Source organism: Phoenix dactylifera, chromosome 6 (genome assembly GCF_051530095.1).
Source record: "Phoenix dactylifera cultivar Ajwa chromosome 6, Ajwa_hap1_PhDact_Kaust_v1.1, whole genome shotgun sequence".
Taxonomy (NCBI): Eukaryota; Viridiplantae; Streptophyta; class Magnoliopsida; order Arecales; family Arecaceae; genus Phoenix; species Phoenix dactylifera.
The window spans coordinates 29,735,319-29,846,970 of record NC_143195.1 but is presented as its reverse complement, the minus strand read 5'-3'; the positions used below and the strand labels follow the sequence as shown (position 1 = coordinate 29,846,970).

Below are 111,652 nucleotides of genomic sequence, written 5' to 3'. Positions count from 1 at the left end.
TCAATTTTAACAATGTGGGAAAATGATAGAATGAAGGAAATTAACTCAAAATCTAGACTGTTTCTCTAGTCCACAAATCTTGGAATTTCTCCATGTCATCAAATGAAAATAATTATGGTCGAAGATGCCCTATGCTAGTAAGCAATCATCTGTTGACTTTTAAAGAATGTTTGCCTTATCCAACATCAAGATCGATATTAGCTGCTTTCTATGATTGCTCTGTGTCTGTTGGTGAAATCTATAGTATGAACTATGAACTGAAATTATCTGAAGCTGGTTGGCCTATAGTCTAAGCTGCTACTACAAGCTGTACACAATCTGGAGCATAAAACTCTCTTTGACAAACACTATGTAATCAAGAATTAAAATGCAGACTAGAGAAATCTATTTTCCTTCTGACCATTACCAATTGGAAGTTTTAAAGCTTCTCTGCTGAGGTGGCTGGTGACCATGCCACCTGTCATGCTAGGTAAATCTCCTGCTGTTACCATCTCATATTTGATCATATATGAGCTTTATACAGTGGCTTTACTGACATAGGGTTTGTTTACTATCCTAAACTGAGTATGTGTCTTAATGTTCTTGGAATTTATTTTTTTCATAGTTGTATTCAATTTAAAGATGATAATAGCACGGGGATGAAAACGATGGATATGTATTAAGTTTTTTGTATTAGGAGCTTCTGCGACCAACCATATGCCTTGTTAGCGACACCAAGTATAGGTTTCCCTTTTTTCTTTTTTAAATCCATGGCATATCATCAAATCTTTGTTTATATGGATTGTAAGTATGGGGAATGATTAGGTATTGAGTTTTCTTACAATCCTTAGACTACACAAACTGAACTTTATTTACATGCAAGGAGGCTCAAAAGCAGATTTACACGTAGTATAAGTCACTTGAAACTTACTTGAAGGTAAGTAGCCTTGCTAATTTCTTCAATTCTCCCCACCTGTTTAGTCAAAGTCGTCATGCTTGTTTGATATTGCTAGGGTGATATGGGTTCTTGCTGCCATAGGCTTCAAGAGCTTGAGACCATGACAGGTGGATCTTTTCATGCTTAGATTGAGCAAACAGACCTGGACAAGGGGAAAAAAACGAAATGAAGGATCCTCAAAATAATAAACAATTGCTGTACCAAGTGGAGTGATATGAGTCTACTTCTAGTCTTCCATGACCACCACCATTTCAAACTTGACCCAGAATCTTCTGTGGTGCATAGTTTCCGCACTCGATGGCTGTCATAAAATAATGGACAGCTATCAACAACGATGCTATAGCTACAGGCCCACGAATATATAAGCACCATTAGAACCTTTAAACTATCTACCATGAGATTATTTTTCAACATCCTCTTTTATTAATAGAGAGGGAATCCTGGATGGATGAAATTCGAAGTAAAAGGCAATATATGAATTAGTAAGTAGGAGCTTAGAGATATTAGTAGGCAAGAAGGATCCTAGGCTCTCATATCATGTTAAGATCCAACCCAAAAAGCTTAAGCTGGTATGTGATTGAGCTCATGAGTATATAAGCATCACTAGAATTCTTAACCTATCTAATATGGGACTATTCCTCAACAATGCTTGCATGGGAGATGCATTTGCCAATGCAGCATCAGAATAGCATAGCAGATGGAATGCTCATAAGAAATTTAAATAACCAAAGCATGAAACCAAGTCCTGCCTTTGAAAGACAACTCTCTGCATGCTTGATGGTCCCACTCAGAGAAGCATGTGATGTTTCTTAGATTTAGCCGTCGGTTTACGCAAGAGGACACCTGATCGTGCATTGGACCAGGATAGTGTTCCAAAGCGGTTCCAACTCCTAATCATAATCATACCACCAATTCCACTGGGACGCCCCCACTTTATTAGAGTAGGTCTGGAGTTCGAATTCCGCGCTCCCGTGGACAGCACTTCAAATGGTCACTCCTTGTGGGCTCTCCTTCGCCCTCGGATGCTTCTTGTCAAGTCCTGGTCCATCTAAGATGGCGAATTAGGCCTAAGTAACGCCATTATTGTTGTAGGTCCTGTATGTTATGAGGTCAGAATAATGGTGAAAGGCAGAGACAGAGATAGAAATAGTGATGTGGGGTCATATTACCAAAAGATTGGACAGTGAATTGGCAAGCTGTGTGGTTTCCTATGTCGACTGGTCCTATCAAAGATGAGGTGCAAATGTTTTCGAACTCACTCTACAACGACGAATGAGGTGCAGGTCATTTGACCCTCAATGAGAGGAGGGAACCATTTGATATGCTTGTCTCCTCCGGGGACCATGATGTCCCTGCCGCCCACCTCCACTCCTCCCTCCTCTCTCGGGTCAAATGATCTCCTACAGATCACTCCGAAACCCGCCCCTCGCCGGTCGGGGCTTCATCACCGGGGCCAAGGCCGAGGCCCGCAACATTAATGATGAGGGTTTTTGCAATGCTTGGTACGAGACTGTCATCTTCGACGACGATTCCTCCACAAGATCGCCCGTCATTCCCAAAAGGCCAAATCGGACTAGACCAGCTGGTTTGACCGGTTCATCCAGTCTTTCGAGTTTGACTGATCTTTGATCAATTTTAAATGAGTTTTTTTTTTTTTTGGGCATGAATAGCCGTCTCAAAATTCAAATTTATGTAAATATCCTCTTAAAATTTATATTTATTTCTATATCCTCATAAAACACTATTTTTTTTTTGCACAAATGCTCCTAATGTAACAGTTTTTCTAACACTGTTAATAAAAACCATATTTATTTTAATTTAAAAATAAAAAAAAATTGAAATTACTTTTTTTTTGTTCTCCATCGCAATTGCTTTATAAATATTTCTTTTTACACATCTACCTATTAAGAATATTTTAGTCATTTTAATTTGAAACCATTAATTTATTAACCGCATTAGATGACGTGGGTATATATGCAAAAATAAGGATAAAAAAAAGGATAGAATGACAAAACAAGAATTTTAAGAGGGTAAACATATAAATATCAATTTTGAAAAGGTATTCATATAAAATTCGATATTTAGAAGGATATTCCTACAATTTTTTTTAAAAAAAAATTCTTTAAATCGTAGTGGACGGCACCACCCGGATCTCAGTTCAACCGGTCTGATCCGGTCCAATTTTATAAATATTTCTGCATAGAATAGCACAGTCCGAATAAAACCGTGGGAATCTCCTTGCCGTGCCCATACTGGAGCTGGTCGGTGCGGGTGCAAGCGGTCCCCCTTGGTTTTTATTCGTATTCGTCCACTTGTCCCCCGTGGCCGCTGTTGTATACGTCTTCGACTGCATACCTACGCCATTGATGTAGTAGAAGTCATGAAAGCTGCAATTTATGCGCGAGAAACAGTCTCATAATGAACAGTGCAGGTTTTGTTTGGGACGCTTTGCTGGAAGAGAGTCATGGTTTAATGGCACCTGTCTTGTTGTAATGCTGTAGCAGGCGTATGGGAACAATGGTCATCATCTAGTTGTTCATGGTTTTCTCACAAGGAAGGTAGAAAGATTAATATTTGATATTGTTATAAGTTCGGATCAATGGATTTATACTTTCAGATTCAAATCTCAAATTCACATCGAAAATAGTTTCCTATGGAATGAATTGAGATAAGCTGAATAATAACGTTGTTGTTTTACTTATTTAGTCTTGTTATAACAGTCAACTATGTCATTTTAAAAAAAATAGTCTAACATCCAAAAGTTTCGCATTTTTGAAAAAAAATATTGCGAGAGACACCAACAAGTGCAAGCTTCTCCTAGCTGAAAAAAAATAAAATAGATAAAGAAGAGGTGTATAGATTTAGCCATTTATAAAAACCCCTTAAATATCTAAGGATAAAGTCATTCATTTGCTGGTTGGGGAAATAAAAAGATGGTAGATGAGAACAAAATGACAAATAGGGGTTGAGGGACAAGCGGCATGGTTTTCTTAGGTCCACTCTTTGATCACTATGTTGTTGGTGTTTGGCTGGTTAAACTGATAACTTTCTTTTATTTATTATTTAACCAGCAACCAAACACAGCTGACACCAGTTTATATATAGAATTGGAGCTTTTCATCATAACTCTGCAGTGTATCACAGTGATTCCATGATCTACACAAGCTAAATTCGCTCATGCTACATGACATATATAGGACTGATTTTGGTACATTATTGATTGGTCCTAACATTGTTACTTGCATTAAAATTGTTCTCTAAAATGGACCAAATCATGCTACGTTAGCACAGAAATTCCACACGAGAAGGCTAATAATTGTTACGTAACATATATATCAGCTGTGTAACTATTGTGTTACATGATTGTATCATCCCACCAAGCCTATTTCTCAGAAACGACCGCAAACCCATGCTCGTTTCAAGTCTCCTATGCGTCACAAGATCCCGTAGGAGAATAGAAGAGCAAAAGCTGAGCAGACCAAAGCTCACATAGTGCATGAAATCAAACTGGAGACCAAACAAACTCTTCATGGAAAAAGGATAAAAGAAGCATGCGGCCGGCAGCCGGCGAGGCTTCTGGGTCTTCATCACAGCCTTTTTGAGCGGAAAGAGATGAGCTGAGCGAGTTGGAAGCGGGGCCCTCTCTCCTTATCACCTGTCCTCCTCATCACGTGAAGACAGGAAGACCCTCTCGTCCCCTTGCCATCTTCCAAGCCCCTCTATTCACGGTTGGCATTATGGGCCAATTCCCAAACCCCTACAGACGCTCCTCTCTCCCTCTCTCCGCGGTGAAAAACTTACATCTTCAGACAAAATATTATCCATACGTCTCAGAGCAAATCAAAAGCACTGCCAGATCTGAGTTCATATGAATTCTACAACCAGTGGCCTGATATGAACTCGAGTGGAAGCCTTTGCTCTCTCATGTAAGCCCAACATTTCTCTCCTCTCTCTCTCTCTCTCTCTCGTCGTCACCCTGGGGCCGGTGTCAGGCTAACTAACTGTCCAAATTCCTGCCACCGTCCAACATGTCACGAGCGTTACGGTGACATGGGCAACCGTACAAATCTCATTAACTTTTCGAGTGAAAGGAAGTGCCTTGTGTGTGTTTGTGTCTGTGTGTTTGAGAGAGAGAGAGAGAGAGAGAGCCATATCTTTGAAATTTAAAACAGTATTAGACTTGAGAGTAGACCCACCCCTGCTCTCCCGTGCCTACCCCAGGCGCATGACCCCTTGTGCGTCGCACGTTTTGTCTGAGACGGAGATAATAAACAAGCCAGCCAACGACAACATAAATTAATGTTAAAATTTATTATGGTACAAGTGCAGCCACAAGGAATCCTCCTGCAAAAAATTACCCACCTGGCAGCATTTTAAATTACGACCACCGTTGGATCAATGATCTCCGCTACGGCACCAATGGAGCTCGACACGTCGACGCCTTGTAACCTTCAAAAGCCACACGATGGATAAGCTAGTTTAAATGGTTTTAGAGGGGAATGGAGAAGAATAGGAGAAAAGAAGAGGGAGAGAGAGAGAGAGCGCATGGGGAGAGGAGCACGGGGACTCGTGGTCATATCGTCACCTTCTGCCCCTGGGCTCATTTCTCCAGGCGGAACCTCTGGGTAGGGGGCGTAAAAAGATGAGGGATGATAACAACTTTCTGCCGTCCTGAAAAAATTCCTTTTCAAATGACAATAAAATATTTGTTTCAAACAAATCCGTTCCCAAACGGCTTTCGCCATCCGATCCGTTTTTCTCGCTCAGCTCTTAATTAGCCTGCAGCCGGTCCACCTTCTCCTCCTCCTCCTGTTATTTTAGAACGCAGGCAAGTGGCTGGAGTGTGGAGAGGAGTGTCCCAACGCGTTCTTTTTCTTTTGGTTTGGTTTTTTTTTAAGGTTTGCCGCACGTTTTGAGGGGTGGGTTGGGAGAGGAGGCAGAAGAAGAGAGATGGGACGGGAATGGCATTGGAGCCGGTCTTTGGCAAGAGAGGAGAAGGTGAGCCCCGGATGCATGAGTGGCATGTTCCACTACTTCGATTTCCACCACCTTCTCTTCACTGCAAGCAGCCCAACCGTGCCACCGGAGTTGTCATCTAAAGTTCACCACCCCACTTCTCAGCTCAAAGGTAAATAGAGAAATAAAAGAAACCACATCCTCTCTCTCTCTCTCTCTCTCTCTCTCTATCTATCTATCTATCTCTGTCTCTAACTCAGGTATTATGTTTTCTGATCATGTAATTTAGGAATCGAGGCGCCGAGGAATAGCCTGGAGCTGGACGAGGGGAAAGCGTCATCAACTTTGGCCATTCCTGAGGAGTATTATGATGTCCCTGTAAGTAATTCAAGGATATCTTTTCGCAAGTTTTGTTTTTTTTTTTTTTTTTTTGATGAATTCACAAGTTTGCTTTTTATTCATGCTTTGTTAAACTTGTCCTTTTTATTGTTTACAACTTATTCAGGTTGGAAGACAAGTAGTTCCAAAACCAGCTGCATTGCCCAGGAGGAGCAAGATGGTAACGTTACTGGAGGAGGAGAGGAGAAGCTCGCTAGCCGAGACGCCGAGGACTCCCGGCGTCGTGGCCCGTCTTATGGGCTTGGATGTGCTGCCCGAAGAGGCCTCTTCTCCAACTACCCCGCGCCAAAAATCTCCTCCACCGGTGGAATCTCAGGAGCAAACTCAAAAGAAGAAGAAGAAGAAACAAGGGGAATGTAAAAGAAAATCGGTATCCCCTCGACAACCCCTTCAAAGTATAGACTGCAACGTTGCGGGCAGATATGAAGTGGGGTCCCGTTCGTTGCCAGGCTCCCCGAGAGTGTCATCAGCCAGGTTATGGGATTCAGATCCAAGGCTATCTTTGCAGCTTAACAAGGAGAACACGAATAGGGCCATGCAGGAGTTCAGCCACTTGTACGAGGTGTCTGGCGACTGCTTGCTCCCACCTTCGCCATTACCGTCTGTGACAAAGTCTAGGAAGAAAGATCTTGGAAGGCACCAGAATGAGAGCAAGAGCCCGAGAAGTAACTGTTACGCTCGCGAGATTGTGAAGCAAGTAAAGGAAAGCGTCAGCAACAGGAGAGGAGGCAGCAGTAATGCAATTGCAGCCAGATCAGAGCAGAAAGCATCATGCAATGCTGATACATGGAGCCAGAGCAAGCCGCCAACGACGGATCCACCACCATCATGTTCACCTCCTCGGATGAGGTTCTTAGAGCCCCCCGCAAAGAACAAACCAGTGAAGAATCTCATTCCAAGATCCCAGCTGCAACCGCAGAGATTTACTCGCCCGCGATCACCACCACCTCCTTTGCCATCATCTAATTCCTTCATAGGTCAAGGTAATGCAGAAGCAAAGCCAGTTAGGATAGGTCCAAGCAAGTGTAAGAAAGCCAGCTACGAGCGCTTCACTGGGAGGATCAAGAAGCAGCATCCAGGTTCTGAAACAGCAGCACGACCGGATGCCTTATCATCTCCTTCTCAGCCCGCTTCCGTGCCACAAAAGCACCTCTCAGAAAAGAAGTGCATCTCTATCCCTTCTTTTGCTACAGTCAAAAGGAGGGAAGCATCTCCTCCACCGTCAAGACCAGTACCAGAACCAAACCATCAATGTCCCTTCAGTTCGGTCCAAGAACAAAAAGTGGTATCTCCTTCCTGGCACTAATAGTTAGAAGGACTTGCATCTACTATTAACGTTGCATGTATAGTCAAATTTTCAGTCAGATGCCATTCTTCCTGGTCAATGCGAGCATATCGTTTGCATTAAATGCTGCTTTGTCTCTTGGCCACAGATGACCATTGGAGTTGGAGGTGCTTTAATGCCGTTGAAGACTCCCCGACGCCGTGTACCAAAGGAGAGGGATCCCGAGTACAGATACGTGTGGTCCATTCTAGACCTAGCAGGGATCATGGGAGTAGCCATCCCTTCCTTCAGATGGTACTCTTCTTCTCTCCCAATAGACCCCATAATCTTCCACCAGCTCGAGCTCGAGCTCCCCTCCTTCCCAACAGAAGAAGGTCAGCCGCAGAGCAAAAGCGCGGAGGAAGGGGCCCTCCTCGGCTCTCTGCGGCACAGATGGAACAGGAAGCTCCTGTTCCATCTGGTGGAGGAGATCTTGGGAGATCTCCTCGGGCGGTCATGCCTCATGACCAACCCCACCACCCATCATCAGAGTCATCTAACCAAGCAACGAGACATGGACCGCCGCGACAAAGCCGACGGCGAATTGCTGCTGCGGGAGCTCTGGAGTCAGATCCGGAGCTTCCCGGCGGCCGACTGCCAGGTTGTCGGCGACATCGACGCACTCGTGGCGGGGGACATGCCGGAGGCCAAGATACGGCGGCTGCTGCTGCACCCCTCGGTGGTGGAGGAGGCGGAGGACATCGCGTTGGAGGTCGCGCAGGAGATCTTTGACGGCCTCCTCGGGGAGGCCGCGGCATCTCTCTCCCTCGCCTCCCGAGGGAGGGACCTGACGTCACCTCATTCCTAACGGAAACGGCGGGCGCTCAAATCATTGAGTTCAAGGATGAGTCCGGTCACCGTCATCAACCTTAACTCCTCTCTCTCTCTCTCTCTCTCCCCTTCCCGTCATCGCGATGCATGAAAAAGGAGTACTTGCCACGTGTTGCTTGAATGGCTATTCAAATGGGCATGATGACTTGCCTTGTATGCATATATTTGCTCGTTATCCTTCCACTTATTCCTGCCGTATAAAAAGTATACATGACGCTTTATTCTCTCCCCCTTTGGGTTTTAGGAGTTTTATCCTTCCAGCCATGTATGCTGCTTTTGCTGGGGAACTGGGCATTGTGACTTGTGAGCATGTTACCTTTTTGTCGGGAAGTTTCCTGTTCTCAGGGAATGGGGTAGGTAGTGTACATTGCTTACTGTTCTCTGTACCATCTGCAACATTTTAATTGAAAATTTGATGGTTTTCCTTTTGAAATGCTCTTTTTGAAATTTTAAAGAGTTTCAGGTAATGGCCGGCAAGTTGGATGATTCACTGAAAAATAGGACACCTGGAAAGAAATCTTGGTGCATGTGGCATCATCATTTATTTTATTTTTTTTGATTGTTTTGGTAATTCTAAATTAAATACATTGATCTTCTATATAGATTTTTTTTTCCCATGGCGGATGGTCCATACATCTCTAATATGAATTATTTAAAAAAAATTAAAAAACAACACATCACAGAATGCGCTAGGCAATTCTCTTTTTCCAACCTACAGAGCATCCTAGAGTGATCAATCATATACAAGAGTACTCACGGCCCCATTAGCCTCTTTGTAAACATATCTAGTTTGGAACTCGACATCACTTCTCACCATAACTCGAATGTCCTGGAGTAGGAGTAGGGAATGACACCCATCTGCACCACCAGATTCCCCCAGATTTAAAGAGCCAGGCCCCTCCTACCTACCAAAAAGAGGCAGCTAAGCCCGGGGTCTATAAAAGGAATTGTGGGGACATAAGCCAAATACGATTTTGTGAGCTAGAGGCTGTCATGACTCAGCCGTGCTGATGAGCCAATCCTTATAAGATTATTTCAGCTCACTCTTTTATAGTGGAACCCACCGGTCAGCTCTTTACCAAGCAAAGGCTTCAAAGTTAAACTATTCGACCACATCTTGGCTCATCTGCGGCTCTACTTTTACGGGCTGCTAAAAAGGTACTATATGATGCCCGTAAAATAATTTAAAATGAGAAAAATTAGAAGGGAATTCATAAACAAGCTAGTAAAATTAATGTTTTCTAGCACGATTTTCGATGCGATTTATGCAAGCGTTGCCGCCCCTCCCTGCCCCCAATAATAAGCATTATTCAATATATCAATATAGTCCGAAATATTGGAATATTTTCTACCACATGAGGTAGTGTTATTTTTAGGTGGCATGCTATGTTATATATGGCACAACCACTAAAAATTTAGATTAATTTCCTTTGTCACATTAACTGCCCCCCAAAAAAACTTCAAGGGAAGAACAAAAAAACACCTAAAACAAATTTCAGTTGTTATATGCTCTTCTACTCTTCTTTGTATGATTTTATTAAATTATATATAATATATAGTAAAGCCCAAATCCCGAGTGACATCTGAGAGATGAAACTCTAAAACTTGTGTCCATCTCCACTATGCTCATGGCAGCACAACTGGTTGGCTATTTCAGATGTTGTTCCTCTTTGAAGTAGAGATACTCTGTCGTTTTTGTACTTGCTGAGTTCCTTGTAGTTCATCCTAATTGATTGATAAATTAGGAACAAGTTATATATCATATTAGCAACCAATTTTTTGAATTCTTGGTTGTATCAATTATTAGAAACAAGAGAACAATTATTTTACCAACAACTATTAGGCCATATATTTTTTATGTTATTACTCAAAAAAGAGAATAATCTTTTTAATTTAAATCATAATGATCCGAATTAAACCATTTTATATTTAGTGGTCAAATGCCTCTTTGCTAAGAGCTTCTGGTTTTCATTGAAACTTTTTCTTAACATTAGCGGTTGGCTGAAGGACATCAAAGATCCATGAATAACTTGGATATCAAAAAAAATTAAAAGGGAATTGAGAAAGGGATGGGGATCAATTTGTAATGGCGCTATGTCGGTATATTTGGTTGAAGCACAACTCTCTTATTTTTTTGCGAAAGAAAGCTTCCATCAACTCCATTTTGCACAAAGCCCTCAACTCATTTTACCAATGGGAGGTCATTTGTAGTGAGAAGACAAAACGGAGACACTAGAATGTCTCAAAGCACCTTCCCGCACTTATGCCTGAACAGTGAATCTAACTGCCCCTATTTTCTAGTTCTAGAGTTTTATATAATCTTTTTCAGACTATTATTTCTAAGTCTTTCCTAATGCTTGTAAATTGCTTCTCCACATCTGTGTAAATTTCAATTCCAAGCAATAAATCTAGGGGAAGCTTTTCACTTCCTCTCTATTTCCATATAATAAAAATCATAATGATACCATGTAACATGTTGATCATGCATTAATGAGTCATGCTTGGAAGACCATGTCAAGGATTAGTCTAGCAGGGATAGTTGATGTAGCATGTATTTTTTGCCAGCTCAAGGTATCAATCCAATTTGTGACAATAATTGGGGTTCTCTTCATGATAACAAAATATTGTCATAAAATGATAATTTTAAGTATCGACCAAAGGTTGTCATTATAGTTTTTGGCACTTAATAAATTTGTAAAGACAAGATAAAATTTAGTTATAGTGAAGAGAATTTAACCATTGTTACCAAAGTTTTTTATGATAAAAATTATTGTAATAAGATTCTACAATGTTTTTGTTATAATAATTTTATTGTCACATATCAGAAAATCTGGGTGCAAGCTTGAGCAATTCCATGCCGAATGGGGCTTCTTTAAATTATTTTCATGATAATTTATTTTAATGATATTTTTTTGTTATTATAAAAATATCTAGAAATTTCGTGATGATTTTACCTATAATAGTTCATCTATTGATTTTTACCTTCTTGTGATTTCTTGGACTTTTCATGATGTATTTAGTGTGGTGATAAAACTAATATGCTTTCTTCCTTTTTCTTTTTTGTTTGGAATGACAGATTATACAGCCCTTGAATACATACAAGCAGAAGCATGAGACCAAAATATTGCGAAAATGAGTAGGGAATAAGTCCCAATACTCCTAGATCACGAAGCCAGCATGACGAGCAATGAAAGTTGCCATCCAATCAGCTGCACTATTGGCTTCTTCAAATATCCATTAGGAACAGATGAGCTCCCTTTGATTCATACTGCTCAATCCAACTATTAACTGTTTTGGAGTCCCCTTATAGCAAGTATTGGAGAGTTTTTCATGAGTACCTTTTTTTATAAAGCATACTGGAATAAACTCTGAAGTTAAACTAATAAAAAAAGGTGCTTGGAAATGATGTGGTTGCCAGTGTCCTATTCAACAATGATCAGAAGGACAGGGAAAAGGAGGTGTAGATCTAAGAATATCTACATGGAAAAAATTTCAAAGTTGACTGCCTGTATGCAGATCGCAGTGATAACAAAGCTCGTTAATGGTGGAATGGGGAGAAATGAAGAGATTTGGTTTATGCTTGCTTTGTACATTGCTTTACTTAGTTAGATCTGTTTCACTTTTCTTATGATGGTCATTTCTTCACATGAACTCCCAGCGATCAGCGTAATCTCGAGTAACTGAATGCTCATGGTAACGAAATTGCAGTTGTTTGTTTATTAGAATTAAAACATTTTCCTTTATCACCTATAATTGAACTTCGATTTTATGCTTTAGAATGAAGATCAAGCACCTAGTCTTTACTTTTCTTAGTAATTCGGCATACTTTCATGAATAGTTGGAGTGAAACAGAGTTTTGGGCCTCTCTGTGGCTGCCTTTGTTTGCTCACTGCTGGTTTGCCCTCTCATCTGTGTATGATTTGGTGGCTGTGAGAATGTGCATTCAGGCATCTAATTTTCACTAGCGCATAGTACAACAACTTTGCGTAAGTGAGTTGTTCTCATTTCGCTTCTCATTATTCACTCTCACAGTCTAAAGAATCTTGCTGTCATCTGTCCGCATGCAAAATTTTCCTATTGACAAGCTATTTTCTGTATCACAATAATAGATTAAGATGAAACACCAAAATCCATCAGGTGCAGCAATTGGTAAATTTGTATGCAGCATGCTCTCAAACTGAAGGTTACCGAGCAGTACTTGGGTTTTATTTTGTTCTTCAGATTGAAGTTCACATGCTTGCTCTGCTTAAAGAATGATCAAGCTGTTGCTTGAATGCTTGAAGAAACTAGAGCCCTTACAATTTTTCAAATTTATTCTCTGCACAGTCCTATCTCAGCACTAGCAAAATGGAACAGTAAATGATTCCTCCAACATTTTTTTTTCGTCGTATCTCTCCTATGCGTTTATTATACTAATGAAGTTCCTTTCTTTCTTTATTATTTTTTAACTTACAGAATAAATTATCAGGCAACTAATTACTATTTTTTTTTTCCCCTTTTTGCAGACTTTTGGCATTTATTGATTACATATACTCCTTTTAATTTACATATGTGTTGTAATTTTAAGAATTCTGGGCTCTTTGTCATTTGCAGTCTACACAACATTCTGAGTATTGTGTTCATTTATTCACCCAAAAAGAGAATATTTTGTTCCTGCGCAAATTTTTGTTCTGCGGGTTGCCTTATATATCAGTAATAACTATTATTTATATGATCTTATAAAGATCACTCTTTGCCCATGGTGTTCTTTGTCAATAGCAGTTTAGATTTTTTATCATTTCTTAAATATATTATATGGAACAATTAACTCGAGAGTATTCCTGATGCTACTATATTCTTATCTTTCAATTTAAAATATAAATAAAAATTAAAACTCATTTAGAACTAGGGTTTCATCCATGGTGTTATTCTGTTATAACAAGCTTCTCTATAAAGTTTAGAGCTTGTGGCCATTTTAGATTCTGGTGCTTTTTTTAAAGTTTCATTTTGATGTGGAAAGGGGTACAACAACTTGGTTTTTTAAGATCAACAAATTAAGGCTCTTTATGTTCAAAAGAGGCTGGTATAGCAGAAAAGTGTTGGTCTAGAAATTTTTGTGAAATTGTTTGGAACTTTCGGGCAATGAATACTCCTGCTTGTTGGTCTAGATGAGGTTCTTGTTGTTCGAGCATTTTTTATTCTGATTATCAGACTTTGATTTGGAGTCATTTAGCTTTTTTTCTCACACATATTCCTCTCCTCTCTTGATAATGTAACTCATCTGTGCCTTCCATCTTTGTTGTAAATACGATTAATCTTTAATAAAGTTGGGTGGCTCTTTTGCCTCTCTTTACATTAAAAAAAAAAAAAAAACAAGCTTCCACTTACATTGTTATTGGCCATTATATCATTTTAATTTTTTATGCTAAAATAGTGATAGCTATATATTGGGCATCATAATACTATAATAGGAAATAGCAACCAATAATGAAAAAGATAAGGAATGCTATTTTCCAAACCACAGTTTATTTGATAAGATTATTATTTTTTTACACTCAACAATCTTTTTAGGAGAGAGAATCAATACAAAAATTTCAATTTAAAAATAAATTTTATTACAAAGTAGTAGAAATGAAAATATAAAGGCCATCATACTTCATGGCGGACAGTTATAATGGTAGAAAACCCATTTTAACAGTTACTTTTATGATGGCTTTTGTAATGCTATAAGGGCTATTAAACCTTGTTTAGAGCGTAAAGCTCCTGCAATCATGCAACTGGGCTTTTTTTTTTTTTTTTGTCGTGTGCTGCTGGCCAGGAAGCTGACGTCAAAAATAGCTGGTCCAAGAAATTTACTTGTTTATTTCTTACCCAAAATTTACTTCCAAACGAACTAGGTTTCTTCGTACATGAACCCCACGTGACGATCGATCACATCGGCCACCTGGCAACCGCAGCAGAAGGGATAGACACCACCGCTGCGAGATTTCAAGACTCTTCTGGACGACACGTGGCGAGCAGCCCACTTCCTCCTCCTTCGAGTTTCGCGCGCCACACGGGACGAAGCTCTTCCGCTCCCCGCATCCGATCCCGTTCCCCAACTCCCCGTCTTTGATCTCGGCCCGTATCCAGCGCTCCAGCGCTCCAGAACGATCCATGGCGGCTTCCACCCTCGGACTGGAGAGCCTCCTCTCGCCCTTGAACCTCTCCTCTTTCACCACTTCCCCACCGATCGCGGCGGCACCAAAGACATCGCTAGCTCTCCGGCCTTCTCCGCTTCCTCGGAAGCCGCTCTCTTCCCCGATTTCATGGCGGAGGGCGTCGCCGCAGTTCTCCGTGAGGAGTTCTTCCACCCCCTCCACCGCCGAAGGACTCGAGGTTTTGGTCGCATCTCGTTGTTCCCTCCACAAAGTTCTCTTCTTTGTTTCTTCTGTTCTCTGATTTCTATTCTTTTTTTCTTTTCCCCTTTGCAGATCAAATCGGTCCCCACCAAGCCAGTCGAAGGGCAGAAGACCGGGACCAGCGGCCTGAGAAAGAAGGTTTTTATTTAGAGTGTTTTTTTTACCTGTTTCCTTTTAAATTTTCTGGCGATCTTTTAGTGTATCTGAATGGAATCTGGCTTTTGCTTTTTAGGTTAAGGTTTTTCAGCAGGAGAACTATCTGGCAAACTGGATTCAGGTAATGGTGACTGCTTATGTTCTATGGGCAATTGCGTCAAATGGTGATGGGAAATTGATGATTTTTGTAAGTGGCACAGGCGCTATTTAATTCTCTTCCGCCGGAGGACTACAAAGGAGGCTTGCTGGTGTTGGGAGGTGATGGTCGCTACTTTAATCGAGAGGCTGCTCAGGTATTTTGCTGTTTTTTTGAAATGCTGGGTAACTGGGGAAAGCTGTCGATGTTTATTCTTTCATCTGTACCTAGACGCCTTTTTTTTTTTTTGATTCCTCTTGTTTGTTCCTGATTGGACTTTTCTTGTAATTCAATATAAATGCAGATCATCATCAAGATCGCTGCAGGGAATGGTGTTGGAAAAATTCTAGTTGGCAAGTGAGTGATTAAGATCTGAATTCAGATTCTGAATTGGTTTGTCCTGACAATATATAATTAAATGGAGAAACTGGTGAAAAGCAAGTGTCGGTGGAGCTCAATCTCACTTTGGGTTTGGAAAGTTTAATTCATTTTCCTTTTTAGGTCACAACCACCATTTGAGTGGACGGCCTCATGGCAATCATATTCCGCATCATCTTTTTGATTTCTTTTTTTATTTATTTATTTTCATGTAGACAACTGGGAGATAAAGAATATAACTCTTGTCACATAATGATCGTTCAAATGCTGTCAATCTTCCATATAGATATCATTTATGAAGGGCTACTTTACATCACAAGCTCTTGGTTATGGGGTGGTGATCTCCTTAGCATTATTTTGATCAATATTTACTACTGCTTGGGTAGAATTTCAGAAGTGTTTTCACCTAATACAGTCCGTTAGTTTAGACCACTACATGGTTGCCAGGTCAAGTTGTGGCTTGTAACGGACCTGGAAATCCCGTCTTCCTCATTTGTTGATTTTAGTGCCTTGTATCTGGAGAGAGAGAAATTGAACTGCTGACTTTCTTGTTAAGATTTCCCTCGGAGTTTCAAGGATGTGCTGCTTCTTCAAATTAATCGTACTAGTTCCCTACCCTCTGAACTTAGTGCCATTATCAAGGAAGATGGAAGGCACAAAGTTACATAGTGATCAAACAATTGTACTGCTATTTCTATAGTAAATGAAAACTTGCCTTTTACCTCCTAATGGGTACAAGTTGTAAAGAAAATTCTACAATGTGACTTGCTTCTAGGAGTCATCATGGTATGGAAAATGAGTTGTCTAGAAATGAAATTATCTTTACATGAAGTGCTTCAAGAATTCCATAATATCAACAATTCCAATGACTCCAATATTGGAATATTTTGGTTCCATTAAGACTTCCATGAGAAATTCTCGCCCTGTTAATCTCGATTGAGGTGATGTATGGAGATCATATTTCAATCATTTTACATGTACATAGTCATCACTCTTGGTACATTACAATTGTTAATATTGGTCTTAATAGAATTTCTTCTAAGGGAAAATGCTGCATTATTAAGCTTGATGTTTCTCATGTTTGTAGGGAAAGGACATGTTATATTCAGTCATATATCAGAAAGACTAACTGATATTTTCTCAAAACTATGGTTGATATCTTCAAGTTGCATTTGGGTGTATTATGTTTATAACGACATGTATCTACTATTATATAATTTTTTCTTCTACTTATAAAAATAAAGGAAAACTGTGTCTTGGATTATGTTTTATTCCTGTCATGTTTTATGTTGTTCTTCATTCAAGGAATTAATGCTCTAAAATAGTGTAAAATCAATGTGGAGATGTATATGCAACAATGCCATGTTAGCCTTAAGAATCACGGCAGACCAACAAATGGGCCCATGTCCTGGCCCAATTTCATCTAAATACATGGAGGACCTACACGTCTATCATTACTCCCTCTTTTTGGGCAGATGTAAGAACTACCACTCTAAAAGCTAAAAATAGCAGCAGTCAGTTTAAAATACCCTGGTATTTTTCATTCCCCCCTTTTATTTTCTGTTGCCAACTACAGTATTACTATAATTGTAAATGCCATTTCAAGTTTGTAATTTTTGAATTTCTCCATGAATGGTTGTTTTTTCCAACAGAGTTACGCAATTCCAAACCTGAGTTTACATTTTCAAAACTGGAATCTGATTTCAGGGTGTTGTACTGGCAGGGATGGCCTTATGTCGACTCCAGCTGTTTCTGCTGTGATTCGTAAACAAAAGGTATGTATGCATCTGTATTTTATATATTCTGCATTACGGATTGTGTCGTAGACACTCTGTTTTGTTGCCTCTGTTAAACTGTATTTATTGACAGGCCAATGGTGGTTTCGTGATGAGTGCAAGCCATAATCCTGGTGGACCAGAATATGATTGGGGCATTAAGGTGAAGTTTGTTACCACTGTGCACTATTGTTTTCTTTTTATTTTGTTACGAGAGAGGATCTGGTGGTCTCTGATTTAAATTTACAAAAAGGGTGCCGCTATAAACTGGATTGCCACTCTGTTCCCATATCTGTTTGTTTTTGATTGACAACAATCTTGATTGAATTAGCATACTGTTGAACTCTTCCCAGAACAACTTGCTCCATCAACATGGAAATTAAAATTCTCTGAATAATCAACCAAGTAAAACAGCTATTCTTTAAAGCAAAAATTCTCTCTCTATCTCTTGCACTTACTCACTCCTTCCCTCCCTCCCCCACCTCTCCCAAGTCACTCTCTCACTCACTCACTCATTCTCTCCCAAGAATTATTTTTTAAATCTTAATAGTCATTTGCAATGCCTCTAGCTTAAAGTTGACTGATATGTGTGTCTTCTGCTTTCTCTTTCAATATATGCCATTCAGTCACTCTTTCTAATGCCATTTATCCTCAGTTTAATTACAGCAGCGGTCAACCTGCACCCGAATCAATTAGTGACAAAATATATGGGAACACTCTTTCTGTACGCATCTAAATCCTCTTTTCATTTTTTATATTAAGATTGATATATCTTGTATGATGCTATGCTCCTTGTTGCATTGTTACTGTAATTGAATCCCAATAACTGAACTGCAATTCATGATGTATGACAATTTTTTTATTGCTGATTCAAACATTGCATGGTTTGTGTTATCTAGTATCGACTTGAATGGAGATAGGAACCAGTCTTAATAGAGTAAGAAAGAGTTCAACATACATAAAATATAGTGCTGCTACAACATTACAAGAGTACTATGGCCCATCATGGACATCTAACGTAAGAATAATTTGTATATTCACTAGCCCTAGCACCTTTCACCAGTTCATAGCAGATCATGTGACAGATTTCTCAAGGAAATAGGAATAATGTGCAGTATTGATTCCTGAAAGGACCAGCAAGGCCAAAGGTTGGAGGAAACGTATGGTGAGAAGGCACATTTGATTAGCCAATGGTGTCTGATGGTGTAGAAATTAATATCTGCATGGTTGATATGCTTATAGAACATTGGGTTTTGGCTTTTTGTATAAAACAATCATTATTGAGATACAGGAAGTCGGTACAAAGGCTTTTTAAGAATAAGGGTCACAAAATTGGTACCAAGAGCCATAACAGTATGTTGCTAGGTCAATGGAGTATTGTGATATGGTACGGTTACTACGATATGCATCCTGTACTAAGACAGGCTTCCAACACTTTTTTTTACTCCTAGCCATGGTACTGTCTGAATTGGGCTGATACTAGACGGTATGGAGCACTTTTGATTGGTTTGGACCGGTATGGACCTGTTCGGTTTATATACTAAACTGAACCTCGGTACAATAGCTGTATGGTACGGTCGGTGTGATGCATTCTGATACGGTTTGTATGGTAGACCTTGCTTGAGACAATATCGAGAGTATTGGCTATGTCGTGATTTCTTCAACATTTTAGTAGAATATCAAATCTTGATTCTCAGATTTCAGAAAAAAAAGAATCTCCAAAGAAGATGCAGTAATCAGAAATAGATTAATAATCAGTCACAACTCCAGTCTAGTCCACATCTAAGCTTGAAGTTGCAGTGAAAATAAAGACAGCATGAAGAGAGCTCAAGTGATGGTTAAAGTTTCACTAGATACTAAGAATTTGTCATCGAATAAGACAGATCATGATCTATTAAAGTTTTGCTAAATAAGATGCTAATTTACTTAATATGGTTAATGATCTATCACATTACCACTTATAATGTTGACAATAAAAATTTCATTAGACATTACATGAATAAATATAGAATTATTGTCAAAGCTCTTTCACTTACTTCATTTTTAAGAGTCTTCCCTTCTTTCATTCCATTCCCCCTTGCGCTCTGTTCCTTGCTAAATGGAATACAGATTGTACACTGCTTTGGCTATGTACTTTATTGATTGTGACACTAAATGATCTTGTATGCCGAGTTGGGCCAGCCTGTGATGTTCTTAACCTGATCTGCATTTTGGATATGGTGAAGTTAAGGTTTCGGTGGGCTAGGTTGGGCTCAAGTCTGACCCAAGTTGAAGTTTGGCCAGGTTCAGGCAACCTTTTCTCAGCCCAATGGTTAGATCTGGTGTTAGATACTTATATGTTACAAATTCAAATATTACCAAGTACGGATTGGACTTTCGCATTTGCAATTTAAGCTATTTCCAGGCTGAAACCAAGGATGAGTTGCTTATATTAGACCTTAAGTCCAAGTTCAGTTGGAGCTATGGATTTTGGTACTAACAGCCCAAGCTTGGGTATGTGAGGCCTAGTCTGAGCTGTTGCTTGAGGCATTACTATGTGGAACGAGCCCAAGCCAGTTGTAAAATGACATTGGCACTTCAACATGTGTCCTTAAGCATGTAGTTCAGAAGTTGCAACAGACCTTTTGTACTTGCTTTTTAAACTTTGCCAAACGAAGGAGAAGTCTAAAATATTGGCTCAAAATATCAACTCATCATCATTGATGATGGTTGTTGTTGCTGGTGGTCCAAACCGAGAACGATTGACACAGCGGTGTGAACGGGGTTCCGTCTGAGTTGTCTTGGTTGGTGTTGGTTACGCTCCACCTTCCACTGGGAAACCTGCGAGCAAGCCTCGCACCACCACTGGGGTAGCGGGGGCCCTCCGACGATCAAGTCAGAGGAGATTGGAGGAGGAGGAGAGATGATAATAGCAAGCAAGAGAGTGCTCTGGAAGATATTGCTTACCCCTCCTTCTCCCCCCAGCCACATATATACCTGGCTGGGGGGTCTCTCAGGGGGGTTTGTCATCGTGGGGCGCGATGGAGTGGCCACTGACATGGCCGTTACAGGGCGTCGTGGAGCAGCGCTGGGTACGGCCATGACAGGGCGTAGTGGAGTTCCGCTTTGTACGGCTGATACAGGAGATCGTGGAACAGCATCGGATACAGCCGTTGCAGGGAGTAGTGGAGCAGGAGGCCTCGGCGTGCCTCTGGGAAGCAGCCTGTCGTTATCAAGAGATCTCCGACTCGGGGTCGGAGTGCTGGATCAGGGGGCAGCCGACTCGGGGTCGGGCTGCGGTGCTGAGGATATCCGACTTGGGGTCGGATTGCTAGATTAAGGGGCAGCCGACTCGGGGTCGGGCTGCGAAGCCGAAGATGTCCGACTCGGGGCCGGACTGCTGGATCGAAGGGCAGCCGACTCGAGGTCGGGCTGTGGAGCCGAAGATGTCCGACTCGGGGTCGGATTGCTGGATCAAAGGACAGCCGTAGTCTTCATGGGCGCGCGTGCCGGTCACGTGGAGCATGGCGGCTTAGTTCCCCCGTAACAGTAGCCCCCCACTTCCGAGCCTGGAACCAGAAGGGGAACGGGTGAAGGGAGTGATGCTTCGAGATTGCCGCCATCCCTCGGAGAGGCGCGTGCGCTTCGAGCTCCCCGCCTTCTTTATGGCGTATGGCGGTTGTTGCTGACCTGGCAGTCTGAGGATTTCGGCGGACATCCTTCCTTAATGGTGTCGATTCGCCTTTGGGGCGCGAGCGACCCTTCGGCGGCCAGGCGTCCTCTGGCGTCATCGAGGCATCACCCGCCTTTCCGCCTATTTAACCGGGGGCCCTCCCCCGTCCGTCTTCCTCTTTACAGACATTTTCGAGTTTCTCCTTTGCGCTGCCGTTGTTGCCGTCGGACTGTTCGCTTGCTTCTCCTTTGACGCTCTCGGAGCCGTTCTTCCTTCTCTTCCGGTGAGTTACCCCATTCTTCTACTTAGGGCTCTCCATACTTTCTCCTTTTGTACTAGTGTACCCCAGTCGTCCCGGTCTTTCCCCCCTTCTTGTCCCCGTCCTGACCGTAGGTTTATTGGCCATTAGGAATGGGCGAAGTGAGAGCAGACCACATTAAGTCGGAGCTGGTCGCCGAAGACTTAGACAAACTCGTGGCTCGGTACCACCTTCCCGAGGCCTGCAACGTTACGCTCCCGGGGCCTGAGGAGAGGATGTCCCATCCTCCTCCAGGGAAGATCGCCATCAATGAGGGCATTCTCCAGGCCGGGTTCCGCTTTCCCCCTTCGGACTTAGTCGTGCAGGTACTCCGGGGTTTAAGAGTTGCGCCGACGCAACTGGTGCCGAACTCGTGGCGTGCCCTGACGGTCTTCCAGGTTCTCTGCCGCATGCACGAGATTCCCGCCACTCTGAATGTTTTTTGGGAATTCTACAGCCTGAGTGGCCACCCCCAGGACAAAGGGTGGTGGTGCTTTGCGGCGCGGCGAGGGTGCGGCCTCGTCAAAGAGGCTCCTTCCTCCATTCACGGCTGGAAGGAGCGTTTCTTCTTCATCGATGTAGATCCCTCTTGGAAAATCAGGGCGACCTGGGAGACGCCGATGAAGTCCCCGATCGGCCTATCGAGACTGTCGAGGGAGGAATCCGATGGCTTGGCCGCCTTGAAGGGGTTGGTTGCCGAGGGCCAGCTCCCCCCGGTGGCCCGCCTTATTTCCGAGGATACCTTGGTGAATGTCGGTCTGAGCTCGGTCCCCACCGACCGTGAGCCCGCTACCATTTCTTTTTTGACTCTTTTCTCCTCTTTCGTCTCGTTCTTTCCTTCGGTTTCTCAGCCCTCGACCATCTCGTTCTTGTTGCAGAGATTGACGACGTCATGCGGTCGGACAAGGGACCGGCTGTTGGTAGGTCGTCCCTACTGGAAGCGGTCCGGAGGAGGAAACGAGCTCCTCCGAGCGGGGCCCCGCCGGCGAAGAAGTCCCGCAAGGAGGTGCCTCCGACGCCGACCGACGAGTCCGGGCCCACCGATCAGGGAGACGCCGTGGGCACGGACCGGCAGCTGACGCTGTATCAGCCCTCCGGTGGTGAGACTGCCGCTATTCCGGAGGTATCATCCGAGCCCGCTCAAGACGGACGGGTCGGACGTGATCGGTCCCCGGCCCGGCCTTCGACTCAGCCGGCTCCTGATGATTCAAGGAGGGACGCGCCGAGGCCCCGGCCGAGCGGGGCCCTATCAATTCCTGGAGTGACCCCCGCCCCGAGCACAATCAGCAGGACTCTTCCCCAGGCGATGGATAAGGGTAAGGCTGCAGAACCACCATCCGGCTCCGGGAAGAAATCGGGGTTGGCCTTCACTACCGATGGCGCCCGAAACCTCATCGAAACAGTGCTGCTGGAGAAGGACCGTCGGCGGGTCCGGGAGTTGGGGGTCTCTGACGTCGGGGCTGCCAGCTGCGTCTGTCTCATGTCGGTGAGTGTTCTTCTGGCCGCTTTTCACCATTTATTAGCTCTGTTGTTCTCCGCCTGACGCCCTCACTTTTCCTATCTCTTAGCTCGCCCAGTACATGATCCGTCTAGAGGAGTGCTACAAGGAACAGGCGGGGCTTCTGGTGAAGGCCGAGGACCGACTGAAAGCAGTGGAAGAGGGAGGCCAGGCTGTGGCGGGCAGGACGACCGGGGACCTCGAGGCGAGGCTCCGGGAGGCCGAAGAGCGGGCACTCGGCTTCGCCGCCCTCGAGAAGCAACTGTTGGAAGCTCGGGAGCAACTCAAAGTCGCCTCGGGCCTCGAAAGCAGGGTTAAGAAGGCGGAGGAACGAGCTGAAAAGCAGTCCCGGAAGGTCGCGGACTATCGAGAGAGGTGGGAGAAGGCTCAGCGGTCTGCTGACAGCGCCCGCAACCGAACCCGGTCTCTTGAAGCCAAACTGGGCGAATTGGAGTCAGCCTTGGAGAGGTCCCGCGCGAACGACCAAGAGCTCCGTTCGCGCCTGGAGGAAGCTGAAGCCGCTCGCACTGCTGCCGAGGCGAAGCATAAGGAGGCTCAGGCTAATCTGCTGAGGGTCTCCTCCGAGGCTGAAGACCGGATTGTGGCGAAGGTCTTGGAGGCTAAGGCTCAGATTACGGAGCGAGCAGAGGCGGCGCTGGCCGAGAAGAGTGCGGAGATCGGGCGCCAGGCGGTACAGGCTTATCGTCAGTCCGCCGAGTTCACCCGTGATATGTCGGAGGCGGTACGGGCCTATCGTCAGTCTGACGAGTTCATCCGTGACGCGTCGGACGCGGGGTCCGAATCCTTCATCTTAGGCTTCGAGGAGGGCCTGGCAAGGGTGTCGGCTAAGTACCCCGAAGTTGACCTGAGCGGGATTTCCCTTCTCGACTCCTCTCCGGCGCCATCGCCTGCTGATTCTCCTACCGCCTCCCTACCCCCTGCGGATGAGCCCGACGCTCCCGACCCGGGGGTTCCTCCAAGCTGACCTCTTGTACCTTTCGTTGTCCTCTTTTTTTGTATGTCGGCGTTTTGCCAAATTGTATGGGCCTTGGCCCTGAAACAATGAAAATTAATACAAGTCGAATGTTTCTTCATCTCGCTTTCGTCCTCCTCTTTTTTTTCTTTTTAACTCTTGGCAGCGTCTTGCCGACTCCTGACTCTCGAAGTTCTTCCGGCCCTAAGCCAGGCATCCGAGGGTTAGGCCTCAGGAAATTCTTCCGGCACTAAGCCAGGCGTCCGAGGGTTAGGCCTTAGGAAATTCTTCCGGCGCTAAGCCAGGCATCCGAGGGTTAGGCCTCAGGAAATTCTTCCGGCACTAAGCCAGGCATCCGAGGGTTAGGCCTCAGGAAATTCTTCCGGCGCTAAGCCAGGCATCCGAGGGTTAGGCCTCAGGAAATTCTTCCGGCGCTAAGCCAGGCATCCGAGGGTTAGGCCTCAGGAAATTCTTCCGGCGCTAAGCCAGGCATCCGAGGGTTAGGCCTCAGGAAATTCCGCTCGTCGGTCGGCCAAGGCTGGCGCAAGCCGAGGCGACCGGTCGGGGCTTCAGGCTAGTCTGGTCCCGGGATGGTCATCGGGTTAGCCTGGCATCCGAGGGCCGAGCCTCGGGAGATTCCGCTCGTTGGTCGGCCAAGGCTGGCGCAAGCCAAGGCGACCGGTCGGGGTTTCAGGCTAGTCTGCTCCCGCGATGATCATCGGGTTAGCCTGGCATCCGAGGGCCGAGCCTCGGGAGATTCCGCTCGTTGGTCGGCCAAGGCTGGCGCAAGCCAAGGCGACCGGTCGGGGCTTCAGGCTAGTCTGGTCCCGGGATGGTCATCGGGTTAGCCTGGCATCCGAGGGCCGTGCCTCGGGAGATTCCGCTCGTTGGTCGGCCAAGGCTGGCGCAAGCCAAGGCGACCGGTCGGGGCTTCAGGCTAGTCTGCTCCCGGGATGATCATCGGGTTAGCCTGGCATCCGAGGGCCGAGCCTCGGGAGATTCCGCTCGTTGGTCGGCCAAGGCTGGCGCAAGCCAAGGCGACCGGTCGGGGCTTCAGGCTAGTCTGCTCCCGGGATGATCATCGGGTTAGCCTGGCATCCGAGGGCCGAGCCTCGTGAGATTCCGCTCGTTGGTCGGCCAAGGCTGGCGCAAGCCGAGGCGACCGGTCGGGGCTTCAGGCTAGTCTGCTCCCGGGATGATCATCGGGTTAGCCTGGCATCCGAGGGCCGTGCCTCGGAAAATTCCGCTCGTTGGCCATGCGCCTGTCGCTTGCAGCCCGACGGGGTTTCTCCGTGGCCAGCTGCGATCGTGTTTCTCCTCTTCTCCAAGCGTTGCCTGGGGAACACCAGAAGGGCATTAAACGCTAATTGATGCGTTACCTGGGAAATCAGATCGCCAGTTGCTGCTTGCGAGGAGTGTCAGTTAAGCGGCCGCGATGCGCGCGTTCTTCGAGGCGGATGCGGCCTGGGCGCGAGCGGAGATATGTGGACCTAGGGGTACGTGCCACCCGGAGTGTCCTGCACAAAGAATGCGATTAAGGAGAATGACGCTTAAGAAATCACGGGAAGATACGCCTCGAGAGCCAGAACGGCTCCGGATTCAATGCGTCCGCATTTATGGGAGCCACCCGCATCGGAACGACCGGGGGGCTGCAGTTTGGCTATAAATACAGGTGCAGGTGCGATGGAGTTTGCCAAGCCGGAGCTGTTCAAGTTGCCATGGATCGTGGACCTTCTCTCTGGCGCATGGCTGAGAGACTCCTGCCGAAGGAACGGGAGGCGCGCCCCTCGCGACTTCAGCCAACTAGCCGTTTCATCTGGGATCAGCAAGGAGGGTCTCTCCGGCGGAACTCCGCTCTAGGCGTTTCATCCGGGATCACATCTCCCCTTCTTGAAGTTCAGCCTCCCGATTGAGCTCTGCACCAGACGCTCGATCCGGGACCGCGCCTCCATATGCTCTTCTCCCTCGTATTCCTTCTCTCCTCTGACACTGGGGAGGATCGGAATATCCTTTGGAGGCGGCGTTCCCCTGGGGGCAGCGGGAGCTTCGTCTGCGGCGGTTCCTCATCCTCTTCGTGGGGCGTGGATGGCGCCTCCGGTTGGAGGCAGTGTGGACTTCTCCTTCGTCCACTTCTTCTTCATCCGCGCCGGCTCTTCGTCTCTTTCGTGAGACGCCGATGGCGCCTCCGGTTGGAAGCACCCACTTCCGACGGGATTGCAACCGCTTCAGACGGAGGTTTCGGGATCCCAGATCTTCAGCTCCTCGGAGTCTCCACCTCTTCTTTACTTTCTTTACACCCTAATTCCCCTCTGGGAATTCCTTGTAATCACACGAGCACGCCGTTGTAACCAGAAATTATTGAAATGCAAAGTGTTATACATTTTTGAACTGTCTTTCTGGCATCGTCGTTCTACTGGTAATACATCCGCAGGTTAGCGGAATTCCAGCTCCTTAGAATTTCTCGACCATCTAGGGCCTCCAACTGGTAGGAGCCAGGTCGGTTTACCCAGCGAACCTTATATGGGCCTTCCCAATTTGGCGCTAGCTTCCCACCTTCCGCAGGTCGAGATGCTTTAGCTCGCCTTAGCACCAGATCTCCGATTCTGAAAAGCTTCGGTCGGACCTTGGAGTTGTAATATCGGGCCACCCTCCGCTGATACATCGCCATCCGAACCTGCGCCATTTCCCTCGCTTCTTCCAAGAGATCCAGGTTCCCTCGGAGTTGTTCCGAATTGGCCTCGGGTCGGTGCGCGGCCACCCGAGGTGAGGGGAGTCCGAGCTCCACGGGGACAACGGCTTCCGTGCCATAGGTTAGGCTGAAAGGCGTCTCCCCGGTAGGGGTCCGATGCGTGGTCCGATACGCCTAAAGGACATTCTCGAGTTCTTCGACCCAAGCTTGCCCCGTCTGACCGATTCGCGCTTTGATTCCTTGGAGGATTGTCCGATTTGTGACCTCGGCCTCGCCGTTGGTTTGGGGATGCGACACAGATGTGAACCGATGCTCGATCCCGAACTCCTCGCAGAAGTCACGGAAATGCTTGTTGTCGAACTGTCGCCTATTATCCGAGATGAGGACCCGAGGTACCCCAAATCGGACAATGATGTTCTTCTTCACGAACTTCCGGACTTGCACCTCCGTGATAGTGGCCAGCGGCTCTGCCTCCACCCACTTGGTGAAGTAGTCGATTGCAACAATCAAAAATTTCCGCTGAGCTGAAGCAACGGGGAATGGTCCAAGGATATCCATTCCCCACTGGGCGAAGGGCCAGGGTGCCGTGATTGGTGCCAAGGGGACAGAAGGGACTCTCTGGACGTTGGCGTGGCGCTGGCAGGCGTCGCATTTCCGCACATGATCCTTTGAGTCCTCCAACAAGGTAGGCCAATAATAGCCTTGCCTCATGATCTTATGCGCCAAGGACCTAGCCCCCAGGTGCGATCCGCAGATGCCTTCGTGGACTTCGCTGAGGGCGTAGGCCGCTTTCGAGGGGCGGAGGCACCTTAAGAGGGGGGCGGTGAACGAGGTCCGATACAGCCTCCCTTCATAGAGTACGTAGTGGGCGGACTTCATGACGAGTCGCCGAGCTTGATTTTCGTCCTCTGGGAGGATCCCTTCGGCGAGGTAGGCAACGAGCGGGTCCATCCAAGATGGCTCCGGATCAATCGCCATCACCGCTCCGGCCTCGCCGATGCTCGGGGCATCCAGGGTCTCCAGGTAGATCGCCCTTGACAAGTTGTGCGCGTCTGCGCCCACCAAGCGGGACAGCCTGTCGGCCCTGGCATTTTCGCTTCTTGGGACCTGCTGAATGTCAACACTGCCGAGGTCGGGAATGAGTGCTTGCACCTTCCAGACATAGCTCTGCATGGTCGGGCTCCGAGCCTCGAACTCCCCTCGGACCTGCCCGACCACCAGCTGGGAGTCGGTGAAGACCTTCAGACGCCGGATGCCGAGCTCCTTGGTGAGTTTGAGTCCTGTGACTAGGGCCTCGTATTCCGCCTCGTTGTTGGTCACTGGAAATCCGAACCTCAAGGCATACTCGGCTATCACTCCATCGGGACTGGTAAGGACCAGCCCGGCCCCTCCACCTTCGGGGTTCGACGACCCATCAATGTGAAGCGTCCAGATTGGGAGGTCGAGGCTGGGTGTTTCCGGCGGCCTAGGTTCCGCCTCCTGCACAGTGCACTCAGCGAGGAAGTCCGCGAGCACCTGGGCCTTGATGGCGGGTCGGGGCTGGTAGCGGATGTCGAACTCACCAAGTTCTACTGCCCACTTCACCAGCCGTCCCGCATTCTCAGGATTGCTGAGGATCTGCCGCAGTGGTTGATCGGTCAAGAGGGTGACAGGATGAGCCTGGAAATAGGGGCGAAGCCTCCTGGCCGCGGTGAGCAGCGCGAAGGCGATCTTTTCCGCCTTCGTATACCGCGTCTCGGCACCCCGTAGGACCCGGCTGATGTAGTACACAGGCTTCTGGAGCTTTGCCTCTTCCCGAACCAGTACTGCGCTGACTGCGGTTGGGGAGACCGCCAGATAGAGGTAGAGCATCTCCCCCTCTTGCGGCTTGGACAGCAGGGGAGGAGACGCCAAGTACTCCTTGAGTTGGTCGAATGCCACTTGACATTCGGCCGTCCAAAGGAAGTCTTTCGGGCGCTTCAACACCTTGAAGAACGGTTGGCAGCGTTCGGCCGATTTTGCCACAAATCGTCCGAGCGCGGCGACCCTTCCAGCGAGCTCCTGAACCTCCTTCGCTTTGGTCGGAGGGGACATATCTTGGATGGCCTTGATTTTGTCCGGGTTGGCCTCGATCCCCCGCTGGTTGACAATAAAACCGAGGAACCTCCCGGCCGAAGCACCAAAGGCGCACTTCGCTGGGTTCAGCTTCACGCGAAACTTCCGCAAGGTGGCGAAAGTCTCCTCCAGATCCGCAATGTGCTGGTCTGCATGGCGACTCTTCACCAGCATATCGTCCACGTACACCTTCATGTTCCGGCCAATCTGCTCCTTGAAGATTTTATTGACGAGGCGCTGGTAAGTGGCGCCAGCATTCTTCAGACCAAAGGGCATTACCTTGTAACAGTACAGCCCCCGGTCTGTTATAAAGGCAGTTTTCTCCTCGTCCTGTGGAGCCATCATTATTTGGTTGTAGCCGGAGAAGGCGTCCATGAAAGACAGCAGCTGATATCCGGAAGTCGCGTCGACCAGTTGGTCTATCCGTGGAAGCGGAAAGCTATCCTTGGGGCACGCCTTGTTCAGGTCGGTGTAGTCGACGCACATCCTCCACTTCCCGCTCGCCTTCCGGACAAGTACGACGTTTGCCAGCCACTCGGGGTAGCTCACCTCCCTTATGAAGCCTGCATCCAAGAGTTTGTCTACCTCCTGGTCGACCACCCGGATCCGATCCGGGGCACAGTGTCTCTTCTTCTGCTTTACTGGTCGGTGGGTCGGGTCGACGTTGAGGGCGTGAGAAATGACCTCCGGGTCGATCCCGGGTACATCGGCCGCCGACCAGGCAAATACATCAGCATTGGCTCGGAGGAATTCCACTAACCTGAGCCGAGCTTCCGAGTCGAGGTTGGCACCGATCCGGACCGTACGGTCCGGGCGACCCTCTTCAAGGGGAACTTCGATCACACCCTCGGCCGGCTCCCCGTGCCGCAAAGCCACCTCGTCTCTGGCGTCAAGGGACTCGACGCTTAGGGCCTCCACGGGCTTCTTCCCTTTGAGAGTTGCTAGGAAACATTGCCGTGCGGTCGGTTGGTCACCTCGGACCTCTCCAATCCCGGCCGCCGTGGGGAACCGCATTAGCAAATGGTATGTAGAGACTACCGCGCGAAGGGCGTTCAGTCCGGGTCGTCCGAGGATAGCGTTGTAGGCCGAGGGAACACGGACGACCAAGAACCCGAGCCGCACCATGGCTTCTGCGGGTGCAACGCCCGCAGTCACAGGCAGCTCAATGACACCTTCGGCCGAGATAGCGTCTCCAGTGAATCCTATGAGGGGGGTGGATGTTTTGTGCAACACTTGTCGGGACAAGCTCATCTTTTGGAAGGCCTCGTAAAACAAAATATCAGCTGAGCTTCCACTATCCACAAGAACACGCCTTACATCATAGTTCGCCATAGTGAGGGAGATCACCATGGCATCATCATGGGGGGTCTGAACCCCCTTTACATCCTCATCACAAAAGGTGATTACATTTCCGACCCGCTGCCTCTTCGCGACGGCCACCCCTGATGCTTCCACCGAGCCCCCTGCGTTTCTCACGGGCCGAGAGCAGCCCCCAGTGATGGTGTGGATTACGCCCGCGACGGGTCGATTCTGCTCCCGAGGCTCCTGAGGGGCCGGGTCGGCCGGACGCCGGTCTGCGGGGGGACGTCGGTCGTTTACATATCGACCGAGACGCCCTCGGCGGATGAGAGCCTCGATCTCGTCCCGAAGCTGGAAGCAGTCTTCGGTGTCGTGGCCGTGGTCTCGGTGGTACTCACAGTACGCCCGAGAGGGCCTCCTCCCAGGGATTTTCTTCATCTGCCTCGGGACCGGGAGGTTCTCCCGCCCCTTGACCTCCATAAGGATCTGGGCCCGGGGGGCCAGGAGTGGGGTGTACCGGTTGAAGCGTCGGTGCGGAGAACGAGGGCGTGGGGCGCCGTGGTTCCTCGCCGGTGACGGGCTTCTGCGCCGATGTTGAGGCGTCGGGCTCCTCCTCTGGGGTGCCTCTTTTCGCCTTTTCTTCCCGAGCTTTAGAGGGGCCTCGGCGGCCTCCTTGTTCCGGTGGGCGGCTGCCTCCTCGGCGTCTGCATACTGGTTCGCCCGAGACAACAGCTCCTGGAAGCTCCGCGGCAGGCGTTTGTCCAGGGAGAAGGTGAGTCTGCCCTTCCGGAAGCCACGCTTCAGGGCTGAGAGAGCCACCTCCTGGCTCAGGTTCCGGACCTCCAATGTAGCCTTGTTGAAGCGGGTAAGGTAATCCCGCAGGCTTTCTCCCTCGTTTTGCCGGACATCAAAGAGGGAGTCGGAAATCAATCGCCGCCGGCTACTGACGGCGAAATGGCTGATGAAGAGGCGAGTGAACTGGTCAAAGGACTGGATAGAGTCAGCCTCCAGGCCGGCGAACCACGCCCTGGCTGGGCCACGGAGGGTCGCCGGGAAGGCCTTGCAGAGGAGGGGATCTGATGCTCCATGGAGGAGCATAAGAGTCCTGAAACTCTCCACGTGATCCCGCGGGTCCGCCGCCCCGTCATAGGGCTCGATCGCCGGCATTTTGAATCCCGGCGGATTTGGGGTCCGCAGGATCCTCGAGGCAAGCGCCGGTTGGGAGGAGATCTCCAAGTCGGCGAAGAGATCTTTGGAGTGGCCCTTCAGGACCTGGAGTTGTCTGTGGAGATCGTCCACCCGCCGGTCCAGGGAGCGCGACCGGTGGGTGGGAGACAAGGAGCGGCGCGAGGGGGACCGACTGGAGTGCGGGCCCCTCGAGGACTGGGGGGTCGGAGAACGCGCCCGGGTCCGCCTCTCGTACCCCGCACAGCTTCGATGAGAAGGTCCTGGCAGAATGGACCGTGCTCGAGAACCTTCCTCGCGCCGGCGCTCCTCCCCATGGGAGAGGAAGGAGCGCGGGTTGAGGAAGACAGGTGAGCGCTCGGGGGGCAGCGGCTCCTGGGCCCGCTGTGGCGCTCGAGACATCACACCCTGCAGGTTCTGCACTACCTCCGCGAGGGTGCGAACCTGCTGGGCTAACTGGTCGAACTGAGCAGCTTCGACCATCTGAATGGGGGGTGGAATGGTGGAGTGTTGCTGAGAATGTGTTGGAGACGCAGCGGCCTCCCGGCCGGAGGCGCGAGAGGCCCCGCGACCGGAGGCATTGGAAGCTCCACGACCACCTCGCCGTGCCATTACGATCGCTCTGAGATCAGGCCCTCCTTCTAGCGCCAACTGTTGCTGGTGGTCCAAACCGAGAACGATTGACACAGCGGTGTGAACGGAGTTCCGTCTGAGTTGTCTTGGTTGGTGTTGGTTACGCTCCACCTTCCACTGGGAAACCTGCGAGCAAGCCTCGCACCACCACTGGGGTAGCGGGGGCCCTCCGACGATCAAGTCAGAGGAGATTGGAGGAGGAGGAGAGATGATAATAGCAAGCAAGAGAGTGCTCTGGAAGATATTGCTTACCCCCCCTTCTCCCCCCAGCCGCATATATACCTGGCTGGGGGGTCTCTCAGGGGGGTTTGTCATCGTGGGGCGCGATGGAGTGGCCACTGACATGGCCGTTACAGGGCGTCGTGGAGCAGCGCTGGGTACGGCCATGACAGGGCGTAGTGGAGTTCCGCTTTGTACGGCTGATACAGGAGATCGTGGAACAGCATCGGATACAGCCGTTGCAGGGAGTAGTGGAGCAGGAGGCCTCGGCGTGCCTCTGGGAAGCAGCCTGTCGTTATCAAGAGATCTCCGACTCGGGGTCGGAGTGCTGGATCAGGGGGCAGCCGACTCGGGGTCGGGCTGCGGTGCTGAGGATATCCGACTTGGGGTCGGATTGCTAGATTAAGGGGCAGCCGACTCGGGGTCGGGCTGCGAAGCCGAAGATGTCCGACTCGGGGCCGGACTGCTGGATCGAAGGGCAGCCGACTCGAGGTCGGGCTGTGGAGCCGAAGATGTCCGACTCGGGGTCGGATTGCTGGATCAAAGGACAGCCGTAGTCTTCATGGGCGCGCGTGCCGGTCACGTGGAGCATGGCGGCTTAGTTCCCCCGTAACAGTTGTGATAGTGTCTTATCTCACAATATATTAGCAGGTATATTTAATTATGCATTGGTAGGATTTCTGTCATTGAGTGAATATTATCTCTGACTGTGGGAATGGAACAAGTCCAACATGAACTTCTATATGATTTTTTAAGTAAGTCAAGACTATCAGGTTAATGGGCTTGTGTACAGATTTAAGACCGCTGATAATTCAGTATAAAAAAACTACCCACAGTGTCAATCAATATGAAAATCATTTCCAGCCAACAGAATAATGATTTTGTTGGCTGCACATGTTTCAACCCTTTTTGGCTATAGACAAAAAGAGAATGTGGAAAAGTCTTTTTCTCTAATATTTTGATGGATGTAATTTATAATTGTGCAAGTACAGGCTCACGTATGGATGCACAAGAAAAGGATGAAGCTCCAGCATGAATCTCCAGTTCATCATATTTGGCTGGCCAATGCCAGGTTCATTGTATTGTAGTATCACATTAAAGGGTTGCACACGGACATTGCCCTTTTGGAGAAAAATTCCTGCTACACGTATTGTAACACAAATGTTTGGCACCTCCCTCCTCCCCCCTCCCTCTTTCGAGGCATGTATCTTGAGCGAACAGATGACCTGCTGGCGCAGATGCTGCTGCAGCTGTTACACTCTCTTAGTTCATACAGGCCTAGTTTATCCTTTTTAATTTATCTCTTCAAATGCTTTAAACTTAGCATTTTTCAGTACTTATTGTAAGATTGGTTGCTAATGCACATGCCTTTAATTTGTAATTTTTGTTTTAAATTATAGTACGCAGTCACATAGTACACAATCTGTTTGATAACTGACCCCCAAAAGTTGGAAAAAAGGATGGATGGTTATGTTTTTGACCTTAAGCATCATATTAACTAATTTGTAAAAAAAAATTGTCAATCTTTTTGTATTTGAAATCTGTTAACTTTGTAACTGCAGATTTCTGAAATAAAAATAGCAGATATTCAAGATATTGACCTCTCCTGTCTAGGAGTTACAAACTCTGGTGGCTTCAGTGTAGAGGTGATAGATCCTGTTTCTGATTACTTGGAGTTAATGGAGGTAAAAATTCAAGAAGCAAATTACTCTGTAATATTCAACATGTTTCCTTTCAACCTATGTAATTTTTTAAATTCTTTTTTTATTTATTTTGCAGTATGTGTTTGATTTTCAACTTCTCAAAGGTCTTCTTTCGCGACCTGATTTCAGGTATATGCTGTCTATATTAAACTTTATAGAGCCAAAGTTTCAATAATATGATGAAGAATATTTTGTCTTGTGTTATAGTTCACCTCGATTATCTTAGTGGTATGCTTGCTACAAGCAAACACAGCACTAAATGTTACTTTTATGACTCAAGACTATGATTGATAGACTTGTACTAGTCTACCATGTCTGTAGTGAAGCATGCATGGCAAAGAAAGTTACGTGCATGACTCAAGGAGATGACTGATGGACTGTACATGGTATCCCATTTTTATCACATCCTCTGCTACTGCTCTTTCTTTGAACTTTGGAACTTCTCTTGCCACCACTTTCTGATGTCCATCATGGTTATGCCATAGTTAGTTGTAGCCATGTTAATTTAATATTTATTGCTTAATTTAATTGTTAATATGATCTAAAGGAGAGAAGTTTGTGTTTTAACATGGTGTTGCTTCCTTGTTTTTGTTACATGCTATGAAGGTGTTTGACATATTTGGGAAGAAGTGCAGTATTCTATCTCATATCAATTAATATTCATTCGTCATGTCAATTGTAATGATCTTGATATCGTATGATTGCTATATAAAGTGTCCTTTATTTCTTTGACTGTAAGCTTGCTTGACTTTGATGAGATATCCCTTGAGTGCTTGGTGGAAAGGACATATTTGTGCCCATTTCTTGGAATGCTCATGAAGAAAGACATTTTTATGCCAATCAAGTTCCTCATGCATCTGGCCTCAGAAATGTTTCTTGTTTCTTTTTTTTTTTGGTATCAAGGCTCTTTCCTCGAGCTTTTCACATGTTGGCTATTGTAAAAGCTTGGTTCATCTTAAGGAAGACTTCCATAAATGGTCTTGAAGTAGGTTAAATTGATATGCCTTCATCTGCTCTTGCTTGTAGGTGTCACTAAGAAGACTCCATGTCTCTATCTACTTTGAGCTTTGCTCAACCTGCCTAATATCCATAGCAGATGCTCTGCTTCAACAACTCCATAATCATTATGTTCATCAAAACTTTTTAGGAGTTTCTGTTCCAATCCATTTGCCTTGTGTACTCTCTTGATCTCCTTTGTGCATCAGTATCACTACTTATCATATGGCATTTAATGGCTCTCTTTTTACCGGCTGTCTGTTTCATTATACCTTTTGGATTCACATGGTAGCTAGATCTTATTCATCTGTTTCTCAACATGGATTTGTTACTCCCATATTCAATATTAAGTGCCTCCATGTCTAGCATATCCCTTCTTTCTTTAGAAATTAGATTTCTCATACTCGTATATATGAAAGTAGAATTGGTTGAAAGATGCTGCAATCTTTTTCATTTGAAAGATGTTTTTGAAATTTGAACTTTGATCTTTGGCACTATCATCTAAGTTATATTGCTGGCCCTCATCATAGAATACTTGTTCTAGGTAGTTGTTTGTGTGATGCCTATCAAATACTGACCTGCCCCATCTCATTTAGTGTATTTAGGTCTTTACCCATTATTGAACTCCTCCATTCTTGCCTTGTATGAGTTACTTCTTTTTATTTGCTTAACATTGATTTTCTTGATCCACTCGGATCTACTTGATGTATTGTCTAGCTAATATTTGTTGCATCTATGATGATTTAATATGGATTAAGCCATTAAGGTCATTCACATTGATAGTGTCACTGATTTTTCAAGATCATTCTCTTATGGCATCCTTCCTAACCATATCATGTGGATGAGCAGAACTTTGGTTGATGAGACAAACAACATTATTCCTAAGATTGACCAGATGCATGATGTAAGACAATCTCAAATTTGAGTCCCAAATAAAAAGAAGGAAAATCAGATTTCAGATTTTGTGTTTTTCCAACCTTAAAAAAACTATTAGCAAGTTGACTCCAAATTTCAGGATGAATATTGTTAGTTTTCCACGGAAAACGTAGTTGATTGTTTAAGTAATTTTAATGCAATATTCCAGGTTTATATTTGATGCCATGCATGCGGTGACTGGTGCATATGCAAAACCTATTTTTGTGGATCGACTTGGAGCTAGTCCGGTTTGATATGCATTTCCTTTGGAAATATCAGCTATATTAGTTACTGCTGGTTACATTCTTTTCTCTAAATTTTAGCCATGTCCTGCAGGATTGCATTTCAAATGGAGTGCCTTTAGAAGATTTTGGGCATGGACATCCAGACCCTAATCTTACGTAGGGGAAAAAAAGGAAAAATCCTGTCTTGAAGTTTGTTTATTCCTATTGTATTCTGATATGCTGCTCTCACCTGGCGCAGGTATGCTAAAGATCTGGTTAACATTATGTATGCTGTGAATGCACCTGATCTAGGAGCTGCAAGTGATGGTATGTGTAAGATGAGTAAAACAGAAATAATTGCAAATATGTCTGATGTACATATTTATGTAGGTTCTTTCTCTTTTTCTTCATTCTCTTGTGGTATCATATTCCATTGGTAAATATGTGATAGTAGGAGGGATAGTTTGATACATTGCTAATGTTTGTGTTATTTTCTTGATACTCACCATGTTTTAAAATAATGGCTGTTATAACATTGTAACTATAGTGGATTCAGAGGATACTTATACTGACACTCACGCACCATACACAAATATATGTTATCTGCCTGTTATTCCATTACAACAGCTGTTGTATGATAGAAATAACAATAATTATTTACTTGTTGGAGTTATAATGGTCCCAGCAGAGCAACTTTGTAAGTTGCTTCTACTGACCAATCACAAATTTGGCCCCATGTATTGCACCAGATAGTTTTACAAGCACGGGGTATTTTGACATTTGGCCCATACCATCAGTACGCTAAAAAGTCGAGCAGTTTTGGAGAGAAAAGGTGCATTTGATGGCATGGGAGAACGAGAGTAAGAAGAGGAGAGTGAGGACAGTTTCATTTTGTATGGTTCTGGGTGATACGATGCGGATTGAAGTTGTACCAAATCTAGAAGCAGCTCCAGGGAAGGTAAGCCCCTCACCTCTTCCTTTCTTTTTACATCTTTGCCATCTAGATGTTTGAAAGTCACCGAATTCGAGAAAGACTGCAAAACTTTCTCCATTCGGTATGACTTTGGATATATTTGGGCTAGACATCAACTTACAATGCCCTATAATTTTTGTCCTATATAACTATTCTACTTTTTGGATAAGACAATTATGAAAAATAAAAAAATTGAAAAGAAGTAGCATGCTTGTAGCATAGATTTGTGCATGCTATGATGATACGACTTAGTTGCATTTAGGGTTGAAAATGGATCGGATATTGATATATCCAAATCTGTATCCATATTCTTCAGTGAATATTGATATGGATACGGATGTTAAAATTAATATCTATATTTGTTTTAAACAGATATGTATACAAATCCGATATTAAGCATATCCATATTTGTTATAAACAGATACGGATATGAATCGAATATTAAACATATTCACTTTTTTTTATCCGAATACGGATATAAATCAGATACCTTTTCAGATATTAATCAAATTTGAGCAAAATTCAATGATGAAACTAGCAATAAAGACATGATCATAAAGAAAAGATTCAATCAAAAAAATGTAATTTGAACAAGCATTTATCAATAATAAAAAGTATCAATTTCATAAAGGATATATCATGCCTTCAAGGCGTCTCATGGCTGTCTCCAGTTGCAATCGTCGGGTGGAAATTAGGAAATGGATGGAATCTTCGAAACCCTAGTTGCTTGAAGACGATGAAGAGGAAAAAGAGACAAAATAGACAAACGAGAGGTTTGAACCTTTCAGGCGTGCGGGGTGATCGAAGGATTTTAATTTGGGTTCCTTTTAGTTTAGGTTTGATTAATTAGTTAATTGGTTTTCTGATTTAACTTAACTTCTTTTTTTCACTTACTTTTGTTATACAGATATCCAGATTCGGATCCGAATTCGGAAAAGCCAGGTGTATCGGCATCCGTATCTGTATCCGAAAGATTTTTGAACCAACTATCCGGATTTGATTGGATCAAAAAAATAGTATCCGAATCCGACCCAAGTTGGATACGAAAATGGATAGTGTCGGATATAATCCGACCCGCTTTCAGCCCTAGTTGCATAATTGTTCAATGTATTGCGCTTTTCGGCATCGGGCTAATCCTAACCCTAATAGCAAGTATAGAGCAACACACACAATAACATGGTTCTAACACATGGGTCAACACCATAAACCGAGTGCTGATACGGTAGTCTATTGGCACTGTACCAGACCAGTCTCTAACCAGTGGAGGTATTGTGGTACCGGTAATTTAATACTCAAATTCAACCAACTGAAGTTTGTGAAGGTGTATTTATTGATAGCCAAGGTTTGCCGAAATGTGTTGAATCGGCCAATTCCAGTCGAGGACTGGCACGGTTCCAATAACCCCTCCCCCTCCCCCGCCATCTGGTAAGTTCCTCCCACCCTGTTTCTCCCTCCCTCTCTGGGTCGGGCTAAGGTTAGGGTTTCCCTTGCCCTCCCTCTTGCTCCCTCCCTTCCTCTCTATTCCTCTCTCTTTTTCTTCCTCTCTCTCTCTCTCCCTCTCCAGCTCTCTCTTTGTCGATATGCCTGGAATGGCATAGTACAGATCTGTACTGTTGCAAACCGGTCATCGAGCAGTACCCTCCTGGTATCGGTTCAGCGAACCTTGTTTGATACTATTGGATAATGTATGCTGAAGATAAATAATGGCTAATGCAAGTAGCAGGGATTTTGAATTATTTATTTAGCACAACTAGACCATTTATAGGAATTCGCTGGATGGTTGAACAGAATTCTTTCGAAGAAGAGAGCACAGAGGTCTGAGAACTAGATATATGTAGTTGTTTTAGTTGAATGTTGCACCTAGACATATTGGTCATGGTTGATATAAAATCAATTTCAGGATGAAAAAGATGAGAACAAGGAAAAATAAAATGAAACTAAAAAATGATTATAACATAAAAATAATGAATCGTCAAAGCAAAAAATAGATGGGGCAAACAAAAAACAGTGCAACGAGTTTTTGAAGCTGGGGTTGTTGATACATGTATGGACGCGCATGCTTGTATATTCACATATCTGGGTATCTCATGGCCTTCAGAGTTCTGACACACCAACCATGAAAAGAGTTACGTACCTGCCTTTGAGAACCCCTTCATATGGGAGGACTTCTAGGTAGGGAAAGGACACGTCAAAACTCCCCCAAGGTGACTGGCTATGTTTTGATGATATATTTGATTTTTATTATTCCAATCTGAATAACTCAGCTGTAACAAGTCAGTGTCTTGTGCAGTGCAATCCTTCATCTTTATTACATTGCTGCCTTATGTATCCATCCCTCAAAAGGGTTTTAAATGACTTCACCGCAACAATCCTTTTCAGGAGGCACTTCTAATGAGACCTATAGTTGTGTTGCTAAAGTATATGGCTGTAACAAGTTATTTATCTTTTTCTTTTTTTCCTTCATTAACACTGTCATCTACTAGACTTGCTGCTTTTTGGTTTTAATGTTATGCTCATTCTAGAACCACTTTTAACTTTTTGGTCATAATTAGTAGCTTTCCATTATATTATGAGTAAGGTTCGATCATATTAAACTAGGTGCAATATTAATAATAAATAATTTATAATGTCATATTCAGGTGATGGTGATAGAAACATGATTCTTGGAAGAGGCTTTTTCATTACGCCATCAGATTCTGTTGCAATTATCGCAGCTAATGCACAGGCAGCCATTCCCTACTTTAAAAATGGCCCGAAGGTAAAAGGCATGCATTTATTATTGTTCTTTTTGTTGTTATTTGGGAAAGTAGTGAAATACCTCTATCAAGTATTTCTACTTCCAGTTACTAATTACAAAGTGTCTTTCAGGGTCTTGCCAGGTCTATGCCAACTAGTGGTGCTCTTGATCGTGTTGCGGCAAAACTGAATCTTCCATTCTTTGAGGTTTTAAAGTTTCCGGACTCGTTGTTTTTGTCAGTTCCATTTGATTTTTAGAATTAGGTTGCTTTTTGGCCCGTCAAAATTTCTTCTGAGTTGAAATTTTCTGCATGCAGGTTCCTACTGGATGGAAATTCTTTGGGAACTTAATGGATGCAGGGAAGATTTCTATCTGTGGGGAAGAAAGTTTTGGAACAGGATCCGATCACATTCGTGAGAAGGATGGCATATGGTAAGTGTTGCGTCAGAAGAATTTCGGTGGTGTTTGAATATTTCTCAATTTTTTAAACACAACAAAAGTCACTGTGGACAGTATAACTAATGTGAAGATCAAGATTCTGGATTTAAGCGGGAAAAAAATTGATGGAGGACCTTGCTGAATTTTGTAAAATTTCCTAAGTTTTAAGTTTGTCATGCTTACATCAATGCCTTCTGCCTTAGATTGCTTGCCTCGTTATATTGACGCGTTTGTGTGCTTCATTTACTTTACCTATGTTTGCTGAGTCATTTGCAAAAGTTTACTCTCTAATATTGATTATGGAAGGTAATTTTGACTCTGATGCTTACATCTCAGTTGATGCAACTCTACTTTGCAGGGCTGTCTTGGCTTGGCTTTCGATCATTGCTTACCAAAACAAGGACAAGAAGGTCGGGGAGAAGTTGATCTCAGTTGCAGATGTTGCTAAGGAGCACTGGGCAACCTACGGCAGGAACTTCTTTTCCAGATATGATTACGAGGTATTGTTAGTTGTGGCATTCAAAACACATAACAAAGTCAGTGTTTCAACTGTCTTTTTCCTTAGCTGCAAACCACTGCTTGTGCCTGTTGCTATATCAATTGCAGTCCAATTTTCGTACAATGATCTGATATTAATGCTGCTGTTATTCAGGAATGTGAATCTAATGGCGCCAATCAAATGATGGAGTACCTGAGGGACCTGATTTCTAAAGCTCAATTTGGAGAAAAATATGGTAAGTCTTCGTATAAAATTAAATTGACTTCATTTAGCTTATTTGCATTTTAACGGAAGGTACTCATGCTTCTGGTGCAGGAAACTATACCCTTCAATTTGCTGATGACTTTAGCTATACTGATCCAGTGAGTTACTCCGCACAAGGCTTCATCTTTGCTGACTGCATATTAAGTTTCATCACTTTTAGGCTCATTAATTGAAAAAACAAAAATTAAAATTAAAAAATATTTACATGTTTCTGTAGATTCAAATTGTTTAACCTTCAATTAACAATACATCAGGTAGATGGCAGCGTAGCATTGAAGCAAGGCCTCCGCTTTGTATTTACAGATGGATCAAGGATTATATATCGTTTATCGGTAGACATTGTTTCAAAACATTCTAACTTCACGTTTCTCATTTGTTTCTGAATCAAAATGAATTAGTTGTTCAGGTTATGTAATGCAATTTATCCCGTGTTGCCAGGGCACTGGATCAGCAGGTGCAACTATACGCATTTATATTGAACAATTTGAGCCTGATGTCTCCAAGCATGAGATGGATGCACAGATAGCATTGAACCCCTTGATAGGTTTGTAGTTTAATTCTGCTATTTTAGTTAATTGCATTTTTTTAGTTATTTCACTATATTATGCAACAAAGGACTTACCGACTGTTGATGGTGTCTTAGATTTGGCATTATCAATTTCAAAGCTAAAGGAGTTCACTGGCAGGGAGAAGCCCACAGTTATTACATAAGTCACCAGAAAAATTCGGGATTATGCCAAGTTTTTATGTATATGATGGAGAGTCCATTTTCCCCCAAAAAATATCATTTTATAGGATCAATGCACGATGCAGGACTCATTGGCTTGCACATCACTTCGTTATTTATATGTTACCATCAATCAGGTGCCTTTTTGGGGGGTAGGCTTGTTGCAGAGGAAGCAGTGCCCATGTAAATATAAGAGAAGGTGCATATTTTTCATATTCTATTTGAAAATCACTTATATCCAATCATTCTCGTCCTGTGTGTCCTAATACAATCAGAGAAAATTGAAAGGAATGCGAAATGCCTATCTTTTTGTACCCAGGCTGCCTGCAATCAGGGCTTTCTTGGTGTTTGGTTTGCTCTAAAGTGCAAATTCATATGCAACTCCAGCTTTGCAAGCAACAAATGCTGCAATTCAATGTTTATATCAGTTGAGGGCATTAATTGGATACACTACAGAATTACCTGAATTGCTGTGACTGGGTTTAGGGCAAGTCCAGCTAGGTGACTTCTCTGAGTGTACTAAGTGTTGAAGTGCTTTCCCCTGCAGTTTCACCATAGTTATTGCGTTGGTTGTCATGAAATAATGGTTGATGTTTCATGTTTCTGATGTGCTAAATTACCAGAATATCAGTGATGTATAAGATTTGTATTCACATATGTTTTGCGTGGCTCTCAAGGGTATGTCCTCATAACAATGTGATCTTTAGTTACATTCTTAACTGACCGTTGTGAAAATTTGCTTCAGCTAATGCATCAAGTAATCATACACCACTTTAAGTATGCATTAACAATTTCTATTATTCTTGATACCTGAGCATTAAGAATGTGAATATATTCAGCCCAAGGATTACTGAGAAAAGTCCTACTGTGCCTCCCCTAATGGCAAAGCGTCTTCCTAATCTTTCCTCAAGGATGAGAATGTGACATGACTGCAACCTTGTGATTTACCACAAACTTTGGCCTTTCTTTTGGGAGAATACCCTTGTCACAATCTCTTAGTCTATAGCGAGAACCTAAAAATATCATCCACTGCTGAGGAATATTCGGACAAGCATGTATTTAGAGAGGTCAATGGGACTGCAGATTGGGTAGTTTTTTTTGTTGCCAACCATTCGAAAGACCACCTCTGAATGGGGGAGGCGGAGTTGCCCAGTCTTCTTCGTGATGTTTTGCTTTTTGATTTTCTTGGTTGTATCCGTACACGTTATATATTTTTCTGTTTTTAGCGCAAAAAAAAAAAAAAAAAAACCTACAAGTAAGTTTTCAAGGTGCACGACAGATGTCTTGTATGGGTCAAAATGGATTATAATGTGAATGAATGATAGCCGATCTTGGTGGCCGCATTCCATCATGACCTTTCTTCAAAAGGTAGCGGGCAACATGGCGTCGTGCAAACCTTCTAATTTGCTGCCAACCAACCCCATACACCTTTTGCTTGCCGACTCGTCCAACATAATTTTGGGTAAATCATCTCACAGTAATGGGTAATACAGAAAAAGTTACTAATGTTTCGAGGGAAAATAACAATAAGAGGTCAATTCCATGGTCACACCTCATCCCCTTAAATCCCAAAGGATATCGTCTCAAGACTATAGTCTTCTACTAGCAAGCATCTCATGGTGGTTGTAAACCTCATGCTCAACAAGGTTGGGAGTGATTTTAAGAGCATTGAGAAGGGCTACACTGCGTCAGGATTCTTAATTTCTAGTTCCGATATCAAACTGGATGGTTCCGGTTTAATTACCTACCAATGGGGACCATTCATCATGAGTCAACTCATAGACTGTGACTGGATCTTCCTGCTTAAAACATGAATTAGGGCTTGTTCCAGAGATCACACCCCTCGGCCTAGCAGTCAGAGACTCTGAGCTCACGTCTTGGATAGAGTTTACAAGGGAGGTGGAAAAAACGCCACCCGCTTGTTTACTAAGAAGAAAAAAGTTTACGAGGGAGTTTCAGATAGAAGAAAACCTTCCAACTGTCAGCATAGTGACAGAACAGATGGGCGACAAACAGTAACATAAATCTAAAGATGAGGGGAAGTGAGCTACAGTGGTAAATCAAAAGATGAACGACAAAACCAGCCCAAAGACTGTAGGAGATACAGCAGCCAAAGAAGAAAAGGTCCTTCGCTATGTAAGGAGATCAAGAACAGTGATGCAATGGCAAAGAACAGTTGTTAGATAGTGAAGGCAAGGATTGATTTCGATGGGGTTGGATGAGAAGCAAGTATCGGATGTTGGATAGCCTTCTCTGAATGCCTCCTGACTTTTTGTCAATATCTGTCCATAGTCATCAGCGAGTGCTGATCGTTTACACAGCAACGACCAGTCATTGAAAGTATTCAACACCTCGGTGGCAACTGATACCAAGGGAGAGGATTTTCAGAGAAATAATCTTGCATTGCGTTCCCTCCAATAAGACCATGCGACGGCTGCCAGGAGCATCAGAATTATAGGTATGTTGAACTCTTTTAGAGAGATTCCGTTTAATCCAATCCAAACATATACATACTTGAATGATGACTGAGGATGAAGCACCCCGAATGCAGCACAGATGGCCTTCTCGAATGCTTGAGAAGAAATGGGCAGTTGGAGAAAAGACGATGAGTAGATTCCGAAGCGTGGTTACAAATAGCACATCCACCCAAGGCTTTTCCGAGTTTCTTGCCGAGGATCTCTCTGGTGTTGAGCTTATTTTTCCAGCACAGCCGTAAGAAGCATTTGATTTTTTTTCAGAGGAGTGAAGAGACTCCGTGCAGTTGGTGCAAAGCTGTTTTTTTTTTTTTTTAAAGCTCACACCCCACAAAAGTCAAAAAGAAGAAGTTCGACTAAAGGAATAAGGAGTTGAATCGAACTTCTCCTAGTGAAACTCTCCTAAATAGTGCATAGCAAAGAAGACAACCTAGTCAGTAGTACCGTTCACCTTCTGCACCCCATTCAAGATGGATACAATCCGCTCTCAGAACCAATCTAGCATATAGATAATGTCCTCCCATGCAGCTCTCAACTCTGCACCACTGACAGACTCATAGACTCATCGAAGATATACCGTCCCCAGTCGTAATAAATCTGGAATTATAAGAAAATATAAAAAATATCAATAAATCTACCTCATCTTATCAATTTAAGTTTTTGAGACAAGTGGTGATTTTAACATGGAATCAGAGTAGAGGTCCTTAGTTCGAACCTTGTCTCCGCACTCTTTAATTTTATTATTAAAAATTTCACATGTTGGGGTCATCCATTAAAAGAAAGTTCAGCCCACATTTGAAGGAGAGTGTAAGAAAATATATAATATATAAATAAATCTGCCTCTTTTGGGACAAGTGGTGATTTCAACAGGAATCATGATCACTAATCACATATGTTTAGAAAATGAAACGTAGAGGCAGTTGAGAACTTACCCCTACCTACAGGTTTATTAATTTGGTCTTCCTCATGGTCCAAGGTAACAATGCCTAAAAGAGTCGTCAGGTGCAAGTATTTTGCTCTAGTTTCGGAAGAGGCATTAGGAGGCAATCCGATTTTCCATCTTCTGGTTCTCCTATTGTAATAGCCCGCCACCATGCCATTCTTTCATTGACTAAGTGTGAAGAGAGTAGGGAAGATAGTTTCAAGAGGTGCCTCACATAACCAATTTTGTCTCCAAAAAAGGGTTGCCGACATAGTGATGAATTCGGCTTTACAACGCAGGTAATTGTCTAACCCTTCTATGATATGCATATGAAACTTATTTTTTCCATAAGCCAGTCTCTTTTGAAAGCATTCTCCAACCCCATTGAGCTAGAAGGGAGGTATTTAATTGCTGAATATCCTTCACTCTGAGTCTTTCCTTCTCTTTCTGCAAGCAAACCATCGTGTTAAAATATTTGTAGAAGAAGTGAAAAAGAAAAAAATAACTTTATTTCTATGTTTCATCATATTCGGTATATTTCAGAATTATATATATTTATGTTCCGACTTTATATAAAAATAATAGTAAAGGCTGGTACAAGCTCATGTTAATAAAAAAAAATAATATTCGCTAATATAAGTTGTTATATAATTTCTTAGAAATCATACTAACAAAGAAAAATAATACTCACCGATACATGATCATGCTAACCAAAAAAATAATATGAACTGATATAAGTTGTTATATGATTTCTAAAAATTATGCTAACATAAAAGATCTTCGATATACATCAATCTTATTGATGATCAATGCCGGAAGCTTGAACATTAAAAAATAAAAAAAGAGAGGTGAGGATTGCATTGACAAGGTGAGCCGCCCCGCAAAAGAAAGGAATTTGAAATCTTTTTTTCACCCAAATGTAGCCCGAGATATTTAATTGAAACAGGAAACTGAGCTCTTCTGCTAGTTAATTGTGAGTCCAGAGATTTGCTCAAAGCAGCAAAGAATGGAGTCGTTCTTTGCATGGTTTGATTGGTTTGAATTTTACTGTTACTTTTACATCTAATGGGTCCGTAAAAAAAATATAATAAAAAAGATATAATGCCTTTTCATTGTACTTTTTTTTTTTTTTGGTGCAAGTACCTTTGCCTTCTTTGTGTTTAGCGATGAAGCTAGAAATTTTCAGATTTAAAAATAAATATTAAGATTCGTACCAAAATGTTAAGAGCTTTTTTTATCGAAGTAGTAGTCTAAAAAATTTTTCTAACAAAAAATAATATTTAAAAAGTTAATTTCTTGTCATGGCAGCATTCATGGCATAAAAAGCGCCGAGCAGCTCCAACATGACATGACCAATTTTTTCGCTAGTCATTGCAAAGTCCGAGCTTGAAAACCGGTTTTTCGATTTTAACATGAAGTCCGGCTTGAAAAATTTAAATTTCCGATATATCCACTGATCCACCCTGAAGTATTCGATCCAGGAAAGTTCATTTTTTTTTACTAGCCTGTATAATCTAATTAATTAATGGAAATACCATGTTTATTGGAGCTGATTACAAAATCGGACTTTAAAGTTCTATAGAATATTCTATAGACTATATAGATATAATTTAATTAAAAATATACTAAAATCCAATTTTACAAACTGGATTTTGGAGTCCAAGTTTGTGGAGCCATATAACATTTTACAGCCCATTTCAGAAAAATCAGACTTTAAACCTTATTGAAATAATGCACTGCTTTTATACGTACACCTAAAATTCTATATAATGTAAAAAAACATTAAAATATATGTTATATTATATAGATTTTTAGGTGTAAAAAAGCAATGCATTATTTCAACGAGGATACGAAAGTCCGATTTTCTGTAACAGGCTTTGGAATCCCATTTAGCTCCACAAATTCTAAAATTTAATTTTTTTACTTTTACCACCCTACCCACTTACGACCCCCCCCCCCCCCCCCCCCCACTCCAAACCAACTAAAAACATGCACACGAACGCATTGCACTCATTCCCCAAAACACACATGGAAGGTGCAATACACGGGGATGTCGATCTCATTGGAAACTTTGCTGTTTTTCATTGAGTCAACAGTGGCAACCTAACCTTCGTTCTTCTAGATAACAAACGCACGTAGATGATCAAAAGTGGGAAACAAAAATGTTTAAAGAGAAGGAGGTTTGCCGGACGAATTGCATATCCTGCGAGATGAGAAATCTCTCAAACTGGTTTGATCCATCTTAGTTGAAGTAGTATAAACCTCTTTCATGAAAGTGGTAGAAACATTATTTGATGACACTGAGTTAATAAAATTCATTATTTAATGAAAAAAAAGGCTATCATTAAAAACAATATATATATATATATATATATATATATAATATTAAAAAAAGGACAAATCTAGAAGCCGGGACGTGGATTGAGCGTTGTAGCGAGCGTGGTTGGTGGTCATGCGCTCTCACTGTCTCGGCTGGTCTAATTTTTTTACTGAAAGTGACGTTGGATCTATGAATTGCAGTTTTGAGCGTAAAAGATTTTCGATGTGGAAAAGGTAAACTTAGTAGTAAACCACGTGCGGGCCCGATCCGCCAGTCAAATCCATCTCTTTCCATCCTTCTAGATTCCTCGCGTCGCCCGCCTCCGTACAGAACGGAGGTTGTATCTTTCACTCGAAAAAAGGATTCACCTTACTTCGCTCGAATCCACCGTTGGATTCCCAAATGATCGCTTCGAGATCTTTGCCGGGGAGTTTGAAATGCTTTGCGAGCTGTGTGGTGTTCAATCCAACGGTCCATATCGCGAATGAAGATCAACCATTCTTTCCCGCGAAAGATACAACCCGAGCCCGTCCTTGCCACCAGACAGTCGCGCCGGTCCCACCAATCCGTCTCCTTCTCGGCGCTCTGGCTCTCCTCAAACCGCTCCCCGCGCCCCTTGTTTTCCATGTTCCGAGCCCTCTATATATACGCCTCGGAACGCCCTCCTCTTGGAGCAGCAGCAGCATTCCAGCCTTCGAACACTTCAAACACTTACAAGCCCTCCCCTTTGTGCGTTACAGAGTGGGAGAGAGAGAGAGAGAGAGAGAGAGATGGCAGCCAAGGTGGCGTCGGCGGCGGCGAGAGTGGAGAGCCTGGCAAAGAGCGGGCTGGAGGCGATCCCGACCGAGTACGTGCGCCCGGAGTCAGAGCGTTTCGACCTCGGAGACGCATTCGAGGAGGAGAAGAAGGCCGAGGAGGGGCCCCAGATCCCTGTGGTGGACCTCAAGGGGTTCGACACGGAGGACGAGGCGGTGCGGCGGGCGTGCGCGGAGGAGGTGCGGAGGGTGGCGTCGGAGTGGGGGGTGATGCACATAGTCAACCATGGCATCCCGCTGGAGCTCATCGAGAAGGTGAGGAGGGTGGGGAAGGAGTTCTTTGATTTGCCCGTCGAGGAGAAGGAGAAGTATGCGAACGACCAGTCGTCGGGGAAGATCGCCGGTTACGGGAGCAAGCTAGCGAACAATGCGAGCGGGCAGCTGGAGTGGGAGGACTACTTCTTTCACCTCATCTTTCCCCATGACAAGGCCGACATGTCCGTCTGGCCCAAGCACCCTGCCGACTACGTGTAAGCCTCCCTTTAGAATTCTTTTCTTTGTTATAACTTCTCCTACGTTAAGATGTAGCTAGGGTGGTGCATGTTTGTCTCTCCCACACGCAGAAAGACGTAAAAAGGGTTGAAGTATTCCACCAACCAGTCTTGCTTGGCTCTTTTTCGAAGTGCCAACATGGGCAACCATTTCTGAATTGTTAGGAAATACGGTAGACTTGGTTGACCATCTCACAGGTGAGGGATTTCTTACAACTTGCCTATGCGAAGTATTTTGAGATAGCAGGATTATTTGAGTTAGATTGACTTCCTCTTTTTTTTTTTTGTCTTTAAAGTTACCACACTTGAGCTAATTAATCCGAGGATTCAAACTCTCAATCCGGTGGGAGGTACTATATGGGATTCCGTTCATTTCTTAAAGCACAACTAAATGTGTGTCTCTAGACTCTGTGATTGCCAAAAACAAACGCATCTGGAAATTTACTTACTTAGGGTTTTCCTAGTTACAGAAATATTCTATGCTGTGGTTTTTATTTTTCTGGGTACATAATAGGCTATACTGTGATGCAAACTTGGCATGAACCCTAGTTAGCCTTAACGCCATGGGTCATGGCTGGGAACGGTCATATTTTACGATGCTTCACCTTACCACCATAAATCCTAGTGGTAATAATACTCAACTCTAGCTTTCTGATCCAAACCAACAGGCTAAGCTGGCACCTTTAACTGCATGAATCTACTTAATGAAGAAACAGCAGAACTTTCTAATTTCTAATTTTCATGCATTAGTATTTAGCTTCCTTATTTTCTTTCTCGTGTAGTTTTCCTCACTTGTCGAACATGTGTATGTGGATCATTGGTGCAGTGAGGTGACAAAGGAGTTTGCCGAACGGCTAAGGGGGGTGGCGTCCAAGATGCTGGTAATTCTTTCCCTGGGTCTGGGACTGGAAGAGGGGAAGCTGGAGAAGGAACTTGGCGGCATAGAGGACCTCCTTCTCCAGATGAAGATCAACTACTACCCCAAGTGCCCGCAGCCCGACCTCGCCCTCGGTGTCGAGGCTCACACCGATGTGAGCTCGCTCTCCTTCATCCTCCACAACATGGTGCCCGGGCTGCAGGTCTACAAGGACAACAAGTGGGTCACCGCCAAGTGCGTCCCGGACTCCATGATCGTGCACATCGGCGACACCCTTGAGATCCTGAGCAATGGCAACTACAAGAGCATCCTCCACCGGGGCCTCGTCAACAAGGAGAAGGTCCGGATCTCGTGGGCGGTCTTCTGCGAGCCTCCCAAGGAGAAGATCGTGCTCAAGCCACTCCCGGAGCTTGTGACCGACCAGATCCCGGCCAAGTTCCCCCCTCGCACCTTTGCTCAGCACATCCAGTACAAGCTCTTCAAGAAGTCCCAGGAGGACGTCGCCTCTCCGAAGTGAGGTTGCACTGCAGTACTCTTTTCGAACTCCAAAGTCCAAGCCATTTCTCTTGCCTTGTGATATGCGGCCGAGTTGAGTCGTGAACCTTTTGTCACTTATGTTGTCGTCGTCTAGGGGGTCAAACTACTCTTTGTCGTGTTGTGGTCAGCTTTTGCCTTCTTGGTTGCTACGTGAATGTTCTACTATAATAACCCTCACGTCCTTATGAAGCTTGATGTCGTGCTCGAGTTTGAATCTTTCGAAATAAAAAATATAAAATAATAAACTAAAGCTATCAAATTGCATGCTTGTCGATGATTGGATGCTCCACATAGACTTGGGCCTTGTTAGCTGGGTAACTACCAGTCGTCGCTACTGACCTCGTCGTGGTAAGGCAGTCAAACACCAAATGAAATGAACAGTTAAACACATCTTCCAATCTGCGTGGACTCCTGTGTTTTGAACTCTGGAGAGGAATGGAATCATTTTTTGCCATCATAGTGCTGAAGGCATGCTTCCATCTCTGCTGATTTCTTCATGTCCATCCTCATCCTCTCACGGTCTCACCTTACGGATGGATAGATGCACTACCAATTTAAGGATCGTGCTTTGTTTCTTTTATGAGAGAGCTATCAAAAGGTGCATTGGATAATATTTTTCAGAAGTCATCATATATATTAAAAGATGCATCCTAGTTCCGATATCCAATCTCGAGGAAGCCCAAAAATTTCTTGTGGAATCAGATTATCTTCAACCAAATGAATCCTTAGTTAATTTAATTATGCATGCTTTGATAATAAGTTGGAAAGGTTTTCTTGATCCTTTTCCTATTTAGTTTCTCTTTTTTTCCTTTTTTTTAATCCGAATACTTATTCTCTTCATATTTTTTATAAATAAATTCTCTAGTTAGGAAGGTTTTTTTTGGCAGAATTTTATATGCCTCAAGACATGGAAGTAAAATAATAATAATAATGATATTGGTTCTTGCACATGTGAAATAATGCTAGTTCCTTTTACACTAATTCAATTAATTTTATTTTACGTTATATTTTACTTTTCGATGAATGTTGTTAAGGAATCAATAAAAAAAGCCAATTTTTTATTTTATAAAAATAATAACTAAACATTTTTATTTTATAAAAAAATATTTTATTTTATAAAAAATATATATAAGATTGGAAAATGCTTATACCATCGCTAGTCTGATGGCATCATCCGAGTCCACACTCCAGACCGTCAAATCATCTTGTTGTCACCTACTCAGATGATTTACCGGAGGTTGTATCTTTTGCACGAAAGAACGATTCACCTTCCTTCTCACAAATCCACCGTTAAACCATCCAAGGACCGCTTTGAGAGCCGTGCAGCGGATGACTAAAGGAAGTTTGGAGTGCTTTGAGAGCTGTGCGGGTCGCGATCCAACGGTCTATGTCGCGAAAGAAGATCAATCCTTTATTTCCACGAAAGATGCAACCCAATCCCTTTCTCTTTTTTTTTTTTTGGTAAATCCCTTTCTCTTTCGAGTGGCCCCCCGAAGCCTTTCACCGCTCTGATTTCCCGTTTCCGCTTTTCAGTTCCTTCCTTGATAGCTTCATTCATTCGCATCACAGCCATCTCGTTCCCCGCCGCTCCTCCTTCTCCAATCTCATCTCCCCTCCACTCCAGGTAGCGGAATTAAACTCTGACGGTGATTCTCCGGCACCATTAGTTCTTTCCCAACTTAAAAATCCCACTTTGTTCTTCCTCTAATCCCTTCCCTTTTCTCTTCCGACTTTCTTTAGGGCTCGGGTCGATTTCGCCAATGCGCCCCTCCAAGCTCCCTGCCGCGTCCGGCGGGATCCAGAGGAGCCGCGGCGGCGTCGTCGCCAAACTCGCCGTGCTCCACCTCCTCCTCCTCTCCTTTCTCTCGCCGCTGTTCTTCTTGGCGGCGCGTGGCATCCGCACATCCGTCGTGGCCGGTGAGTCGGTTCTATCTCCCGAATATCTTGCTCGGGGATGGGGTATGTAGCCGACGAAAGAAGATCATATAGCTAATTAAACCACAGAAATTTTTTGAGTTGAGAATCTCTATTACTATAAAAATGGGATCTACGTGCATAATCCAAGCTCTCTGACTTCCTTCTGGGAAGTTTACTATTCTTTTGAGAGGCTCTGTGACTCCACTTTGGGAACACATAAGGAAACATGGATGAAATTTATAAGAAGGATGCGAAAAAGCTTGAAATAAAACTAAGGTAGCCTAAATACAAGTTCTTGATGAATGAGTAGTCGAAAGCTGACCCTATATACATAAAAATATACATATACCTACATATTCAAGTGAGACATGCTGCCTGCAACAAATGTAATAAATGAATTGTTGAAGGAAATTTATGATTAAGGTGCACTTGGTTGAAAGAATATGCTGGGAAGTAGATTTGTGAGCAACAACCTTTTTTCATTGCTACCTGACTTTTGTGGGGTTTCAAGATTTTTTTTTTTTGGGTGCTAAGGGTTAAATTTCAAAACAATAGAAGATTAAGCAAATGGATATGAAAAGTGAACCAGCAATTTGACATGTAGAAGTTTAATGCTTTTAAGATTTCATGCTAGAGGATTTATTGTTGGCATCTTTAAGCTTGATTCTAGATTATCAGTCTCGTCACATATATTTTTTTTTTAATGCATGAAACTTCATTGAAGTAGGCTTTTCTTTTTTTTCTTTTTTTAAATTTATCTTTTCTCCTTCAATAATGACACTTGTTTCTTTGGGTTTCTAACTCTGTAGATAATTCTGATTAAGACCCTTAGACTTGATGAGACATTCCTTGACGATTAATTTGGCCATGCATGATGATGTCACCAATATTGTTAAGATTGTGATCGAGCTGTAAATTGTAGAGTGGGTTGGATTGAACCAAGTCATGAATCTAATTGCAGATCATAAGATTTTTCTAATTTCTTTCTATATTTTTAAAATTATTTAAGAAATATAGAAATTGAACTACAAGTCAAATATAGAGTGGATGAATGAAGAATAAAAAGGCATTCATGAACCTAGTGTCCACCAGGATAAGCCTATACTTAGCATGTCTAATGGAACAAACATTGTGTTTAGTTATTCAAGATATTTATATATTACTTATCAATTCAATTATCATTTTAATTACAATGTTTTAGAGAGAAACAAGGTAGAACTTTTAAGCTACATTTATAAAATATGAAAATTTGTCCATAAACTTCAATAACAAGCTTGCACTTATTAGTAATAAATAATTTAAAAATGGGTTATTAGATCGAATCGTGAATCATAAGATTTTAACAACAACGGGTGTCACCTTCCGAACATGCCGCTGAAAACTTTCTAGCAACTTATCATGCCCTTTGTTCTTTTCAGCAAGGCACTCATAAAGTGTCAATATAAGCATTTAAAATTATCCTCTGTTTATTTCACTACATGCCAATGCTTTTCATTTTTTATAATATGTATAACTTTTGAAACATATTAATTAAAAAAATGTAAATAATTTTCTATATTTTAATGTTAAAAAGCTGTTTTTATGTTTTGATTTAGTATTGTTCAACTTGGGCTGTTTTAGTACAAACTTGACATTATCTAATCCAAATTCTAGGATGAGCTAAACGTATTTACCCAACATTGGGAGGATTATGGGCTAGGGAATATCATACCCAGTTATAGTTTGGTGCTGGGTTAGGGTTAAGAGCTTGGACATGCTGGCCTTCCCCAAATCCAGTCCAAATTGATGTCATACTGCTCTGTACGTAACCTAACTAGATATCATCTGTAATCACTATACTACAACCCTCACGCATGCTAATCCATGCTTATATGAAACATTGAAATTCTCTATTTAAGCATAACATATAGACCATATGTTAGAAATCATGCAGACTACATTGAATTAAATCCAGTCATGAGAAAATTTATCATATATTTTAGTTTGTATTCCACTCAAAATCTCTCAAACAATTACATCTTTCCTGATACAATCTGACTTGATTCCCTTCAACCTGAATTGTGCTTTGGTGGAAGAATACAGAATGGGGTTCAAATAGGTTCCATATTGTGGTTGGTGATCAGTGTTTTAGTCAGTTTAAGCAAGTTTGGATGAGCAGAGGAAATCAAGCTGGGCCTAGGTTGGCGTATAATCAGATGAAACCTGCCTGAGTTGGATGCCTATTATATAGCTCCAAAATGTAGGATTTATATATGTGCAGTTGATGATAAACATAGATATTCAGAACAATTTGTATTGTTATCCAATACTTCATTTCCTTTATGAAGTGAATGTTCTTTAAGAGACGGTAATACCGGAACTTATAGTTTAGCATGCGTTGATTTTGCTTATTGTAATTCATATAGCAATGACCACTTAAGTTGAAACTAGTCATAAACTTTCCTCTTTTTCTTGGTAATTGTTTCATTAATCCTAGCAAATATGTTGAGGATGACATAAAACTACTTGTCAGTTCAACTTTTAATAACCATCATAGTGGACAATGGTGTGACCCCCCCCCCCCCTCTCTCTCTCTCTCTCTCTCTCTCTCTCTATCTCTATCTCTATCTTTTTTTTTTGGGGGGGGGGTGGATATTGTTGATGCCAGTTGGGGGAACAGAAGGTGAGCATAGAGATATTCTTTTATTAAGTCAAAGTACTTGACAACATTAGACAATCTTGAGCAGTATTTGCTATCATTTCTTCTCTTTATTTCTTTTTCTTGGATGCCAAAGTATGATAATTGGAATTTCATTACCTCTTTTTTCCTTCCTTTAAGTTCTCTTCTACCAAATGCCCTCTGCCAAATCCATCATCTCCATTACTTACTATTTGTTTTGTCATAGCTACTTTAGTTATTTTGCTCTAGGAACATTAGCCATTCCTTTCATACATATATACAACATACTTATGACTACTTATGCACTCACAAAAGCGTGCATGCTTCCTTACATGCATATATTGTACATTTAATATCTTGTTTACAAACACATGCAAATATTTCATCTAGTTTCAATTTTTGCACAGAAAGGTCCTAATGTTAGGTCTTGTTGAAACTTGCTCCACTGGATGTTGGATAAACTAAACCTTGTACCCATGCTTATTACTAGGTTTGTAGGGTGGTGTTGTTCTGCAGCATTCATAGATTGGTCTAATAATTTGTTAACAGAATGATGAGAAAATAAGATTATATCTCATTCGTATTTACTTTGAAAATTTTCTTGCAGTTTCTATTAGGGGGTTGAGTTATCAACTCATCAGTTACCATGTACCAAAAATCTTTTCCTAAATATTCTTGTATTTTCTTGCTATGTAGGCCTTTAAAGTCTCTAGTAGTTCACCAAGTCATTGAAATGAATTCACCTTCTTATCTTCCAACTTCCTATCATACAGTTATATATTTGTTCTGTATTTTGGAATGAAGATTTTTTTTATGTCCTATATTTTGTATGATTTTCAGAGTCTAAAAGGTTTATGTACTCAGGAGAGAAATATTTGCTCTTACTGTCAGCAGCTTATCTGATTATAAAGATAAAAAGGGTAAAGGAGTATATACTCTGATAATTGTTGATTTTTAAAAGTGGACTCCTGAAGGTGTCTGTCTTTGCAATACTTTTGTCAGAGAACAGACTTTTTAAGCATTAATATCTGCTACTTATTGGACCTCTTTGTGTCTCTACATGGCTCTTCTAATACGTTCACCTGAGTCCCACTAATCTAAAATTCCTTTGCTCGCAATGCAGATTGGAAGGGCATTCTACACATTTCAAGCAAGCCGGTAGCACACTATTTAGTGCTTACTTTCATAGTTTTACTAATTTTAGGGTCAACTCAATGTACTCATTTTTCTTACGTATATTAACTCTATAAATACTGTTGCAGATTGTTGATTGGAGGGAACAATTGGCCATGCAACACATGAAATCTATTTTTACAAAAGAGGTACATGTTGAATGGTTTGTCTTCTTCTAGTTTTCTCATGAATTTTGTTTAGTTTTCATGAGTTAACATTCAACTAGACACATGCCTCTGCTTTATGTTCACAGGTAATTGATATCATTTCTGCTACCAGACATGACTTAGGACCATGGAGTCTTGATTCGGCCAGAAAAAACTATGTGTCATCTTCATGGAGAATTGGTGGGCAGGATGAAGCTTCTCAGAATCTGACCATTTCAGATGTATTTCCATTTTACTCTATATAAGTTTTTGGGGTTTTCCAGCCTCAATGTGCCTATTGATCTGGCTGCATGTTTCAATTTCTTGAAGCCGATTCAGGCAGCTTCAGATGTTGCACAAAATGCTTCCCGTGTCGAACCAGAAAATGTTGCTGCGGCTGGTGATTTGCTAACAATCGATAAAGGGGTTAAAGATGATTCTGGTATTTTTTGATATAACATTTCAACTGTTTATGTCTCTACTTATAAATGAGCATTTTCATGTCTTTCTGATATGCAGATGGACATCAACTTCTTGATAATCCAGTAATAGTTGCTCGACGGGTATTTAATTTTTCTTCCCGGTGCTATGCTTTTAAGTTTTAACACCAACTCCATCAACTTCTTGGCTTTTGAAAAGTTATCTTGAAGTGGAACAGTCCTTGATATCTGATTTGAGTAGATTTGTTGAACCAGGTTCCCCTGAAGACAAGAATAAAGAATAGGATACACTTCTTGACAGCACTCACACATACACATATTTTGGAGTTTGATACTTTGGAAGATCTGCTTCGATTAATTGGATTTGTCTTTTTTAATCTTGAGGATTGTAGCGATTGAGAGAGAGAAGACGAGAAAGGAGAGCATTTGAGTTGGTTAAACAGGATGATGAAGAATTGGTGAAACTTGAAAATGCTGCCATTCAGCGCTCAAAGGGTGTAAACTCTGCAGTACTTGGAAAATATAGCATATGGAGGAAAGATAATGAGAATGAGAATTCTGATTCGACCGTAAGGTTGATGCGAGACCAAATGATCATGGCTAGGGTTTATTCAGTCATTGCTAAGTCGAAAAATAAGACAGATCTTTATCGGGAACTACAGAATCGGCTAAAGGAAAGTCAAAGTGCTCTTGGAGAAGCCAATGCTGATTCTGACCTCCATCACAGGTGAGGCTGTTTTTCTATTTCCTGTCTTTCTGCACCAGTGCATTATTAACTTGGAATGTATTATTTCCAGCGCATCCAAGAGAATAAAAGAAATGGGTCAAGTCTTGTCAAAAGCAAGAGAACAGTTGTATGACTGTAAGGTAGTGACTCAGAAGCTCAGAGCAATGCTTCAATTAGCAGATACACAGGTTAGGAGCTTAAAGAAACAGAGCACTTTCCTAAGCCAGTTGGCGGCAAAAACAATTCCCAATGGGATCCACTGCTTATCTATGCACTTAAGCATAGCTTACTATCTCCTCCCTCCAGAGAAAAGAAAGTTTCCAAGGAGTGAGAAATTGGATGATCCAAATCTTTACCATTATGCACTCTTTTCTGACAACATTTTAGCTGCATCAGTCGTTGTGAACTCAACCATCATGAATGCCAAGGTAATGGGTCTCTTTCCTTTTTCGTCCACACCCCCCCGCCCCCCCCCCCCCCCCCCCCCCCCCCGCGCTCCTCTGTGTGCCTGGGTGCATTAAGCAACTAACATTCTTATTGGTTTCAGGAGACAGAGAAACATGTCTTCCATCTGGTTACTGATAAACTGAACTTTGGAGCCATGAACATGTGGTTTCTATTGAATCCACCTGGAAAAGCAACCATTCATGTTGAAAATGTGGATGAATTCAAATGGCTGAACTCATCATATTGTCCAGTTTTGCGGCAGCTTGAGTCTGCTGCGATGAAAGAATACTATTTCAAAGCTGGTGGTCATACAACTCTCTCTACAGGTTCTTCAAATTTAAAGTACCGGAACCCAAAATATCTTTCAATGCTAAATCATCTGAGGTTCTATCTCCCACAGGTTTATCCTAAATTGAATAAAATCTTGTTTCTGGATGATGACATTGTTGTTCAGAAGGATTTGACAGCTTTGTGGTCTATAGATCTAAAGGGAAAAGTAAATGGTGCCGTAGAGACTTGTGGCCAGAGTTTTCATCGGTTTGACAAATACCTCAACTTCTCAAACCCTCACATTTCCAGGAACTTTGATCCAAATGCTTGTGGCTGGGCCTATGGAATGAATATGTTTAATCTTAATGCTTGGAAGAAGAAAGATATTACTGGGATTTATCACAAGTGGCAGTCATTGGTAAGTTAACTTAAAAGCCTTGCTTGAATGCTGTTCTTTGTGAGTTATTGGTATTTCATATAGAATACTGATGCTGTATTTGGTCTGGTAACTCTGGTTTGTAGGATAATATCTAAGACCTCTTAATCGATCAACTGAGCAGTAGCTGTCTTTATGCATTTTGTTATGTCTTTGTATTTTTCTCATAAGCAGTATCTATTAGTGGAACCTATCTAATTCCCTATCCATACATCTGTAGTTTCTAGATCAAAACATTAGTTATGCATGCTCCATATATCTGCATGTTTGTGCATGTGGATTCCTAAAGTAATCATAATCTTGACCAATCAACATTATCTCATATGTTTTAACCTGCTTGATGGATCTTTGCTCGTCATACGTTCCTGTCAAAGATCCAGACATTTCTACAGGTTTCTTTTACTCTTCCATGTTGCCTTCTTAATCTTTAGACTATTCAACCTCCTCTCATCATCTAGGCCACCTCTTATCTCCCGTGAAGACCATCCAAATCATGTAATTTCCATGTTTTTGTGACTCATTAGCTTTCTCCATTTTATATACACCAGCTTTCCTTTGTAGTTTTCTGGACCCTCAATCTCTATCTTCTCACCCTCATAAAATCTCGTTTCATGTATCTTCACCAGTTCACCCTCTATATTTCCTATATCTACAACAATCACAATGCTATATCCTTTAAAATTCCTAAAAGCTTTTAAACATGTGAATACTACTTCAGAGGCATATCTTTGTTTCATATTTTCTGATATATTTCCAATGAAATTTTTCTGATCTATTTTCTTTCCCGTGTAAGGAATCCTGAGATGTTGGCAGGAAACGATTACGTGTTATCCTTAGGTTGTTGATAGAGAGTAGAGACCAGTGCCTTGCTCCTAAACTTGTTATCACTGAATATATGTGAATTGCATAATCTGGCTTTTACTGATAATATCATGTCATCCTGGCAAAGCTGTCATAAATCGAACCAAACATTTCATTTTCTTATCTCATCTGTTCATAGATCATCTGTAGGCTTATTTGTGAATATTGTAGATTTGTAGGGTTAAAGTTAAAGGCAAAATGCATATTGGTGGTAGGCTCACTGTAACTGGAAAATCTTGTCTGCTTGTGTGAAAACCATCTCTCTCCCTGACCGGTTACTGCTCAACCCTGTCTTCAATGATTTTGTCAAAAAAGCTTCATTTATGTCTACTATAGTTGCTTGTGGCATTTTATTTTCATAGCATCTTTTTAACCTCAGAAATTCAGCAGATTCTTTTTTTAAAAATGGTACATCTCATTTGCATCCATTCACTAACATGCACAGTGCATGATATTCTCATGGTTTAGGCATTAATTAGATTTCTCTCCTAATGCTAGAATGAGAACAGGGCTCTATGGAAACTTGGTACACTTCCTCCTGGACTTCTGACGTTCTACAATTTGACACATCCACTGGACAAGTCATGGCATGTTCTTGGGCTGGGGTATAATCCAAGCATTGATCGCTCGGAGATTGAGAATGCTGCTGTCATCCATTATAATGGGAATATGAAGCCTTGGTTGGAGGCTGCAATGACCAAGTACAGGCGTTACTGGACCAAATACATCAAATACTACCATCCATATGCCAAGATATGCAACCTTAGTCAATAGTTAGACGTGGCATAATTGTGCTTGGAGGATGCGCTTCTGCCCTGAAACAGGGAGGGTGCTTGTGTTGTAAAGCTGGGGAATACTAGATTCTTTGCATGCCATTATTACACTCGTACTGTTTAATCTCATTTTCTTTTTGCTGCACATTTTGTTTCTCTATTCCACGATGTTCTTCAAGGCTATTGAATGCTGTCGATTGTTATTCGGTATTATGCATGCACATATTTGGAACATGATTAGAACTTAGAAGATCAATGTAAATATTACAGGGTGAATATCCCATAAGCTCACTTCTTGTCGTTCTTAGTTTATTTTTTTTTTTTGGGGGGGGGGGGGGGGGGGGGGCGCGTAGCAATCCCCACTGGACCCTCTCTCCATTGGAGAGTATTCGATACGGATAGAACATTTTTTATTCATATTCTTTTTATTCGTGGCAGAGCTTAGTTCTATTTTCGTGTAAGTACGTCACACCAGCACAAGCTAAATAACGACAAAGACCAGATAGCGAGTCACCGAGCAAATCAGGTAGGAAGTATCCGATCCCTGTATTTAATCGACGTTCGCACGTTTCGAATCTGAGCCATTTAGATAAAATCAAAGCTTCGTTTTTACCAGCAAGAGAGTCAGTTTGATGAAATCAAAGCTTCGTTTTTACCAGCAAGAGCTAAATAATGCTCCCTGCAGGCTGCAGCCATGCCATTCCGTACATACTGTTTGCTGGCAAAGGTCGGAACGCTGTCACCGGCCATGTGGTCCCACACAAGCAACGGTCGGGGAGATCTCGATCGCTCGCTTCTCCTATCTCTTTCCCTCCACTCGTTGCCCCACTCCCTTATCCCTCGGCCAACGCCCCGACGCCCGCATGTCCCAGTCCGCGGCTCCAAGAAGGACACTCCTTCCTTTTGGGCAGCACCCACCCCACCTTTGCCGTCTTCGACCAGAAGTTATGGCCTCAGAGGTCTGGCGATCTTCGCTCTCCCCTCGCCTCCTCCCCGGATCTCCTCTCCTCTTCAAGCCCTCTCCCCCTCCCTCCTCCTCTTGCTTCCGGAGATCTTCTCTCTCTGCTGCTTCCCTTGGGCTTCCCTCTCACCAGCGGCGCAGGGTGCTCGTGCTGCGTCCCAGGGCCGCCGATCAGCAAGGTCAGCAGGCCTTATCTTCCTCTCTTCTCTGTGTGCCTTTCGCTTCTTTTTGGTTTTCACTTAAATTCTAATCTTATATCGGTAGTTTTGCAACATAAACTTCGAAGGCGTTGTGGAAATGCAATAAGAGAGGCAGAGGAAATTGGCATTTCCCCTGGAAGTATTAATCGACTGTGATAACGAAATACTGTGTTGATGATGGCTTTTTTTGTGCGACGTTGATCGCATGTTCGGAACGCGTAGAGGGCTCTAAAGTAATGGGGTTGAGTGCGATTCAGTGAAGTATGAATTCGGTGGTAGTATGGTGTGTAAATATTTTCTCCTCTTAAATAATTTGCTTGATATCATCTCCATTATGTAAGTATCTTTCTCTGAGAATACGTGTTTAGCTTTGGAGAACCAGTTTCTGAACAAAATGAATTAAGAGTGAGAATACTATGCCATGAGCGGAATATAGTGAGATTAAGCAAATGATAGAGTGGATATAAATCATTAATGACCTTGACTTTGAAAATCATGACTCGTGACTCGCTAGAGAGGAGAGGAGAGAGGAGAAAGATTGAGATAAGAGTTTTATATAAGACTAACCCAGTTCAGTTCCGGAAAAGACTCGAACCACTTGAAACTGGACAGAACCAAACAATTCAACCTGGTTAAAGCCGATTTTAATGTGGAACATATTGGTTGGTTGAACTGTCCTAGTTATTAGCCGCTCCGGTTCAGCGATGCCCTGGACTTCCCAGTTCGGTATGATTTAGCAGTTCTTGCTTCTTATGAGTTGTTAGCGCACTACGTGCTGATAATACTTCAAAATAAAACCAAAAAATCTTAAAGAGTAAGCACGAATCTGGTGTAGAATGAATTCCAGCAAAATCTTAGCCCTTTGACTGAAATCACCTATTCCATTTCTGTTATGGGGCTGCTACAACAGCAACCTGGATAGATATTGTGAAAATTGCTGTAAACTCTAGTTTAGGAAATTAGCCTACATAGAGACAAACAGCACAATTAGATTACCAGGCTGACCTCAAATAAATTTTGTTCCTAGAAGGAATACAAAACTCACCACCAATGAGTTAAATTTATTTCTCTTCTCTGATAATTCCACCTTTAGAAAGAATGATGTTTCCATGCACGACTGATGGGGACATCAGCTAGGTCCCCATTTTATTTGCATATTTGCTTATTATTATTTCTGGGTTTATTTGTGTTTAGGGATTTATTTGTGGTTTATTTTATTCTGGGCTTATTTTCATTTTAGGGCTTGTTTGTGGGGAATTATTTTATGTAAGGGGTTTATTTTAATTGTTCTTATGGGGCCCTATTTAAAGGAAACTTGTAAGCTGATTAGGGTTTTAATGCAGAATTAAAGAATTTCTTCCCCCACGTTTCCTCTTCTTCTCTTCTCCTCCCTTTTCCTTCTTCTCTTCTTCTTCCCCTTCTTTTCCCCTCTTTCCCTGTTTCATTTTAAAGTTAGTCCGGCATCAACTTGGTATCAGAGCAAGGCTGGTTTTGCCCCTGCTGCCAAAGCCCCGATCCAACAACAGCCCTCCTTCCCCATTAGTTCTCACAGTGCTTCAAGGAGAACAGGGCCTTCCCTCTGTCAGCCTGTTCAAAAAAAAAAAAAAAAAAAAAAAAAAGATCGTTCTTTCGGTTTTCACAAAAAGGGGACAAAGGGATCAACCCTGATTCACCGAGCTTCTCTCGGTTCCTCTCCTTCCCTCTGTCAGCTTCACACACAAAAAGAAAAAAAAAAAAAAAAGGAAGCTCCCCTGTGGCCGAGCAGTTCCACTGTGCCCCTCCCTGCCGCAACCACCTCTTTCCATCAGATTCCCCGGAGGCCTCCCTGCAGCGCCACCTCTGGCCCTCCACCGGAGCCTGCAACCGACGCCACCACCACCTCTGCCGCGTCTTCACCGTCGTGCCACCACCGGTGTATGGCCGAGCGTCGCCGGATTCCGGGATTTCTGTGGCCGCACGAGTATTACGCCGTACGTCGACCACGGACACCGGAGCGCGTTGAAGGACCGCGTGTGACTCCCGCTGCCGGAAAGAGGAAGAGCGTCGTCGATCTGCTTGCCACCTTGTCCCTCGGCACTGTCGACGCACCCGCCGACCACCGCGCGCAAGATTCCGGCCGCCACCACGACCAGCCGCCGCCTGTTGCCGCCGACAACGGAGTCTCCGTCGCCGTTCAGTTCGGCCGCTCCGCAACCACCGCCGAAGCGGCCGGAACGCCCTCCCGAGTCGATCGGGAGGTTGAAGAAGGAGTTACGGTAACGGGTAAGTTCTAAACCCGTTACCCCAAACCCGATAGCCCGGTTCACATCCGGTAAGTCAAAAAAAAAAAAAAATCCCTTCGGATCATGTGACCTGCACGTGTTCCTAAAAAAAAAAAAAAAAAAAAAACCTAACCTCTGTTCTGCCGAAGAGGAAACCCTAGGGTTTCCACCGCCTCCTTCGCCGCCGTCGCCGAGCTCCGCCTGCAGCGCCACCATCGACCGTTCCGCCGTTTCCTCCTCGCCGCCTCTGCCGTGCCGTTTCTGCCGCCGACGCCATTTCCTCCGTCACCCGAGCCCGCGCCGCCCCTGTGCCCGTGCTGCTCGTGTCGCTGCGCCGTCGCCGCCTCCGCCCGTGCCGCTTCCTGCCGCCGCCAAGATCCGCCATCGCCTGAACCCCTCCGCTACGCCGCCCGAACCAGCTGCGACGCCGTTGGGCAGCTAACACACCACCCGAGTCCGCCCGCTTCCTCCGATTGTCATCGTCTCTCCCTCCACTGAGCCACGCCACCACGCCCCGCCGCTACGCCCACCTCCGCTTGCCGCTGCACCAGACCACCGCCTCCACCTTTCCCCTTTTTTTCTCTACTCCACCACGCCCCGCCGCTACGCCCACCTCCGCTTGCCGCTGCACCAGACCACCGCCTCCACCTTTCACCTTTTCTCTCCACTCCCCTTTCGGTCCCAGTTTTCTCCTTCACTCGAGCTCCATCGCGCCCGATCCACTGAGCCACCTGCGGCCCAACTGACTGCAGGGCCCGCCACTGATTCCCGATCCACCGTAGCACCTGCGGCCCAACTGATTGCAGGGCCCGCCACTGATTCAAGGATCAACTCACAAGCCTTCCTCATTTACAGGCCCGCTAGCCACACCATACAGTATACCCCAAAGTTGACAGGTTCAGCAGGCCCCCAGTTGCTGTAACGCGACCAGATTCACGCCATCCGACGACCCGACTCACTGCGTCCCGACCGTCGCCCCAGCCCACGAGTACCTGATTCTGATTGGCTGTATCCGCCACAGGTAATAGGTTCTTCCTCCCTTGGACTTGCTTATTTAAATATGTTCTAGTTCTCTTGCATGACAGCCCTGTTTTGAAACTTATTTTCTTGTCAAACTGCAAAACCTAGAACATTTTTCACCACACCTGTCCTACCTACCAATTAAATCTAAATATTAAATTAGCACACCTTAGTGTCAGGACATCATCAACATCCATAGATCAGATTACTTTCAGACTTTGTATGACTGTAAAACGTGTTTGCAACCTAACTTCTTATAGTGACTAATTTTCTACTTTAATTCTGAAATAACCAAAGTACAAATTAGTAAAATTTAATTTTAAGTTATTTTTGTGAAAAAATTGCTGATTTCCGAATTCATAGTAGGTTGCATTAGTGGGTTGCATCAGTAGGTTGTCCTGCATTACCTTTGGACAATTAGGGTTCATTAGTAGTATTGCATATCATATCACCAATTAGAGTAGCTCCTGTATGCCCACCCGTAGTGGTAGAGAGTACCTCCTCACTGACTCTCAGACCCCTTCATCCACCATGGACCCCAGAGTCATACAAGATATTCTGGAACAATTAGCTGCAATACGAGCTGATAACGACGAATTCAAACGTGAGATCCGTGCTCAAATACAACACCTTAGGCCTCCGGAACCATCATCCCCAATCGCAGCTTACCCCGAGTTTGGTTTGACCACACCGCCGGCAGCTTTTCCCCATCCCCCTAGGAACCAACATCATCCTGATCACCAGCGCGATCTTGACGAGCGACTACTTCGTACCGTGCGAGTAGAAGCCCCCACATTTGCTGGTCAATTAGGGCCGAGCGTGTACCTTGATTGGAGAGCAGCCATGGATAACTATTTTGAGTGGTACGATATGCCTGAAGATAGAAAAGTACGGTTTGCCAGAATGAAGCTTATTGGGCAAGCTCACTGGTACTGACATAACGTTGAACATCGGCGTGAGACCCAGAGGCTTCCACGCATCACCACTTGGGAGGATATGAAAGAGAAACTGAATGAGAAGTATCTGCCATTCTCTTACCGACAACGCCTTATGGATAGGTGGCAGAAACTAACTCAAGGGACTTTAACCGTCGCCGATTACATTGCACAATTTGAAGAGTTTCACATGAGGTGCGGTGTAATCGAAGAGGAGACTGTTACTCTTTCTAGGTTCCGGGCAGGACTCCGCCAGGAGATTCAGAAAGAATTAATCCTCCGAGAGATTACCACCCTTGGTCAAGCATATCAGTTGGCTCAAGATGTAGATAGTTTCTTACAAGCCCCTGTAGTGAGGCATACCGACCCTCGACCCATGGCCCCAGGAGCCCGACCTAATCAAAACTACCTCCCACAACCCAGGCAGCTTCCCAATCCTTCTAACCAGCCCGGCCCTAGCCAAGCACCGATTCGGACATCCCCGATACCTGTCCAGAACTCTTCAAATGATAAAGAAAAGGGCATACTAGGTCCCAATCCTCGTTCTAGAAGCCAAACACAATGTTTCAGGTGCCAAAAGTTTGGCCATATCGCGTCCCAATGTAATGCCAAGACCTATCTAATGACTGAACTTGAAGTAGGAACCCAGGAGACTGGATGTGTCGAAGAAGTCTATGAACCAAACATCGAGGATTTTGTAGAAGACTTTGGAGACGAACAGACCGGGTTAGAGTTTATCCAGTCTGAACCCCAAAATGAGCCCACTGATCGGAATGACCAAAATCCTAGGCTTCATGTGGTTCGGTATACTCTAGCTCAAACCAAGACCGAACAAGATTGGCGTAGAACCTCCATATTTTACACGTTTCTTAAGATCAATGATAAAACATGCAAAATCCTATTTGATAGCGGGAGTTGCATCAACGCCATTGCGTCTGGAGTTGTTTCCCGCCTCGGCCTGAAATCTACCCCTCATCCCAACCCATATAAGGTAGCCTGGGTAGATAAGACATCCATCTCGGTGTCGGAAAGATGCCTTGTACCGATTCAATTCCTATCTTATAAAGACGAGATCTGGTGCGACTGCCTTCCGATGGACGTAGGTCAAGTCATTTTAGGGAGACCTTGGTTATACGATAGGGACGTCACACTTCATGGACGTTCGAATTCGTGTAGCTTTATGTTCCAGGGTCGGAAAATTGTACTGAACTCATTGCCTCCCCGAGAGCCCGCCTCTACAAAAAAGAGTGCTACCCTACGGAAAGATAAATCACTTCACATCATTACTTCGAACGAGGTAATGAAAGATATCGACAGCCAATCACCTGTGTTTAACCTTGTGGCTAGAGTTATCAATGTGGAGTCGAATCCTGAGCACCCACCCGCAGTAGTTTCCCTGTTGGAGGAGTTTCACTCTGTTTTCTCTCAGGATCTTCCAGATACACTTCCTCCGATGTGTGACCTCCAGCACGTCATTGACCTCATTCCTGGAGCATCCGTACCAACTCTTCCCCATCATAGGCTCAACCCAAACGACCACACCGAACTGAAATGTAAAGTTGACAAACTCCTCACTCGAGGGTATATTCGTGAGAGTTTGAGCCCCAGTGCTATACCCACACTCCGCACCCCCAATAAAATTATGGTTAAGTATCGTTTTTCCATCCCTAGGCTGAACGACCTCTTCGATTTTATGTCGAGTGCCACGATCTCATGGCAAGATGTCAATATGGGCTTCGTGTTGGGACTTCCTCGTACCTATATCAAGCACGATTCCATATTTATGGTTGTGGACCATTTTTCGGATATGGCTCCTTTTCTCCTATGTCCTAGGACTTCTAACAATTCTAGAATTGCCAAACTTTATTTCAATGAAGTCGTTAGACCTCCTGACCTTCCAACACCTATTATATCTGATAGAGATGTTAGATTCGTGAGTTCCTTTAGGAAAATTCTTGGACACATGATTGGCACTAAATTAAAATTTTCGTCGGCCTATACTAGGACCTGGGATTTAGTGTTACCGACCGTCGAGTTTGCATATAATAGTTCGGTCAATAGGTCCTTAGGCGTGAGTCCTTTCGAAGTGGTGAATGAATATAAACCTAGGCAGCCCATAGACTTGATTCCCATGTCACATCAACATAGAGTCTCTGAGTCTGCACAATCATTTGCTTCACACCTGCATTCATTGCATCAGGAGATCAGCAAACTTATTCACTCTAATAACTTAAAATATAAATCCTTTGCTGATTTGCACCGCCGTTATAAAGAATTAAATGTAGGTGATTCAGTCATGGTAAGAATTAGACCTGAACGACTTCCTTCGGGGACGTTCAAAAAGTTGCAATCTCGTAGTGCGGGACCATTCAAAGTCCTAAAGAAAATCAGTTCGAATGCGTATGTTGTTGATCTTCCTGAAGACTATGGGATTAGTGCGACATTTAATATTGAAGATTTAGTCCCATACAAGAAATCAACATTCATTCCTTCTGACCCTTTTGTTGATACATCCACTGTTGGTGATCACCCTGCTCTAGCACCTGCTAGTGAGCCTCCACCTCCCCAGTTTCATGCACGCAGAGAACACATAGAACATATATTAGATGAGCAGGTTATCTCTACCAGGAGAGGAAGCTACCAACGTTACCTTGTTCGGTGGAAAGGTCGACCCGAATCAGATGTGTCGTGGATTTCGCGAGCTGAGTTGCAGCGCCTTGACTCGGATCTTCTGGAGCAGTACGACAGCCGCCCCGATTTACACTCGACGGGGTCGAGTTTTTCTCACCCGGGAGGAGTTGATGGGGACATCAGCTAGGTCCCCATTTTATTTGCATATTTGCTTATTGTTATTTCTGGGTTTATTTGTGTTTAGGGATTTATTTGTGGTTTATTTTATTCTGGGCTTATTTTCATTTTAGGGCTTGTTTGTGGGGAATTATTTTATGTAAGGGGTTTATTTTAATTGTTCTTATGGGGCCCTATTTAAAGGGAACTTGTAAGCTGATTAGGGTTTTAATGCAGAATTAAAGAATTTCTTCCCGCACGTTTCCTCTTCTTCTCTTCTCCTCCCTTTTCCTTCTTCTCTTCTTCTTCCCCCTTCTTTTCCCCTCTTTCCCTGTTTCATTTTAAAGTTAGTCCGGCATCAACGACTAACTGGAGACCTTGCTTCAAGAGATTGCTTAAACACAACGTAGATCTGATTGGAAGCACCTAAACTTGTTCTTCAGTTCAGCAAGTTATGGATACTATATTTCAAAAACTTTCATCTATTATGCTTCTTCAGCATCTGTCTTGCAAATTTCTTACATGTTTGTAGTCAAAGTGGCATACAATCGAATTTTATCGTTTCTTATGTCTATGTCCCTTTCCAGGTCAGGTTCAGGATGGTGAAGTTATTGATAGCAAAATCTTGCCATATTGCAGCTTAGATAAGAAGGCAGAGAAGAAGACGCTAGGAGAACTTGAACAGGAATTTCTAGAAGCACTACAAGTATTCTATTTATACATGCTTATTTGAGTTATCATATCTGTGACAAACTTTCCTAATTTGACAAGTTGACATAAATATGCCTTGCTGAATATTTTCTGAGAGATGGTGACTCCTTACTTCTTCTGCATTCAGTCATTCTACTATGACAAAAAAGCAATAATGTCTAATGAGGAATTCGATAATCTCAAGGAAGAATTAATGTGGGAAGGAAGCAGTGTCGTCATGCTAAGTATGTCTAACCTTCCCTATTACACGTCACATGACTATTTCAGTCCTTTGGATACTTGCTTGAATTTCTATTTACAGCACATAAAGAGATATTTTAATATTATCATTTGCTGAATATTCTTTTATCTTTACTATAATAGGTCCAGATGAACAAAAGCTTTTGGAAGCTTCGATGGCTTATGCAGCCGGAAATCCCATAATGACAGATGCTGAATTTGACAAACTGAAGTCGAGATTAAGGGTTTGGTTTCTTGGAACTTTTTCTGGTTTCATCTCAACGGAAAGGGCAACATAACTAAGAATGAAATTAAAAGACAAGGCTTTCTTGAGTATTTTTCAATTTATCCTCATATTATGCAGTTGTGTATAATTGCACTTATTGGAGGTTGGATGGTGACTTTGCCGTGATTTTAGTGTTTGGCACATTAGCTTCTGATTAACCTTAATTATGATTAGAATTTCTAACGTGCTATGCTTGTGATTGATTCTTATGGATGGTATGATTCCATTACATGCTATGTGTCCAACTGAAAGGGACGTCTGATGGATGGTTAATTTACCATCATTTTGTTATGCAAATGTGACATATAATTTTGTTGATAGATGTGATCCCATCACATATGATGCTGATGACTCTTTTATTTAGAGTGGATGATCAAGACCGGACACCAAATGGTGGGGCTTGTAATATTATTCAATTCGATTCATTCAGTTCACATCTCTCCTGGTGGGTTAAAGGGGATACAGGAATTGTTGAGTGCATTTAACAGTCTCTACCATTTCAAAGGGTAAAATTTGGATAAAAATAAGAGCTGAGGGTAAAGATGGAAAAGGAAAAGGGTAACCAACTTCCTAACTGAAGTAGGAGAGATGGATGCATAGTTGTTCTCTCCAGATGAATAATAGCAAATATGTTTATGAATTTGTTTGGACCAAACCCTTCTTCTACAATATTTTCTTTACTTATGCTCGATAGTTAGTAAGTTTGATTGGTTAATTTTGTTTCATCAACAAAAGGTTCCATGCACCCGTCTAGGTTGATTTTTCTGACCTCAATTGAGGGCAATTATTTTTTCATACATGCATGCATGCATGCGTATGTACAACTCATTAATGCTTGCTTGCTTCCATGCATACATATGCATGCACACATACATATGCATGCATGCATCGATACATACGTACATACATATATATACACACACACACATTCACTTTCTCCAAGTCAAACATGTAAATTACAAATATCACTTCATGATGTTTCATTTATGCTTGCCCTGCTTGATAGGCATCTCCAAGACATGCAGTTCATAAATTATTGGCAGGATGGATGTAAGTATTGTTGATTAAAGGACATTGTGATCTTAACCATTTTAAAGATACAGCCTCTAATTTAAAATTGTTATTCTCAAGGGCAAATTACTGTTTGCATGGCAGATCACCTCATCTATTTGATATTTTCTATTTACTTTTGATAAGGGTATGTTTTGTGCTAAGATTTTGTCAATGTAGAAATAATTTATGAATAAAAATCCTAGACTACAAGAATTGGTGGTATCCTTGATTGGTTGATGCATGAGTTTTTTGATGCCCTGTATTTCTTTTCTTTTGTTTTTGATCTGTTAATCCTTATGTATTCTTTTGGTTTATTATGTAGGAAGCTTAAATCAATTACTTCATAGTCTCATACTGAGCAATTTTCAGACTATTCTATGTGTCCAAAACAATTCTAGCAATCTAAAGAAATGAATTATTATCTATGATATTTAAAAATGTTAATCTGGCTCTCTTTCTGTTCTTCTAGTTTATAAATTTTTTATTACATGATTTTTAGAAAGAAGGGAGCGGCATTGTACAAGAAGGCCCACGATGCAGTCTTCGTACCAAAAAGGTACATTAGTGAGTTTTCTGAATCTTTTTGATTGTCTGTGACCTATGTATCGTAAGTCCATATCTGAATTTCCAATTAAATGATTCATTTGCATGTCTTGAAGAATCTGAGAATAATAATCACATAGACCTGCTTATCCACATATCATGCTATGATTTTTTGATGTTTGACAAAACCTGCAGCTTTGTGTATTTTCACTTTCATCCAATTCAATGATTAGATTCTGCATTTTTCTGGGAGACTAGTATGAGTCTTGTAAGATTATTTGTTTTTTCTAGAATCACTGTTGATGGCTGTGGTTGTTGCTTTTTTACATTTGATGGTTCGTATTTTTGTACATTTTCTATATATAGAGCACAAAATAAGGGTTTGTTTAGCTGACGAAAAAAGTAAGTATGAAATGGACAGATTATAAAGCAGCTTGCTGTGTTTTGGAAGAAATGCGATGTTAGGCTTAGGTATGGTGAGATGGACTATCTTTCCAGTAATTTGAGTAGGAAACAAGTAAGATCAAGTAGAGGTTCCTTTTCTCATTGAGCCTGAAGCTTCAATTCAGTGGGCTTAGCAGCTGGTCTAGTATCGGGCGATCATACGATATCTCAAATCTCAATAGTAAAATTTTGCTTAGAAATCAAATATTCTTTCGGACTATATCCAAGCTTAAGGCTTATGAAATAGCATAGAGGAGCCTACATTGTCTTGGCAAATAGTTTGAAAGCAAAAGGTATCGGGTGCCCATGTTAGTAATACATACCATGCTGTCACTTAGCATGCACTGGTACCATAAGATGTGTTTTTAACATAGGTCAGATTTAATCAATTTATATCATTATATAGAAATGTTTTAAATAGCTAAAAATAGTTCTCAACTAATGTATAGAAATCTATATTTATACATAACCTTAGATATATGTGATTACTGCTGTTTTAAAACATTTACCCTGCATGACTTCAAGTCATACAGACTAGTACTATAGAACTATATCTGCACATTAAGGACACAAATATTCTCAACAGCTCAAGTTTCCTGATGGCAGCTACAGGTGAATGGCATCTATTCTTACATTATAATCGACACTGTAGTTACTGTATAGATTGCAGCTACCATGGGAAGCTCATATATCCACAGAAATGTCAAAATGATGTTTTTTTTTTTGTTGTTGTTATCATGTCCAATTTGTCAAGTCAACCTTCAAATCCTTAAAAAGGAAGAGAGAAATTCTTTATCTTTTCAAATAAACAAGTCTGTTCAGGATGATTGAGCACAATTTAAAGGGAAAGTAAGGTCCAATTTAAAGGGTATTGGAACATATTGCTTTCATACATATACACAAACATACATATACATAGTTCAGGATACAATAATTTAGGTAGCTGCATAACTGTACAAAGGCACCCCTATATATTGTGGACGATCTATCAGCATAATCCATCTTGTAGATATGATGTGGTACGGTTAGGCACTTAAATCCTTGTTTAGAAAGTATAAATTAGACCAAGATCTTAAGTGATGGAAATTATGCCATTAACATGGAGAAAAGAGAAGAATAGCACCATAAGGAGAGTTCATGAAACATGATATGGTCATAGTTGCTATGCCTTGATAAAACTTGTCAAAGTAGGCATGTGACTCTGTTGATGACTGCAAAAGCACTTCAACCAACATGACAAAATGAATTAATAATGTTAAAGGGAGTCTACACATAGAGCTCTGCAACAACCCATGCAAGAGAACATTGCTTGAGCGAAAATTATTGGCGAAAATAGTTTCCAAATGTAGATAAGAAATTAAAAAAAATATTAACCAAGCATTGTTATTAAGCAATGAGGAGGAGGGACTTGACACAATAATAAGGTTGCTCCTCTGTGGCCTAGAGGTTATGGGTTCGAAACACAGAAGTAGCTTCTCAATACGTGAGGATAAGGCTATGTGCATCTGACTCTTCTCAGACCTCGCAATGGCAGGAGCCTCATAAACTGGGCCACTCTTTTTATTGTTATTAGGTGATGAGCATTTTGAGAAATTAAAACCAGAAACAATTCACAGAGTAGCTATTTTGTGTATGAGAAAATAAACTTACTGTATTCTTCTGGTTATCCTAGTATTCATAGTTGAAGCTCTAACAACTAAAGGATTGTGTCGAGGAAGAGAATTTTGAAGAAACAACCAACTTTGTTTTTGTTTCTGCAGATTTGGAGCACCTTTTTTGTCTTTTGCAAGAATGGCCCAGTTTTGAAAGCTTTGGATGCTTGTGCCCCTGGCCTTGTGGATCCAAATCTAGCTCATGAATGTATATTTTACAATCAACAAATATGCCCACTAAATATTAAAATTATGTGCATTGGTATAAAAAGCATAAGCATCCAGTATCAAAATATGTGCATCCAACTCCACTTACTAATAGAATGTATCTGTTGGGGTCAAGGTCAAAGGCCTGAAATTTTTACAACTCCACCATTCTTGCAAAATAAAAATAATGATAATGATGATGATGATGATGATGATGATGATGATGATGATGGTCTAAATTTGAAAAAAAAAGGAAAATAAAATAGGCTGTTTTTTAAAGATCTCCTTAAGTCTATTTTATAGGGCAATGGAGCTTCAGACTATAGTGTTTTGATATAATATTTGTTCTCCAGCCTAGTCTTCGCATCTCCATCAGTTTTGGTAATTCTTCCGCTTTCTTGTGAGCATATTTTTCACTATATAACAATATTATTTCTAATTGTCTTGTGCTTATACTCTTTGTTTACGGCCTACCATGTTATAAGCCCTTCAAAATTAAACCCATATTACTTTCGGGAAAACATCCCAAACATATTCCTTTTTTCTACAGTAAACTTTAAATGATAAAACTTGTAAAACAATCACAGAGATTGAACGTGACTTAGCTGAAATATTATTGCAATTCAATCTGATAACGATTGGCCTAAGTACGAGGAAATGACTTCCATTTTCATTTCAAAAAATTCTGAGGTCGTGTTTCCATGTGCGCAACTCAACTGTTGATAGCTCGAGTTCACAACTAGTGTGAACCAAAGCAAGCAAACAATAAACTCTATAAGGCCCAGAATAATTCTCATGTCTTAAGAAAAAGTTAGATACTGGTAAGAAACCAAGTGTAGTCAAGCACTGAGATAATACCGAGATGCTAAGCATACTCGTGTTGATATAAATTATTGCTTCCATGGCTAAGAACCAACTATATTTGCAATTTACAATTTTCTAATAAGCAGCAACCTTAGAAATAAGTTGGTCGGACTCTTTTCAGTTTTTGACAATCCTAAGCTTTGCCTCTGAATCTGATTCTCTAAAGTGCTATTGGTGGATTATTCAACATAGATGCATTCAGTAAAGCTCTATGTGCAGTGCAAGTCTCGTTAGCAAGTACAGTACATAACTGATGACATGAATGCAGAACTTGCATATGCAAATTGGTCCCGTGGAACAAACAACTTTCATGTTGTTGTAAAACCAATTTTTTTTCAAATAGTATGATTGCTGAGATATGATCTTAGCATGCCTCATTATAGTGGCAGGGTGGCCAAATCTTTATGTACATAACTTGCTAAAATGCCAGTGAAACAACATATCTTCACTTTCTATTCCTTTTGAAAGATCCACATCTTAAAATAAAGGTAATATTTATTTCTTTAATTTAGTTTCTTTCATATTTTTAATTCTTTTTCTTGCAGGTGTACAGTGACTTGACTGTTGACTACTTCAAGATGTTCTTATTAAATGTGCCAGCAGCTGTTATTGCTCTGACCTTGTGAGTAATATTGTGTCTATATATATATATATAGAAAATATTATCTCTGGCTTAATCGAATTTCTGAGAGTTATATCAATTGACATAAGAATTAATCAATTTAACATTGTTATATTATCACATTTTCACTTTTTTATTTTTGTCATGCATGATGAATTTTGAGTCTACTTATTTCTGTCCTTCAGTTGAACCTTGACCATATCAGCATCCCAACAGGTGAAATCACTAAGGTTCCTTATCATCGGCATATCTCATAGAGGAATATTTGATGGTGCCTTAATGACTTTAAGCCTTCTTCCCTATGGCCAACCTAGTTTTAGTGGGAAAGGCTTGGATGATGATTGATGTCTGTAGTACCTTACTTTAGTTCTCATAGAGGAATGTGCTTAAAAAACTTTGTTTTGGTCTTTTGGGCATATATTATAATTGTAATGTTATCCATGCATGCATAATTAGCATAAGCATAAATAGCCTTATCTTCTAGTAAAAAGTTCGTTCCTTCTACTAATTGATATTTCATTGATCACTTGTAATATTAGCTGCAATTTTTGCCTGAATGACTTTCAAATTGATAATCTTTCCTGTAATAATTTCAGTCACTAAGTTCCTGAAGTAATGTTCTTACTTGCCATCTATTTTTTATTCTAACAGGTTTTTCTTTCTAGATGATTTGACGGGTTTTGAAATTACACATCTGCTGGAGGTTAGTGAAGACCCCTGGCTTTAATGCATTCTCCTTTATGATGCCTGATTTCTGAATTGACTGGTTTAATACTTTGATAGAATTGAACTTCTAGTTATTCCCTTTGTTCTTGGGAAATACATGCATCCTGACCTTTTTTTGGTACACATACCCTGATCTTTATGGTTTGTTTAAAGTGTTTAGTTGAAACAGAAAACATGCACTCACTCTCACAGAAACAAATAAACATGCAATACAACAAGTCTAGGAGCTTCAACTAGGACTTGGTATTTGCTAGGGGTAGACCTGTGGATAGGTCAGGTATGCTAGGGGTAGACCTGTAGATAGGTCAGGTCAATCCACGACCTGACCCACTTAGGCCTGGTCCAAACTGATTATGTAGATCTCTGGGTCTGGTTTGCATCTGAAACATGACCTGTTTAAGAATCAAGTTGAGGTTGGTCATATTTTTCTTTCTCACCCATGGTGAACTAACCAGTGTATGGGTTGGGTCTAAACTAATGAATCACTCACTCACCTAATTTGACCTGGCTTGGCCCCATGACTTCATAAAAGTCACCTTGTTGCCATCTTTGGCTTTGTGGGTTTGAATTAAAGGCTATCATTCATAGGTCAAATGTTCAATTATTGTTGAATTCCATCCTTGTTAGTGATACCTATTTCTAGTTTTCTCCATTTGTTTTGCATGTCATTAGTAGTTTTCCTTTTAGACACAGAATGGATAATGTACCGTGTCTTTTATCTTGTATCACACCCAACCTATACCCTATCTGATCTGAACTCGTGTGTTGGGTTGGATTTGGACCATGTTTGACTTAGCCTGGTCTAAATGATCTAGTGGGTCTCAAAAATTTTCCATGGACCCGACTCAGCCAGACCCAATTAGCCAATGTGTTGGGTTTGAGTCCAAGCATAACTGGGACCCGATCTGGCCTAGTTGCAGTCCTAGCTAGGGGCTTCAACCTACTCGGCATAGTCTGTAACTAGGACTCTGCTTAAGTATCATTTACTGTTATCGGAGTTCAATCATTTCTTGATGTTTGATGAAAACCCTAGATTCTATCTTAAGTGGACTACTTATACCATGTGTCTGCATGGAATGCTTGTACAAATATCAGATCCTTCCAATTTCTTCTTGCAGTTTTGTACCCAAATCTCAACTACGAGTTCTTGAGGATAAATGAGAGAGTCAGGGTAACATAGCCTAAATTGTTATTTATATTTCAATTATGTGCGGAGCAGATTCTACATTTCTTTTCTTCTATTTCTTTTCTTTAGTCTTGCTTTTTTTAGGAACAATTGGCACAGTTGAGTTAACAAAGATTCCTCAGTTGTATTTTATGGAAAATTGATATTTGATATTGACAATTTCATAGAACATATATGAGATTAAAGACTAAAGTTATCATGGATCGTGGGAAGCTTTTGCTGCATTTATCTTGAGTTCATTTTATTTTCCCTTGTGCAGGATGAGAATATCTTGAGTTCAATTTTCCTCTCCCAATATGCCAGATTTGTTTTGGAGATTATAACATAACTTGAGAAGTTTTATTTTTTAAATTTTTTCATTCAATTAACTGATATTTTCACATTATAGGCAGTATAATTATGATAGATTGCCGGCCTAATTAGTTGCACTTTAAGAAGTAACAATTTGATAGTATGAACTTGCATCTAGGACTTCTACCAATGCCTTATGCTTTTTCTCCAATTTGCCAGTTTCCATATTTCTTTTTGCTTCAAAACAATAATTTATGCTCTGTTTGTGTATCTAACTAGTCTTCATGCATCATTTGCTTTTCCTTTGTACTATTGGAGCATTCACTTAGCTTAGCAAATTTCACCCTTATTCAGTGCTATGTACTTTGTTAAAATTGCTTCTTGACTTACATGCTCATTGTCATGATGCAGTTGCCAGAGCCCTTCAGTTTCATTTTCACATGGTTTGCTGCTTTACCTTTTATATTTTGGTTGGCCCAATCACTCACTAATGTCGTCGTGAAAGACTTTTTGATCTTAAAGGTGGATCTTCAATTAATATTGTGCTTTGTAGTTTAAAAAGCTTCAAATTTTGAAATGCTATCTGTAATGGAAGTGCAGACTAATTGATACAATGAATATCCAGGGCCCTTGCCCAAACTGTGGCACAGAAAATGTTTCCTTCTTTGGAAGTATATTGTCCATACCTAGTGGTGGTTCCGCAAATAGTGTAAAATGCTCAAAGTAAGTTTTTGAGCTCCAGAATTCCTTTAGTCAAGAGTCTAAATTGTTGTACATTTGTATTGATTTCTTTTTTTGAAGCGCTGACATTGCTATACTTATCAGTTGCAGCACTAAATTGGTTTACGACTCAGGAACACGCTTAATCACACTTCCAGAACCAACTGAAGCATAAGCTACAGGTAAAATATCGGCTTTCTGATTTTGTATACCTTGGTGTGTATTAAGTGTCAAGACTTAGAACAAGGTAGCTATAAAGTGTGCTACTCAGGTTGGATAGAAATTGTCATGATTGTTGCTACAATTTATATGAGAAGCATTAAATATTACAGTGGTGGAAATTTTAATCTAGAGGAGAGAGAACTTGCGGTTGGATGAAGATTGTCAAGCTTGTTGCTTCACTTCTCATAAGATGCATTAAATGTTGTGTTAAAAAACTATTCTAGAGGAGAGAGAACTAGCGACATTTTTTGTTTTCTTCTGAACTGCAGACATATGAAATATTATTTATGAAGTTCAAGCTTTGATTTTTTTTAAAATTTTTTGTTTGTACTAAACACTTAATTATTTCATCACACTCCTGAGCTTCAGATTTATTATTTAATGATGAAACTATCCTTTGCATTTCAAATCCTGTCTTTCATGAAAATATAAGGAACCATTGTAACTGACACCAATGTGCATGCTTTTGTTAATTTTTATGGTCATTCTTGTCACTTCAATATGGGGACATCCCACCAGCCTGGTTTTGCAAGTTTGAAGATTATTCTAACCAGGTAACAATGCTTCCTGCTGGTAACTATCTGCAACTTATCCACATCTGAACTCACAACATATGTCATTTATATCCACATCTTCAAATTATCATTTTACCCTTCCACAAGGATTTTTCAGTATGTGAAGAATTTGAAGCCTCTTTATGATCTTCTGTAGTTGTTGACTAATAGACCTCATCCAAGTAGGGGGGGTTCTTTTTCATTTATGCTGTAAAATGCTACATACTTTGGTGATGCACTTTTTTCAAAATCATTATTATAACTTTCATTCAGGATGGGATAAGCATTTCTCCCCTCATTCTGAACCTTATACACAAACTTGTGACCCAATAATTACCGGATTCTCCTCCAATTTTTGTTGTACATGCCCATCTCATATAAATCTGGTTCATCATTTTATACTTGATGGGTATAACTCCTATACTCGATCTGCATATATCTCGCTTGTCTCCTAATCTAGTCATACAACCGCCTCATCATTCTCATATTGATGCAAAGTTATGTATCTGTAGATTCCGAACACTTTTCAATATTTTGAAAAGGAGTTATAAGATTTTGATCCATATGGCATTACCAACCTTGGTGTGACTTACACAAAATTTCTCTGCTTAGAGGCATGTGGAGATCACAAACAAGAGTATACACATATATGTTACTAATGCATTATTTTTATTAATATTTTTTCTTCTCGCAAACCAAGATATGAAAGTAAAAGGTAAAGTAGGTCGAGAGGGTTTGATAGAGTTTTGAGGGTTTAGCGTGTTAACAGACTTGGGTGTGTCAATAGGTCTAAGTTGTAGGATGGATTGAACAACGACCTACTAGTCAGCCCTGTTAAGCCTATAAATTATACTTTTATCTTGTTACTAGATTAATCACCCTCCTGCTTCAGCAAAGACAATTCCAGTTGGTTACAGTGACATAAAGGTACTGCAATAGATCTTTGAACAGTATTCCAGTTTCTCTACAGATGAAGTATTTTTGAAGTGCACAACTTGTCCATCATTTGAAACTACTACTGCTGCAAGTAAAATTTAGAATGATCCAGGATTTCTCAAATCTTATGTTCGAAGCCTTTACTAAATTTTGATTATTGTTATATCTGTGCTGTCCTCACAAATCCTTTCTAGGCGCCACTAGCCATTGTTCAATTAAATGGAAAAGACAATAAAGTAGAAATTGAAGAAAGTCTCGTCATCAAAATACTGCTGTATATCTCAGAAGATTCAGAACAGAAAAAAAGTGTTGGTCCATCAAAAAATGAACGATTTTTAATATTTTTTTCGCCAAACAAAAGTATTAAACTTCATAATCTGTAGCATAATAGAGAGGCCGGAGTAAGTCCATCTGATTTTCAACTGGAAACAATATCTCCTTTTTTGTATCTTGCTCCAGGAACAAGCCTGACATATCAGAATGACTATCTATTTCATTTAAGGTTTCATTGTCCCCATACTGTATATTTTATTAATATAATCAGCCCTTTTTGTTTCCTTCCCGAATATGCTGTTGCTAGTTTTTTCCTGCAATACATTTTTTATTTAAACTAGTGAAGAATTATTGGAAATGTGTGTGTGTGTGTGTTGCATGTTTGAACATGTTAAAAGGTAGAAAAATCAAAAAAGAAAAGTCATGGACTGCAAGAAAAATCCTACAAGCTATACCTAAAAGGTTGACAATGGACAATCTTGTTGTGCAGTTTTAAGGGGAAAGAGGAGCCGGCAGCTAAGCATCATGTGCTAACTGATAAATTCAGACTCCATGTACCGTTACATGCAGTATGTGGACTTATAAGTAATTTGGGTTGAACTGTCATGTCCATACTGTCTTCAACAAAAGCTTCTTATGCCAGAAGTTTGCATATTTGAGTATACCTGCTGCTACCATTTGCTGTTCTTTGCAGTTGTTTCCGCATAAACTACTGAAATCAGGCAAGATGGTCAATGACTATCTATGTAATTATCCTTGTATATATAAAAGCTTCAGATTTGCTGGTACTGTTCCAATCTTTTTTTCTTTTTTTTTTGGACCACTAATAACAGTCAAAAGTGAAAATGATTTATCAAGTCACTACGAAAATGCACCCGATGTATTCTTTACTACTGTTACCATCTGATCACTTCAGTTGACGGCACCACAATCATTTTATTATACCAACAATGATTAGATGTTACAATAAAACATGTTGATTCAGAATCAGTTCTTATTAGATATATATTCGATAGAAGTGCTATTTGACTTGAAATTGGTGTTGAAACACTTAATTATAAAGTCAACATGTTCGTTATACTTTTCATTTTAAGTGGTATATTTTATTTTGTAGAGAGGACGGACCTACTTTAGTAAAATGTCGGCTGATTAACTTAATCTTTTGTGCATGTGCTAATTTACTTGAACTAATATACGGGTTAGTTTATTGATAATAGCTCTTTTTTCTGTACTTCAAATTATATACAATGTAATTGCCATGAGAAAATTACAGAACATCACAAACCTTGTACACTAAGGGTATTGTAGTTCTATATGTCAATTATCTTTCTTGATTGCAAAAGTAAGAAACATATTTGTAATAATTGTTCCTATTAGATTTTGTTTGTCTTCTTTCCCCTATTTTTCACACCAGAGTGTTAGGTTAATTATGTTCTATATGTTCATGTATTGTTCTAGTAGCACAGGTTTAAGCAAACCATGATTGCACCTTCTCTTCATGATGCCGATTGTTGATGCATCTACTGTTTGCTGTTGCATCTTTTTTCCTCCATTTTGTTTGGCTTTTGGCGCTATATTACTAGCTTGTCAGTTTAATACATTTTCATGAACATCTCTATTAACACCATTCATTGGTTGCTCTCTAGAGTCTCTACCTTTGTTGCTTCCATCTTCTCTTTGTTACGGTTAGTCATCTTCAGCGCTCTGTCATGATCCTATTTGTTCATAAATTCATAGTGCGATTGAATGGCCAACAATATTTCTAAAATGTTTTGAGACAGCAACTCTGGAATGTTTGTCAACTCAGCATGCATTGAATCTCACACATATTGATTAAATTCCTTATCCCCGTCCTTTTTTTTAAGCAGTGCTTTTGGTCCCACTACATGTTTGCATCGTACCGACCCAAACCAGATGGTATAGGGTGTACCATACCGGTTTGATATCGGTATCAGGTACGGATAGCGTATTGAGTGTTGGTACGTCAAAAAAAATTCGTACCGTATCTGCGTTAGTGTGGTATCAGTACGTGGTCCAATATCGAGATGGCGTATCTTGATTTGCAACCTTATAAACAAAAAGATTATTTCAGGAAAAGGGCGAAAATACTTTATGAACAAAAAGCTTTTTAATCATGGAATGTATGTTGGGCCGTGTGAAAAGATTTGGCAACAAAGTAGCACAAATATTAGAGAAACATGCAAGTAATGTTGGAAACTCCACAATCCAGATTAATAAGCCTTCAAAGTTATTGCAAATATTTTGTTCATATTAATCAGTAAGTTATTTTCTTTTTCATTAGAAAATTTATTTCACATATACATTAACAAATGATTATAGGGCAACAAAGATCCTGATTTACAACTTCTTTCTCTTTCTGAAAAGTAGCGTCATGTTTTAATCAGCAAAAGAAGTAAAATTTGAGTTCCAACTTTTAATTCATTCGCTTCCTTTGTATAACCAGCAAATCTGGGTGGGAAACTACCTTTCTTGGGAGCTATGAGCTATGACTTTCCCTTATATTGGCATAGATGGCACAACAAAAACTGCGGATTTTACATCAAATGCAAGTAAAACTTGCATGCGAGCTACGAACAGCAGGACTCAGTAGTACGTGCAAGCAATTTTTTGAAAGAACGTATATATAAATAATTTTTACAAGAGCAACAACAACAACAAAAGCTTTTTTGTAATCTATATCTAATGTTTTGGTAATATTGTATTTAAACACCTACATTATTGATATTTATTGACCGATTCAAATATAATCCACCTCTATTGCAACAAATCCTCTATATTAATGTTTTGTCCTTTCAATTAATTATGCTTCTTAGTTAAGCTAATCAAATTTTTTTTAAAAAAAATCACATTTCATAGAAAATTATCTTTCTACCTTAGTTAGCCTCAGGTAGAATCCACGAATTCAAGCTCTTCTCTTTCCATAAAGTCACCATCTCTAGGGTTCCTCCCTAGCCAGCCTTGCTCCTTTTACCTTCTTCCATCACTGTCGCCCCTCCTCCCCCACCCGCATCAACTTGTCGGTGCCTCTCCGGCTCTCGTCCTCTCCGGCCGCTTCTCCCTCAGGCACCGCCGTCGCCCCACCTCCACCGACCACTCCCTTGCAGTTGCCGATTACCTCGGCCCTCGTCGGATACCTACTGCCACTACTCCCTGGTGCTACCAGGCTCCATCAGTTGTAGCCTCCCACCACCAACACCATGTCACTTTCTCGCCATTGAATAATGAAGAACTCGCTGGTTTGGACTCGAGGCTATAGAGGGGGAGTGGATCAAGCGAACCCTCATCGCACTAGCCGCAACTGTCGGCGGCGTTCCAACCGTGGCCCAATTGCCTCTCCTTCGCGTCGAAGATTGTCGATTCATGATCCAAACCCCTCTTCGATCTGGATCTCGAAGCAAGTTTGTTAATTAGAAAAGCGAAAAAAAGAAAGAATTATATTTCATAATCTTCTTCACCTATCTTGATCTCGGCTGCTTCACTAGTGGCGTCGGATTCTAATAGGGATTCGACTAGACCAAAATGATTGTAATATAGCTAATTTTTATTTAAACCATATTTATAAATATCGGTAATGTAATTTTTTATGTAATATGAATAGTGCGTAATTTACGAAAAATCTTCAGTAACTAAATGAAATATGTATGTACATACATTCATGACTGCTTGTAAAATTGCTTCCATGATTTAATAAAAACATTTCGAAGGTGAACATCAAGCATCCGAAGCTGACTTGAGCCTGGACCTCGTTGAGACTCTCTCTCATTGCCATTTGCATGTTGCTCCATCCTTACTCATCTAACCTGTTAAAAATGTTTCTAATTGTACTTATTCGATCTCTCTAATTTTATTTTTGATTATTTACTGAACTTTCAGCTCGCTATCTACCTTTCTGTTTTCGGAGAATTAAGCTTTGGAGTTGGCGGATAGTGCTCGGGGTAAGCTTGGAACAAAGCCATAGTTAGACTATGAACTCAATCTCGTTGCTCGTTCCTATTGTTGCAAACCTTCTTCCGTAAACATCATTTTATAGAACCTATTAAATAGAATTGTTTCAATATTTAGCTTGCAGTTATTTTGAGATTGATATATGGCCAATTTAAATTACTATATATATATATATATATTATATATTTATTTATTTTTCCTGTTGGTACGTGTTAGAATTGGTTCATGGTTTTTGGTCTGACAGGTTTCGCTACCTTGCGCCTGTGCGGCGGGTTAGCACTTAGCACGTCCCTTGGCTCGGGCCGCCGGGCGTAGCGTACCCGGAAACCAGAAAGCGAGAAGCCGGTTTCCGCGCATGCCGCTTCTCTGAAATCGAGCGCCTGGCCCGCAGGAAGGGAGAAAAAAATTAAAAATCCGAGACTCGGAAGGAGGAAGAGGGAGAGAGAGAGAGAGAGAGAGAGAGGCGAGAGATCTAATTCCTCCCCTCGCACCCTGATGGCCTCCCAACTCCCTCCCTCCCTCCTCCCCGAGATCGGCCCCGACGGGATCGCCAGAGAAAACCCCGTCATCGCCTTCACCGAGAAGGTCTCTCACTCTCCTCGCCGTCTCCTCTCTTTCTTCTTTAATCTAAATTTCGCACCCCCCCCTTCCTTCTGACCGATTTTCTTCGCTTCACCAGGTCATTGAGGAAGAGCAGCTCCAGCTGAAGAGGTACGCCTCGAATGCCCATCTTTCCTCTTCTCCCTCTCTTCTCTTTCATATCAGATCTGCCTCATTATTTCCTTCAATTTTTCCATACAAGTTGTTACCCAAATGAGGGGCGTGAATTGGGCGCCGGTTTCTTTCCAATCCTTCGTTTCTTGTACTACCCTTGTAGTAGTGTTGTATGCTGGAAACTGCGAGGTGCATATCTGTGTATCTGGATTCAGGCTATCTTCTTCTGGCGTGTAATAATTCTACTGTTTCTCTTCCGCTTGGTTTTACAAGTTAAAGTGCCTTCCCGCCGACTTTGCGAGAATGCTTGTTAATTACTTGAACCAACGTACAAGTTGTACTGGGTAGTTTCATCTTTTGTTGGAGAAGGGTGCAGGTCTTGCGGCAGATTCTCATTTCTACATCAAGTAATAGAGAGTTTTCTAATTTTGTTTATGTGGCAGATGCCAAATTTATGAAATAGGTTGTTCGTTACATTGCAATTTTAATTCTTATATCCATCTTCACAGGGGTTAATTTTAACTCTGCGCAAAAAGGAGAAAGAAAAGATAGGGAAAAAGCATATAGAAACACTAGCATTTTGTATAAATTTGCTATCGTGACTTGAAGCTACGTGATCGATAGAAGTCTAGAAAATCAGTTTTGATGTTGAATCTTTTGGCACAGGCAATGCCTTATTGTCATAGAACAACCAATTTCTGAAAAGGCAGAGACATGGTTTAAGGATCTAAATTCTCAATGGAGCAAGAATAAGACTTAATGCATGCAATGATTACCTCTTAAATTAAGAAATTTTAAATAAATAATAAAAGAGTCATATAATACGCAAATGGCATGTCCATTTTGTTTGAACTTGATTATTACAACAAATATTGTCAGAATTTGAAGTTGCAGACTTCAAATTTACAAAACTTTCTTGCAGATATTGTAGAAAAATGCCTTCTTTTATTCAATATTTGCATTCTAATGTTTGACAAAGATTATGAGAGAACTTGTCTGAACTTTTCAATTATTTTCACACTTAAAAACTTCATTCAACTTCAAAAACAAAAAAGGTCATCATTTACCTACTATTGATGCGTGAAATATTCAAAGTCTAATTTGCATGCATTAAGAGGAGTAGTTAACTTCAAGGTTTGCACCTCATACAAGCCTTTTTTAATTGGTATGCTTCAATTACAGAGCCTAACCCATGAGCCTGAACGCGTCACTAAGAGCCTTTAACGTTTGAGGTGAAGCAAGTTATAGTTGAAACTTTTAAGAAAAGGGAAGAATCATTGCTATGATAACAAGATTGAGAACACAAATAGCTGCTAAGACTTTGAGGTAGAGCATCATTATGGCGATTCAGTGTTTATGAAATTGAATCTTACTGAGGGTTTGTTGGAATGTAGATGATGTACTTGATAGATAAATGTTCAACATCTTGTTAAGATGCATAAAACATTGTGGATTAAAATCATTATGATTAACTCATTCATTGACTTCCAATGTCTCCTGCGAAGATAACCAAGCATTCTTATAAAATTCATGACACAATATTAACAACATTGTGACCTGACAATGAAAGTAGATTTGCCAAGTCACCAATATAAACTATCTCTATAGTTTGGTTGAACATCTTTGGAAAACTTAAAATAATTTGAGATTTTCTCTTCATTCGTTTTATAAACATGCAACTCAACATTCATGTTCTCCATCTTGTTTGTATGATTGAGAACCCCCCCCCCCCCCCTCCCTCTTTCTGTCCATGTTGTCACATAATTTTGCACCATGCAAGTAGGCATTGATTGAGTAGCCAAATCATACATCTTTGCTCAAAGTGAAAGATTTAAAGAAAAAATAGTTCTTTCATATTTTAGTCAATTCACTATGTAGGTGGGAGACAGGTAGCCAGGGGTCTTCCTAGCACTTGAACATTGGATGGGCACCCAGAGTTCAAAGTAGCTATGAAGAAAACAAAAACAAAAATTCTGTCAGAGGAAAGGTTATTCGTGCAATGACAAATCTTCCAATGGTGTGGTCTATCCTGACCAAATATTCTAAAAGACTGTAGGTGGGAGACAGGTAGCCAGGGGTCTTCCCAGCACCGGAACATTGGATGGGCACCCAGAGTTCGAAGTCGTCCACAAATATATAAAAAAGCAAAAACAAAAAATTTCTGTCAGAGGAAAGATGATTCCTGCAATGACAGATCTTCCAGTGGTATGGTCTATCCTGACCAAATACAAATACCTTGAAGATACTGAATTATGAACATAAGGTTTCTTGGACTTTTCTTCATCTCATGCCTAATTAGAGGTTTGGTGAGGCAGTCAATTGTATAAGGGTGCAAAGAAGTCTCAGTTGGACCTAATTCAGGATCATCGTGGATGTAAACAATAAAGAAGATGCTTGATGCTTGATGTCTATGGCAAACAACTCATTTAGCATGGAGATGTCATTTTTCAGAATTACGTGAGTTCTTAATGGTATTATCAACTGAATGTATGGTTTTATGCATCCTTATTATTCCTTGAGAATTTAGTGCAAACTACAGTTATATCTTTTCTCTTAGGATTCAAATTGATAGGAGTGGCTGACCTCTCTATAATGTAGGAAGAGAGAACTGGCTGTCCAGATAAGTTTTTTGAAAAACAAAATGCAAAGTTGTTCCTTTTCTTAAAAAATTAACTATTATAATTTACTTTCACATTTTTGAAATATTTTTATTCTTTTTTGTCTTTCTTCCTTCTATTATCTGTTCTTTTTCCTTCTCTCTCATCTATCTTTATGGAAGCTCTGCAGCAACAAATTGTCTAACCTCAAAGAATCTCCATCTAACCTCTAGATCACATCCAAACCCTGCCCTTTGAAATCCTTGCTGTAGAATGTTGAGTTCACTGCTTTTCTTCATCTTTTTTTTGTTAGTTACTGTCAGATGTTTTGATGGATATGAATAAATCTCAGCCTCCTAAAGCACCTGGACACTCGCTTTCTGTCTTTCTCCTCCATAAGTTCCCTTAATCCTAGCCTGCTGTTGATACTGGTCTGTAACCTACCTAGACACTCGCTTTCTGCCATTGACGCCCCTAACTAAATTTGGTCTCACATGTTAGGTTTAACTGAAGCTCCAAAAACTTTCCCAGTTGTGAATTGGGTGTTGATCAAAGGCAAAATTTTTGGTTCCAATTTCAGAGTAGCTAGTATAAAATATTTCAAGATGTTAGGCTTCATTCTTTATAAAGTTTGTAGTGAACTCTAGATTTGGTTTTCTCAAATGGGTAAGTTTAGGCTGTGGGATAAGTCTGAGGTTTGATGGCAATTTGAAGTTGATGGCAATTTAGTCTGAGTTTGTAGTGAACTCTACATTCACTATTGAATGTAGTGAACTCTACATTCATAATTTCTTACTAAAGTTAAGAAAGAATGAAGGTCCGATTACCTAATTGTTCTTGAAATCATGTGTTTTTTCAACTGTGCCCAATGTTGAAAAGGCGAAGTCAAAAGAAAAAACATTTGGACTTTTGTTGAGGCCAGACTTCATCAATATTCCATTTTTCCAAGTCAATTTAAGAAATTGAAAGGAATATAAAAGAAATAAATGACATAAATGTTGAAATTTGATTTAGTTATTTTACCAAACACTTGTATTGACAGAAAATTGCATAGCCAGGAGCAGATTTTTCAGGATTCCCCTTGCACAGTCCATCTCATAACAGAGAGATGCCAATAACAGAGAGATTTAAGAAATAAAGTCAAAAAAAAGTAATGCTTTAAATGGTCTATAAATGTCAATGTTTCTTTACTTAGTTTGAAACACTTGCGAACATAGGATATTTTTATGTGCATATACCATTACACAGTCCATCTCATAACAGAGAGATGCCAATAATGTTCCTTCTGTTCACCTCTTTCATGTTCTCATCTATTTTACGTACATGTTACTTTGATTCATATGTACAGTAAAAGAGGGAAATGTTTTTTTCCTTTATAATCAATTTCATTTTCTACATAAATCTGTCCCCGATAAGCTGACACAATATATGTACTAATGTTTGATTGGGGCTTGACACTATGAAAATCCCTTATCTGATAAGATTGCTTTAATAAACTTGTAACAAAGATTTATGAATGGCACAGATATATTCAAGAAAATTATTCCAAGATTCGTGATGTTGAACGCGAATTGGAGAATCTTACATTGGAGTTGAAACTTACAGCTGGTCCAAAGAAAGCAGGTAGGCACACCATATAGTTTATCTTCATCTATAGAAAGTTAACTCATTGTTGTAACATGCATCTTCCTTCTCTTATTTTGGGGTATGTGAAGCACTCGAGCACTTGCGAAAGAAGATTGAAATACAAACTGAAAGAATACATGTGGCTAAGCTCAAGGAAGACCAAGCAAAGAAGGTTTTGTTATGCTACATTAGAATTTCATGTACCTTTCTGTTTTTTTTTTCTTGTTATACTTCTATTTTTCTTGTTTATTTACAAGTGTTTGATTCACCTTCATGTGATTTATGTGTTATTGTTAAATGTCTTTCACCAGTCAACTTCCAATTTGCTGTGTATATTTGTATACACCACCATACTTTAGCCTGAAGCACTATATGTATGAAAGTATTTGAGTATTGATTAAGAGAGTGCCTTATGGGAGAAAGCTAAGATCATCATTTTGTTATTGGATCATTTTTGAAATCCAAGAGACCACTCGAAAACCAAAAAACTGCGACAGCTAAGTGGTATTTACTCAATATTGCTCTTTTGGTAAGCGTTATAAGAGTGAGATAAAGTAAGTTGAGATAAAACATGGAAAACTCGGTTCCTTGTCGACAACACCTTTATTTCATCTTCTCTACGTATCTTGGGCCAATCACTAGTTCATTCAAACTTCCTCATGCATCAACAAATCAATTGTTGTTTGTGATATCTTACAAAGGGATGCTTGGAGGTTGATTATTTCACTCTCATTGGATCCATAGTCATTTATTCTTACATAACAATAAAAATATATGTCTCATATGAAAGTACACAATTTTGTAAAGTACATGTTTTATAAAGAAAATGGCAAACTTAAGGATTAAAGTACTGCTTTCTGTGCCCATTTTGGTCATAGGTTGGTTTTGTTAGTCTAACAAAACATGTTGTGCCATCCCATAGTTTTGTTAGTCACATGCTTGGCCATGTGCCAGGGTTTATAACAATATAATTTATATTGTCATGGACTAGAATTGAGTTCATGCCAGTCCATATCAGTCAATTGTGTTGTGTGCATGCACTAGGACAAATAGAAATAGGTCAGCATAGATTGATACTACCTACCCTTAAATGGTGTCCTTATCTTGTTTGCATAGTATGTTTATATGGCATGGACCTGCACGACATGCTACTCTATCTGTGTTTGAGAAAAAATGTCTGGATTGACAATGTGCCATAAATGATGACTGCTAGCTAATTAGGAATAGATTTCACTATTTTCTTATAGAATGTAGGGGATTATTGATAGATTTTGATGAGCATCTGGCCATAATGCTAGTAGGCCATAAATGTTCAAATGAAAACTATCCATATGACATACAGCAAAATGTTGTGTTTTCATAAACTACTTTGAAAGTGCTTGAGGTCTGCCTGTAACTAGGATAAACTTTTGTTTTTTGGGCCGTCAGGTTACTAGTTCATACGACAGTCACATTCCTTATTTGCTGATCTCACCCCAAAACTGTGTAACCCAAATACTTATGTCTAGATCATAGAAGTCTCAGATATGTACCGAAGTTGGATTTGTAGCAGACACTTGGATACTTACAAAATTATTTTAGTTGCAACTTCTAAAATGTAGCATAGAGTTGGATTCCTCCAGTAATAAGTTCAACCCACTATGATAATATTAAAGTGAGCTTTTATTTCTTTTTATGGATTGATAAAGAAAGTAGATATTAAAATAACTTAATAAAATATCATTTTTTCTAAAATCCTTAAGCTAATTAGGAAGTTTGGATGAGAATCATGCATATTGGAGGTCCTAAAAAATATTATCTTTTAATGTTTTCTTTACATATTTTTAGTTAAAATTATTTGTTCTACACATTCCCTGTATCTCCTTTTTTCAATCTTTGCCAGGTCAGACACTTAGACACGTCTGAATCTGATTCTTATGTCCATATGCATTAAACACTACTCCAACTTAAACTTCTTGACTTTCTTTGATGCAAGATTACAATAGTCTCAACTCTCAATCTTCTTTCTTTTGATGGTTAACAACTGGTAAGAGTCAGACCATTTTGTGATCAGAGATCATAACCTAGTAATAACCTACTTAAGTAAAAAACTATTTAGGTGAGTTACTTACATAATGCGTTAAATATGCAAGTTTTAACAATAATATAGACAAAACAAAAAAAAAATCAAAATAAGTCATGCTGGCTCCATAGTTGACATTCTGGTAAGGTGGCCCAAAATGGGCATTGCAAGCAATAGTCAGCCCCCACTTCTTCAACCCTCATTGGGCCAAGCAGCTGTTGGGAAAAGACCCAAGATAAAAGGAAAAAACCATCATACAGATGGCCTACTATGGATTCCTATTGGTCACAAGTACCTAATCTAGCCAGAGCTTCAGTTTATCTGCTGTTAAATTAAAAAAACCCAGCGTCCCCATTTGTGAAGCTCCACTTGGTTAGTCTCCAAATTTTATTCTCCAATTATCCCTCCATATGCTATTTCTTTTGAGCTTTCTTCCCCTGTTGTACTCTAGTTGCGCGCATGTCACGTTTACCAAATTATAGCAATCTGAAATGAACATTCGACAATGAGCCACAGGTCGGAGCATAATTAAGGCTAAGCAAACAACTACTTGCATATGAAGGTCAACTTGGACCCTGTGCAGGATTACGGAGGACTTGCTAAGCCTAGGATGCCACATTTTAGCACATTGCCTATATTTATGTGAATCTCACAAAGCATCATTGTTGAGCTCAATTTGTGGGAACTTATGGGTATGATAGCATTATGAATGATATTGTTGGGTTCTCCTGAAGCTTGATATTCATCTTTTGGGTGTTGCCTTCATCCTCTGCTGCCTTTTTAAGTTCTTTAAAGGATAGATCTTCTTGCTTTTTTTGCCCATCATGCTAGATACATGGAACATTACTTTCAAGTTTTGGTAACTCAATTACCAAGGAGATTGTCTGAGAGAAGAACTTCATAGCTAAGATGGGCAGAAGGAAACTTTGTTAGTACCTCATTCTGACACTTGGATTTCATCTTGATATTAAGATGTTCAAATGAAATAGATTAGTTCAGTGTTATCAACATGCAAAATCCTTTTATTCATCTTTTCAAGGTTAGTTGCAATAGTTGGATTAAGTTCACCATATTGTTTCTGTACAATAATCCGCTTGTCAATCACATGACAATCTAAATCTTCTTTATTGAATAATCAAATCCCTAATGCAATGAACTTAGTACCAAAATTAAGCCAGGATAAGCCTGAATCTGATTCCAAATAACTGATGAACTTTTAGACTTTCTGGGATTTGAGCACACTGAATTTTTATTACAACCAAGCTATGGAGTAGTTGATCTCACGCCTGTAGCAATCTATATTTTTTTAAAGGGGAATTTCAGATCAAGGAAATTTAAAGAACAGTAAAGTTATTCAACAGGTTGAAAAGGTGCGAAATTAGCGAATCTCATTCTCATCACAAATAAAGTGGAAAGCATATAAATCATTAACGGTAAACTGACCATTGTTTTCTTTGAGAAGAAAGAAAGGCACAAAATCTTTATACATCTCTGCTCCTTTCCCAACCCCCTTTTAGGACATTACGCTACTCCTAAGGGCGCACTTAATGTGAGATTTTTCTGTAACTAAAGAAAGCATAAAGTTTCAAAACAGTTGAACTTCTAATTGATCTGGAGTCCGGTACAGAATAATATCATGTCAATGACTTTAGAGCACTCCAAAATACCCCAGAAGTCCCTTGACTCGTCCTTGAAATACAGTGACACCTAAAACAACATTTTGTCAAAACTGGATTCAGAAACATGTCTAAAATATTGCCATCGTTCCTAACCTTCCTGGTAGAATAATATTAATACCACCGAAGTACTTTAGAAGATAAAAGGGCAGTAAATTCTCAGAGTGGACTCCTATCTAGACTTCATTATGTAGTCCTCAATTAAAAGGATTCCAATGTGGGAAAAAGAGTCTGCGCATTCTACTGAAGTGGTCAAATATTTCTTTCTGTAATTTTCAGCCACCATCAATTAGATAAGTTTGTAGGTCTCATACATACACGCCTTTCTAGCTAGCTGGCAACTTGGTTCCCCATGGAAATATTTATAAATCAGATTAAATTTATTCTGAAATTCAAAAAAAAGAAAAAGAATTATGATGATCTAATCTTGCACTCCTGGATATACCCATGTCCACCTCTTTGTTTATTTTTCACGTATGATTTACCTTATGTTCCACCTTTTGTATGTTTGGTTGCTAAGTTTGTTTTTCTGATGATCCATCATTTCTTTCTGCAAGCCCCAACACTTTGTATATTCGCTATAAATTGTTAAGTTTATATGCTGAGTTATGAAATAAAATTGGATTATGTGGGAGAGATATACCCCTGATATTTTATCGCATTTCGTTCCAACCATTATAACCACATTCAATTACTTTTGGGAAGATGAGAGTCTATGGATGTCTTTGGATGATGTTTTTTGCATCTTTTCAACATTCTTTTGCTTCATTGTTGCCAACTTTTGGATAATCTAGGGGATACACTAATTTTGGCATCTTAGGTGTGGGAAGTTGCAGCTCAAGCTGTTAGGGATGAGGAGGAGACCAAGAAGAAGCTCTGCGATGATCTAAATCAGTTGGTATATTTGTTTTCTTTGCTTTTTTTAAAAAAATCTCCTTCTTACCAAGATATTCGGAATCGGTACCGTTAGGCGTACCGGTGGCTTACCGGACCGGTTCATCGTTCTCGGTACCGTTTCGGTACCGGCCTGTACCAAGAGCCGGAGCCGGAGAAGACGAGGTGAAAGAGAGCGAGCGGGGGAGGGAGGAAGAAGGAGAGGAATCCGCCGCCAGCGGAGGGCCGCGGGGGGCCGGCGGAGGCCGCGGATCTCCTACTTCACTTAAAAAATCCCAAATTTTTTTCCACTGTGCCCCCGCGGCCTCTGCCGGCCTCCCGAGGCCCTCCGATGGCAGTGGAGGTCTCTCCTTCTCCCTCTCTCCTCCGCTCACTCTCTCCTTCTCTTCTTCTTCCCCGGCTCCGGCTGGGTTCTGTCGGTTACGGGCTATGTACCGTTTTCCACGGCTGAACCATACCGGTCAGGGTCCGGACTGGTACGATACGTGCTGAACCGGCCGGCATATCATGCTCCTTACTCAATTTGATGCTGATTCATAATATTTTGCTTATTGCATATTAAATAGATCCAAGAAAGCACGGCCACTCAACTTACAAGACTGGAGGAGTTAAAAAGACGACTTACAGCTCTTAACCCTAGTAGGGGTTCCTCTGTTGTTCATGTAAGTACTCTTCAGTGTCTTCCACTATAACATCCTCTCTGTCCTATATAGACTTCATTACGGTAACCTATTTGGTTGATGTCCCTATATTTTTCTGTTTTTTTAACTCTATTTTTCTGTTTGTGTTATGTCACTGTATTTTATATGAAGTTCTTTGGCTATTCTTTATGGTTTAGAACTTGGAACAAAAGGTCTGTTCTTCTCAGATCATCTGTCAACAAATCAGCGAATCATTATTGCAGTTAGTGTTGCATAAAACTTCTGCTGCATTATATGTTGGATAATCATGACCGATCTGTCAACTGACACATGTATCTCAGTTCTTAAATAGTAAAAGGACTCTGGTATGAGTGTTAAGTGTGGATATGTGAATGTCTTCTGACCTCGGAAAATTTGTTTTTGCCGACTCATAAGTCATACCCTAGTGTCATCCTTTACCACTGGCAGAGCCAGGGGTGAGGGAAACCATTGCGGCCCATGAAATTCTAGGATTTGCCTGACTGGCATTTTGTTGCCCAAAAAATTCGGTTGAAACTGCCTACCGTTGCACTTCCTAAAAATATGGAATTTGTTAATTGTGGATAGTAATTATGGAATACACACCTGACTTGCCCTCCATATTTTCTCGCTAGTGCTATATTTTCTCACCATCAAGAGTATCTGGAGACACCCACTAACTGATGTTGTAGTAGAGAATCCCAAGCCCCTTCAGATTGAAAAGCCAATGCAGGTTCTAGTTTTTTTTTTTTTTGGTACAATCAATGCAGGCTCTTGCTCATGTCAAATCATCTTAAAAAAATATATATCTTCATTTCTATCTGAGATTTCCAGTGAAATGTCTCTATCAAACTGGTAAAGAACATCAGAAGATGACAAACCAGGTAAAGCATGGCTAGAATACACTACTTTTTCTTCTGCTTCTCTTTCTTTTTCTTTTCTTTTTTTGGTTTTTTAAACCACTTCAAGAATGTAGCATTGCTACTCTCTCTCTCTCTCTCTCTCTCTCTCTCTCTCTCTCTCTTAATATTGTTGCTATCAATATAGATGTGTCCATGCTGCTATTTTTATTTCCATACAACTTATGATACAAGCTTGATCATTCCTTTCAAGCTCTTGGTTAGAACTTTGACAATTATGAAATTTATAATAGAATATCATAGTTTGATTAGTTCAAATGACTAATTTATTTTAAAATAATTACAATAACTTTTTTGCCAATAATAATTTTAATATTCTGTTGAAAAATAAAGCAAAAGATTATAGATTACTATGATTGCCCCTCTGAATCAAATTTCCTGCTCCGCCATATACCCATGTTCAAGTGTCCGGTGAGTATTTTGAGTAAATTAAAGGGTCTGCTTAACATATCCCTTGAATCATATTGATATCTTTTGGGTTGATAAAGTAAAAGATTATAGATTACTATCATTGCCCCCACTGAATCAAATTCTGGCTCCGCCATATACCCATGTTCAAGTCTCGGGTCTGAATATTTTGAGTAAATCAAAGGGTCTGGGTAATATCCCTCAAATCATGTAATCATCTTTCAGGTTGATAGAGCTATTCTAAAGTTGGTGTTTAGTTATCATGTCCAAAAGCCCAATCAGCTACTGAAATAGCTTACAGATGAGCCTTTCTGGGCCAAGGAACTGCTAATAACTGTAAAGGCACTTGGTTTCTGCAATCATAAAAGAACATTCAAGCCTTTCCACTTGCCACATTCTGGAGTTTGCCCAGTATCTGTTTCGTCTATAATCCGGTAACTGTCTCACTGGTTGGATTTTCTGATTAGTAGGTGACTCTAACTGGCTGAATATTTATGTTAGTTTGGAAAAGGGATTGTATATCATTTTATGGCATCTACATTTGCTTTGCTTTTTATGAGACTTCGATTAAAACCATGAGTAATATTGTCTAGTTTACAAATAGCAAGGGTCCTGTTGTACATGATCAATTGCATTATGCACACAAGGTAGCATGACATTTCAAACTTTTACAATTTGTTTCCAGTAAATGAGTAATTTGCCTGTTATTGCATCTAGGCTACATCATCGCAGTGGACAGACGTATATGGTATTTGTGCATGCATGTATAGAATATTAGAAGTTGAGTTTTCTTTATTTTTATGTCATAATGTTGTATCTGTGCAACAGACTGACAGCAATGTCCCAGCTCCTCAACCTGCCCAGCTTCAGCCAGCAGAATCAGCTGGTAAAGTGCCTGAACATACACTTACAGGACCAAACAATGGTGGTCAGCCAGCCTCGGATGGGCACAACCAACGACCTGTTGAAGTGAAAGAAAAGAAAAGAACCCCAAATTTGGGAAGAGGGAGGGGCAACATGATCCTGCCCAAGGGAAGAGGTGCTTCAGGGCCTGGCTGGACCGGGGCTGGATTTGATGTTGATAAGGGTACATGATGGTGGGGTAATTTCATTTTTCCCCATTGCAGCATCACACGGGTAGCTAGAGGATGGAACTTTTTCTAGAGGCATCCTAATGGGAGGCTACAGGATGGGACATGAGCATTTCCAGAGACATTCTCTTTGTTATTTTCAGTCATTGGCATTATAAGATGTATGTTCATTTTTTTTTAATTCGCAGCTCATTTGCTGTTCCAGACTACGATGATTCCAAAATATGTTACTTGGCCTTCCTGATGGATCTTGGACTTCGCTGTAACATTATATTGTTCTTCAATTCTCGATGTATAGAAAGAGAAGGGAGGCAGGGTTTGCCATGCAATTTTTGGGTATATTCTAGAGTCCAGTTGCATGCAGGTAATTTTGCATGGAAATGTGGAATATAGCATTTTATAGATCTGATCATGAAGCCCAAGAGATCAAGCAATTCCATGGATATGCTTATTGCTTTTCCGGTTTTACCACGCCATTTGAAGAAGTCTTTCATCTCCTATCATACAGTAAAAGTGGATGTGCTTGTCAGCCATGGAGGACCATCACCATTTCCTTCCTTTCTTTTCTGTGATGGCTGTGATTTGTGAATATCCAATTTTCGACATGAATCTTGTAGTAATTTCAATAACTTGAGCAATCTGGAAAGAGAGGAACCAGCAAATCTCCTTCAAGCAGCTTAGGCCGAAGAACAGGGGTGCTCCCAAGGCGACCGAGCAGTTTAAGACGTTGAGATCTCTCCTCGATCTCAAATCCGATCTCTACTCGATCGATGTGGTAGTTTCTTCTTCCAGATCCATATTAGAGTTTGAATAGAGAGCAAAATCACAATAACGAGGAACAGAGATATTGAGAGGGATTTCTCATCAATTCTATACACCAAATGGTGGGAGATGGAAGAAAGAATGGAGAAAGTGGGCGGATTGAGAGAGAGAGAGGAAGGAGGTTGCCGGTAGGATGGTCGCCGGATGGCGGTGGAACAGGAGCCGGAGCTTGGGTTTGCATACGAAGAGGAAAAGAGAGGAGGGCTCAAGAACCTGGTTTGGTTCGGGCCCAAGCCCAAGCCGGTTGGCCTGGGTCATGGGCCTGAAGTGGCCCAGCTGTTACATAAGGAGTGGTGGTCAGAGATGATTTATTCGAGCTTGATAGCAAGTTTTACTTCCGTTGTAAAATAGATTGAGTGATTCATCCGATCCTGGTAGTCAGTTTTGCGTCTGTTGACAGATTGAGCGATTGCAAGATACTCTGTAAGAGGATGGGAATTGTTCAGGTTGTAGGTGTTATTAATTAAATTTTTTTTTTATGAATACCCTTCTAAAATTTTAAATTTACATAAATATTCTCTTAAAATTTATATTTATTTCTATACTCTCATAAAACACTGTTTTTACACAAATGCTCCTAATATAATAGTTCTTCTAACACCATTAATAAAAATCATATTGATTTAAGTTAAAATTAAAATAGAATTTTGAAATTATTTTTTTATTTCCTGTTGCGATCGTCTTATAAATGTTTCCTTTTATACATCTACCCATTAAGGGCATTTTAGTCAATTTAATTTGAAACTATTAATTTTTTAATGATTTTAGATGGTGTGGGTACATATGCAAAAATAAAGATAAAAAATGGGTAGAATAGTAAAAACAAGTATTTTACGAGGGTATATATACAAATATCAATTTTAGGAAGGTATTCATGCAAACTTTGATATTTAGAAGGGTAATCATGTAAAAAAAATCTATTAATTAAAGCTTTAAATTACTTCTTTTGTTGAATAAAGTTGGTGAGTGGTCTTCCCCTCCCTCTCCTACTTAGAGAGAGAGAGAGAGAGAGAGAGAGAGAGAGAGAGAGGGGGGAATCTATTAGTACTCCTAGAGAAGATAATGCGAGAGCAGATGTATGCAGCTATTGCTTCACTCCTTGAGTGCATTTGAATGCCTTGAAGAGAACAGAATTTGCTAGGTATATTACTGGAAGTTTAAAGATTCATATATGCTTCATTTCAATATGAATTAAAGTCTCTATATTGTGTAGAATTTTCAAGGTTCAAGCCTTGAAGATATATCTAAAATTAATATCTATAATTTTTTAGAACATTTACTCCCTTTGGCCAATGCATTTGAGTTATCACCGGTTTGGTTTGTTTCAACCTATGATGGTAAAATTTCACTTAGGCAACACTGAGTAAATTATCTTCATAAATAAAGAACAGACTTGGTGCTGTCAGAAGTACACAGGATTAGCTCGGTAACATGAACTTTTTAGCATGGCCATTGGGAAATGCATGATTCCCATCTTCTAATGTTCTCAGTTTCGTCTTATTTCAATCCAGTTGAATCTCTGATGTCTTCACTACATTTGCCACGGGAATGGAGAGCGATAAATAGAAATCTAATGTTCAGGTAATCTCACCATCCCTTCCACCCTAATCTCTCATGCAATACAAGCACAAAGATGGAGCCATCCCTGGGACTTTGGAGCACAAATGGTCAAAGATATGGGAGCATCTTTCCTTTCATTAGCCCAAGATATTGTTGTTATTTGTTATTGGCTTCATGCCACTTTAAGTGTGCACAAGAGATTAAATTAATTAACGCAGTGAGAAGTAAGGATCATCTATATATATAATATGACTAGTGCATCAAATTCCCAATGATTGTAATCAACAAGATCAAGAATAAAATCGGTAGATTATAACAAATTAAAGTAAAATTATAAATAATTGTGTGATAGAGATTGTGATCCAAATTCAGTTGTCCAGCCCCTTTTGCCATCCCCTGGCGCATCTTATCTTTGTCTAGGTCGATCTCCACAATTGCAGCTGGCAGGTATCGACCCTTAATGAAAGTTTAGTTGGTATATTAATTAGAGTCATTTCATAGTTATTTTAATGACAAAAGAGCTCCCAAGAACAACTTTAGAAGCATTTTTTAAACTAATCATAATGCCTGGGTAACTTTTATGCCTTCAATTATTTTTCTTTTGCATTTTTATTGCAATCCACTACACTTTCTAATACAGCAGTGAATCTCCATGACTGGCTAGGTTTTCCTTGCCAAATGCAACATAATGTGACCAACTCCAGCCTCTCATGTGATCTCCACTTGGCTTTCAGCTATAGACCACACCATGAGTGGGAGAGCGTGGTTCAGGTGACATGCAGGAGGTGGAATCCTATACTCCTTTTTACAAGATATGCATCTTTTCGTTAATGCGGAACCATATGAAATAAAGACAAGTTCATATTCTTGGTGGGGCTAACATCTTTAGTGATGCACTATCTTGCATCCTTTTGGAAGCATATGGAGCAAATTCTGCATTACATCAAAATCCACCTTACAGAAATTGGTTATTAGAAATCCAATAGTTTAGCACTAATTATCTTGCACAAATTGGATCGATATCCCTTGGAACTTAGGTCACACCCAACCGTGCTACATATAACCCTAAGCCGTCCCCCCATATGGATGTGTCATCCCATAATTCTCAGACTTTAGGAGTCTTGCTAATTAACCATCTAAGTGGCTCTTCATGGAGTTTTTAACTAGAAAAATTCGGTGCCACATGCTGCCACTTACGTGTGAGGGCTTATGCGTCGATCGGCTCATGCATGATTGGCCATGCACTCATGACTCGAACGTAAAAAAGACTCCACATATACCTACTTGTATCCTACTATGTTGACATCTCGTTCATATAAATGTTTGTGCATGAGTTTAGGGTTTATCTGTCAATGAGAAGTGTATGATCTTCTTCCAACCACATTTAAGAAACTCAAATTGGCAGAAAACACTCCACTCATGAATTGTTGTTACCCTCTTTTTTGCATGCTAAATGCGGTTTAGATCAGCTTTAAAATAGTAACTTAATTTCCATCGTCGGGTAAATATTGATGCTTGTATTTGGCTATTCAGTCTGTTAAGCACCATAGAATGATTATAACTAGATTATACAATAATATGAATCTCAAATTCTACATATGCGAGTATAGACGATAATGTAACTAATGCTTTTGCTAAGAAACGGACATAACTAGTGCCCTATTACATGTCGAGTGGCCATGCACGGTGGAAAGCAATCATTGAAATTTAAGAACAGCTGCCAATTATATACTACCCTATTAACAATTTGCTGATAAATTGTTATGAGAAAAGTACTGAAATACCCTAATCTATCGGACAATCGGAATATCTCTTCACTTTCTATAAAATAATATAAAAGCGTACCATAGCAAAATCCAGTTTCTCAGGAATGATATATATGCAGAGTCATTTGTGCTCGCAGCAATTCACTTTAATCATTTGGTTATGCAATCTTTTTGCTACATCTAGACTTAGGAATATAAGAAATACAAATGTCAAAATAAAGTTGAAGGGTCCGATAGGGCCCGAGCAGTGACGGAGGAGTTCATCCCCTGCTCCGCGATATTTGGACGATGGTGAGAGAAGGTGTTACATTTCAGACTATGTATGTATATCGTGAAGCAGACTGGGTGGCGGCATATATAGCGAGCCACTCATGAGGCACCCTATGGACTGGGAAGGGTGAGATATCCGGAGCACTTCGGGACTTTTTGTTTTATAATTCTATTGGGTGTATTCGTACCCATGATATATGAAATACCCGTTTTTTAAAAAAAAAATAGAAAAAAGAGATTAATTATTGTTATGTAGCCAAGTGTCACTTGAGAGTTGGGGCATTCAGTGGGCCCTCCATCGGAACAGGAAAATGGATTGATACTCCGTACGTAGTGTTCTACAGCCCCAAAAACCATTAACCAACTGCATGCCTGCGCAAACAAAAGGAAGCGAAAACCAACACCCAATTTCCTCGTTTCTCTCATGCTTTCGAATTATCCTCCATGCAGGCGGGCAGCAAGCGGCGAACTCAGCTTCCACCTCAACGCTCACTTAGCTTGCCCACTCGTGCTCCCTCACCTGCACTACTGGCTCCCCACAGTGGCCACTTCACCTAAACCCAGTGAGCCCCCCAATCCTCTCTTTTCAAGTACAGCTAGCCATCTCGCTCCTGAAGTCCCTGCACTAGTTGCTCCCCCTCGCCATCAGCTTTCTGCTGCCATTTTCGACGGACGAGTTCATTCTAATGGTTTCGTCGACGCTCGGATTTCATTCGCTTCTCCTCTGAAAAGAATAGGATGGCCTGGGATGCATCGTCGACGCGACCGGGCTCCCGCCCCCACCACCCAACAGCAGCTACAACGACGACAAAAGAAGCAGCAGTAAAGTAACAAAGAGACTTGGATTGCTTCTCTGAGAAGTCTCATTCCCCTCACCACCCGATGGGCCGCTGCTCTTTTTATCGTGTCCTCCTCTTTTCCCCGCAAATGCGATGCTCCCTCTCTCGGCCCCGGCCCTGATGGGCCACCACCTTTGTCGTTTCCTTTGGCCCCGCGTCTTTTGGCAGCCCCCGTGCTCTTTCGACCGAGAAATCCCCCCGGGATTCAGCTTTGCTCGCCACCGTCCTTTTCCCCTTGCTGCCGTAGTTAGCCAAACCGGCAAGCCGATGTGGGGTGCTACTGTCTGGGATCGATGGGAAGGGGGCAACAAGCGAGAAACCTTTTTTTTTTTTTTTTTTTTTTTTGGTCAAAACGGCAAATTATATAGCTCTAAAGTGAGTACATCCTGCCAGATCACGATAAAGTAAAGAGTACAAATCTGAAGAAATCTCTCCTACAGATGTCCAAAGGAACTCCCCAGAGTGTCGTGCGACGAAGGAGGCGACCCAGTCTGCTGCCCTGTTCGCCTCCCGATATACGTGGGCTACCTGGAAGCCACCGAACTCCTGAGCCAGTCTCCGAATCTCTCTAATGAGGGGATGACCATCCCCATATCTATCCACACCTCGGATCCAATCAACCACCACAGAGGAATCCCCCTCCAGTAGCACCCACTCGGCACCAAGGACTCTCTTCGCAAAAGACAAACCCTCCCATGCAGCTCGAAGCTCAGCCCCAACAACTGAGAGACCCATCGTGCGCTGACCCCCTGCTGCCACCATCCTACCCCAGGAGTCTCTGATCACAAATCCAACCCCTCCAAATACACCATCCATCATCATGCTCCCATCGAAATTCACTTTGAGATGACCAAGGGGTGGGGGCACCCAAGAGACGAGGGCGAACCTGGGCGCTGTAAAAGCGGGTGAAGTGCCCCAGATGTCCCTAGCCATCTCACTAGTGAATACCGCTGAGGCTGCCGTGACCTCCCCAACCTGTAATAGAGCTCTATCAACCACCATCCTCGATGAAATCCTCCGACCCTCAAAAATGCCAGCATTCCTGTCCAACCAGATATGGTAAGCCAGATATGCTCTAAGAATACCCTCCTCCCACAAGCTGGGGCTCCGCATAGATCCTCTCAATAAAGAAATCAAGGCCTGAGCCGACTCCACCGACTGGGGCAGGGGAACCGGCGATCTACTCCAGATCTCTCTTGCCCTCGGGCACTGCACAAGAACATGATCAATAGTCTCCTCCACCTCCGTACACACCATGCACCACTGCGAGATCCGTACTCCTCTTCGAACAAGTACGCTTCTGGAAGGTAGGCAACCCCACGCCACCTTCCAGATGAACAAAGCCACACGCGGGTGAACCCGCAACCTCCAAATCCAACCTCCCTCTATCTGCCGACCGGACTCCCTCCTGAATAGGGGAAGAAGATCTCTAGCTCGGACCCGCGTCCGTCCCGACGGCCTCCACACTAGCCTATCTGACTCCTCCCGCAAAAGAGCCGGTAAAGCCAGAATCGCCTCTGCCAGCTGCTCTCCAAAAGTCTCCCGAACCAGCCCCTCCCTCCACTGACCCCCAGCCTGGTCATATAAGTCACAAACTCTGCATCCAACCAATCTCGCCGAGTCCACCAGAGTCGGCAGAAGACTAATCGGCTGCTCAGTCACCCATCTGTCCGCCAGAACATCTATCGACCGACCATCCCCAATAGACCATGTAATCTCCGGAAGCACCTGCACAGCTCTGGCACACATCTCCCTCCAGACCGGCGAATGGTGTCGTCCTGCCCGAATCCCCGGAACTAGGGCCCCATATTTGGCCCTCATCAATGAAGACCACAAACTGTCAGGCTCTAGCATGAATCTAGCTACATGAAGTGCCGCTAACGCCTCCCGTCTCACCACCATGGACTGCAATCCCAATCCTCCAGCCCTGGTCGGCTGGCACACCACCTCCCATGCAACCAGATGTATACCGCCTCTGCCACCACTCCCCCCCCAGATGAAGTCCCTAAAGAGCTGCTCAATAGTCCTCAGGACCTCCATAGGGATAAGAGAGTTAGAGAGGAAGTAAGTCGGAATCGCCGAGAGAACTGACCGAACCAAGGTGATCCTCCCCATCATCGACAGTGTGAGTCTCTGCCAGCCCTCCAGTCTCTGTCTGATACTAAGCTCCAAAAAGGTAAGGTCCCTACAAGCGAGAAACCTTTAATTCTTACCTTGAAGCCTAACTTTTCCAATTTATTTCTTTGATGTTTAAAGTTTGAACTTGCTTTTAAGAAATAACATCAACCCCCAAAAAACTAAATGCTTGTCTTGTCAAAATGTGATAAGAGTGGCAACGAGAAGCGCCAAATAAGAAAAGTTTTCTATACATTATTCATGTGGCATGGGCAGCCGTATGTAATACAAAAGAAAGAAAATGAATTCCACACAATATGCATTAAGAATGAAAAATACAGATTGCGTGTAATTGTATCGAATCAAATCTATATATAGAAGCAAGATATATGCAGTTGACAGTGCAAAGGGTGATATTCGTAAAAATCCACATAATATGTATTAAAAATGAAAAATATAGTTTGAGTGTAACTATATAGAATCAAATCTATATATATAAGCAAGATATGTGCAGTTGATGGTGCAAGCCGTGATATGTAAGACTCCCCCTCAAGTTGGAGCATGGAGGTCCGTAATACCCAACTTGTACGGTAAATCCTGAAAATATTCAAGACCCAAGGCTTTTGTGAAAATATCAGCAAGTTGTTGACCGGTGAGAATGTGAGTAGTTGATATGAGGTGAGCACGTAATTTTTCGCGAATGATATGGCAGTCAAACTCAATGTGTTTGGTATGTTCGTGAAAGACAAGGTTCTGAGCAATATGGAGAGCAGCTTGATTGACGCAATAACAGAGCATTGGTTGAGGATGAGGCAATAAGATCATGGAGAGGAGTTTTGTGCCAAGTGAATTTGCATGTGATGGAGGCTAAGGTGTGGTGCTCAACTTCAGTAGAAGAGAGTGACACGGTGGATTCCTTCTTGGTGCGCCAAGAGATAGGACTGATGCCAAGTTGAATAAAAAAAATCAGTAGTCGAACGCCAAGTTCAGGGCCAACTGGCCCAATCGGAATCGGAGTCTGCGGAAAGTTAGAGTGTTGGTGGCAGAAAAAAAAACCCTTGGCCTGGTGAGAACTTAATGTAGCGCAAAATGCAGATGGCAGCATTGTAGTATGGTTGTATGGGTTGATGCATGAATTGACTAAGAATGTTCACTAGAAAGACAATGTCAGGGTGGGTGATAGTAAGGTAAATCAACTGACCCACTAGACGACGATAAGAACTTGAGTCGAAAAGGAGAGCACCATCAATTTCATTGAGCTTGAGATATTGTTCCATCAAAAAGTAAGCAGGACGAGCAACCGAATATCCACTGTTAGTGAGGATATCTAAGACATACTTGCATTGATTAAGAAAAATACTAGCAGGGGAGCGAGCAACCTTATGACCAAAAAAATACTTCAATGTGTTAAGGTCCTTGATTTCAAATTGGCCGGTAGGTAAAGTCTTGAACTTGGTGATTAGTGCAATATCATTACCTGTGTGAAGGAGATCATCGACAAAAACTAGAACAAGGATAAAAAAGGAACTTTGTGAGAGAGTAAATAATGAGTGATCAGCCTGAGAATGGCGGGATCTAGTGGAAATTAAAACTGAAGAAAACTTAAAGAACCAATTACGAGATGCCTACTTGAGATTGTAAAGAGACTTGTGAAGGCGACAAACACAATCTCTCTCTGCTTGCAATAACTCGGTGGAGGAAGCATATGGACCTCCTCTATCAAATCACCATGGAGAAAGACGTTATTGACATCTAATTGATGAAGAAACCAACTGCGGACAATAGCGATGGCAAGAACACAATATACTGTAACTAATTTTGTAATGGGAACAAAAGTATCTTGGTAATCAAGTCCTTCAACCTAAGTGTAGCCCTTAGCAACCAAGCGAGTTTTATGATGCTCAATGGATCTGTCAGCCTTAAGCTTAGTTTTGAATCTCCACTTGCAACCAATGGACTTTTTTCTGGAAGGGATTGAAAGGTCCATGTGTGATCCAAGGCTTGAATTTCAGCAACCATGGTGTCATGCCAATGAGTGTGACACACGGCTTGAGAGTAAGTGGTGGGATCCGTGTGACGAGAGAGAGCAGATAGAAAAGCCAAATGATTGCTAGAGAAACAATGACATGAAAGGAAAGAAGACAATGAATGAACCGTACCTGAGGAGTGCCGATGAGCAGGTGAAGCCATGGAGGATGTGGATGGAAGAGTGGGACATATGTAGTCTTGAAGGTAGGTGGGGTGCTTATGGGTAGGTTGAGTGAGAGATTGAGGGACAGGAGGAGCTTGTGGTGCAGGAGCAAGGGTGAGAGGAGGTAGGGATGAGTTGGTATGATTGGGAGACGTGGAGGAAGTTGTTGAAAGAGAATCAGGTAGAGATATATGCTCAGGAATAGGAAGGGGTAGAACAGAAGTAGATGAATTGGACATGTTCATGTGTTGAAAAGGATAAATATTTTCATGTAAGGTGTCATCCCGTGAAATAAGGATATGTTTGTGGTGAAACGAGTAGGGGTGCAAATGGATTGGGTCGGGTCAGGTCATGAGTGACCTCGACCCAACCCGATTTCTTGTTCGGATCCTAATTTTGGATCCAGACCCAACCCAATAGAAGATCAGATCAGGTCGGTTCGGATCCACCGCTACAATTTTTGACCCAACGGATCATTCGGATCGGGTCGGGTCCATGTATAACCCGGACCCAACCTAAAAAATTTGGGTCCGAGTCGGGTCAACCCATTTATGGCTTCAGAACATGTGTTTGCACCCTCGCGGGCTATAACCCATAGGCCCAAATAATTTTACAGATTCGGGTCGGGTCGGGTCGGATCGAGTCGGGTCGTAAGATTGAAAATCTAAAATTATCCAAATTTTAAATCGGTCAGGTCGGATCGAGTCGGATATGAATTTAGTAAACTCAGACTCAACTCGAAAAATAGATTGGGTCCAATTTTAGGACTCGGCCCGGCCCCACGGGTCCTTCAAAACAGGTCGGGTCAAGTCTAAGCAGGTCGGGTCGCGTCGGGTTACGGGTCAACCCGACCCATTTGCAGCCCTAGAAGCGGGTATCCTAAGAAGATATAACAAAATGCACAAGAGGAGAATTTATCGTGATGAGTGCAAAGAGTTTGAGCATAACATAAGCAACCAAAAACATGTAGGTTCGTGTAAGATAGTGGTTTATTGAAGAAGAGGTCATAAGGTGTTTGATGGTTAAGATTAGGTGATAGTGTGCAGTTGATGAGGAAAGTAGCATGTAAGATGCATTCGCCCCAAAAGGAGATTAGAGGATGTGCCTAAAAATGTAAACAACGCGCCACATTAAGAAGATGACGATGTTTTCGTTTGGCACACTATTTTGTTAGGGCATTTCAACACATGTGTGCTCATGAAAGATCCCATTTTCGTGAAAAAAAATGGATTTTAGTGGATAAAAATTTCTTGCCATTGTCTATGCCAATATTTTGAATGAAACATTAAAAATAATTTTTAACATGAGCTTGAAAGTGTTGAAGGCAACTGTAAGTATCGAATTTCGGGCGCATTAAGTAAACCCATGTAGCCCATGAGTAATCATCCACAATAATTAAAAAATAGTGAGCATCAAAATTAGATGGTGTGGAATAACCCCTGCAAATATCATAGCAAATCTGATGAAAAATAAAATGACTGCAAATTTTATTCAATGAAAAAGGTAAACATGTTAGTTTGACTGCGAACTGTTGAGTTGATTTGCTACAAAATGTGAACTCCATTTTCCTTCAGTGAAGCTATGAGTGTTGTGGGATGGAGTTTAGTTAGCAGGATACCCATGCAGTTTGTCGCAAGTAGTTTTCCAATGTTTGAGAGCCCCACGGTGATCACATTTAGGGCGACCACAACCTCATCCTTTGAAGTCAGAAGAACGATTATGATTTGGATTGTGATTAGCCACCATTGCAATAGCATCAAAATTAGGAGTGGAAAGATGAAGTAGGTAATGTTTTTCTTCCTGATGAAGGATGGACTAGATTTTGCTCATAGAGGGAAGAGGATCCATAGCCAATATCTGGCTTCGCATTGAAGCATAGGACTCATGTAATCCCATCAAAAATTGAAAGACATGTTCATCAGTGAGGGGTAGAAGTCAACATACCTAACTCGTCCCAATAAGACTTGAGAGTCGTGTAGTATGTAGAGATGGACATAATATCCTGACTCAAGGTACATATGTCAAGCTTCAATTTGAAGATGCAAGGATTGTCGCTTTGTGAAAAATGAGCTTCAAGATCCAACCAAATAGCACGAGGACTATCAAGATAAATAAGGTTGTTGACAAGAGTTTTATTAATAGAATTAAGGATCCATGATAAAATCATGTCATTGCAGCAGTCCCAAAGTTGGATATCAGCGAGAGAGCTAGGTAGTTTGTTAAGAGTGTCGTTAATGAAGCCTAGTTTGTTTTTGGCATTGAGTATCATTTTCATGGCTCGTTTTTAAGTGGGATAATTGTCTCTATTAAGTGGAGTTGAGACCAGAATACAACTCGGGTGATCTGCTGAGCAAAAAAAAATAGAGAGATGAGACATCTATGTCTGGTTAGGATGTCTGATTGAAAATGAGAGGATTGTCGAACATGGCAGAAGCGGAAGATGATGATTTGGTGTTGGACATGGCAGCAGCTAGAGGATCATGTACGCTCTGATACCATAATAAGAGTGGATGAGAGGCACCAAAGGAGAGAAGTTTTCTGTATATTATTCATATAGCATGAACAACCGTATATAATACAAAGAAAAGGAAACAAATCCCACACAATATGCATCAAGAATGAAAAATACAGATTGGGGTAACTGTACAGAATCAAATCTATATATAGGAGCAAGATATGTGTACTTGATGGTGCAAGGTATGATATTCCTAAAATCCCACACAATATGCATCAAGAATGAAAAGTACAGATTGGGTGTAACTATGCAGAATCAAATCTAGATATAGGAGCAAGATATGTGCAGTTGATGGTGCAAGGCGTGATATTCATAAGAAAATAGAAAAGGAAAAGAAAATGTGTTCATGGTTCAAGCTACTATATTGAAGCTTTATCACAAAATAGAAAGAAAAAATGTCACAAACTTGAGTAGATAAATTACCATAATGTGGATATCTACTTTTTTTCTAGTGAATTTAAAATATTGAATATATAAACTGAAAGCTGTTCATTTAATTCATCACATTTTGGATTAAAAGATCAATATACAAATAGAAAAAACAAATTTAAAGAAAAATGGATAGATATAAAAATAGATAGAAAAAGAACTAAGAACTAAAAATAGCCTAAAGTTGAGTAGGAAAATTACTGCAAATTGTTCTCTAAGAAAATTTTAACAAACCGGTCAATATTGATACTAAAAGTTGAGATGTATAATCAAAAGAACGTTATAAATTTAATCAAAATTTAACTTGCAAGATCGATTTACTTATGTTAAATTTTAGTGATGACTCGACCTAACTTTATAGGTTTTAGCTAAAGCTATTCACCTGCATAATATTGCCAAAAGTAGAGAAATACACTCGTATATAAAAAGGAAGTGAGCAAGTTTTCAACCATTTTCTTTACTTCATCTCTTACATAGGTCCTAATTCAATTATCAAAATCCAAAAATACAGTGTCCAATGCATGGATCTTGCGGAATTTTGAAGTACCAAGTTAAATTTACTTTATTGCTTAGTTTATGAAATTTTATCTTTTAGCTCTTTTTACGTTAATGAAATTGTGCATGATTTTTGCATTGTATGGAATCCATAATTTGAGACAGGCTAATATAGAAAGTTAGGTTAAATTGTTTTATTCCTTCAGAAAGTTAGGATCGGCAAAAACTTACATGTATAACGTTAGAGGTATTTTATGAAATTCTAAAATCTGAGACAAGAGGTGACCCTAAAAGATTTAGAAGAAGGTACTTTTTTGTAAACAACATTTTAATACAATATTCTCATCAAGTGCAATGAAATCCCTCTATTATAAACGACAAACATTTAACAAGTTTTATAACTAAAAAAGGAGGCAGTTTTATACAGGCATGTACAATACGAGTGTTGCTTCCTAAAATTCTAAAATATGAGGAAGATAAGTCATTCAAAAGAATTTAAAAATACAAGTTATACAACTACTGATTTTTTTAATCTGCATAAGAAAAACATTAAAGTCGTATCAAAAAAAATATTAAATTTCATTATCTTGAATGTTTGGTTTATAAAAGAAAAAATGTCCTATATATGCATGCAGTTGAGGAAATAAATCCTCTCTTGTTGTGTTTGGTTTGGGAATAAGAAAAACAAAAATTGCACAAGTTATGCTTATAAGCACAGTTATACCAAAAGCTACAAATTGGTCAGGTTGACCCGTGGCCCGACTCAACTTGACTCGCTTAGACCCGACCCAACTCGGTTTGGAGGACCATGGGGCCAGGTGGGGTCCTAAAATTGAACCTATTCTATTTCTTGGGTCGGATCTGGGTTCATTGAATTATTTGAAATTTAGATAATTTTGAGTTTTCAATCCTACGACCCGACCCAACCCGATCTGAATCTATAAAATTATTTAAGCCTGCGGGCTGCAGCCTGCGAGAGTGCAAACACAAGTTCTGAAGCCATGGATGGGTTAACCCGAATCGGATCCAAATTTTTTTGATTGGGTCCGGATCATACATGGACCCGATCCGACCCGAATGACCCATTAGGTCAAAAATTATATTGGTGGATCCGATCCAACCTAACACGATCTTCTATTGAGTTGGGTCTGAGTCCAAAATTAGGACCCAAATAAAAAATTGGATTAGGTTGGGGTCACTTGTGACCCGACCCGATCCGATCCATTTGCATCCCTAATTATACCTTAAGTTATTCCAATTTTGTTGCTTTATAATTTTTGGAAAAACTTTTGAATGGGGTTCTTCTTTGTCCATAAAAAATTAAAGTATGGTACAAATGATAGCTTTTGGTAGGATTAACTGATGATAGCTCCTCCTTGAAATAGTTATGTTTGGCATAAGCAAGTTTGACTAACTATCCCTTAATTAAGCTTGTTTTCTAAAACCTATATTTGGCAAGCATAAGACTCGTAGCAAGCCTTATGTCCGCTTTACTCCTCAACCAAATATAGTGCTTAAACAATTTGGCAGATATAAGACATATTTTTAGCAAAAAGATATAAGACATATTTCAAGCCTCATGCTTGCTTTATTGCCTTACCAACTTTGCCTGTGAGAAGTTAGAAGCCAAATATGCATTTTATGTTATCATGCAAGAACTTAATGTAATTGATTATCAAAATCTAGATGTAGTGCAAAGGAAAGAGCACCTTTTGATTTAATTTTTATTTCTTTTTTACCATTCTATTATTTGTCACGACATTTTACGTAGGTTTTGTAACAAGATAGAACTTCGTGCATGTAATTTGCTTTTTCTTTGAATTTTTCAGACAAAGCTCTTTCTTACACTTCTAAAACATAAAAATCAAAATTTTCTTAATTAAGAATTCCCATAACAACGTTTTTTTTTTTTTGTTGGATTTAATGTTCATGTCTTGGACCTGAGCTTGTCTTATTAACAATTCAATTCAGTGTTTTCTCATGTGATGTGCCAAAACATAGAATATTTCTTGATGTCCATGCTGTCTCTAACAGCTTAAGACCATAAACTAAGACATGAAATCGCGGCTTGTCGGGAAGAAAAGAAAAACCAATAGTATGGATGAAGGGAGACTTCAGAATGCCTTCTCAAGAAAAGAAAAGAAAAAAAAAAAGAAAAAAAAGCTTCTTAATGGTCTATCTAAAAACTACCCTGGAAAGTGAAAAGAAGTAGACATACAGACAATAGTTAATGTTTTTGAACTGTCTCATAATTTAGGATTTTGTTTGCTTAAGGAATTGAGATAATTAAGCTAACCACTAAAAAGGTGATATCTCCGTTTCTTCTTACTGAAAAGCAGTGCAAACGATCGTTTGCCTCGTCGGATAGGAACAGACTCCTCCCAATTGTTGGCATGTTGAAAAGTACTACAGAACTATAGACTAGGTCCTGAAATCAAAGCAAGAGAAATAAGGCTTGAGAGTCCATAATAGTTGGAACACTAAACTGCCGTTATTATGGAAATTGCTAATGATGCCCGTGAGTCTGCCATCCCAGCTTCAATCAATGTACTGCTCTTAGTCGCAATTACAATTGAGATGTGGCCACTTCGGTGGTTTAGCTACCAACTCCCACGTTCCCCGTACTCAATTACTACTGACAATGCTATGCATGTGTCGTCACCCCATTGTCCATTGTCTTTTAAGAAAACTCGCACTCCGAGGAGTACGGATGCTGCAGTTTCTCGTGAATCCATTTGATTCGTAAAAAAAAAAACACTAAAATATTTTTTAAAAAAATATAATATTTGAA

The 111,652-nt window shown here is 41.4% G+C and overlaps 6 protein-coding genes across 22 annotated transcripts; all 6 read left to right on the top strand.

Moving 5' to 3' along the window:
* Positions 1-5,258: 5,258 nt before the first annotated feature.
* Positions 5,259-8,938, top strand: LOC103702903 (uncharacterized). The gene is made up of 4 exons (XM_008785542.6): positions 5,259-6,065; positions 6,183-6,271; positions 6,399-7,577; positions 7,726-8,938. Exons 1-4 carry the CDS (start codon positions 5,888-5,890, stop codon positions 8,422-8,424), a joined length of 2,145 nt encoding a protein of 714 aa, XP_008783764.4. The 5' UTR covers positions 5,259-5,887; the 3' UTR covers positions 8,425-8,938.
* A 5,429-nt stretch (positions 8,939-14,367) lies between these two features.
* PGM (phosphoglucomutase) lies at positions 14,368-42,068 on the top strand. Of its 2 annotated transcripts, XR_015988010.2 has the most exons (23): positions 14,368-14,804; positions 14,900-14,965; positions 15,060-15,104; positions 15,184-15,276; positions 15,424-15,476; positions 17,221-17,272; positions 17,367-17,435; positions 17,928-17,996; positions 33,375-33,497; positions 33,592-33,644; positions 35,596-35,674; positions 35,763-35,827; positions 35,910-35,977; positions 39,263-39,381; positions 39,492-39,566; positions 39,677-39,792; positions 40,157-40,298; positions 40,451-40,532; positions 40,613-40,659; positions 40,816-40,893; positions 41,000-41,105; positions 41,205-41,487; positions 41,608-42,068. XR_015988010.2 is itself a non-coding variant. In XM_088723603.2 (22 exons), the coding sequence occupies exons 1-22, from the start codon at positions 14,583-14,585 to the stop codon at positions 41,270-41,272; spliced, it is 1,890 nt and encodes a 629-aa protein (XP_088579729.2). In that variant the 5' UTR covers positions 14,368-14,582; the 3' UTR covers positions 41,273-41,602. The 2 variants fall into 2 exon arrangements, 1 of the variants encoding a protein (XP_088579729.2); XM_088723603.2 differs by lacking the exon at positions 41,608-42,068 and having other exon boundaries at positions 41,205-41,602.
* Positions 42,069-47,558: 5,490 nt separating this feature from the next.
* LOC103702795 (anthocyanin synthase-like) lies at positions 47,559-49,983 on the top strand. The gene is made up of 2 exons (XM_008785360.5): positions 47,559-48,289; positions 49,137-49,983. The coding sequence occupies exons 1-2, from the start codon at positions 47,775-47,777 to the stop codon at positions 49,702-49,704; spliced, it is 1,083 nt and encodes a 360-aa protein (XP_008783582.3). The 5' UTR covers positions 47,559-47,774; the 3' UTR covers positions 49,705-49,983.
* A 1,220-nt stretch (positions 49,984-51,203) lies between these two features.
* On the top strand, positions 51,204-59,718 carry LOC103702796 (polygalacturonate 4-alpha-galacturonosyltransferase-like). Of its 12 annotated transcripts, none has more exons than XR_016395783.1 (12): positions 51,209-51,348; positions 51,465-51,683; positions 55,424-55,458; positions 55,563-55,622; positions 55,727-55,861; positions 55,950-56,061; positions 56,139-56,182; positions 56,452-56,786; positions 56,857-57,214; positions 57,334-57,633; positions 57,716-57,921; positions 59,299-59,718. XR_016395783.1 is itself a non-coding variant. In XM_039118681.3 (11 exons), exons 2-11 carry the CDS (start codon positions 51,485-51,487, stop codon positions 59,572-59,574), a joined length of 2,100 nt encoding a protein of 699 aa, XP_038974609.3. In that variant the 5' UTR covers positions 51,204-51,370; positions 51,465-51,484; the 3' UTR covers positions 59,575-59,718. The 12 variants fall into 12 exon arrangements, 10 of the variants coding, with proteins under 10 accessions (XP_038974609.3, XP_038974613.3, XP_038974611.3 ...); XR_016395784.1 differs by having other exon boundaries at positions 51,211-51,370; positions 51,465-51,641; XM_039118681.3 differs by having other exon boundaries at positions 51,204-51,370; positions 51,465-51,641; positions 57,334-57,921.
* Positions 59,719-60,403: 685 nt separating this feature from the next.
* LOC103702797 (PGR5-like protein 1A, chloroplastic) lies at positions 60,404-80,035 on the top strand. 4 transcript variants are annotated; one of them, XM_089924005.1, is made up of 12 exons: positions 60,404-60,713; positions 68,325-68,443; positions 68,576-68,672; positions 68,812-68,912; positions 70,506-70,562; positions 74,262-74,338; positions 74,990-75,041; positions 76,953-77,063; positions 77,167-77,264; positions 77,373-77,443; positions 78,003-78,037; positions 79,737-79,815. In XM_089924005.1, the coding sequence occupies exons 1-10, from the start codon at positions 60,437-60,439 to the stop codon at positions 77,434-77,436; spliced, it is 1,053 nt and encodes a 350-aa protein (XP_089780131.1). In that variant the 5' UTR covers positions 60,404-60,436; the 3' UTR covers positions 77,437-77,443; positions 78,003-78,037; positions 79,737-79,815. The 4 variants fall into 4 exon arrangements, with proteins under 4 accessions (XP_089780131.1, XP_088579720.2, XP_089780130.1 ...); XM_089924004.1 differs by having other exon boundaries at positions 60,407-60,713; positions 77,367-77,443; positions 79,737-80,035; XM_088723594.2 differs by lacking the exon at positions 78,003-78,037 and having other exon boundaries at positions 79,737-80,035.
* A 3,376-nt stretch (positions 80,036-83,411) lies between these two features.
* On the top strand, positions 83,412-96,198 carry LOC103702798 (junctophilin-like protein). Of its 2 annotated transcripts, XM_089924006.1 has the most exons (7): positions 83,412-83,797; positions 83,892-83,923; positions 88,049-88,146; positions 88,239-88,321; positions 92,708-92,785; positions 93,348-93,443; positions 95,597-96,198. In XM_089924006.1, exons 1-7 carry the CDS (start codon positions 83,708-83,710, stop codon positions 95,861-95,863), a joined length of 744 nt encoding a protein of 247 aa, XP_089780132.1. In that variant the 5' UTR covers positions 83,412-83,707; the 3' UTR covers positions 95,864-96,198. The 2 variants fall into 2 exon arrangements, with proteins under 2 accessions (XP_089780132.1, XP_038974606.3); XM_039118678.3 differs by lacking the exons at positions 83,412-83,797; positions 83,892-83,923 and adding an exon at positions 85,805-86,383.
* The last annotated feature ends 15,454 nt before the right edge of the window (positions 96,199-111,652 follow it).

Bases quoted from the DNA above. Each gene is read 5' to 3' on its own strand.
- LOC103702903 (XM_008785542.6), top strand. From the start codon at position 5,888: ATGGGACGGGAATGGCATTGGAGCCGGTCTTTGGCAAGAGAGGAGAAG. The intron at 6,066-6,182 runs GTAAATAGAGAA...CATGTAATTTAG, and splicing joins CCCCACTTCTCAGCTCAAAG to GAATCGAGGCGCCGAGGAAT. The intron at 6,272-6,398 runs GTAAGTAATTCA...CAACTTATTCAG, and splicing joins AGGAGTATTATGATGTCCCT to GTTGGAAGACAAGTAGTTCC.
- PGM (XM_088723603.2), top strand. From the start codon at position 14,583: ATGGCGGCTTCCACCCTCGGACTGGAGAGCCTCCTCTCGCCCTTGAAC. The intron at 35,978-39,262 runs GTATGTGTAAGA...TGTCATATTCAG, and splicing joins TCTAGGAGCTGCAAGTGATG to GTGATGGTGATAGAAACATG. The intron at 40,533-40,612 runs GTAAGTCTTCGT...CTTCTGGTGCAG, and splicing joins TCAATTTGGAGAAAAATATG to GAAACTATACCCTTCAATTT.
- LOC103702795 (XM_008785360.5), top strand. From the start codon at position 47,775: ATGGCAGCCAAGGTGGCGTCGGCGGCGGCGAGAGTGGAGAGCCTGGCA. The intron at 48,290-49,136 runs GTAAGCCTCCCT...TCATTGGTGCAG, and splicing joins AAGCACCCTGCCGACTACGT to TGAGGTGACAAAGGAGTTTG.
- LOC103702796 (XM_089923999.1), top strand. From the start codon at position 51,485: ATGCGCCCCTCCAAGCTCCCTGCCGCGTCCGGCGGGATCCAGAGGAGC. The intron at 55,623-55,726 runs GTACATGTTGAA...TTATGTTCACAG, and splicing joins AATCTATTTTTACAAAAGAG to GTAATTGATATCATTTCTGC. The intron at 56,062-56,138 runs GTATTTTTTGAT...TCTGATATGCAG, and splicing joins AGGGGTTAAAGATGATTCTG to ATGGACATCAACTTCTTGAT.
- LOC103702797 (XM_089924004.1), top strand. From the start codon at position 60,437: ATGTCCCAGTCCGCGGCTCCAAGAAGGACACTCCTTCCTTTTGGGCAG. The intron at 68,673-68,811 runs GTATGTCTAACC...TTACTATAATAG, and splicing joins AAGCAGTGTCGTCATGCTAA to GTCCAGATGAACAAAAGCTT. The intron at 70,563-74,261 runs GTACATTAGTGA...TTTTTCTTGCAG, and splicing joins GCAGTCTTCGTACCAAAAAG to GTGTACAGTGACTTGACTGT.
- LOC103702798 (XM_089924006.1), top strand. From the start codon at position 83,708: ATGGCCTCCCAACTCCCTCCCTCCCTCCTCCCCGAGATCGGCCCCGAC. The intron at 92,786-93,347 runs GTATATTTGTTT...CATATTAAATAG, and splicing joins GCGATGATCTAAATCAGTTG to ATCCAAGAAAGCACGGCCAC. The intron at 93,444-95,596 runs GTAAGTACTCTT...TCTGTGCAACAG, and splicing joins GGGGTTCCTCTGTTGTTCAT to ACTGACAGCAATGTCCCAGC.